General features: G+C 43.1%; 1 protein-coding gene and 1 long non-coding RNA gene across 10 annotated transcripts; one reads left to right on the plus strand and one right to left on the minus strand.

Moving 5' to 3' along the window:
* Positions 1-24,950: 24,950 nt before the first annotated feature.
* Positions 24,951-27,571, minus strand: LOC109144027. The gene is made up of 2 exons (XR_002044505.2): positions 27,277-27,571; positions 24,951-25,232 (listed from the first exon to the last, which is right to left on the minus strand). It is a non-coding gene; the product is annotated as an uncharacterized LOC109144027 (long non-coding RNA).
* Positions 27,572-30,724: 3,153 nt separating this feature from the next.
* On the plus strand, positions 30,725-111,581 carry CTDSPL (CTD small phosphatase like). Of its 9 annotated transcripts, none has more exons than XM_010394811.3 (9): positions 30,729-31,199; positions 77,555-77,709; positions 84,242-84,274; positions 87,859-87,912; positions 91,051-91,152; positions 96,111-96,167; positions 103,348-103,440; positions 105,053-105,238; positions 107,088-111,581. In XM_010394811.3, the coding sequence occupies exons 1-9, from the start codon at positions 31,124-31,126 to the stop codon at positions 107,211-107,213; spliced, it is 882 nt and encodes a 293-aa protein (XP_010393113.1). In that variant the 5' UTR covers positions 30,729-31,123; the 3' UTR covers positions 107,214-111,581. The 9 variants fall into 9 exon arrangements, with proteins under 9 accessions (XP_019138703.1, XP_010393113.1, XP_010393116.1 ...); XM_019283155.3 differs by lacking the exon at positions 30,729-31,199 and adding an exon at positions 32,930-33,074; XM_039550130.1 differs by lacking the exons at positions 30,729-31,199; positions 107,088-111,581 and adding exons at positions 32,930-33,074; positions 103,578-103,603 and having other exon boundaries at positions 105,053-105,163.
* The last annotated feature ends 10,315 nt before the right edge of the window (positions 111,582-121,896 follow it).

Genomic DNA, 121,896 nt, shown 5'->3' on the forward strand with positions numbered 1-121,896 from the left:
TTTCACTGGGAGCAGGAGCAGATCCATCAGGGGGTTTGCAAGGTTTGGTGAACCTGAGTTCAGTGATGGGCCCGCAGAGCACAGCCCTGGGACGTGAAACTCCCTTCCACTGCCCTTCATAGCAAGCACGAGGTTAACGTGTCTGAAGATTGAAGCCCTCTCTTGATGTCTGACCAAACCCCCAACAGGACAAGCTTTTCCAGCCTGCCCTGTCAGCTCACCCCAGTCTGCCTGAGGACTGCACACAGGAGTATCCGCTCCTCCTGCCCTCGGGCTGCCACCACCGGCCAGCAGAGCCACCAAGGACATGACTCACCACGGTGCCGAGCACCTTCCCTCTTCCCACTGAGCTCTAATTTACTTAATCACCACAGATTAAAGCGTGTCTAATTAAGGACAGGCGTTAGATGTGATGGGGAGCCGGCTCTTTTCCTGTTCACACACTATGGGGCTGGGCAAGCCCAGTGTCCCTCACCTGGTTTCAGGCTTTCAAACGGAAATGTTTTGTTCCTTTCCCAATGGAAGTTCAAAGTGGACATTTCACCTAAAAGCAGAGGGTGTAGAAGAACCTATAAAAAATGCTTTAGATCCCAAAAATATTTCAGAGGAAACTTTTTTCTCTGTCACAGGTATTTACGTGCATGGGCTGGGTTCTAGCAGGGATGTAGAAGCTTGGACTGGGCTGAGAAAAGAATAAAATATTGCTATGAGGGGTACAGAAGGGAGCTCACTGGCCACAGGCTCACTGCCCAGTATAACCACAGCTCTGCACGGAGACAAGAAAGGACCAGGACCTTCTCTACAGCAGCTGCTTTGCTCTGCTAACCTGATCTTTAGTGCAGGCACAGCCTCAAGGGTTGTGGCACTGAAATCAGTCCTGCCTCTTCCACATACTGCTGGGTAGCCTTGAGTGAGTCACTCAGCCTCACTCAGATGCACACTGCATGGCTAGGGAGGCATGGATACTCCTTTTTACTCCATGGATACTCCATCATTTGGTGGCATCCATTGGCTATGAGGTGTGGAGACATTTTAACAGCAGTATCTGGCTTTTCTGAGATACTTAGCACAAGCAGATCTTGAAGTGCCTTCTAAAAGGTGTACAATTTCATTATTCTTGGTTGGTAAATGGGGCCTTAGCCCTGGCAGGAGTGTCTAGAAGCTGCCACAGAGCCTTTCATTCATGTTGTCTTTGAAATTCAGTCAGCAGCTGAGTTGCCTCACAGGATCACCCACCAGTGGCTCCTGACTCTCATTCATCAGGGCACACTCAAAGACATCTCCCTGACCTCCAGCAGAGCCATGTGCCTGCTTAGGTTACAAACAGGCTTCAGAAGGCATCTGCTGGGCTGCTTCACTGCAGAAGCTCAAGTTTCACTTCCCAAAATGATGAAACACTTGTTTGACACTTGTTTGGTTGGATGGAGCCATGAAGTTATTCAACCCTGCCAAGGTTTCGCTGTGAGAAAAGACCAAATAGTTGAAGACTAGGGCTTTTCTTTGATATTTAAATAATTCCAACAGAAGAAGCACTTGCCTAATGCTGAGATGAACCGGGGCGTGCCCAGGAGTGTGAAGCACAGTGAGCACCACAGCTGCCCACACGACACTGTCATCATGTGGCCAACGCCGCGTTGAAGACCTGCAGAGGGTCTCCCGTTGTAATAGGTCACAACATGAGGTGCCAAGGGCTTCCCACGTGTCTTGCAGCTCCCTCCCAGTGCAGGTGGGGTCTGTAGAAGGCAGAACAACCAGCATTGTCATCTTTCTTGTTAGAGAAGAGATGGCTGCAAGGTCTGTCTGGGAGAGAGGGTGCTGCGAGCGCCGTCTGTGCTGCCAACACAGTGATGCCGAGGGAGAGAGGAGCAGTCTGTCAGCCAGGGAGAACATGAGCCCAAGGCCAAAAGAAGGGGTATCTGCCCAAGAAAAGCAGGAACTCTCTCCCCCTGCATGCTCACAGCCCCCAACAGCTGGGGATGTGGACGATGCAGACACCTGGTGCCAGCAGTGCCCTGATCTGTGCACAGGGAACCACACACAGGGCTCACCATGGGTGCAGTGGGGACATTTGGGGTCACCACGGGTGCAGTGGGGACATTCGGACTTCCCCAAAGCCCACCAGTGCCATGGAGAGGCCCTGGATCTGTGGGTGCCTCACTGGGATGTCAGGTGCTGCTGAACCCGCGTCCTTTCAGAGCACGGAAGGGAACAGCAGGGAGCACACATCTGCATGTGACCTGAGTGACACGAGGCTGCAGGCACAAATTACACACTTTACAAGTGACATCTGCTGTCATGGGGGGAGGTTAGAACGAGGCTGTTTAAAATTCAACTAAACTCTGCCCAGAAACAGGGCAGTACATTGTCTCCTTTTCTTTTTCACCCTCCGGGGTAACACTGTGATGTTTCTAGCAAGGAAGTCCCTCTCTTTCTAACAGATTTCACAGTGGGTTTTGCCCAGAGGGTGGGATTCACATATTCCATGGGAATGTCTGGCTGCTTCACAAGCTCCAGGCCAGAATCTCTGTCAGTAAGTACCACAGGAGTTGATTTACACCATCAGAGGTCTGGTTTAGACCAGGAAGAGCTACAAAACGCAGGAGATGCTCAGTAGCATCCTACAGCCCCACTGTGCAGATGGAGAAACTGAGGCACAGCAACTCCATGTTCTACCAGCAGAACTTATAGCAGGATCAAGACCTCTGCAGTGCAATCCTGCCCTTTGATAATGTCCTCTTTTTTTCTCTAGACATGGCGAAAAAGAACTGAACATTGTTTCTGAATTCACAGCTCCAATCCATCTTCCAGATAACTCACGACATGAAAGTAAAATGAATTGTTGCTCTCCTTCTCTCCATGATCTCAGCAAATCCTAACAGCATTACTGTGACTACATGGATTGGATATTCTCTCTCCAGTTTTCTGGTCTATCTGACTCTCTTTGGACACACACACCTTGACATGCTGTTAAACTCTCCCACCCACGAGCTGCTTGCGCGTAGCTTTGCTCTGATTTGTCATAGATGGCTGTACCATTATGATGCTATTAAGTCAGTTATCTCATAACATGGAATTACTTAATAATTTGCTCCATTTGTCCTCATTGATGGAAACAATGTGCTCAACCACATCTTATCTCAGTTCTCAAGGATTTTAAGCAATCTGTCAAAGCCTTGAGCAGCTCCAGCTCTTCATTTTATCAGTGGGAAGATCAGAATATGTAACTCAGAGCAGTGCCGAAGGATCCTTCAATGTGCAGAAGAGAAGCAGGACATAAACTGAGCCGGGCAAATTCAGATGAGACAATTACCAGTAACAGGGAATATCTATCAAAGGAATTGATGTACTGTCTACGTCCTGAAGACACAATTCTTCTGATTAATGCCTGTATCCACAGGGAAAAGCCAACACTGACTCTTGTCTTGCTGTGCACATTTAGACCCAGGAGAGATCTAGTCTATGTGCCCAGGAGAACCAAGGGTTTACTCTTATCTTTCTAGAGGAGACTTCTAAGACTGGGCAGATGAATTGTGTCCTTGGAGTGCACATTTCCTACCACCTATGGTAAGAGGAGTTGGCAGTGGCCACGTTAGATGTAACTATATTGTAAATGTCTAGTCAGGAGAGATGAACTCCAATTTTGGTGCTCAGCTCTGTTTCCAAACTGAGTGCCCAGTACTCTTTGGATGTGTTGGGTATCTGCACACATATCTGCTGGCTGACTTGATGAAAGACCTATGGGGACTTCATCTCTCAGGAATTTGATGTCATCCAGACTTGGGCCTCCTCTGAGTCCTTTGTCATGTCTGCCACTGCAGATGCCAGAGGTATCCATGGTATGTGCTGTCTGGGACAGGCTGGAGCATTTCACCAATTAAAAATGCCAGTTCTCAGAGAGCTCCTAATGCAGCCAACAGCGCTGTTCTTCTGGCCAAAGGAATCACTCCCTGGGGTCATGGGCAGGATCAACAGGCACCCATTGCTCATTGGACACCATCCTGCAGAGGCTGTAATTCAGCTGTGTCTCCATCTCTGAACTCTACCCTTCATATCATGCAGGGAGCTCAGCTCTGCTGACAACACATTGCTACCTCACACCCCCGGAGGGTCTTGAGGGTATCTTGCCCAGCTTTCAGCAGCTGCTCCAAGAGCTGCTGCAGAGCCTGTAGGCCTGCATCCTTTCCTGCCAGATTTGTGTGGATGCCACAGATTCTCACAGCATCCCAAAAAAACCCCCATACACCTCCATTTAGACAAGTGAACAGTGCCCTGTATGTTTTCCAGGAACACATGCATTACTCAAGAACGCATTGCTGGATACATTGCACAAATACAGGGGTGAGTTTTTGTGGTGTGTGTACACAAATGCTCGGACTCAAAGACTTTGTTTCTGGCCATAAAATTTCTAAATGATCCTTACCTATCTGCCAGGATGTTTGCTTTGCTCAGTTCATTACTGTAGGCAAGACGCTTTTCCTGCACTTTATCACAGGATCTCGAAGGGTAAACGATTTCTATGAATACCAATGTTTATTCTATCAACGGGAACACTCAGTGCAGTTAAAATACAGTCAAACAAGATGCACTAGGACAGAAAACCACAAGCTGTGTTTCATGTGTGGCCATAAACAAGCTCAGCTTATCAGAAAAACAGGTCCAAATGTGTCAGGAGCCAGAGAAAGCTCTTGATTACCCAGCATCAAGCCCGTGGCCAATGTGACTGTTGGCCTCTTTTCACAGGAGCAAGTTATAATCCATGTTGGCATGTGTGAAATAAGGAATTGGCGGCACTCATTAAGAAAGAAAAGAAACGGAAAACCGTGAAAAGGAAAGTGGCTTTACCAGTATTTCCAGTGGTGAATCATTGGCATTCAGGGCTGTGGCCTGGTTAGGGCGAGAAGGCTTCTCATTTGGGTGCCCAACACGGACAAATCCTGCTAGGGAAAAATGCTACCCCTCTTCCCCTGGAAGCAGAGAGGCAGGAGGGTTAGAGCTCTGCTGCTGCTGCAAGGGATTCCTTTTCTCCACTCTCCCCAGGAAAGCCATCCCCCTTTTCAAGCTCCCCACTCCACCCTGGCCAGATCCCAGCACTCTGTTCCCAGCCCCATGGGCTGTCTTCAGCCCTGTCCACAAAGGCTGCTCTTAAAATGTTCAACCCCTCCTTTCCCAGCAGAGAGGGAAAATACCAGTTCCTTGAAAACAAGTGGCAATATTCTCAGAGACATCAGGGAAAGATCAAGAAGGCTTTAATGTTTTCACCATCTTCCTGAGTCTGAGCTCTTACTGGTGTAGACTGGAAACAAACTTGGTCCCTGTCACCAACAGTGCTTTCCCTATAAAAATAGGAGTTTCCAACGGAACAAGTTTTCCCTAATTGTTCCTGGCAGGCGTTTCACCGTCAGCTTCTCTGTGGGCAAACCTGCTACTGGTCCCTCCACTAAAACCACAGCAAACAAGGTCTGGAGAACAAAACTCGAGATGACAGGGAGAGCTTAAATAAAAAGGAAGGAAGAACAAAACCTACAGCAGGCACATAATCAAGTGAACCAAAGGGCTTGTCCAAGCTACCAACAGCTGGGTGACAAATCTGCCCGTCTGGGATGCAAGAGCAGAGAAAGTGGCTCAGCAAACCATGCAGGGCCTGAAAGTCAGCAACCTACAATGAGTCACTGGGGCCAGAACGTGAATTTTGGGTGTCTGGGAGTGAAGAGGACAACCCAGTGCTGCCTGGAGCACTGAGTTCTCCAGGGAGATGCCTGTCTCCCGGCTGGTCCAGCACTAGAGGGTAACAGTGAGTCAGGCTGTTGGGCCAGTTGTTGGGCTAGGTCGTGTTGATGGTAATGGAAGGGTTGGAAGTGGTGATTCCAGGGAGGTCAGAGCAGGCAGGAGCAAATGAAGGGTGTTGCACTCCCCTCTCTGCACTTGCTATAGGGCACTTATGGGGCTGGGCTGCCCCAAGGACAGAGCAGTGGGGGTGCTGGAGGGGGTCTCTGTGCACTGGTGGGAGAAGAAATGAGTTGACATCAGAAACGGGCTGCTGAGCATTGAGGGAGCGCAGGGCTGTGGGGTGGAAGGCCAGGAAAGGGGATAAGGAGCCTGGTGGAAGGTGCTTTCTGCCCTTGCAGGGTGATTTTGAGCCAAGGGCCAACTCACTGCTCTGCTTCTGCACTCAGAGCAGGATATGCACCCGCTGAACCCCACGTTTTACTCTCAAAGCCCTGGTTGCTCATCTTTAGCAGCTAACGTGCTTTTGAACACATAACACAACCAAAGCCCAGTGCAAGGTGTAAATTTACACAGCTTGCTGATGCTTCAGTTCAGGACCTCATCTTCTGGACATGGACAAGCAGAGCCCTGGCAGCCACCTGAGCTGCCTTCGATGGCAGGAGCCAGACCTGTGCCTGTGTCTGTTGGCATTGAGCTTGGGACCTCATGTGTATGCAGAGCATCGAGCAGAGCAGCTCTTCTTAAACAGTGCCTGTATTCCCAGAGGGGCTGTGCCCAGTCACACATCACTTGGTAAAGTTGTAGTGAATTATTTTTCCTTTAAAGCTTCAATATTTTTTGAATCTTTAATCAAAACTGTAAAGCCTAAGAGCAGGTTCTCTAGCAATTGAAGTTAGGTGTCTAGTGGTTAGATAGGACCAGCAGTCAGGACTCCTGGGTCCCATTTTCAAACTTCCCACTGACTCTTTGAGTGACCTTGAAGAAGTCAATTAATTTCTGTGTCATTTTCCAGACAGGTAAAAATGAGGAAATAATTCTTCCCCAGTTCACTGGGGGATTTTGAGTGTTAATTGTTTGCAGGGCACTTTTCTCTCTCCAAATGAGAAGTAAAAGAAAGGCTGCAGGAAGCCTGAAGCTTGGCATGGCAGGACATGAACACTTCAGGACCATGCTGATGTGCTCAGAGGGCCCTTGCTGCAAGGAGGGGGAATCACTTGACCCTACATCCCTTGGCCTGCACATATGGCTAGAAACCTTCCAGCACTGCACCTGGGGTCCAGCTCTCCCCACCGGCTGCCCCAAGGCTGCCCTGCCCCAGCCTCTCAGCAGCTCTGGAGGCTGATGTCTCCTTGCAGTGGTGTTATGGAGGCAGAGGCAGTGAGAAGGAACCAGCTGTCTCCATCCAGAGCCTCTCACACGTGTCCATCTCTCATCCCCCCAGGCTCCCAGCCTTGGCACGTTTGCTGATCCTCACCAATAACATGCTGATACCTCACCAATGGGGATGCATCACCAGCTGGCAGGCTCTCAGCAACCAACCACAGCTATGAATTCCCATCTGGGCTATCAGCTGCTTTGTAGAGCCTACCAAAAAATCCTTTGGGGACTTGGCTTTGTTCTAAAATGGAATATTTTCACATCTAGAATGAGGTGATCCTTTTCCTGGGGTGCTCTGTTGAGGCCAGCGGAGCTGTGTCAGGCCACACCAGGCTGCCCTGGGGTGGGAATGACTCCTGCAGGGAAGGATCTCTGAGTTTATGAATGTGGAAATTTATTTTTGCCTTGAAGGGAGGCTTGTCACTGCCCTGTCTGCAGAGCTGATCGCTGCACAGGTTTCCCCGGGCAGGAGAGAGGATGAGGAGCTGCCACCCGGGAACCCCATCCAAATTAACCTACTTACCAGGCTGCTCTGCTGGCTGCTCCAGGAGAAGGCTGTTTGTTTGCTTTAAGCCATTTCTGTGCAAGCAGTAACCAGAGATGAGCAAAATTCGGGAAATTTCTGCTCCCATGGGAAATTTCAGCCTTTCAGAGGTGGTTTGCATCTCAAATCAGGCCAGTTCAGCAAAATGAAATTCTGGTTCAACTCACTTGGAGCAGTCGGATTCTCCCTGGTGAAAAAGTGCAACCTGGAGAAAGAAGGGAGCGGAGAAATGGGGGAGACTTTCTTTAACTTACAGGAAACTTCCCTTTATGAAAAATTGTATTTTTTCACTTGTTCCAGTCCCAAACTGCTCCAGAACTAATGCCAGGAATTCCCTCATCTATTTATACTGTTTTGCTGTCTGGGTCTTATTGTACCTGGCATTTCCTGTGACATATGACTGTGTTGCAAATAATACCAGGAACATTTACCTTGTGGAAGTATTGTGGAGGGAAGGCATCCAAGGGCCCTTTGTCAGCCTGCTGTCAAAAACCTGCAGGGATCATCCCAGGCCCCCCAGCGCTGCCAGCAAGGGTCCAAAGCCCTGTGGATTTTAGAGCACTGCATCTGCAACAGTGTGGGCTTGTTTTGGGGGGGGATAAATGCTTTTTCTGGTGAAAGAAAGCAGCAACACTGTGAATTTCTGTCAGTTTTGCCAAGTGAATTCATTTAGAGTTAAAAAACATAAGTTGCATGAGATGGATTTCACTATGAAATGTGTCTTTGTTCAGAGATTTCCTTTCTCTCTGTTTTTCTTCTTAACGTGAAAAATCCTTAAAGAGTGAACTGAAATGCTTTCTCTGGGATAGAGTGAAACTTTTTTATTAGATCAGGAACAATATAGACGTGTGTAATTATCTTTCAGCATCTCCAGCAAACCAAAACATCTCTTACTCACCTCATTGTAATTGAAAGCGTCGTGGGACACCCTGTTAAAACTGAAGCTGCTTGCAATTGGCTTGAATCCAAACAAATAACTCTTAACTGAAACTCTTGTTTTTACAAAAGGAGCCATGAAAACATTACCATGATGAAGATCTGTCAGAGCTTACTTTGGGGGACAACTGCCAAGTGGCGGTTCTGTATCTAATCTCATCAGCATTGCTGTAGTTACAAGCAAAATCAGGTCCATGGATCGCTGTTTTCTTGGTATTAAGTTAATGTCAGTGAGACAGACCAGATCTGGGATGGAGTTTGGCTGATTGCATGTAAATGTCTAAATTTGAGTTCCCTTCACAGTCACAGAAATCTAGTTATGACAGCCCGTGGTGTCTAGGGAACAGCTCACTAAAGTAGGTGTCTAAAACAGTTTGGCTAAACCCCACCTTGAACAAACTTATGTCAGTGCTGCAAAATCAGCCCAGTTCTGATGGAGACAGAGGGTGTAGATGTGCAGGAAGGAAGACAGGTGCCTAAATACAGGTATTTCAAGTCCTTTGGGATGCCCTGGTGTATCTCACCTGGCTTCTGGTTACCTCTAGAAGGACATGGGTCTCACACAGATCCCATCTCCTACCTGCCAGCCTCGTGTCCCTGCTGACATGGGACATCCAAAGCAGCACTTGGTCACTGATTCATTCCCCTGAAGTTGCATGAGGTGAAAATCATTCCCAGAGTCCCCAGGTCAGCAGGACCTGGAAATACACCATTTGGGAGCACTCCTGATGGGCCCATATTTCCAAAGATGGATCATGTAGCAGCAGCCTGCAGCGTGACAGCCCCGCCCAGAATTCCAGGAGGTTGCCCAGCTGAGCAAGTCAGTCTCTTGTTACCTTACATAAGGCACAGGGCGAGAGGAGGAATTGCTGTGGAGACTGCATGGGGCTTTCTTGGAAAGCACCTCCATTAACTTCAAACCTTTTGTCACCTCCTGCAGAATCGCTTCCATGATTTTCCTGCTGACAAGTCACACCTCTTGCTTTGTGGGGGGCAGGGCCATGCCAAACTGCCCCCAGTCCTTGCAGAGGCAGAGCTTGCTTGCATCACACTAGGAAGCAGGAGATTTACACCAGTGGGATTGCACAATCACTCCAGATAAGGGGAATGTAACATGTCAGCAGTGTCCATGTCTTTATCTCTGTAGGAAAGACATACAGGAACACTCAGATCTCTGTGGCATTGACAGAAGAAATATCCTTTCCCTGCATTTCATCTGAACATGAGCAGTGAAGAGTGAGCAGCACTGTTTGACCAACAGCCCCAGTGCTGCTTATCTGCTGCTAAACCAGAGCTGGCACTGCTTTAAATCATGCATTTCCCTTTCCCTGTCATTTATAATCAATGGAGATAGTTTATGTTTATGCAGCTTCTTTCATCCTAAGGATCCCACAGTGTGTTATGAGGCATGATCCAGATGCTGCCCTTCTGTTCTGTAAGTACATTCACTCATGAAGACATCACAGAATCATGAATAGGTTTGGGTTGGAAGGGATCTTAAAGGCAATTTCATTCCAATCCCCTGCCATGGGCAGGGATGCCTTCCACTATCCCAGGTTGCTCAGAGCCCCATCCAATGTGGCCTTGGACAATTCCAGGGATCCAGAGGCAGCCACAGCTTCTCTGGGCACCCTGTGCCAGGGCCTCCCCACCCTCACAGGGATGAATTTCTTCCTAATACCTCATCTAAACTTGACCTCTGCCAGTTTAGGTTTTTTCCCTCTTGTCCTAACACTTACATGCCCTTGTCAAAGTCCCTCTTACAGGGTACCTTTAGGGACCGTGGAAATCCATCTGGGCTTTCTGCCCTGGTGGCTTCTTTGTTCATGGATGTACTGGTCAGTGGTGGTGTCCCAAGCAATGATGGAAAGAAGCACAACCATGCCATTTACATTCCTCTGTTAAAAATGCAAAATGCATCCTAGAAGATGGTTGGAAAGACAGATATGCCCCAGGGCAAGAAACCTGTGAAAGCATGACTTCTGCAAAGGGCCATACGTACAGACCTTTTAGGGACTAAGTTCACATCATATCTTCAAGAGAGGGCAAATCCATCTCCAAAGGTGACTTGTAGAAGGGCAAGTAGACTGAACAGAGGTTTGATTCTAAAATCCTGAGATCCAGTGAAAATTAGACTGTGAATCTGAGGCTCCCTAACCAAATGTGAATACCTCAGCTGTAGATGTCTGTCTCTGAGCTTATTTGCTAGACCCCACTTGAGTCCAGGAAGACAATTGGGGGTTTTTAGGGCATAACCCAATAGGGCATGTGTTGCAAATATCTACTTTAGGATGAGGTACATTGTTGGACTGTAAAGGGAGTCCAGGATGACTATTCAGAAGTAAATGTCCACGTTGCAGATGTCTGAAGTTAGGAGAGATGAATCTTACCTTGCAGCAGCACCTGTGAGCCCAAAACTAAACAAGGGATCTAACCAGACAACAGGAGTCCTTCTTTCATCTGGGCTGACACCTTTGTGTTCTCTGCCCCACACCTTTCAGAGAAATGGAGAAGAGGTGGCAAACAGCACTGGGCTCTTTGTGCCTTTGGATCCAGGTAAAAAGGCAGTGAAACAGGCCTTGCCAGAAAATCCTCTAAAAGTAGCCAAAAGCTTGCTTAGTTTAATTACCAAGGCCAGAAGGTGGTATAGAAATCAGCAAGGGCAGAACCAGGGCTTCACACCCAGAAATAACAACCTTGATATTTAGTCCACTGAAATAAACAGAGTGGGCTGGAGATGGGATGAGAAACAATAATCTTTAAAACACAACCCATTTTAATGTTTCTTTGGAGATCATAATGAGAACTGTAGAATTACAGGATGAGATGAAAGTTTCCTATTTAGCAAATTAAAGAGAGGTTTTGAGGCTTTCCAAGAGCTTCACTCAGCTTCAAAATAGAGCGGACCAAAACTAAGCATCACCCAGACTAACCACAGTTCTGGTCAGAAGAACAGATCTAAGAATGTTCTCTCTGAGCACCTGAGTCTCAGTTGATGGGAGTCTTTCCACTGACTTCCCTGGGTTTTGGACACATACAGAGTTTTTTCCCCTTAGACAGGAGATCTTAGACCCCTGCCTAAAGCCGCTATTAGAGGCAGTGTTTGCCTGTCTGCATTCCAGAGCTAATGCACATTCCAGCCCGTGCAGAGGACTTTGCCTCCCCTCCGATGCACAAGGTCACCTCACCTTTGATCCTCTTCGTTGGTGTCAGGCTATCTGAGGAGGGCTGTGGAATGACTCAGCAGCTCACCGCCCGCTCTGCTTCTCCCTTTAACCGGATTTTTTGCTTCAGTGGAGCTGTTCCCAGCCTGGCTGAAGCTCACATGCCAGATCTTGAAGCGAGCGAGAGCGCAATTATCCAGCAGGTGTAAAGCCAGCTAACGCCAGCACAGCACGGCTCGGGCGTGCGTCAGGCACGATGAGGTGGCAAAACATCGCTGGCGTTGCCACGGGGATAACAACACAGGAGCAGAGCATCAGGTAACAACAAACTGTCACATGCCAGCAGGGCATCCACCTTCACCTGCTCCACCTCAGCAGGAGGAAGGGACAGTGAGTTGGGAACACCGGGGACGTTTGGGAGAAGTTTGATGAGTCCTATGTGTGCTGCTAAAGCCCAGCAGTGACTGGTGCTCCTGAGCTCACGAGACATGTTGCAGAAACTTAAGACGGTCAAAAGCCACAAAATAAGCGACCAAGGGAATGACAAATTGAGGGTAAGGCTTAAGAAGCAGCACATAGACCAGGTTTGTCAACTGCTTCCTAGGTGCCCAGTGCCCCTTGTGGGAAGGGGTCTGGCCATCTGTTCTAGAATCACAGAATGGTTCGGGTTGGAAGGGACCTTAAAGATCATCTCATCACAACCCCCCTGCCATGGGCAGGGACAACTTCCATTAGACCAGATTGCTCATAGCCCCATCCAGCCTGGCCTTGGACACTTCCTGGGATGGGGAATTCCCTTTTCTGTGCCAGTACCTCACCACCCTCACAGGGAAGAATTTCTTCCTAGCATCTTATTTAAATCTCTCCCGGTTTAGTTTAAAACAGGCATGGGTCAACACACAACTTGACAGCCCTAGGTAGTCCATGAGAGAGACTTTAGTAGGAATCTTGCCTGGAGTGCTGCCTAGTTTTGCTTCGCTCCATTTCACTGGCACTTCCACAATCACAACCACTCACAAAGTCCCACCAGTCACTGCCCCACATCCCACCACATCACACAGCTCAATTCAAAGTCCTTTAGGACCTGGCTCTGATGACACCACAAGTGCCCCCAACACACCTGCTGCTGAAATTCTCCCTGAATCTCAGCCATCATTTATGTACAGTAATTAGTACTGTTTGGAACCCTTGAGAAACGCATGGATAAATACTAAGAAACTACTTAATGCCCCAAAGCCTAAAACATCTTGGCTTTAGCTAGTTTATGCTGTATCATAGTATCCAACTTGCAGTGCAGGGCACAAAAATAGCTTCCAATGATATTATCACTTTGTTCTAATGGGCTCAATTCAGCCCTGAGGGGCTGTAGAAATTAATGGGGTTTGGCCCAACATGAAGTTAATAAGGATGGTCTATTTCAAGCCCATAAGGTACCACATTCTGCCACTACAGATTGACTGGGAATAACTCACCTCTTCAGAGACACTGTATTCACTTGCAGCCCTGGATGTGTTTGCTCTAAATAGAGGCAGCAAAAACAGACATCAAAACCAAAAACATTTCTTTCAGGCTCCAAATGCCTCTGGCTCTTATTTTGATCTTGCAGGCAGTAGAAGCTCAAGTGAGTGGAGAGGTTTATTCCTCATTTGTGTCAGTAAAAATGAAATGGGCCCACTATGTTTAACACTGCTTTGGGATGCAGAACATTTAAGGCAGTATCTAACAACTTAGAAATTGTTAATCTTGGTTCAACAAGGCTAACCTGTACTTCTTCCAATCTCTTCCTATGGATGATCTCTTTGCATCTTTTGATTTCTGTGGCCACTTACTTTTTTAACTTCCCTGTCCATTCAGCCAGATTCACCTTGCCTTCTCAGGAACATCAGAATCAAACTCATCCAGCATCAGATTTCCAGTTCTGCAAGACCCTATCCTCATCTCTACAAAGCTTGCTCATTTAGCTGGACCAATATGTGTTTACCTGTCAGAAGGGGTGCATAAGCATGTTTTCTTGGAGTCTGCACTGCTGCTCCCTCCTTCTGCATCTCAGCCTTAACCCCCAGCTTGAACTTGACCTTTAAGCCTTTGCAGCTGTTTGTTTGTTTTGAAACAGGGCACAACCACAGAGGCCCAAAATATACCCTCAATTCCTGCATCCCGACTCTCCATCATGCCTTGTACTTTCCACAAACACTCTAAAAAAAGCAGAATGCTCCAGAAAGTACTAAACTTCAGCTCAAGTGGTGTCAGATCTTCCAAACAGTCTTGTAATTTTTAACGTGGATGATTTGTGTAAGAAATCTCCCGTCTTCCCTGTCCCTTTTACAACTTACCCTGGCTGTCCTAAGCTGAAGAGGAAACTGAGGAAGGATCTCCCCTGAATGTCTGTTTTGGCTTCCTCTTGGAGTGGACTAAATTTGGCATTTATGGGACATTTTATCGTTCAGAAGCCAGTTACCACAGTCCAGCTGTGTCCATACTATCAAAGGGTGACTCCATCCAAACTGCCTATGGGGAAAGATCCCTCGTCCATGTCAACTTCAAAGCACCAACTGGAGACTGTTTGGGACAGCTCTAGGTAGCCTGGGCCAAAAATTGTGCCGGGGATAATTCTAACCATAGAAGGCAAATTCTAGGGGCTCCAAACTGTTTCACTATTGTAGATGTATACTTTAAAACCTTCCCATCAGTATAAAAAAAACCAAACCAAACTGTATCTTTTTTTTTTTCCTGGATTACTTACTTTATCTTATGAGGTGTTCTCCTTTCCCCAGAAAGAAAGAGAAGTGTTTCCTACTGAGGAAAGCTGTGCTGAAGAGGAGCACGTCCACCTCTTTCTGTGGATTTCATTCCTGATTTCATTCCTGATTTCATTCCTATGGCTCATAAACTTAACTCCCCAAATTTGTTGACTTTCAGCAAGGCAGACGAGGGTGGGACTTGGGACTGTGAGTATGGGCTTACGTAGACTATAGCTCTGGAGATGAGGACTTTCCAAGGAGGAGAAAGAACTCAGTGCCCAGCTCCCTCCCAACCCAAAGGCTCTGCCTGGTTCTTCCCTGATACAGACAGCATCTCCCAACACCCCTCCACGTTCCAGCAAAGATGAGTGGGTTGATAACCAATTTATTATGTTTGTTCTTTTACCACAACCAAACGTAGTCCATTAATTACTTGGATCACAGAAAATAAAGAGCTGCTTTGAGATTCTCATCTACTTAGTCATTTGTTAACTTCTGATAAAACTGAGCTTTGTCTTCTTATCTCTCTTCGCCAAACAGAAAGGCCAAGGCCAGCAAGTGAACCTCATCTTTCACACTACCCTCCTGATTCAATCAGTCACATATTGTAGTTGATCATTACATTTTCTCTATAACTACTTGCCCTCTATTCTAGGATGTAAAAAATGTTGGGTGCACTAACCAGGGAAGGAGGAGGAAATACAAAGCTCCACTGACATCACATCTTTTTTATCAATTTATTTGGTGTAAAACTGGCAGTAATTTCACAATTTATTTGGTCCCTAATCAGATGGAATAGCTTGTCTCTCTGGAATGAAAACAGTCTTTACCCTCAATATACATCCATTATTCCTCATTCCCCAGGGACCATTCTAATACAAAAGTTTCTCAAAGAACAAACTTCACCATCTTATCTTTCACCATTATGATTTCTGAATCCTCAAAGCTAGTCTTTCTTCAGGGAGTTCTGACACCACTTACTCCATCTCACAATTCATGTTTAAGGCCTAGCCCTTACTCATGGATGCTCTGTGTTTCTTGGGAACTCCCTCTCAAATACAAACATCATCAGGTCCATTTTTCTGGCTAATGCATCTGCTCACATCTGTCAGGCCTCTCATTTGGATGATACTGGGACTTTCTTGGGAGCCAGATGACATCTCTAGCCTACACTCTTTAAAGTCATAATTTTTAATTTGTCACTACATCTAAGGGAAAATGAAAACTTCGAAAATTTTGAAAATTGACTTTAGGAACTTCATCATCAGTTCTGAAAATCTCAGCACTGGGCTGATGTCCCTGTGGTGTAAAGACCTGAGTTCATTTGGTAGCAGTGATAAAATTTTGCTCTCATTTCGAACAGCATAATTTTGCAGCAGATTTAATTATTCCCTGCAAACATTTCCTCTGGCAAAGGGTAGATTTACATGTATGTAACAGATCATGACCTTTCTTCCCCCTACCCCAAAGCTTTGGCACCACGTGTGTTTATGGCATTGTGCACACAGCAAGCAATCACCCTGCAAGACAGGAAGGCAACTCCAGAGAATGAGTTGTTGCCAACAGCAAAGAACTGGTTGGTTAAAAGGGTGGTTAATGTTCTGAAATACTGAGTGGCTAACAACACGTCAAGTGGCTGTTGAGAGAATGCTCATATTTACTCAGAGGTCAATTATTCACTCATAAATTTATTGGTTTAATTTCCTTATAGTCTATTTCCTCTATTACATATTCATAATCATCTTCTCATAAGTTCTCCTCCTACAGCTACTAATTATTCTCTATGTTCGCCACACACCCTTTTGTGCCATATAGATGGGGAATATTAATTTCTGTATAGCAGAGATTTTTTTTTTAATTAAAGCAATGTTCTTTAGAAATAAATGCAACAACCATCAATTAAATTCAACAAATAAGGAAAAGTAATTATACAAAAATGCCAATCAAGATGCTGAGATGAAATTCAAATGACATCAATCACACTTCTGCTGTTCCAAAATGCTGATTTAATCAATGTGAAGTCCACAGGGCTTCAGTAAGGGAACCATTCTCACACATTACTTTTTATTTCTCTGGAAGATGCAGTTACCAGCTCTGTACCTGGGGTAATCTACTCTGGGAAAAGGTGTGCAAAAGGTCTGCTCCATGCTCTGGGTGTCTGAGAAATCAACACAGATCACATCTCAGACTCTGCACGGTATCTTCACTCCTCCCTGTGAACAAGAGCAGGTACAAATAACTGAAGTATTTGAAATATTTCACCAAAAATAAGGGCTCACAATCTTTGGGGACTCAGGACTATTTACTTCTATGGGAGACAATCAAGTGTCACTCCTTTTTCAATGAGGATCTTCCAAGATGCACAAGCCTTTTAAGGTCTGCAAGGGAGTGTTTCTGCATAAACACTCCCCTGTTAAGTTTAACCAAAGTAGTCAAGAGGGAAGAACATGGTCACTAAGAAACTAGAACTAGATTAAGAAAAGTAGTCTGGTGGGTCTTAAAAAATTCAAGGGAACAAGGTAAAAAGTTTGCAAGTCTGTAACTGGTTATCATCAAATACTTATTTAATACAGCTACATGTTACATAGACTGAGCAGTTACACATGGTCATTCATACTGTAGTTACACAGAACAACAAAAAAACCATAATGTGCTTCTTGCCAATTGTGTTTGGCCCCAAGCTAGAAAAACTTCTGCAGTAGAGCAGCCTCTTGGTCCAGAGGCTGGATTGTGTCCTGAAGCTATCTCATGGATCTGTTTTCCAGAATCGCGGCCAGACGCACACAACTCCCATTAAAGTAATTGATTGCTCTGTGAGCTTAATACTTCAATATCCTGGGATCTATAGATTACAGCACAACGTGCTGCATCGTAATATATGGCAAATTGCACTGAAGTCCGTTGGCACTGGCTAAGTAAAGACCAAAGAGATGGATATCAGAGTCCAGGAAGAGGCACGAGGGATATGTTAGAAGCCAGTAGCCAGCTGTGCAGAGTTTAACCTGTCTACGATATTTCTGTGAGAGCTGCAAGCAGAAAATCCCATCCCATTATCTCCAGAGAGGGAAGAGGGATCGTGAAGAGAGAAGGGTGAATTATTAAAGGATAGGCCAAGTATGACTGAGAGCTTATTAAAAAGGGAGGAGGATGGGTAAGCAGAGAAACAGCTTGCTAGGCTGGTTCTATTAAAATCTAAGGCCAGATCCTCTGTGTAAATTAGCATAGCTCCATTGACTCGGGTCGACTGGTTGACTTCTCCGGCTTTATGGCAGTTTACCAGCTGACATTTTAGCCCATTAACTTGAAGCATTGCATGTTTTCCTGGGAGCTTGGTCTTTGTTCTGTCCCCCACTCTTTTTTTTTCCGCCAGAACTGACAAAATCCTTCAGCTGAAACATCTGAGGAACGACATCTCATCAAAGATGGACGTTTCCATGGAAATATCTGTTTCGGATGAAATTTTTTGAGTCTTTCACAGATAAAATATAAATAACTGGTTGGACAAGTTTTCAATAAATCAAAATAGAAACTTTGCTGGAGAAGCTGAAATGTTGTTTGGGTTGCATTTTTTCTCTGTTTTCTCAAATAAAGAACATACAATGCCTGAAGAACAGAAATGGCCAAATTGAAAATTTGCTGAAAACTTCTAAGAGGAGATGAAACCCTGTTTTGGGTTATTCCCCCACAGATGCCTGCATTTATACCCCTGAGGGCAAAAAGAGATGATGAAGAGCTGACGGCAATGAATGTGAGGCAGAGGAGGGAGAGGCAGAGATAAGCACTCCTGGTTTTTCTCTGGATGAGAGCCTTTTCTTTTTTCTCGCTCTTTTCCCTGCTCCTTCTCTTCCCACTCCTTGCATCAAAATGTAATCTGGTGGAAAAAAAACCCAGAGCAAGCTCTGCCTCCCCTGCACCAGACGTTGCTGATAGAGAGAACCTCTGACATGGATCCAGAGGGTTTTTTCTTCCTCATTTTGAACCCTGATTCACCCACACGAAAGGGCCGACATTTAATCATATGGGGAAATACATTCCAGGGGTGAATCTGCCGTGGCTGTTTCCCAAAATATGATCCCAAGGAAGAAGAACTGGTTATGGAAGATTATGCCCTGAAAACCATTTTTAAAATTAATATGTAAAACGAAGAGCTCTGTTCAAACACATAGAGTCTCACCACAATGGAAGCTGGTAACTTCATCCCTGAGAGTCTCATGGGGAGTTTCATCCCAAGGATATTAGAAGAGCAGGAATGCATCAAGGATCCTCCACATCTGCTGGTAATCCCATACTCCAAAACAGCACTGGGGAACCACTCCAGGGGGTCTCACCTGATATGTGCAGTGACAACCAAGGTCTGACTTAAAATGCCAAGAGATTATCAGAGATACAAGACCAGTTGAGTATTTCCATGACTTTACCTTACATCAACTGCCCACAAAGCTCTCCATCAGTGAAATCATAGAGTCATAGAATCATAGAATGTTTCGAGTGGGAAAGGATCTTAAAGATCATCTCATTCCAACCCCCTGCCATGGGCAGGGACACCTTCAACTAGACCAGGTTGCTCTAAGTCCTGTCCAACCTGGTCTCAAATATTTCCTGGGAAGGAGAGTCCACAACTTCCCTGGCCAACCTGTGCCAGGGCCTCACCACCCTCACAGGGAAGAATTTCTTCCTAATATTTAATCTAAACCTGTTCTCTTTTAGCTTAAAACCACTTCCTCTTGCCCCATCACTATCTGCCCATGTAAAAAATGTTCCAACTTATTCAGTCCCTGGTTCTGGAAATGAAGTACCAGCTTCCTTGGCATAATTCAGAATACCAAAAAAATTAAGAAGCCTCCTACGACTGGGGAAGAGAATTTGAGCTACCAGCTGCTTTGAACATTTGTAGAGGAATACTTGGGGACTGGGTTGCAAACACACTGCTATATTCCACTCTCCAGCAGCCTGAAGTATGTTTGGCAATATACAGGAGAGAACTTCTGTTGGTGTGAAACACCAACCAGAACAGGGCCTAATCCCACACATGGATGAATATGGTCATGCCATTTTACTGCTGTGCGTGAGGTCCTATAAAGAATATGTTGCTCGACTTACTTTTCTCACATAAAGAATAAAAGGTATGTTTAAGTCAGTGCTTAGCTTTAGGCAGTGCTTAGCTGCTGACCAGCGTGGAAATCCCATCTGGAGAAGACATGCAGATTTGTCATCACTGCCAAAGTGGTTTTCTACAGCAAGTGCTAATGCAAAATGAGACAAGAACTACTTACTTCAGTGCAGGCAAACTTCAGCTTTTTCTGTGAGCTTGTTGGGTGAGGTCAGCCAGATTAAAAGAAAAAAAAAGTTTGCTAAACTCTAAATGCAATTAAAACTAAAGAGGGTGCACTGGGGGTAGGTGTTATTCAGAGTGTTTGAGGGGGTGCCAGAATCTGGATCTGAATAGTTTTGATTAACAAACCTGGGTCTGAATTGCTAGAGAACTGTTCATTTCGTTAAGCCATTATTCATGGCCTGTGACTGGTCATAAGTAATGTTCTGCATCCTGATGAGAGGATTGAAGCTTACGCTGGCATGATGAATGCCTGACAGCAGATAATGAATAGTGTACTTCCCTCACAATTCACAAATGCTCCGGGGTTTCTGAATTGTAAACTACCAGGCCAACTCACTGAACAACTACATTGAAATAACATTCCCAAAAGCAGCAGGATTTCAACTCTTTCTCTATGGGGTAGAGTCTAATTTCCTTAAATCAAAGCAGTACAGGTCAAGCAGGTGTCCTAGAGCTGCTTGTTGGTTTTGTCTCAGACCCAGGCACTCTGCAAATACAACCCAACCCCTGAGCCACAAATCCTTCCTCAGGGAGAGAGCTGGGGGTTCCCTGCCGGGTCAAAACCCAACTCTCCCAAAAAGTACCATCCCTCCATGACTCCACCAGTTCCACTTGTAGCTGGAGCTGTTTAAATACTCGCAAACAACAACCCACATGGTCACATAAATAGCAGCCAACGGAAGCCCAAGTAATTCATTTATCAGTATATTGGCCAGTGGACTGTCTTAATTATTTAACTATTCTGGTAAAAGCTAATGCATAAAGAACTTTAACAGTGTGTGGATCTTGCACAGGGCCTTCAGCCAAGGGGAAAATTCAGGCTGTTCAAAGTCTTCCCTGCATGCAAATGGGATAGATTGTTCCTGCTGCATGGAGCTGTGGGATGACTGGCCAGGGGCAAAGCGTTACAAGGGATGCTTAGACCAACACACTGCCACGCTCTTTCCAGCTTTATCAGTGTCTCTAAACACCAGTATGACTTGTACCCACTCATAAATATATCCCCAAACGAACAAAACACAAGCGTGCAAGGAAAATATTTTGTTTACTGACCCAAGGGAAAGTGAAATGTAGGATAGCTGTCCAGTGAAGCCCAGAGAAAATCACCTGGGAGCATCAAAATGCAGGTGCTGCAGCTGAACACTTGACAGACAACCACGTGTAGAGCACTTTACCCACAGAGGATGAGGAAAAAATTGTTTGGCTTGAGATATTTGCACTTCACAGGCTGATCTCTCAACCAAGCTGAAGAAGCAATTAATTGAATTAACAGGGCATGGCAGCCTCTGGAGCACTCAACACTCTGCTGCTGTGGCAGGCCTGCTGCCCAGACGTCTTCACCTGAGAGCACTGCACCTCTTTGCTTCCACTCCAGCCACGTCTTTGCTGTGCATGACAGTCATGGCACTCATTAAGCTGGTGGCTTGGGACAGGCTTTAGGTTGGGAATGGCTTCTGTGAGAATCTCAGTTCAGCGGGATCCTGCTGGGATGGCGAATCCAAAAATAAACAAGCGGAGGCTTCCCACTGACCCACTGACCCAGCATCGGTGACGTTTTCACACTTGGCACCTTTTTAACAAACAACTGCTCTGTGGTTGCTTGAGGTGATCATGCACGCTCCGTGAGCTCTTTGTGTCTGCTCACAGCGCTGAGCTCCCGCATCCCACTGATCCACCCCGGGCTTCTCTTCCTCATGGGTGGGGGATAGGACCAGGAATTACGGACATTGCCTATCTTCCAGGGGTAGTACACGACTTATCCCAGCACAGCCCTTCCCGTGCCTTTACCAGGTCGATTTTCAAGCTCTTAAAGGGTAGATTCAACCTCAGACAGGAGAGGGAGCAGCCTGGGTAGCCCCAATCCTGCCAGAAATTGCCTATGTAATTGCAGTTGAATTACTCTTTCTATGCTTCAGTTTTCCGCAGGAAATTATATTTCCTTTGACACTTAAAACTCTAGATCTTTATGCTGTGGGTCACTTCCTACTACTTCTTGTACAGAACCCAGCACAATGAGACTAGCTTTGACAAGATTGCTGAATTATCTTGATCTCACAATCAAATATTTTTATTAAGCTCAATTTCATCCTGGTTGTCATACATAAGTGCTTCTTCCTGATGCTTAGACACTTCTGTTACTCATAGATATTTATCAGGGAACATTTGTCATGGCCTTTTTACTGGAATACAAATTCTACAGTGAAAAGTGTAGGATATTACTCCAAACTGTTGGTGGGTGGCCAGTGCCTCTGGCTTTGGGAATCACCAGAAACCCGTCAAGCAGCAGTACCTGTGTTGCTTTACATATTCAGGAAAGCAAAGTTATATGGAGCTCTTGGTGTATCTGGAACTGGATTCCTTTTTATTACACAGGCAGCAAAAGAGACAACTGGAGAAGACAAAAATACTACTCCCAAGCACAGACACAGAACTCCTTTAAATCATCTCTGCTTTTCCATGATCTAAAGCTCCTTTTCCCAACAAAGGTCACCAGGTTTCTTTACAGCTCTCCAGCAACCAGGTGCTGAACACCACCCCACATTTGAAATTCTGAGGGGAAAGGCACTAGGATTGAAATGTCAAGAGTTGCTAGGAGCTTTTCTTCAAGGATTTCCTATGTCCTACTCTTTCTGTGGTCCACTTTCCTTTCCTCTGCTTTACCATTTCCTCCATCTACACTTTCCCATCAGAGCTTGTGCGCAGAATTCACAATGCCTTTCATAAACCTGTCCTCCTTCCTTCACTCAAACCTCCCCACTTTGATTTCTCTACTTCCAGCCACACAGACCACACCACATCACAAAACATGCTCTTTCAAATTCCTGACACTCTCAGGTTCCACTAGCAGCCACGTGAACAAAATTTCAATCAGACAAATGGTCCGAGTGGAAGCATCACAGCTCCAAAGGCTTCAAAGAACGCTTGTGGTTTCCATGCCAGCATTTTTTGTGGTAGCCACTCACTGCTAGTAGGGTCTAGTATCAGCCTTAACCAACCAAGCCACTTCACTTTCCACAGCCAGCCCATAATTAAAAAAGGCCAATAGACTCTCGATGATGATGCAATGATGTGTTCTCAGGTGCTTCTCTAGGCACGAGGCCAAAAGCTAAGTTACCATTTATGCAATTTGAAATGAAAGGCACAGAATTAGGCAGCGACTAGAATTTCTCATTGCAATTCTTAATCGTTTTGACTTTATTTTTCCAACAGTCAGCAGGTTTTTCCTGTGAGGAGTCCTTTAAAAAATAAATTAGATGGCTACTTACCATGACTATCAGTTGACTCAGATGACAGGAGACATTGCACTTACAAGACCTTTCGTGTTCCTCACTCCTCCTTTTCTGTTTCTCAATTAGGCAAGATTCTACTGCCTTCATTCATACTATTGCTTTATTCCATAGCTCACACTAATGATTTCAGCAGTGACTCCTGCAATAAATTACCGTTCCCGTGTGCCAAGATGACCTGAAGTCCTTGCTGAGGGCTGTTTCAGGCCTTTGTCATGACTTTCTTATCCCATTTCATCCTCCACAAAGCCAGGACTTTCTCACAGCTCATCAGCTGGTTCCCCCAGAATTGGTATACAAATACCTTCCCATGTTTACTGTGCTTCATGGGAAACCACAGCTGTGTCACTAACATGGCATGTATCGACCATTGCTCTTATTAACTCAGCAACCCCATCGTGTACCTATCAGTAAGAAGGTGTTTGTTGTCCTGTTTTATATGTGAGAATGGTCAATGTCTCACTGATTCAGGTGTTACACCAACATTTCCCACATTGGGGAATAAAACACACATTTCTAAGAATGAGTATCAACATTTGAAATAAGAAATCTGAACATTTAGAAGTATTTTTTAAATATGAACCTCTAAGAGTTACAAAAACATCATGGACCTATCCTTTTTCCCTCCAGTCAAAGTCCAGCCAATCCCTTTTAAGTGCTGCGAAATCCTCACTGGAGCTGGGCACAAGGTAGAGCTTAGTCATGGAGCCTCTTGCAGATCAGCTGGAATCTTTATAAGTATAAATCATAGAGCAAAATCAATTGCTTCCGAATCATGTCTCAGAAAGAATTACCAAGAGCATGCACGAAGTCAAATCCCCAAAAGACAGGGAATGCCAGAGTTAAGATGATCATGACCTAGTCTGGAAAGGACAAGCTGCTGCACTTGATGCTACATAGCCTCAGGGGAATGTGCAGTAACTGGTTACCCCAGTGCCCTATAAAATCTACTCTCAGGCTTTCCATGGTTGCTATTAATAGGAGTTGTAAACAGCCACGGAACCATAACACGAGATTAGCTGTTGTTATATGTGTTTCACAGATAAACTCTCTGACAACCAGTGAAACTGAAATGGAAACCAAGCCTCTACAGCCAAATTGGCAGGAATGCTGCAGCAGGATACTGGAGAACAGTGCTCACAATGGGTAACCAGATAAGGGCAAAGCCAGCTTTTATCCTGTTCCACTCTTGTGCTCAAGTGAAGCAGCAGAACAATCAAAAGTGAAGCCCGGCTACTGTTGACATGTTCCACCTCTCATGTCTCAACAACATCAAAAGGTTGTAGAATCATGGAATGGTTTGGGCTGGAAGAGACCTTTAATAATCACCTAGTCCAACCCACCTGCCATGGGCAGGGACATCTTCAACCAGATCAGGTTGCTCAGAGCCCCATCCAACCTGACCTTGAATGTTTCCAGGGATGGGGCATCCACCACCTCTCTGTAGCATGGATATTGTCTAAGGCTGAGGATAAAGATGCAGTTGCACTACTTGAAGTTGCTGTTGCCTCCTAAATGGTTGGGGTTTGGCCCCGTGCTATTGCTTCTGGAGTTTGAAAGACTCACAGGAAGCCCTGATCTGCTCTAAGACAAATTAATTGGGCGAAAGAATTTAACCTGTTGTCTTCAGTCTCCTGGCTTTGACTGAGAGGGAGATTTGTTACAAATGTCTCCACCAGCTGATTTGTGGTGGCAGCTCCTCTCCAGCTCTAGGAGGTTGAGGAGCACCTTAGGGCAGCAGCAGACTCTTTAAACTTGACCAGATGAAGATGCAACAAACACACGAATGGGAGACTTCACCAGCCTTTAACAAGTCTGGAACACGATTTGGTTGCTTGCTAAAAAAAAAAAAAAGAGCAGGCTGCCTTGCAGAGGTGTAGCATTTGCAGTTAGGTAGAACTGGATACGTCACTTGTAGGTCACCTGGTGATGAGCCCTCAGAGCCTTCCAGCCATGGGTCAGCAGCTGCATTCAACCCAGAACCGAAATTACAGCCAGGCATTGTAATTGTATGTTTGCTTTCCTCTGGGTCGAACACTTTTCAGGCATCGTTTCTTCTGTGGGTGTCTGACATCTGCCACAATCAGCCTTCATCTGAGTTGGGCTCCTTAATCAAAGTTTCTGGATTAGGAGTGTACAGAAATTTTGTATTAAACATAAATCGTTAACGTTAGTTAAAAACCCATTCACCTTGTCTTCAGCACTAATTCAGCCCAAGGTAAGGACCTACATTTTCTATCCTGTGCACAGTAAAAATCCCAGGAGAATAAAAAACCCACAAGAACTCATAATTCGCAATGCTACTTTTCCCCCAAAATAGCTTTATTGGGGAGCAAGAAGGGAGACAATTTCTGTTACAGTACTTGAAAGCCAGTTTCATGACTCTTTCTCAGATTGACAGTAATACCGATTCCACCCAAACAACTCAGCCTGAAACAGACAACTCATAATGTTAAAGTTCAGGACAGTTACAGTTGACTGAAAAAGGGACTCAGAATGGAAATTGTCGTACAACTGCTATGTTATGACTTCTGCCAGATCTGGAGATAAAACTAAAAGCAGCCATTTTCTTCAGATTGATTTGGTTCTCTCTTATGTGGAATGACAATAATAACATCTAAATGATAGCACTGCTTGGAGCTCTCTCATTTTTTTTCCAGAGGAATAAATACATTGTATTCAAAGCCACAAAATCCTTGGAATTCACAGCACTCAGTGAAACCAAAAGTGATCAAACAAGCACTAGTTTAATAAATTCTGATATGCACATATGTTCCAACAGGGAGTACGTTGTGTTTTACTTGGGTAAAAGCAGAGTCCCAGCACACTTAATGCTCAACTGTTTTCTCATCAGAATCTCTTCTGTCATACCAAATAGGTCACTGTGTGGAAATCACAGCCACATTTTAAGTAGATTGAGTTAACTTTATGAATGCATCATAAAATGGGAACTTCATAACTTCCTATTGACACTGTTTTACAGTCGCAATTTACCATTCTAATGGCACTATTTAGGAAACAATGACTGAACTACAATGAGATAATTAAGGAATAATGTCCATTACTTCAAAGTATACAAAGCAGTAAACAGCTGCCAAAAGTGATTAATAGCCGAGGTGAAGTTAAGACATTTAATCAATCTAATAAACCATTTATTGCAAGAATATAGCTGCTTACACTAACTATGAGACATTTATCTTATTGATACAAACTGCAGTATTTTCCTTTCTTTAGGATGTAGCATCACGAGACCTTGATTGTTCTCCCATTAAAGTCAAGGATAAAACTCCCATTGTGGGCCCAGGGTCAAGACTTCACAGAGCTGATACCAATGAAAATAAATGCTTCCTTTTAATGTAGAACAGTTCTGATAAAAACATTTCCCCCCCCACCCCCCACTATTATAAAACATCTTGTGGCATTGAGAGAGGGACACATTTTAGTAGCAAGGACAAATGTCAGAAGTCATGATGAAAACCTGGATCTCCTATTAGCTGGTGCTGCAATTCCCGGCTAAGTATTGTTTAGTCTGTACCTCCACCTCTGATCTGTGACAGAGAGGTGAAACCATTTCCTCGTTCCATGGGATTATTTAGGATTTAGCTCATGTGGCATACAAAGAAACTGTAGAAGATACTGTACACACTTCGGAGTGTTCCTAAAGTAAAACCAAAAAGGATACAACACGGATTGCTCTTGATTCTGTAACATCTGTGTAATAACTGGCCCAGGAAGGAGAGTGCTGGGGGTGGGAAAGGCTGATCCCATGCCCAGGGGAAGGGACCTGTTTCCGAGGTTACAGCAGCACTGCCAGGACAAGAACGGCTCTGCTTCCTCAGCTTCCGTTCTGCTTCCCTCTACTCTGCAAGAGCGTGGGCTTTCCACAGCTCCTCAGTATCCTGCTTTTTTGCTCTCCACCTTAGGCTGGAGGGGTGAGGGAGCTGCATGGCAGCAGCAAAGGGACAAGTGCAGGGAGAGACAGCCCCTCCTGGCACGCCCTCTCACCCTACTTCCCCCTTATATATCGCCACAAACAGCAGTTCCCCCTCTAAACTGAAGCAAATGCCAAATTCCTGACTAAGATGAACACACAGCGAGCTGCTTGACTGGAGTTTTACGACATGAGTTGCAGAAACAATCTTACCAGCATTAAAATCATACATACCACATTGGCTCGAGGTGAACATTGCATTTGTCAAGCCTTGCAAAACGTGCTTTTCATCAGACAAGACGTTTCTGTCTCCTCATCCCTGCATAGGAAAGAGGCATTGGAACACATGTTCTCCCACCACACAGTACAATTTCCCTTTCCCTTCAAAGAAGTGGAAGACGTTCTTAGCGCTGGATGACTCCTAAACTTGCTCTGAAGCAATTCTTTTGTCCTAATGGTAGCAGGAAGCTTCTTTGGTTTTACCCAAATATAAATATTGATACAGAAACTCATACCAGATAATAACAGAGGTATGAATTTATTGTTTCAGCAAAAGCTCCTATGCAAATTAACCCTCAGATAATTAAAAATGCCTCCAGTGCCTGGGCGGGTAAAAGATCAAGCACTTGCTGGGTTACAACATAACCAGTGCTGTGATAAAGCTGCATAATAGCTCAGGAGCAGCAGCTCCCAGCCTTCCCAGGCAGCAGGGCTAATTCCACCAGCCAACATGTACCAACTCCTGCTCATCTGCGCCCGATCCAGCCTGCAAGGGACTGTTTGTAACTGCAAGACTCTTGTCTGGAGAAGCCAAAGCCAAGGAGCAGGTTGGAACTTGCACAGTTGGATGCAATGCAAGCAGTGGCATCGCGCTCACTCCCCATGCAAGTGTTTGTCATAAGAGTAGGACGGGAAAACCTAAAATACAAGTCCCAGAAACCTGCAATACAGGTATCTCTGCCTGTACTGCTCTTTAGGGAGTGTTAGTTTTGGAGACGGAAAGCACAGGTAGATTTGGAATGACTTTTTCTACATTGAAAAAAACGCAGTGATTTGAAGACTCACAGCAAAATGTTTAAACCTCTTGAGTGCAGGAATGAAACAAGACCCTGAGCTTTTAAGTAATTTTCTCCAGAAACTGGATGTGGCACTGCTGCAGAGCAGAGATTCCTTGAGGCTGGGCCCATAGCCTTTTTCATGGCAAGGAAGAGCTGCAACAAAAACAGCTGCTTAAATTGCTGGAATTAAACACAATGGTCATTTCTGCAGCCCAACTTGGCAGCTGAAATGAATCACAGAGTCCCAGAATGGCTGGGGTTGGAAGGGACCTTAAAGATCATGTAGTGCAAGCCCCCTGCCATAGGCAGAGACACCTTCCACTATCCCGGGTTACTCCAAGCGCCATCCAACCTGGCCTTGGACACTTCCAGGGATGGGGAGTCAGTGCCATGGTTTTGTTACTGTTAAGTAAAACTGTTCATAGATACATTTCTAAACATTTTTTTTAAATGCAAATGGTCAGTAGGTTCCTCTTTCAGTGCGAAAAGAAGATAGTTGCAACCAGTAGTACTAAAATTCATTTTGCCTGGGTCTATGCCGGCTACAGAAGGATTTTCCCCATTTATTTAATCAAATTTAAAATTATATCTATCCTTGGTGTAGCAAGGTTACAATAAAGGCTTGAATATACATTAGATTTTTTTCTAGGAGACAAAGGAGGTTACAATTCCTCATTTATGTTAATTACACCACCATGCTTTTGTAAAGGTTTTCTCTTGGTTTTACACTCTGGCAGCCCCACATCAGAGCCATTATTTGGGGTGGGTTTCCCCACATACTTTCCCCACTATCAGGTCCAAGGCCCTGGCTAATGGCAGGTACCAAGGAGGGTGGGAGCAGGACAGGTACACCACAGTTTATGTCCTCATGCACCAGCAAACAGCAGTGCTGGGAATTCCTGGAGAGCCAGACATGCCTTTTAGGAAAAACACAGAGGGCATTTGCTGTGAGAGAAGCAGCCAAACCTGCCACAGGTACCTTCTCAGGACAAGAGGGACATGGAGCTCCAGGAGTGGGTCCAGCAGAGGCTACAAGAAAGATTAAGGGACTGGAGCATCTCTCTTACAAGGAGAAGCTGCAGAAGCTGGGGCTGTTCACTCTTCAGAGGAGACACTGAGAGGGGACATCACCAAGGTCTGTCCCTGTCTGCAGGGAGGGCTCAGAGCACAGACCAGGCCCTGCTCTGTGGGGTCCAGGAGGAACGGGCAGGAACTGATCCCAGGAAGCTGGACCTGAACATGAGGAAGAACTTCTTCCCTGTGTACTGACTGAGCCCTGAAGAGATTGCCCAGAGAGGGTGTGGAGTCTCCCTCCCCGGGAATATTCCAGAACCATCCAGACACAATCCTGTGCCGTGTTCTCTGGGATGGCCCTGCTGGGGTCCTCCCCTGCTGGAGCAGGGACATGGGACCAGATGACCCACTGTGGTCCCTTCCAACCTGAGTGATTCTGTGATTTGAGCTACACACTCCCTTCTGAAAAAAGACACAGTCACCTGTAAAAATACTTCACACGTCTTCTAATCAGATGGTTTATACCTGTTCATGAACCCATTAACATTCAGGTCCAGAGAAGGTCAACAGAGCTGGGAATGGGTCTGGAGCACCAGGAGAGGCTGAGGGAGCTGGGGAAGGGGCTCAGGCTGGAGCAAAGGAGGCTCAGGGGGGACCTTGTGGCTCTGCACAAGTCCCTGACAGGAGGGGGCAGCCGGGGGGGTCGGGCTCTGCTCCCAGGGAACAGAGACAGGAGCAGAGGGAACGGCCTCAGGCTGGGCCAGGGGAGGGTCAGGTTGGACGTTAGGAAGAATTCCTTCACAGAAAAGTTGATTAGACATTAGAGACTAGAAATAGGATGCCCCAGTGAGGTGGTGGAATCACTGGAGATGTTTAAGGAAAGCCCGCATGTGGCACTCAATGGCTGACATGGTGGCGCTGGGCCATAGGTTGAACTCACTGATCCCAGAGCCCGTTTCCCACCTAAACAATTCCGACTCCGTGATTTATTTTTTCCCGCGCAGCCCGAGGCGGGAAATGGCGGCCGGGCCCGCCCCGCGCCCTCACGGCTCCGCCGACCCCGCCCTCCGCGTTAAGCCCCGCCCCGCCCCGCCCCCGCCGCGCCCCCGTTGTGTTGTGCGCGCTGCCCGCGGCCCCGCCCCGCCCCGCCCCGGCCCCGCCCCGTTGTTTACCGCGCACCGCCGGGCGCTGCCGCTCCCGCCCCTCGCTCCGGACCCGGCGCGGGGCGGGCCGGGCGCGCTCACGGGCTCGGGGCGCGGCGGCGGCGGCGGCGGAGGAGGCGGCGGCGGTGGCGGCGGGCGGGTTGTGGCGCAGCGCGGGGAGCGGCTCGGCCCCTTTCCCCTCCCTTCCTCCCCTCGCGCCGCGCTTCCCTCCTCGCCCGCGACCCGGGAACGGGGGGAGGAGGAGGAGGAGGAGGAGGAGGAGGTGGAGGGGGCGGCCCGGCGTCGCTCCGCCGAGCGCTGCCCGCGGGAGGAAGGGGGGCGCGGGGATGAGATAAGCGCGGGGGCGGGCGGCAGGGGGGGGTATGTAGGGGCGGCTCAGGTGGATGCGGGGGGCGGCGTGAGGCCGCGGGGGGAGGCGCGGAGCGGAGGGACGGGGGCTCTTCCCCCGCCTCGGGAGGCGGCGGGGGCTCGGGGGGAAGCGCTCGGCGGGCTTCCCGGAAGGGTGAATTGGATTAATTCTCTTTTTTTAAGGGGGGGGGGTTGCGCTCCTTTCCCCCCCTCCGCCGTGCAGAATTGGCGCCGGCAAGAGGCCTCGGTGGCATCGTGTTTGGCGTCCCTCCCACCCCCTTCCCTTCGGTTTCGCTCCTGGAGGAGTTGGTTGTTGAGGTTTCGGTTGTTTTAGTTTTTTTTTTAATAGTTTTTATTTTTTTTTTCAAATACAAACCTGAGTCTTGATTTTTTTTAAACAAACAAACCAACCCGCTCCCCCCAGCACCCCCCAACCCCCCCCGCACACAAGCCTGCCTCTGAGAGGGAAATAGCCAGGTGGAATCTCACTCTGTTTCCATGGACAACCCGTCCATTATCACCCAGGTGACTAACCCCAAAGAGGAGGAGATCCTGTCCTGCACTCAGGATAAAGGTGAGCTGCTTTCTCTCTTTCCTTATGATTTTTTTCCCCCCTCTATTTAAAAATGCACATAGTAACAACTCGCATTCTTCAGTGACCGTATAATCCTCTCTAGGCTGCTGGGAAGAGAGGAGAGCTTGTTGGGTTTGGGCTGGTTTTTTGTTGTTTTTTTTTTCTTTTTTTTGTGGGATGAAGGTATTTGCATGAAGGTCTTTGAAACGGCTTGGTGGATACAGCTGAGAACTTGTTAAAAGTGTTTAAATACCGAATTTCATCGGTCATTTAAATAAAATATTCTTGTTCCCCGAGGTTCGGGGAGGTAACTTTATAAGGTGGTCACTGTGCAGTTAGTGCCCTGCTCCAGGGAAGGGATACCTGTGCTGGGTGTGTTGGAAGGTTTTGAAATACCTGCTGTAAAGATTTTAAATTCTTTCCCCCTCTCCTTTTTTTTTTTTTTTTTTTTTTTTTTTTAAAAGAAAACAATTTCCAGATTTCTTTCCTATATTCCTCCCTGCCTCACATTTCAGAATCCGTGCAGCTTTCAGGTTTGTTGGAGATTATTTGTGCTTCTCAGAAAGAGACACGGGCTACTTGTAGAAGCGGGCTCTATTTACTCCCTAGATAAATAGTTGTTGCTTGCGTAAGGCATCACACTTGGATTGGGTTTTGCTCCCAAATGAGATGAATCCAGCCTGGCCGAAGGAGCTGCTTCCCTTCAAAAGTCTGGATGTTGACAAGTGCCCTTAACCTTGTTTGCTTTCAGAAGCTTTGAGCAGTCTCGGGGTCTGTAAGTGGCCGTGTCCTTGTGTCTGGTGGTGAACAGGAGGGTTCAGGTTCTGGGGGCTTGTTTACAGGTTTGGGAAGTTATTTGGATGTCAGTTTTATGCTTTGTTACGGGCAGTGCAGGTAAATAAGGAGGAAGGGGCAGAAATTAGAAATAAAGAGTTATGTCCATGTTCCCTGGTAGGTACGGTCAGACCTCTGAGTGGTCGTCTAAAAATGGTGGATTGATAGATCTTGCCCTGAAATTGATGGGTTTAGTGCCCAAATAGCTTCCATTTTCGTGTGGCTCATCTTGGAAATAGTGAGGGGTCTCAGATTGTTGGAGAAGTTGCTCCCAGTTACTTTTGACTGTAAGGCCATACGTGAAATCTTGGTCTTCCCACTTCACCAGTGCTGGCTGCAGAAGTATGGAGGTAGATTTACAAAAAAAAAAAAAAGGCCATCAGGTTTGGGGGGTGTTTGAACAAAAATTACTTATTTTCAGCATAGGAGTGTTCATGTAACTCTTCAATTCCTTTTGCTTGTGAGGTGTTACTTCCACCATGAGGCCTGGTTTGGCTCAAAAGATTTCTGATGCTTTCCTCTGTTTTGGCAGTGTGGAACGTGGGGTATCTACAGTGAACAAGGTGCTGTGCTCTGCCTACTGTGTCTCCCTAAGACCTGGCTTGGGGTAGACATATGTGATACTGTGCTCAGATGTTGTGGTTTTAATGGCCTATGTTATTGTATGTAATGGAACGGCTTCGTTAATATCTGTAGCAGCTGGTTGAAATTTTAGTGTAAAAAAGCCAGTTGAGGCAAGCAGGGGAAGATTTGACAGCTCGGAATAAGAGTAGGCATCCACATCAAACAAGTGGCTTCGGAGTCCTGGGCAAAGCGAGCGAAAATATGCATCTAACTTGCATAACTCTGCAGTAACTTGCATAATGTGCATTGTGTTCTTGCTATTGGTTTGTCTTTGGCAGAAAATCATGATGGTCTTCGTTGCAGAGAAGGAGCTTTTCAGGCTTCGTGTTGTGTTAGCAGGGCTGGGCTGGGGGAGAGGGGAAGGAGGGGAGCTGGTGTTGGAGATGAGGAAACTCCAGCGTCATCTTCAAACAGGAGGTGAATTCTCTTTTTTTGGGGTTTTTTGGTGGTTTTATTTTTTTAATGTGGTTACAGTGCATGCAATGGATTGACTATGAGCTCTGTGGTGAGACTTTCAAATCACTCCGGAGCAACTTTTGCAGCAGGAGAAGTGCGGGTCTGTCCGTCCTGGGCTCTGGAAGGAGAGTGCTGCTTGCTCCAACCTCTTCCACTACAGGTTTTCCCGGTGCTCGAGGTACGGAGCTTGTGGAAACCCGTTGCTCTACCTGCCTCCCTGGCGTGGCTGCACATCGAGTCACCCAATTTTCTGTCAGATTTCTGAGCGGTTTTAGCAGAGCTTTTAGGTCCAGTGAGCTGTGAGAGAGAGAGCCCAGAGCGGAGATAGGGAATCCAGATACGGCTCCTAGCAGGAGGCTGCTGCTAAGTGAGTCCTTGCTGCTAATTCAGGTTGAGCTGAGTGTATTGGTACAAAATGGCTCACAAATATGTTAAGGCAAAATGAATTAACTCTTTGTTTCATGAAATCCAGAATCAGCTGAGTCTGAATTCTGGAATTTTGTGATACGGTGAAATACAGCTGTGTGGTGTGAGCCAAGGCTGTCCAGTTTAATGAAAAGCTGGTTTTTTTCCTCCTAGTTTGGCTGCAGACATAAATTCCAGGGTACTAAGGGGCATGTGGGGGCTTTGGGAATCAGGGTTTTCTTAGGGTTTTTGAGACCTTGTGTTGGTGTTTCTTGTGGAAAAAAATGAATTTATTTTCCTGTTGTTAAGCTGGAGAGAGGCAGTTCCACAGTAACTGAGCAGCTGCTAAATAATGCATGTGTATACCTTCAAGGTTTTGATTTTTCCCCAAGATTTCTTTTAAGCTTTTAATCAGATGTGAGACCAGCATTTAGCTTGATTTATTTTTTTTAAATGTATTTATGTTTTAAAAGGAATTCAATGTGCAGTACAGGCTTATGCCAAATTTCTCCTGTGCGAGGGAGCGAGGTTGGCAAGAAACAGAGCTGGTTCTGTGGTCCTGGGGCAGTTATGTTTTTAGGTAAATACTGTGCTTTACAAATAAAAGTGCTCAAGCATTTTCTTGCTAGTCCAGGTGTATTAAAAAATACCTTTTGAGATAAGTGAAGCTGTGGCAACTTGTTAAGGGGGAGCTTGTAAACACTAAGAGGGATTTGTTAACATTTATTTTTTAACAAATGGCAAAAAATTTCGAAGGTGGAAAAAACCAGGTCTTGGTATGTGAACCATTCCCTAGTATGTTGCCACATGGTGGTGCACTGGATTTAGTTGTCTGTCAAAATGAAAGCTGAGCATGAAAGGTTTGCTACAATCGTATTTTATTATTGTTATTATTATTATTGTAATGTTCTCAAATGCCTGTGGTGTTCATGCTGCTGGGGGATTTTGGCCCGTATCTATGTTGTTAAATTAGTTCTGGGAAATAGAAACTTAGGTTCTCCCAACTGGAAGTGATACGTAGGTGCCTGGAAATACTTTGAACACTAAATTCACAGAGAATTCAATTCCCTGTTAGTTTTTTAAGTAACAAAAATAGTAGTTCTTTGCAGAAATATTTTATGTTGCGGTCATCTGGCACTTCTGGAAATCGGGAACATTAACAAACTTGAAACTAAAAGAAAGAGACCTACGTATGGGAAAAGAGGTTTGTTTTGTCAGGGGTCAATTTGAACAACTACAAAAAAATACAAAGTACGAAGAACAACTGGAAGTCTGGATCTCTATAAATCAGTACAGATAAAATCAACTGGTTATTTTTATTTTTTTAATTGTTATTAATTCTTATTACTCAGAGACCCCTAATGTAAAATCAGTGTGGTTAAATGTACAGAAAACTGGGCAGTGCTGACAGAACTCCTCTGAGTGTCACGTTGAGAGCATGGTCATGGATGGGCAACAGGCATTCAGTCCAAAGAAGTGAATTTGCCTTTTTTACCTGCCTGCATTAATTTGATCCTCATAAATGATGCAAATTCTTGGCTGTTTCCATGTGCCAAGTTAAATAGGAGTGAAAAATAGCCCAGTCCTTCAGGTACCTGCTTCAGGCTGTGGTGTTTTGTTTTCTCTCTTCAGATACATCTTTCCTGACTTCTATAAAATTTGCCTGTCAGCTGAGTGTCTATTTTCAGTTATTTAGAGTAACAGAATGTTTTTGTGTCCCTACAGGTGTGAATTGTCTTCTTCAGTAAATTATATGAAAGGGGTTCACACTGCAACCTGAACCATTAGGTTTTTTTCAGTCACAGTGTGAATCCCTGTGGATGTTTTCACAAACTTTTTTGCCTTCTTTTCTTTCAAATAGAGTTGGAAAAACCAGCAATGAGACCAATACTCATTATAATTTTAAATAAGGAGTTCTGAAGATCTCAAGTTAAGAGCCAAAATAAGTGTCTTTAATTGTGTCTTCAACAGGAAAACCATTTTTAATATAGCTGAAAATACTTTGAATATGCTTTTTTGCCATTACATCACCAGGATTCAGAGTACTCAAACACTTGAACATATGTTAATGATCCTGAGACATTGTCTCAACAGATTTATAGTATTGACTTCAGAATTTTAACACTAAAGTAGCATTTAAAGGGGGAAAAAAAAGTGGAAACCACTCTAGCAGTCCAGTGGAATGTGAATTGCTCGCAGAGGGTAAAATTTTAAATCATTAACTAATGACATAGTTGGTATATGAAACCAGAAGCCATACAGTAGGTTTTGTGTTCCAGGAAGACTGTAGCAACCTGTAGTAACCCAAGATTTGATTTAGGGTTGCAGTTAACAGGCAGAAGTGCAGTAATGGGAATGATAATTTGCCTGAATATCAAATATTCAATCAGTGTCTGTAACCTGCAGTGTGATCGTTTCTTCACAGTGCTTGTTGTCACCTCAAATTCATACTGGTTTCAATTCAGTGATTAGTTAAAGTGTTCAGAAGTTTAACATGCCTTTAAAAAAAAAACCCAACCCAACAAAGTTGACCTACATTTTGTTAATTCAGTATTCAGAAATGCAAATGGCATTTTCTGACATAATCAGTAAAATGTGGCGTGATCGATGCCACGCTTCAGCTTTCAGAGTTTAAGCTGAACATTCCAAATAAGCCTCTGGATAACGGGTCCATTTTTGTTTCTTTAAAGGGATAAAAACTGAAATGCTGAGAAGGCAAAAGGCCAAGAGAAATGAAACTCCCTGACTTGTTCGCTGTTGTGAAGGACGTTCCTGTTGCCCTCAGAGATAGGTTTGACTGTGGGAGGCTCATTTTCCCATCATGGAACACTTAATTTATGAGTTTGACTGTCATGTAGAAGTTACCATTCTGACATGAAAATGGTTGCAAATTAGATCTGTCCCACAATTTTTATATATATGTCAGTTCCTAGATACTCCTTCTATAAGCACGTGTACTTCTGTTTTCTGCTGAGTTTTGAGATGTTGGCAATGACCACCATGGTTGGGACTCAGTATTACATTTTCAATTAAAAATCCAGTTTCAGGCAATCCTGGATATGGAAATGATAACTTGGGAGGTGAACTTGTCTGTTACTCAAGCCCAGCCAACAGAGAATTTTGGATGCATTACTTTGAATTGTATTTGAAGTGTTTCTGTCCACAAGAGTTAACAGTTTCTTTAAAAAAAAAAGGAACGGGAAAAGCAAAGACAGGTCTAATTATCTACGTTCTTCCTTAGGTTTTGCCCACTGTGTGAATCAGAAGGGGAAAATGTGCCTCATCCCTCTTTCTCCTCCCTGCCTGGGAGATATATCTTGCTGGGAGAGCAATGAGGAATGTGGATATATGTAGGACCAGGAAGGAGCTGAGAGCTGCCAGAATGTTCCAGCCTGTTTGGAGGACAGAGCAGAGTACGAAAACCTGGCTCATGAGGGCTGGGTACCCCAGGCAGAGGCTGGTGGTGGGACTGGGAATAGTTTTGGTGTCTGTGATGGGCTCCCAACCTGCCCTGACCACTCCTGGGCAGTGGGTGCTCCCATGATGAAGTCTGAGGGTCTCTGCCCACCCATTTGGGTGGTTTTGTGTGTTCTCTTATCCCAGCTCAGAATTATTTCCAGAAAGGAGTGGAAACTTCCAAGCTGAAACAAGAGAAGGGCTGATAGAACTACAACGGGCCAAGCGTGTTTAGATGTTTAAAGATCACATCTGGATTGCTGGTAGGGATTGTAAACCATCCCATGCCTCTCAGCAGTGGAAACCTGGCTGGAAAATCTCCCAGAAACATTTAGCAACATCTCCTAAGTCTCCATGAGTCGGTTCTAGTGGATGTTCCTGATCTAAGCTGTATTTCAACAGGGTGACATCTCACTGGGTTTAAATTCTCTGCTGAACTCCCAGAGCTGCAGGCAGGCACAGAGGAAAGGATCCTTTTGTTCTTTAATGTCATCACAGACACTTTCAAGAGTTTCACATTGGCAGTGTTAATCTTCTATAAATTCTGCTTTTGCTGGAGTTTGAGGGGAGCTTGCTTTATTTTTACTTGGAGAGGTTGAGGCGTAAAACAGACGTGGATGGGATGATTATGGAAAGCGTAAGTAGCATCTAAATAGATCTGAGTGAAAATAAGTTCCACGTGATCGGCTGTGGTATAATTTTGGCCTTTTTTTGTATTTCTGGAATGTTTGCTGTAAGACAAGAAAAAAAAAAATCCAAGAGTTCTATACGGTCCAGTTCTTCCAGTGCCAGCTGCTACTGTGTAACGCAGATATTAGCAGTAAAAATATCAACTTCAACGAAATGAGCAGAGAAAGTCCTGTTCTAAAGCTCGTAGGCTTTATTCAGGCTGTTATCAAAATGATCACTTGCAAAGTGCCACTTCTTGTTTTCTTTGTACAAGATAATAAAGTATGATTTGTAAAAAGAAGAACCCAATTATTACAAGTGATTGGCTGCACTAGAAATGAGAATTCTATTATCTAGAAAATTTATTGCGAGTTAAAGCTGAATAAATACATGGTAGACTTGGATTCTAAGGGTGTCAGGGGGTTTGAAATGAGATTTTTTTTTCTTTATTTATTTTTTCAATAAACTATTACTCTATTCTGAATGTTTATTAATATATTTAAAGCCTGACAGATGGGAGAGTAAGACACTGCAGGGCCTGTTTTGTACAGAGGAGCATCCCCAAATAATGGATGCCTGGTCTGTCAAAATCTAATGTGTATGTAACTTTTAAAATGTTTCAAAAATTTCAGGACAGGTTTGTAGGAAGCAAATATTTCATGAACCTCAGCCTGCAGTCACAGTTTGCATATTGATGGTGCTGTTTAAAGTCGAGTCCTCTCTGCTGGGTAACTGGCCAGTTGTTTGCTGCCACTGTTGCAAACCTTATTTTCCTGGTAGCAAGTGAAGTATTGATTTTTATTCACTGCCATGCTCTCCCCCACCCCGGCAGCTCTCTGCTTCCTGACTTGTCCTCCAGGATTCCCAGCGGAATTGGCAGTAAAACTAATCTTGCTGTTTCCTGGCCTGCTGTAATCAGCAGTAAAATTTGAAACTTTCTTGTTTATTTGATGATATGCAAAGGTTGGCCATCCCCTTGGAGTATGGAACTCCTCCCCTGGCCTCTGGGAGCCAGAGGGTGGGATGTGCTTCCAGCTCCTCAGGATGAGCTCCTGCCTTTGAGAACGCTTTGGGGTAGATAAATCAGTTTCAGTCCTCATAATCATCATAAAAAATTTCTGCCACAAAGGTGCTGTTACAGTGGACACGTGCAGAAGAGTCCAGGTGTGGTTTTTTTGAAGCAATGCTAGCGAAGAATTTTTTTAAAAGATACAAATTTTCTACCAAGGCATTCTGAGCATGCATTTAACAATTGGCAGACAGTGCTGCTTTATTTCTGTCCACAAAAGCTGTCTTGTATTTTCATGCCTCAATATTTACGTACTTGCATTCATTACCCACGAGTGCACGTACATGTGGTTACCAGGGATCTAATTAGAGGAAAGCTTTCGTAGGGTCAAAGAATAGTTAGGGTTGGAAGGGACCTTAAAGATCATCTTGTTCCAACACCTTCCACTAGACCAGGCTGCTCCAAACCCTCTCCAACGTGGCCTTGGACAATTCCAGTGATGGGGCAGCCGCAGCTTCTCTGGGCAACCTGTGCCAGGGCCTCCCCACCCGCACAGGGATGAATTTCTTCCTAATACCCCATCTAATCCTGCCCTCTGTCAGTTTGAAGCCATTCCCCCTTGTCCTGTCCCAAGTCCCTCTCCAGCTCTCTTGGAGCCCCTTCAGGCACTGGAAGTGGCTCTAGGGTCTCCCCAAAGCCTTCTCCTCTTCTCCAGGTGAACACCCCCAGCCCTTTGTCTCCATACCAGAGGTTCTCCAGCTCTCAGAGCATTTTTGTGGCCTCCTGGTGTTGCTGCAGCAGGTCCACCTTGGTGAAGCCCAGAATGGTGGGTGTAGATTTTGAAGCTCGTTTGCAGCGTGAGGTTTGCTTGAACTGTGAAGTTGGCAATTTTTCCTAGTGATAGTCAGATACAGGCATTCTGCAGGGGAGAGGTCAATAGTGGCACATTCCTAGAAAATATTTAATCATTTATATACTTCCTTCAGCCAAGCACAAAGAAAGTTCTAACATTTACCACCTGGAGAGAAAGGTACAATTATAAAGTATCTCATTAAACCTTCACAAAACCCTTAACATTTTTTTAAAATGGGCTTATGGTACTTCTTTCAACTAAAACTGGTTAAAGATACACATGAACAATTTGATGAAGGCAGTGTAAAGTGAAGCATTTCAGGGAAAACACCTCCATGTATTTCACAGGGATTTTTGGAATTAATCTTTGACCTTTTGGGGTTTTTTTAATTCTCTTGCTTGCCTTGTTTTGCTTGCTTGCCCTCTTATCTTCCATCAGAAGTTCTGGACTGCAACAGCTGCCTCTGTTCTGATGCTGTTGAAGCTCAAGGGGCTGAGGTGTTTGATGGCTGTGTCCGGGGATAATTCTGGTGTGTCACTGCTGGGTTAATGCTTGGACTCTATCTTAGAGATCTTTTCCAAGCTTTATGATTCTCTGAGAAGCTGTAGTGGATGTTTGGGGCTCAGGTGGTGCAGTGAGGAGGAGCCCTGGACAATATTACATGGACAGATTGTCTCCTGGCAAGCTGGCCAGAGTGGTGTAGGAGCTGTCTCGTAAGGTGAGATGTTCTTTGTGTTGAAATTTAGGAGGATAAAGGTCTTTTATCACCTCCAAGGAATGTTGTGCTATGTTTAAAGGGAGGAGATGCATGAAAAATAACCAAAATAATAGAATGAGTGCTTCAGGGCTCTTCCCAGGGTACAGCATGGCTTCAGAGTGAAAGGCAGAATATCCCATTTGAGTTAAAGAAAGTGTTTGCTCCTGCATCATACAGGTGCATAACCTGTGAAGAAATGGTTTCCAAAATTGTTTACCTGGGAATTCCTGAACAGGATGAACTGGCAGCAATTTGCATTTGTTGTAACTGATGCATTATATACTGAAAAACAGTATTATAAAGGTACTGATTGTGTTCAGCATATAGAATCAGTCATAGAATGGTTTGCATTGTAAGGGACATTAAAGATCATCCAGTTCCAACCCTCTGCCGTGGGCAGGGACACCTTCCACTAGATCATGCTGCTCCAAGCCCCATCCAGCCTGGCCTTGAACACTTCCAGGGATGGGGCAGTATAGGAAGGAAGGGTAAAATTTCATTGCATAGTGACCAACTGAGCATGTCAAGTGTTTGTGCTTGTATTTATCCTGAACTCGCCGACAGTTTTCCTGTGCTGGGTTATGGGTGCTGGAAGATGATTACCTTTGCCAAGTCATTTGTTGGCCAGCTGCCAGTTCTCATTACTTTTTATGATGTGAAGGTGATTTCATTGAGAATCCGCAAGTTGAAAGTGATTTTGAGAGTTTTGGAAGTGGAGAGGGGGGAAGGTTACGTTAGTTGGGGAATTAAGAAAAGAAAAGGAAAAGAGTACTGAATGCAATCTGCAGAGCAATTCATTTGCTAATTACGCATTGACATAAATTGGAAAGCCCCAGAAGGAGGGGGTTTACAGCATAACTGGAAAACAATTTGCATCTGTGTAGAGGTCTGTGCTTATCCACAAAGGAATGAGATTTTAACTGGATTTGTTTAATCGGGTTTATCGTGAGTGCATAGTTGTGGCCTTCCTTTTTCCTCACGTTGCAAAATCGCCTGTCTTTCTGGAAGATTCCCTCTTGTGTTGAGATTAAATATGTCAGAGAGGAATGTATGGAGAAGTTTAATGGAGACTGAAAGTGAAACCTAAGGAAAACCAGGAAATGTCCTTCTGAATTTTAGAGTGGATTGAATACGTGAATGTTTCTGGCTCCAGATTACCGTGATAAAACTGTCAGCTTAATGCAAACTCTGCCCTGAAATTCAAATGCCTTTTTTTTTTTTTTCCCTGCCCTATAAGAAATCTGAAACTCCAGCAAATTCTTGCTGTCTCTACTGGGAAGGTTTCTAACAACTAATTGTACACACTAATTACATGCTAACTAGCATTGCTACAAAGAGCATTCAGTGTTAGTATTATGATAGTTTGGGGGTTTTTTCCTATAAATCTTTCAGAGTTGTTGGTGCCCAACATGTTACCCTACAGTTGCCTCCATTTTCCCTTCGGTAAACATGTCATGATGGGAAAAAGACAAAAATGCAAACAAAACTAGAAATCAAACTTGACAGTTTTGAAATAGGAATCTGTTCAGGTCTCATGCCTGTATTTACTTGTGCTGTTGCTTCTGCACATCATTATAAATTACCTGTTTAGCATCGTTCTGGCAGGCAAGGGAGCTCTGAGAGCAGAATGTTTTTAAAAATGTCACTTGTGGCAGCGATGGATTCTTTTCAGTACCTTTAAATCAATCAGTTGTTTATCTTAAATGTAAGTGCTAAATACTGTTACTATCTCATGATACAAAACTGTGATCATATTATAAGGAGAAAAATGAGCTTTCGGACCAAACCTGCCCCAGATGCAGGAAACAACTTCAGTAGATTCCTAAGGACCAGATGTCCCTGGATCCCTCAGTCAGGTGCCATTTCCACAGGATGCAGAATAGCATTTGGTAACAAAAAAGAAGACATCAGAAGGAGGTTTTGCTTTATAATTTTTCAAAGTGTCCTTTCAGGAAAAGTCCTAAATAGAGTGAAACTGCCATTTCTTTTTGTGTAATATGCTGGATTAAGCCCTGAAGTGCAAAACTTTATGTTGACCTTGTGCTGTTGTGTTTCTGTTGAAACACAGTTTACACAGTGGTGAATTCCTGATGCCCCAGATAGTTCTGGTTCTTCCCCTCATCACTCAAAAATATTTGTTGCACTGAACTCTCCTCAAATAACACTTGCAGTCTTCTTAAATTGTAAATCTAAAAATACTGCTTGGAGCTTTGCAACATAAAAAAATAATTGCCTGAGCTCCTAAATCCAAGAAAACAAAAAACCAACACACACACTCCCCAGGAATAAAATCAAGCAAGCCAAAATGAAGCAAACAAAAAATTCCCAGTAATATTAGCAGGGATATAAACTGTGAGCATGAAACTACTCCTGGAAATCTCAAAGGTGACCTTGTGGTGGTGACCAGGAGGACACAGCAGTACAATTTTTAGCAAGGTGACCTGGCACTCAGCCTGTACAAACCACTCTCCAGCCCCTTTGGGAAGGGGGATGCTGGTGTACAAGGGTGTGCATTTGTTTGAGTAATGGTTGTACTAAAACATAGAAGCAACCCTGGTTTTGTTTTGGAAATGCCTTCAGTGGGCACTAAGAAACAGATAAGAGTAAAATAAGTCTGGGCTGACTCATTGCAGAATGTGCTGAGATAATCCTGAATTCCTCTTAAAGTTAATATCTGTTTAGTTTAGGCTCTGTTTATCCTTGTGCTGTGGATAAGGGGGTGTTGGAATTCAATTGAAATAATTTTAGAAATTCCTAGGTAAAAAATCATTATTTTTTCAACAAACAGAAATGCCCATAGTGATTAGCAAAAAACCTTGATTTTTTTCTGTTGCTGATGGTGAAAGGTTGCAATAAAATGTTTGTACTGGCTACTTTAAGTAGCAGTTGAAGTCAGGTGGGAAAACAAAACTCCGTGGTGCTGCTTTTAAATTGTTTTCCAGTAATTGTCAGCCCAATCCATGCTGTTCTTTAAAAAAAAAAAAAAAAAAAAACAAACAACAAAAACATACTCTGCAATTTTTGTTGTGAAGATGATTTCTTAAGTCCCACTGTAGGTGGTCTTTGTATGAAAGCCTTCAAGTAACAAATGGCTTTATCTTCTCTTCTGCTAATAAGGTCAGTAAAGGTTTCTCTTTTGGATAATAATAACAACAGCCTTTCAAAGGCGTGAGAATTCCGAGTGGAAAACAGGTTCACAGTTATCACCTTTTTAATAGCTGCTCAGGTGATTGGCAGCTGCTGCTGCTGCTAGGAAGTGTTTTACAGGAGTAAACTGGTTTTCTTGCTTTAATTAGGACCATATGTGTACAGCAACTGTGATTGTCTGGGAAGCTGCATCCTGTATTTTCAGTTAAGTAGCTGATAAAATTATGCAGTTGTGGAAATGACTACCAAGTCCAGTGGGGAGGTGTCTTTGCAAACTGTTTTGGTTTTGCTTTCTATTTAGTCATTCAAGGCAATCAAACATTGATTGAGGTTTGATGGTCTTGTGCTGTAATAAAACAAACTCTGAATATTTTCCTAAGGTGATAAAGTAACTGTTTGGACCCCATATCCAAAAACACAATTAAAAAATCCACCAAATTTCAAGTTTTCTAACCAACAAAACACCTGTAAATTGTTTTCTTGGCAAAGTCTGCATGGATTAACTTCTCTGTAATCAGCTGTGTTGCATGGTAAATAATAGCAAAAAATAGATTGAACAAGAGAAATAAATATGAACGTGTTAAATTCTTGATTTGTGTTCTAGTGAAAGGAGCATCTAGTGTTTGCTAGAGAAGTCCATTCTTAATTCTTCTAGAAACAATTAAAACTTGTCTGCTGAAGGGAGTGCTTGGATGCTGGACCTAAAGATATTTCTTTGGCAATGTTTGGGTGAAACTGACCACTAACACCCTTCCCTCTGGAAAACATCCCATCTATTTATGTCACTTCCCAGAGGTTAAATGCAGCCCTTGGAACAGGCACAGGAATGCCTTTTGGTCCAAGTGGCCGAATATGTCACTTTTCTTGATTACTGGGGTGACCACATGTCATTATTCCTGCCCTGTGTGGAGCCAGGAGGTGCCAGGAGATATCCCAGGGCACTCCCTGCCCATTGCTAACTCCCCTCCCTGCTGGCTGGGGTTTTTTTGTTGCTTTGTTTTGGGCTTTTTCTGTGTTTATTCACCAACACCAGTGCGTATCCATTTCAGGCTTTTTGAGGAGAAGCTGAGCCAGATGTTCTGTTGTCCCTCAGCTGTGGATGTGTGACTGAAAGAGGCAGTGTCCTGCTCATCTCTGATCCTCTTAATTTGGCAATAATTGTCTTCCTAACAAAGCTTTCTGTCATCATTGATATTTTCAGTTCAGTCATTTGCCGTGCTTAGTGGGGCCCTAAATAATGCTATACTAACATACCTAGTAGGACTTTCAGTCAAGTGTGTGAGGTGTTGCTGGAACCATTTCCATGTCTGAAAAAATGAAATATTGCTGTGCCTGTTCCTTACCCAAGTGCTCAGGAACAGGAAAAATTCCCTTCATTCGATTGATAAAGTTTGAGGTGAGGGCATCTTCCATTTTGTTCCATGAGTTTGAATAGTTTTCAGTTTGGGGTTTGGTGGGGGTTTTTTTGATAAAATAATACTTGATAGCAAAAACTTAAGCATGGCTTTGTCCTGTGTGCATGTAAATAAAGTGGGTTTATCTTAAAAGTTGGTGGAGGGAACACAGGTGCTGTAGAATGCAGTTGATTGCAATGTTGAAGTTGTCTGTTTTAGGATGCCATGAATCTTGGGGACTCCATTAACAGTGAAGAAGCCTGTACAAATTTTCACTGACTTCTGTGCAAAGATAAGTTAAATGGAGTTCAGAATCCTAATTTGACAGCTTTGTCACCAGCTTTGTCACGCTGTGTGTCAGCACTGTGGTTTGGCTCCATTGCAGTGTAACCAGGGATACGGACTTGCAGAGTGCCACCATTTAGCTCCTCTTCACAGGAGAAGGAGAAGAAGAGGGGAAAATTTGGCAGAAGAAATTCAGTGGTTGGTGGTGGTGTTCTGCTTCTCTAAGTTTAGCAGCCTTGGGGGTGGTTGTTAAAATGGGCTTTCAGATTTTGAAACCCTGTGTTGGGAGCAGCGTTAGGTAACGTGGAGCTTCAGCGTGCTGGAGGTCCATCAGTGCTGCCAAAGCCCCAACACCTGGGTGAATTTAATCAGTAATTCAGTAAAAATGGAAGAGATTTAAAAGCTCTCCCCATTGCAGGCAAGAATGGTCGTTTGCTCAGGGATAAGCTCGAGGCAGAGTATTTAAACTGCGGTTTGTGGAAGTTTCATGTCACACTGAAGTCCCGTCGCTCTACTCCATAGAAGCAAATCTGATCTCAGCATCAGCAGGGGCTCGTTGTTTTGCCACTGTAAAGAAACTTCTTGTGTCTGTTACGCAGCCAGTAGAACAATATAGAGGGTTATGGAAAGGCTGCATTATTCCAGGGGCCTTTTGGATGGTTTTCACAGTTTCTATAGGATGTTAGCAAATCGCCCATTGCAAAAAGCTGTAAGTGAATTCGATAAAATATCACCTCTCCTAATTCTTTCTCTGATGGATTTTGTCAGCTGCCTTCCTGAGTGAGTACCACCAACATTTTTTTATGTTTATTCTTCAGCATCTCCAGGAAATCTTGTCTTAATTGCCTGTTTCTGAATTAATTTTTTTTTTCTTTGCAAGATCAGGATCCTTTGCACGATTATTCAGGAAAAGTCTTTGTAAGAAATTTTTCATTTCCTGCTCTTTTTTCCCCTGCATCGAAGGGAAAATCAATGCTCAGTTCTGGAAAGGGAGGGGGATTCATCTGGGATAATGACTTAACACTGGCTGCAGAGGGAAATGGGGTGCTGTTGTGAAGTGAGGGAAGAGATCACATGAACACTGAGTGGTTTTAGTGAATTCTGACTGGATTTATCTTCTATACATTTTGATAGTCTAGGGAACTGCTAAGGAAAAAAAAGTCCAGAGTCTGCATCTTGCTAAAATAACTCTGTACTTCTCTTAACATATTCAGGAAGCATAAATTTGCAGCACTCACAGTAAAAGGAAATTTTCATAGCTGTTCAGAACTAAGACCTTATATTGTATGTAATGCATTTCGTTGGACTTACGCTTTCCATGATTTGGGTCTTGACTTCAAGGTGCTCCTGCCAGTGAAGGGAAAGGAATGGAGAAGCCTTGGCAGAGCTGTTCCCATGGCTTCTGTCTCCCTCATACCCATCCTTCTCCTCTTGTGAACTTAGAGCTGTGGTGTTTTGGAATCTTGTCTCATCCTGCAGGTATTTGTGCCTTGGCCCCTCTACAGGACTTTGTGTGAGCTTATCTCTGCTTCAAGGTGTGGCATTAACACAGATTTTTGGGTTGGGAGAGGGTTGAATTTGCAACCAGCTTTAAACTCCTGCCCTGAAATTCTCCCTTAGGATGAGATTAAATCATTCTGCAGACTCAGCTGTGAGCTCAATGGTGTGATTTTAGTGGGGCTGGTCTGTGGCACTAAGGATAAAATTTAGCTCGCTGCTGGAGCTTGGCAGGGTAAGATTCACAATCAAAGTTTGCAGTTTAGGAAGTATTTACGGGGCATTTAACAGTTACTGAAACTCTAACACTGTTCACCCTTTTTCTGTGATCAGTAATTAGCAAGGTGGTATTTTATTTCCACTGGTAGACTGAGATTACTTGCTCTACCTCTACTGTTAATGTCCCAGGAAGTAATGTAAGGGAATGAGGATGCCTGAATAGTTACGATCTGGGAAAAGAAGATAGGCCACTATTTCTACAGTAAATAGAAAATTGAGAAAAAGGAGAGCAAGGTAGCTAACAGAAAACTGGAAGAAAGATGGAGCAAAGCTTTTAAGGAGTTCAGCGTGATGTAAATGTCAGTATAAAAAACAAATCACCTTTCAGGTGTCACACAAGCCCTTTTTAGGGTTTCTTCCTTGACAGTGTAGGTTTTCAAGATAAAAATACTAAGCTTTAATTTTCTGCTGCAGAAAAGAATTTAAAAGAAAAGGCTTATTGTTCATACAAGACTGGCAGACTAATGTTAGAAAGGTTGGTTTTTTTCAAAGCAGGGGAGTTTTTAACCCATTAATGTTATTTCAGCCATTGTAAATACTCATGTATAATTCTTTAAGTAACTGAGGGTTAGTTTGTGCTCCTGTATACACACGGAATGACTATAGGTAAATACCTGTTGCCTACCTTTGGGTTTGTTACTGTGAGAGGAAGTTCCAGGCTCATGGCATTGTCCAGGAATTCAGGTTGGAAGGGACTTCTGGAGGTCAAAGCAGGGTTGAGTCAAGTTTTGAGTATCTCCAAGGATGGAGATTTCACAAGCAGTCTGAGACCCTGTTCTAATATTTAGAAGGAATGTATCTTGCTTCAACTTGGATCCGTTGCCTCTTCTACTGCTCCTGTCTGTTTCCACCAAGAATCTCAGTCCATGTTCTCTGTAACCTCCTCAGCAGCTGTATCTGCTTAAAATGTTGACCTAGATGTGCAAAGGAGTAATAAAATGCCTGTTTGTCCAGTGTTTCCCTCTTACTCAGGCAGTTGTGTTTGCTTAAATGTAATTCATCTGCAAAGATCCTTCTCTTCCATGATGTTTGTGGTGATTTTCAGTTCAAAGCCAGTGCTTTGTTTTGTCCTCACTCTTGCCTTGGCTGTATTTGTTTTCTGAAGATACTGTGGCTATAGATTCCTCCTTAAAAAATAATAATAATTTTGTCATGCTGTTATCTACTGCTCTAACCCATTTTTTGGTTTAACATAATCACCTGTTGGAAGTACCTACCCTATTGTGCATGCACAGCTTTTAATGTTTTCTACAGTAAGTAAAAATCCCACTTTCAACTATGTCATATGAGTCAAAACCCTCTCAGAATTTTTCATTTGAAAGGGATGTTCCTCTTTTCCAGCACTCAAAGATTTAATGTGCTGGTTCTTGGGACACTGTACCCAAGTTACTGGGTGTTTCAGAAAAATACGTACTGTTCAACTGGGAACCTTTTTTATTTGCCCAATGACATATCCAGAAAAATGATTTGTACAAGGGTAAAGACAAAGGCACCTTCCACTATCCCAGGTTGCTCCAAGCCCTCTCCAGCCTGGCCTTGGACACTTCCAAGGATGGGGCAGCCACTCTGGTCAACCTGTGCCAGGACCTCACCACCCTCACAGGGAAGAATTTCTTCCTAATATCCCATCTAACCCTGCCCTCTCTCAGTCTGAAGCCATTCCCTGTGTCCTGTCACTCCAGGCCCTTGTCCAAAGTCCCTCTCCACCTCTCTTGGAGCCCCTTTTGTCTCTGAAAGTGGCTCTAAGGTCTTCGCAGACCCTTCTTTCCTGAACAACCTCCACAAAACCCTTCATGTCCTCATCACTTTGAGGCCATCCTACAGAATACCTAGAGATGCTTAGCAATGGTTGCAGACAAACTGGGTTTTTTCGGGTATGTATTTGTGTGAAGGTTATAGTGGTAGCAGCTGACATTTTCAAAGATTGAAAAGGAAATCACGAGGTGTTGATGTTATTATTGTTAAATTCTGTGTGGTTTTCAGTCCTTGACAGATTTGTGCTCCATGTAGTGTTCCTGCTCCTGAGTAGTTTGCTATTGTTAAATGGTGTATATTCATCCTCAGTCTTGAATTCAGCTGAAGTCTGGATTCAAAATTTAGATGAGATTCTTTACCTCTGAAATTCTGCTTTCTCTGCTTTAAAATTCAGCAGTTCTTAATATCCTGCAGCAATTTTGTGTGGCACTTTGATACATTCTCTGTAAAGCACACAGAATCCGAGTCTTTATAATTTCAGTAAGAATGGCAATGGCTCTTAAGTAATGTAGAATGAATGTGAGGAAGCTTTGGCAAAAGTGTTCCTGCTCTACAGAAAATTAGAGCGAGGACTTTAATGGCACGAGGTGATTACAGCCTCCTCCAGAAATGAGATGATGATCCATAAACAGCTCAGTGTTCCTGAGAAAGAAGCTTAAATGATGGGTTACTTCTAAATAAATTGACATCTGTCAACTTCTTACATTTTTTTAATGTGGTGGTTGTTTTTTTTTTCCTAAGTGTATAACGATTTAAAATAGAATTTGAGGTTATACTGTAAGGTGGTGTCTGTGGGGCTTCATGTAGAGAAGGTTGGGTTTTGAGGGAATGGCAGCATAGAAGACCTTGGTGCTTTGGGTTTGGGGGCATTTTCAACCCTTCTTCCCTTCTGTCTGTTTTTGTTTGCTGTGCCAGTCGCATCTTCCTTCTGAGGTTACAGAAAATAACTGTTAAGACTAAGTAGGGAATTTTTTTATGGCTTTAGTTCCAGGTACTCCTACTATTTCTTTTTTCTTTTTCTTTTGTTTTTTCTAGCTGTTGTGGGTAGGATAATTTTCCTGCTGCTTGACTTTCCTAGGGCATGTAGGACAACAGTATTTTAGGTACAACTTTTCACCCTAACTTCTCATTTTACCACAGGACCTGCAGATGTAAAATAACTTAAAGCTTCATACAACCTGCTGTTCACACAGCCTTAAGAAGAATGCATATACTTCAATATTTTATTATTATTATCTTAGCATTTCATCAGAATACCATGAATGTTATTTTTCGATGCAGAAGATTCAGAAAAATTACGGGCTAGATATCCCAGTAGAAAATCTGTACCTCATTTAAAAAATCCTTGTGAATCCTGTCTTCAAAGAAAAAAAAAAATTCCCTTTGTATCTCCCAATAAAATTCTGACATCTCCTTTTTTTAGCTTCAGCTTTACATTTTGCAGTGCCCTTTGTTTTATTGCTGTAATACCAGCTAGCCTGTAAGAAGCCAACTCCAAACTGCATCATGATGGCAGGTTGCTTATATTCTTTTAATTCTCTCTGATAAAACAATTTGAGTTAATTACTGCTTGGATTTCTCACATTATTTGGGCAAACAGCTCTGTTACACTCAATAGCACATTTTGTGATTGTTTATTTGTTTGAGGAGAGTATTAGTGTTTTCCTTCAGTGTTTTGCTTTAAGATTAACATATCATTAAGCTGCATAATAAGACACAGTCTTTATTCTCGTGCAGTGAAATGGCAGGGGAAGGCAGGGCACAGTCTTGCAGTTTAGTCAAGAGAAGTAAGAAAAAAAAAAAAAAACCAAAAAAAATCTCTGAAAGTGCATTAGTCAGTGAATTTGGGCTCTGTTACGGGACAGCAAGGCCCAAATTGAAGCGTCTACAGTAAAACTTGTGTTTGTGGAAGTGGATTATTTGTTCATTTTTTGCCAAATGTTTCAAAACATGGACTTTTAGCACCAAATTAATCCGTGTAGCCAGGTTTTGCATAATTTGGGGAGCAGTATTTTCTGATCTATCAGCACTATTTGATATATTTTATCATTTATTGTGCTCTGTGTCTCTGGTATGGATTAATCGAGGTCTCTAATAACTGCACTTCGGGAGATCGCCAGTTAAAACAGTCTTTGCTTTTGGAGGCAAGAAGTTAATCTTTGATGGTGTGTTTTTGACATGTTACTGGAAATCATTCTGTGCACTCGCTCTGCTGCTATTTCCAGCATTGTTGTGGGGCTCTTTTCAGCAAAACCGCTGTCAATGAGAGCCTCATGAAGCAAAAAAAAACCCAGCAGCTGATCCATGTGTGTTGTATCCATGGAGTTAAGCACTTCACTTAAATGGAACAGAGAATTGCATATAAAAAACATTTTTTTTAATGGGATGCTGCACCTCAAATTCTGTGCTCAGTTTTGGGACCCTTGATACAAGAAAGAAGGGCTGGAGCGTGTTCGGGGAAGGAAATGGAGCTTGGGAAGGTTCTGGAGCACCAGGAGCAGCTGGGGGGGCTCAGCCTGGAGAAAAGGAGGCTTGGGGGTCGGGGACCTTTACCTCTCCATGACTACCTGAAAGGAGGGCATAGCAGGGTGGGGGTCAACCTGTTCTCCCAGGGATCAAGTGACAGAACCAAAAGAAATGGCCTCAAGTTGCACTGTGGAAGGTTTAAATTGGATATTAGGAAAAACTTTTTCACCAAAGGATTATCAGGCGCTGGAGCAGGCTGCCCAGGGCAGTGGTGGAGTCACCACCCTGGAGGGATTTAAAAGATGTGCAGATGTGGCCCTTGGGGCAGGGTTTAGTGGTGGCCTGGGCAGTGCTGGGTTAATGGTTGGTCTGGATGATCTTGGAGGTCTTTTCCAACCTAAAGGATTCAGTGGTTCAATGTTTCTGTGCTGTCACAACCTGCTGCAGCCTCATCTGTTCCTTCATGTGTTAGGCTCCCTTTATAACCTAAGTTTAAATAGGAGTTGTGTTAGGCAGAAGAAAGACAAACTTAAACCACACAACCTTTCTTTTTTTCTTTATGCTCCATAGGACTTTGCCTTTAGAATGTGAACAGATGGTGGTTTTTCCTCTTCTGGCTTCTCATGAGTGGTACATTCTCTTTGGTTCCTATATTGACTAGTACCAGAAAATGTAGGACACTGGGCTGTCTACTAACAATGCTCCACTTAAAGTTCAGTGAGTAAAAGCATTTGGAAGTCCTGTGCTCTGAAGTGTTTCAGAAAAGCTGCTTCAAAAGTTCTTGAAACACGTGGGGTTCTTTTCTCGGCATGGAGCCTTGTGGTGCAGTCCTGGTAGTTGTCCATCCTGGTCTGCCAGTGATAGTTGGTGGCTTTTCCTTTCCTAAAACAAATGGTGTGTTTGGAGTGCAATTAATATTTATTTTTACACTGCTGCCCACAAAAAACTGTTCTTAATGTGCACCTACTTCCTCCTTAAGCAAGGTTACAGCCTTACTGTTTAAAAAAGGGATCATCAGGCTGGATGATTATAATGGCCTCTTACCATCATCTTCACAAGTGCCACTGGTTTTCCTTAGGATTCATCCTTTTCTCCTCACTCTTTGTGACTTCATGACCCACCTGTAGAGACAGATGTGCCAAACAGGCTGTTAATTGTCATGGTTGCTTTAGCTGGAGTCTATAATAAGACATCTCATGGTGAAAAGGTGGTTGCTCATGTTGAAAACCTGATAGATGAACATGTCACCAGTGACACAGAACATGACAAATGTGCCTCCAGTCATTTCATTTGTCACTACAAATGTGATTCTCTTTATCTGCTTGGCATGAATATATATGCAGAACAGATTTGAGCATTCCTGTGTCAAGTGATAGTGTAGATGGAGTGTGGTGGTAGAAACATTTGTTGTTACAAGAGCCTCTTTTAAGTTTGGGGACGTCCTCTGGCAGCTCTGCTCTGTGGTGACAGTGGTTGTTGCTTGAAACATGATGGGAACCCATTGGTGTCCCTCTGAGTTGTCATCATTGGCCTGGAACATCGTGTTTCTTCTTTTTTTTGCACTCCTTGAATTCTGCAGGTCTAAATTTTTCGGTGTTACGAACAGTTGAACATAACAGTGATGTTCAGAAATAGTGTGTTTAAAAAAAAATCAGCCTGGAACAACCACAATATAACTTTTATCTGTTCTTCTGAGGGTGTTTCATATTGATTAAAGTGTTGTGATCCATTTGTAGCCTACCTGTAAGGAAAAGTGTAAGTGTTGTACAGATCTGTGTATTTTACCAATGCACCACGCTGTCCTCAAAAGTTCATTTAGAAACACTACAAAATTGCCCAAAGGTTGGTTGGTTGTTGTTTTTATTCCTCTTTCACAGGCATTTAAGTTAAGAATTAATTTTAAAAAATGCTTAAACAAGCAAAAAAAGCATTAAAAAAAACACCCACCAAACAAAAATAGTTGGATTTGGTGTGGTTAATCCCAGAAGGGGAGCCTTGGTCCCAGTGACAGCTTTCTTAAAAGCAGCTGGGCAGAACTGGCTGTAGTCAGGCCCATGCTGGATCAAAGGGGAAATGTGCCCTGTCAAGAGGTGCTTTTGTGGGGACCTGAACTGAATTCCACATCACTTTTGTGTGCTGCTCTGCCTCTCTGGCAATTCTTAAACTCTGAAGAATACAACCTAAAGTTGTCTTGGTAGGAAAGTAAGAGCCATTCCCTAAGGATTAATATGCCCCTCTCAAAATGACTGTCATATTTCATCTGGACATGAAGATTTGTTACAGCACTTGTGTTTTTAAATATCTGAGTTCTGCATTGATGAGGAAGGATCAGTGTGAGCCACAAGCTGTGGCAGATATGGTAAAAGCTGTGGTTGTGAAAGGAGGGGGTCTGCCACGGGCAGGAGAATGCAGGGTCTGTCACAGGAGGGGATTTCAGTGTGTACAGAGTCCTTCACCTGTGCCAGATGACGCCTCTTTAATCACAGACTCACAGAATGGTTTGGGTTGGAAAGGATCTTGAAGACCCTCCAGTCCCACCCTCTGCCATGGGCAGGGACACCTTCCACTATCCCAGGCTGCTCCAAGCCCCATCCAACCTGGCCTTAGGCACTTCCAGGGATCCAGGGGCAGCCTCAGCTGCTCTGGGCACCCTGTGCCAGGGCCTCCCCAACCTCACAGGGAAGAGTTTTTTCTTTGTATCTGTTCAGGCCTGGCTCTCTATCAGTTTAAAGCCATCCCCTCTTGTTCTGTCACTCCAGGCCCTTGTCCCAAGTCCCTCTCCAGCTCTCCTGGAGCCCCTTTAGGCTCTGGAAGGGGCTCTAAGGTCTCCCTGGAGCCTTTTCTTCTCCAGGTGAACACCCCCAGCTCTCCCAGCCTGGCTCCAGAGCAGAGGGGCTCCAGCCCTTGGAGCATCTTTGTGGCCTCTTCTGGACTCACTCCAACAGGTCCTTGCCCTTCTCATGTTGTGGCTGTTTAAGCCACTTGAGAACTTTGGAGATGCTGGCAGAGATGGTCCATGGTCTGTGTTCAGACTCATGCATGTGTTGAAGGGTGGACTAAGATGTGCTTGGCATGGAGAGGAGCAGTGCTGATGATCCAGAGCACATCAGTAATACTTGCATTTGCTGTTTGAAGGCTGCTGCCCTGTGCTGTGGGTCACCATAACAATGTACCCTAATTCTGTCCTTGCTCACCTTCAGGATCGTGCTCTTGTTAAGTGGTGGGGCACCCAGCAGCCCTGTGAAGGGTCTCTGTGACACTGTAATTAATATTTGAGTTTCATTTATGGGATTATCAAGAAAGGAAGATTGAGTTGAAATGTTAGCAATAGCAAAACCGGACTGTAAAATAAATGGTAGCACCAGGGAGCTGCTGCAGTGGGCAAGTTTCATTAAAGCTCCTGTGTCCCAGCAGAACAGGTTGGAAAATGAGCGCTGCTGGTGGTGTCAGCACAGTCACATTGCAGTGGAGAGTCTTCCTTGGAAAACCTTACAAACCCTGGCTGTGCTTCCACTCAAGTACCTGCCCACAGCATGTGCCCTGTGTTGGTGAGTGCTGCAGAGATTCAAACCACAGAAGGTGCTGGTGAAGTGATTTTTGTTTTTTGCAATAGACACTTGGGGGAGGAGTACAGCAGGGCACAGCACATCCTTCTCGTGTTCCAACAGGATTTGATGCAGGAAAGGCAGCTGAGGGAGATCCCTAAAGGCATCACAGGTAAGGAGGCCCCACAGCTGCAAAAGCGGAAGGTGGCTCAGAAAGGGTGGCTGAAGTGGTGACATTTATCAGAGGTTCAGAGAGAGAGAAAGAGCAAAATCATTAAAGTCAGCGAGCTGCAGGGTGGCAAACTTCAGTAAGCACTGAGAAGTTGGAGACATGACTCAGTTCCTTCAGATGCAAGCCTGAAAGAAAAAGAGGATTTAAGATGATGTAGCAGTTTAACAGAATTTTTTATTGTGGAGACGGGCACAGGCTGTCCCAGTTCAAATGAAGCATAGAAAATACAGTAGTTCACTAACTTGATAAGTTTTTCCAGCACAAGAGGAAGGAAGGAAGCCTGCAAAAAGTCTGCCCTAGTTTCTAATAGGGATGGTTTGAGCGAGAATATTTTTGCTTCCCTGATATTTTTGGATGCTGTTTTTAATTTTTTCTGAATTAATTTTTAATGTTCTCTGTCTTGTGCTTGCCAGAACATGCACCTGGCAGTGGCTGTGGGGAAGGCAAAGTATTGGGAAAGTATTGTAGTAATGAAAGGAAGACAAAGGATTTGGTTTGGTGCTCAGGAAAGCAGGAAAGGGAAGTCACCAACTTCTGACACTGAAATATTGTATTAAATTGGGGGGAGGGAAGCTGGTATCAGTCTTTGGCTAAGACTTTAATTGGGAGCAGATGGCAAATTAAATCACTGGATGCCTAGTGGCTGGTGTGAAACTGTACAACTTCAGAACTGTGAGCTGTTACCTTTGACACCTTGGGAAGAGTAAATAAGCTTCTAAAAAAAAACCCATAAGAACTAAAATAGTGCTTAGGCTGCCTTATTCATAATTTCCAATTTCAGTTTTCAGAAAGGAACACAGAAACTTGAGAAATATTGCAAGAAGCCAAGAAAGCCAATCATACCCAGCAGATTTTTCTTTTCAAAAATAAACCGTGTCACAGGGACTGAACTTATTTCTGTAACTTGGTAACATGGGGAGGGAAAACAAGTAGATTGCCACGAGCTGAAAAGAAGCTTTTTAAGAACAAACTAGAAAAATGCTGGTCTGCATATAAGCTGCTGTGAAATGGATGCAGAAATCTTTGCTGATACATCAGTAGTCCAGGGCTTTCAGAGGGATGTGGCAGGTGGAATAGTGGGGTGGAGTGTCCAGGTCTGGCACTGGTCAGTCACTGATGACCTGGGCGATGCAGTGGAGGAGTCTCTGAATCTGCAGGTACTGAAACAGGAGCCATGCTGGGTGTTTCCACTAAAAATAGAAAGGGACTGGATGAGCCAAACGTAAATCCTGTGTTTTTCATATTACTTAATCAGACTATTTCCAGTTTTTGTGGCATAAATTAGTGCAAAACAGAAGACGACTGGTAGTGTTGCTAGACCTTAGAAAATCCTGAGGTATTTGTAGTAGTCAGATCTGACACGTAGCAGTAAGAAAAAAAAGAGATATATGTCTGTTTACACATTCCAACGTGACAGCTGATTTGTAGCAATGGTGAAGTTGTCCTGCTGTACCCTGTTTTGGAAAGACTTCTCTGAGCTGCTGTGTAAGGCTTTGTCCTCTGGATTTGCTGTTGAGAGCTTTCCAAGGAGATGGGAGAAAGCTGAGTAGAAAAGCTGACCTGCAATAAAAGGCTGAACAAATTGAGAATTTCTTCTTTTTATCCTGGGGAGGGGTATCCTGATTTTTATTTATTTATTTATCTGCCCCTGGTTTCTGTGACTGATGTGATTACAGCATTTCAGCAGTGAGTTTGCCAACAGAAATCACAGTGGTGCTGATACTGGAATAGAGGTTTTCATAGAGGAAAGATGTATTGGTGTGGTTGGCTCTACACATAGTTAATCCAGGTACAGTCACTTCTCTTCCTTTCTTCCCACCTCTTGTTGCTATTCCATTATTAACCATGACATCTGTAGCTGAACACAGAGTGAGGGCTTAAAAGCATCAGGTTCATACCTACCACTGGAAGCACCTTGAATCAGCAGTTCAGACAACCTGAAATAAATCACTTCAGCTGGTGCTTTAAGCAGGGCCCCTTCTTCCCTCTCTTTTCAGAGAGCACCTTTTCTCTTAGTCATATTAAATGCTTTTTGCAGAATATCTCGATTTTAGGGAGGGTGCTTTAAGCCCCCCTTGATTTGTGGTGCCCTTTGCACATCCCATGGTATTTCCACGAGTAGCTGCTGTTCCTCAGCCAAGCACAGGCATTAGGAGAGGCATCAGCTCCTTTGGATGAGGCTCTTGATACAACAGTAAGCAGCAATTTGCTGCTGTACATCTTAAATGTTGTAGAATTATTCAGTGTAAATCCTGTAAAAGTTGTGGTGGAGTTGGCTGCTGATCCCAGTCAGCAGTTGAAGGAACGGTGAGTCTGGGATCCAAGCAATCCTGCCCCTCCAAAGTGCCATGGATGCATTTAAGCAAATTGCAGATATCTTTATGTGTGGTGTAGGAGTTTTACTCACAGTCAGTAACTGAGGAAGTGCCAGAATAATTGGAAAGGATGACAGGAAGGGTTTTTTACTCTATTTTAGGCCATGAGGTTCAGGAAGAAGGAATTGAGGAAGCTGCTGGGAGGGGACGCACATACACAAAATTACAAAACACTGTGTTTCAATATATGATGCTTGGTTAGTTGGGTTTTTTCCCCTGGAACGTACTGGGGTGAGCCTGGCAATGTTGCAATGGCCAAGAGACGGGAAAAGAAGGTTCACCCTTTTGGGTTGAGACGGAAACAAACTGTTCTGAGGATGGAAGGGGCTGATGGTGCAGTCCAGGGGCTGGCATGGAGCAAGCAGGCAGAGAAACTCAACAGCTTTCAGAGAAAAAGGAGATGAATTAGAGTTGTAGACGACTCCTTCCTTGTTTTCCTTCCTTGATGTGATGCTCTGGGTTCCCAGGCTGCTGTGGCCAAGCTCAATCTTCTTTCAACCACATCTTCCCCATCTTCCTCCCCATCTCCCACAAATGCTGTTGCTGCTGCTTCCCCAACCCCACAGGAGTGAAAGTGCCTGATGCGTAACACTGAAACCTGTGAATAAAGATCTCTGGACATTCCAGATTTTCTGGCCATAGTGGTGTTGCAAAGTTTGTTTGTACTTTTTAGATCTGGACTATCTGCTCTCTGTCTTGATGAATAACGTTCAGTGTGTTTGTTCAGCTGCAGGAATTTGTTAATCTTCCCTTCAGTTTGCTCCCAGAAAAAAAAAAAAAAAAAAGAAAAAAAGATAAATAATCTCACCCTGGAGAAGTTTAGCAAAGATTGGATTGTGAGAGCTTTCCGTGCCGTTTTTTTTTTCTTTTTTTTTCTTTTCTGGGAGAGTACATTTGTAGTGGTAGCTGGAAGAGCAGAGAACTGAATGTGCAGGATTAAGCTTGAGGCCCCAGCTTCCTGTATAAGGGGAGAGGAGCTCACGAAGCCGCGGCAGCAGCCAAAAGGAAAAGGGTAATGGACAAACATAGGCTGTGTGGATCAGGGCGCTGCCTGCCAGCTGCTCCTGGGGGGACTTCCTGCTCTGGGACACAGGGGATGTTGGGGACAGTCACTGTCAGTGCAAAGCTCAGCACAGGAGCTGGCTGAGGGAGCTCCTCCTGGGTTTAGCAGCTCAGAAGGCAATAGGGGGTTATTTCTGAGAGGGTTTAGGTACAAGAGTTCATGGATTTTGTATTGAAGACTGCAGCAGAGAGGTAGGAAAACAGAAGTTTCTGGGAAAAAAATAACACCAGGAATTCACTGGTCTTTAGTGGAAGAGCCACAGGTTTGTAGGAGCTTTTTCATGGACGCTGCAAAGCCAAGCAACTTCAGTGCTGTTTCCAAACCTTGCTGGGACATCACTTCCCTTTGAAAGCTGGGTTAGAAATGTGTTTGTGACAGGGTTTACAGCTCGCTTCCACAATCTGTGATCTGGGAACAGATCAACAAACTGTGTTTGTAGATAGTTCTCTGCAGACCAGGCACAGGAGAGTCTCTGATTCCCGTGTCTTGCACCTTAAATCTGCTTTTCTTTGGGAAATGTGAAGAGCTTCCTAGAAGTCCAACCCAGAGTGAAATCTTTGAATGCCAATAGTTTAATGATAATTTTTAAAACTGTAATAAATTAAGTAAAGAAGAAAACTCTTGTTTCCTACTGTTTTGCTGTAATAATGAGCAGAGTACCCCAACTCACGTGGAACACGGTACCTTAAAGAGAAATTAGAAGCTACTTTGAAGGAGTGATAGGGGTGATGGCTGAAACCTGTAGTTGCAGCCATACATTCGAGTCCCCAACATTTCCTCCAGTCACCTTAATAAAAATAACTCTTTTGCCATTTTTCCTCTCCCATGTGGGTCTTCCTTCCACCAGGCAATGCATGGAAATCTTAGAATCATTTAGGCTGGAAAAAACCTCTAAGACCATCGAATCCAGCCATTAGTCCCTCTCTGTGCTGGGGCTGCACCGGGGATCCAGCCCTGAGCAGTGAAGGCAGTGTCTGTGCTGGTTATATTTGTCCTTTATGCTGCAGATCATAGTATGTGTGCTCCTTTCTCAGAGGACACCTTGTCCAGTTCCTCAAAGAGTCATGAACTTGCTGCTGGCTTCCTGGAGAAGACGCTTGAAGCCTCCAGGGAGCTGAGCCCCAGTGGTGCCGCCTCCCAATGCACCAGACGCAAACACTTAAAAATACTTCTCCCATAGCAGCACAATTGGACTCTTGCTGTCTGATTCCTGAAACATCTGGGTTCGTGCTCCACAGTTTGTTTATTTTTGTAGAAGCCTGAGAAGGGATCAGGAGCCTGAGGCCGTGGCAGAGCCCTCAGCCTGCGGAGTCAAGGCTTGAACAAGTGGCACGGGATTGATGCGGCTGCTGTTCTTCGAAGGACTCTCCTCTTCCTAGAAGTTTTCATCCTTACACCAGGCACTTATTTCCCTCCCTCTCTTCCCTTGCATCATTGTTGCAGCTGTTTTTTCTTGTGGGTTCGGGTTTTATTTACATCTGCTGTTAGTAACGTAGACTGTATATGCCTCCTTGAAATCGGGATTCTCCTCCGTGTACAAAAACCTGGGTTTTGTGAATGGCTGAAAAAAATCTGTTCCACTTCAGATTACAACACTGAGTTATGGAACAAAATGTCTTACACTCCTTATTGTGGATACGGTAAGGGATTATCTTTTTTTTAATGACAGTTACAAAGCTTTACAGAATTGTTTCAGAATTGGTCTGATAAATGGTGAAATATTTTGTTGCAGCTTAATTACAGAGAACAGGAGCTTATGGTTTACCCTTATTTAAACATGCACATGAATCTTTTCGAAGTAATAGGGCAAATACAGTACTGTTTCTGGAGGCTTAAAAAGAAGATTTGTGCGCTAATATTAAATTTTCAATGTATTATTCATGAGGAAAGCCAAGCTGAAAGCTTTTTTTTCCTCCCCTCAGTGGAAATGAGCTTGAAGAATACATTATCTGTATAGAAAAAAAATGTAAAGGATTCTTGCTCTTGCTAATAGCAATGTGGTGCATGCAAGTACTGTTGGAATTTCCTCAGGGAAAACAGAATTTGGTCGAAAATAAGCTGATACAATCATTGAATAATTCATACAACATTACTGGAGTTCAATTCCTAAAATAAGTTAGGGTAATTCCAGTTAGAATCTGCTTTTTAGAATGATGGAGTGATTGTTTATTGAAGTTGCTTTGAACTCCATGTCTAAGAATTATTGCCTCTGATTTGGTTACAGGGCTGGGCTGTGTATTTTTGTTACTCGTGCCACTTTCAAGCTGTCTTTTGCAGATGTGTGCATGTGCACACCATGTATTCCTGGAGATCTCTATGTACTTTTGGGTTGTTAAGGCAGGAAGAATGTGTGTGAGCTTCGGAATTTGGAGAAACTATATAGTATTATGTAATACAATGCATCTTTTCAGTATGGAATATTTTATACCTTGTGCAGACTGATGTTTGTAATTATATTTCCTGCTGTGGTATAACTATAAACAAGATGTATAAGCCAAGTGACATCATTTTTAGTGTTCTTTTTCCTTTGTACTTTCTCATTCCTAGATCATGCTTGGTTTACTTGCCTGAGATGACTCCAGGAAAAAAAAAAAACAAACAAGTTGCATGTTTAAGCAGCTCCAGAGATACATTTTTCCATTGCCTTACTACAGTCTTACAGAACAATTAGTTTATGAATAAGAAAAGTATCAGTAATTATTAATATACAAACACCACACTTACATCTTGTGGAAGGCATAACTTAAATTGTTACTCAGATGCTAAGACCTCATCTAGCAGGATTTCCTAGATATGGTTAATGTCATTTCTACACATTGGATAAAGCAGGAATATTTGCTCCCTGTGATAAGGGAATAAAGTTAGGATGTAACAAGCTAAGTGCTCCTCTAGAACCTACTATTAAATTATATGAGCACCTCTCAATTTTTAATATATATTCAGCCCCAAGGTCCTACTGAAAGGCTGTGCGTGTGCCTTACCGAAGAATAAAACTGAAGCAGAAAATGTTCGGCAGTTGGTTTTTACACAGGGTTTAAAAAATTATTCTTACGGACAAGGAACTGTTGCACAAAAACTTTGAAGCTGCTTGTCCAAAAAAATGGAAATTTGGAGCGGAGCAGAAAAGTGGATCGGGTTCTCTTTAGACTTGAACTGGTTTTCGTGGGTGGGGCTGACCTTTTTCCCTGTGTTTTGCAGGACGTACATCCTATTAAGAAGTACAATGCAGTGTTGTCTTTTGTCACTTGATCCAGAGTTTGGGAAACCTCAATTCCATGTCCCCAGCTGTCATTTGGAACAGTTAATACCTTCTGGCATTACTTGGAACTTTTGTATTGTCTTTCCTTTTGATGAGAGTGTCCAAAACTTGGGGTTGCAAGAGAAAATACCTATTTGACGTGTACTTGGAGCCACATTCCTTAGTATTTGCTGTGAAACTTCCAGTGGCATAAATCACAAACTGGTAGAGGAGTTGGTCCCATAAACAGAAGAACAAGAGGAATGTCTCAGATTTGTAGAACTTGCTATAAATGTTATATTTAATGTTTTCCATAAATAAGATAACCTTTGGGATTGAAGAGAAGACATAAGGTAGTGGTGGGAAGCGTAAAACCTGTGGCCAGAGAGCAGGTACAAACATCCCAGGAGTGTTGTAATCACCTTGTGGTGTTATCAGGTGGTGGTGGAAGCGTGTTTTGACATGTGGCTTGTCACAGGTATTTGGAAATTGTGCTCATCCTTCATTAAAGGAAGGGCTGAAACAGCCTCTTCAATGCTTGGGCTCAGCTGTACGACTGCACCAGCTGATTAAATAAGGCCTTTGAACAATTGAATTTCCTAAAATGAGAGAGGAAAAAACCCAAAGTTTTGTGGATAATGTGTTTGCTTAAGTGCTCAGTGGCCAGGGCATCCTCTGCCTGAGAAAACTTTCCACTTTCACCTCTGGGCGAAAGGAGGAAGGAAGAGTGTTTAAAAAAAAAACTGCTGTGAAAGCCCATCCAGAAGCTTTGCCGTGTTTGTGTAAGTTCTTCCCCTTGGGAATTGTGTTGGGTCTTTCAGTGGTCTTTCAGCTGGTACACAAAATACTTGGAGCAAATAACCTTCCATTAAATGTTCTGCCGTCAGAACTTTCTGTATGGTGGCACTTTTCTTGCAGCACCTCATGGAGACCTCACAGGGTTCCCCAGGAATCCTGGAAGCTGGGGTACACCTGAGAGGGGCAGGAGACTGTGTTTGGTGTCCAGAGTTCCCAGTTCAGCCTTGGTGAGGAACCTCATGTTAAGCCCTGGTGCCATGTTTGCTTTTGTTATGAACAACATTTTCCATTTGTGTTTTGGTTATGCAGATCAGTGGTGTGGAGCGGTCAGGAAATAGTAGCATTGGGCACAGAAGCAGAAGGATTAAATGAAGGGGTTATTTTGCAGCATTTTTGGGATAAGCAAGTTTTGCTGGACTGTTCCTGGTCTTGGCCAATTCCAGTGACTTACAGGAAGGACCAAAGCAGTGGTGTGGGGGATGGTGATCTTTCCCTTAACTGTAAATGTTTGCAATATAAACAGCTCAGCTGTTCATCAGGGGTTCCCAGGGGAGAGAAGAAAAACAATATTGGCATATTTAGGGTGGGTTCTAGTGTAGACAAATCAGATGCATTGTGCCCTACAAGTGCTTATCAGCTTGGCTTTGTGAGCTCTGCTGTGGTCAGCTGGGCTGGTGGCCAAGCTGCCAGGACATTCTGTGAGGAGAATACAGAAACTACTTGGGAGCTATAATGATGTAGTTAAAACAAGAAAATAAAGCCATTTCTTTAAAATGTCAAGACCCATTGCTACTCAGAGACTTCCCCCCACCAGCTGGCCAGGTCTTGGCAGGAGTTTTTTGGCAGTGAGTGTCTCAAACACACTGGACCTTACTTTGTTTATTTTGTAGGGCTGGAATTCCTTGCGTGTGTGGGGACCCGTGGGAGGGGACTCAGGCCTTGATTTCTGCTCACATGTCACTGGAGTACAGTTCTTCAGCAGAAAGAATGTCTCTGCTGCATTGCAAGACTTACATCCAGATTTCTACTCTTGATATTTGTTGAATTTTGGTCTGGGAAAATCCTGTTGGGTCATGGATTTCACAGAATCCCAGAATGGGTTGGGCTAGAAGGGGCGTTAAAGATCATCCAGTTCTACCTCCCATGCCATGGGCTGGGGCACCTTCCACAAGATCAGGTTGTTCCAAGCCCCATCCAACACTTCCAGGGCCTTGGACACTTCCAGGGCCTTGGACACTTCCAGGGAGGAGGCATTCACTGCTTCCTTGGGCAACCTGTGCCAGTGTCTCCCTTTTCTCTTTTTCTGTCACCAGGAGAAATAAGATCTAAGACAGGCCCTAATGAAGCCAATAATGCAGCTATTTGTCCTCGTTTTGGTTATGTAGGAGCGGGAGAGGTGCCAAATATTTATCTTGCTTTGCAGCAGGCGTGCCAGTGCATACAGAGCTTTCCTGCTGCAGCTCTGTAGAGCTTTGGGAGATCAATTCAAATGCAGAGTCTGTTTAGATTTGAGTAATTCATTGAATGTGCTGGGGCTGGGCAGAAGGAGCCAAGTGGGCTCTGCCCAAACTGATAGCACTCAGCCAGCAGCCAGAAAAAAGCCTTTCAGATTGCTTGTGCTGTGGTATGGTACAGAACATAATATCATTATTTGTGCCAAAAGGGATTTTTAAAGCTGTCAGGATAAACAACACAGCCAGCTGTGCAGGTGTGACCGTCTTAGGCGCTGCTTTTCTCAGTGCAGGTTTGCTGTGCACAGCTGGGGGGGTCCCGGAGGCGCACAGAGGGTTTTCGGTTAGAAATTGTTGGTTTTGTGCCCCTCTTCCCCTCAGTGTGAGTTAAAACCCGCATGGCAGGGGGTTGTTGTGTGAACACCTGCATGTGGGGTCAGTGCAGACACCTGAACTGCAGAGGGGCAGAGGCTGAGGTGGTGAGAGCAGCGTGGGGAGCGGGAAGTAGTTGAAGAGGAGCAATGCTGGGTGTGGACGCTGGCTGGGGCTCCCTCAGCTTGGAGCTTGTTATTGCTGAGAGAGGAGAAGGGGCAAAAACTCGGGATGGCTGTCTAAGTGCTTGAGTGTATATGTAAGTATAGACTTAATATGATTTAGCATTTATGGGTCCTTATGCCTGGGGTTTCCCATCTGAGCTAAGTGCGGTAAATGTGCTGGATCCATCGTCGGCTCAGGCCTCCTGCCTCAGCTCATCTGCTGCTTCTCTGCCCTGAGCCAAAGTGAGACCTCTGCTATTAAAAGTGCTGGTGGTAAGGCAAGACTTCTGCCTCCCGAAGAGATGAAAAGTGCTCTGCAAGACCTGGCTTCTTTTACCTCTGAGAACAACAGGACTGTAAGATCTCTCACCCCATCCCCAGAAGTGTCCAAGGCCAGGTTGGGGACGGGGCTTGGAGCAGCCTGGAATAGTGGGAGGTGTCCCTGGCGATGGCAGGGAGTGGAATAAGTTGATCTTTAAAGGCCACTTCCAACCCAAACCATTCTAGGCTTCTATGATCTGTGCAATGCAAATGGTGAAAATCTGGCTCTTTTATGCCAAGAAAGAAAAGGATGCAAAGCAGTGGGGATAGTATTGCATCATTATGTACTGAGTACACAGCTCACCCTTGCCTCTGCATCAGTGCTGGAGGAAAACAGCAGGGGTTTTTTGCCAGATTGGGCAGAGACCAGCTGATCAGAAGTGTTCTGCATAAACAGCCTGGGCAGGAATGTAGGCTAAGAGAGGCTGGGGCTTGGGCAAGATGCAAAATGAGAATAATTTCTCTTTCCTCATGCCTGGGTTCTCTCTTAAAATTAGCACAAAGGCACATGCTGAAGAGTAAGCTAGGGAAGAGTTTCAGCTTTGTTAATGGGCTCAGATGCAATTTTTTTTACCTCTTTTTAGTCTACCTTTGACAAGGTCAGTATGTGGCCTTTGGGGATAGCAGGAGTGGGGTCTGTAGAATGAATCCACATAGTTACAATTACCATCATTTTTGCTCCAGTAAGCAGCAAAAAATTACTGGTTTTGTTGGGTTTTTTCCCCCTCTAATATAATTAAGGAAACAGTTTATTTTTAATGCTTCTAAACTTGTAGTCCTGAAGACACTGGTTATTTAATATCCTCAGTTATACAGCACTCAGTTATTCATGCTTTCCTCATGACTGTGAAATAGCAAGTGGGCTGCTCTCAGTGTTACAGGATTGTGAGGAGTTGAAGCATGGGCATTCAATCTTGTGCATTCCTTTAGTACAAAGTTTAGGATATTTCAAATAGGTCAGAAGTACTCGACATTGTGGGTATTTGGAGAGGCAATTAAACATGTCTGCAGCTGTTCCAACCTGCAGCTGAATTGTCAGCTTGGTCGAGGCATCCGAGTGCTTGTTTAAGACACCAAAACGCTTTTTAAAAATTCCCCTCCTGTTAATAAGAATAATAAAAAAATAATGTTTCTTATTAGCTGAATTTCTCAACGGGCAATAAACTGTGGCTTTGTTTTAGGAAGGAATTGCTGGAAGTTCATCAAGTTTCACTGCTTTTATTTTTTGTCAAAACTGTAGACACTTTATCGTACAAAGCTTGCAGTTTCCTGTATCTTTTGTTTCATTCTTAATCTAGTTTTAGCTTTCTGATTATCGTATTTCCAGGTGGGAATGTGCGTCTTTTAATGGTCTGGGAATGTTTAATGGATAAAATACTCATGACTCCGGAGTAAAAGGTCAGAAGAGATAGGATTGAATATTTTCTAGCTTATTTCTTGGGATCAGTTGAAAACACAGTTAATATTAAAAAAAAAGGAGTTTGAAAAGTGAAGGAGAGATGCAGCACCAGGACAATGCGAGATATATTAGCAAATTATTAATGAGACTTTGCAACGTGCTTCTGTGGGGGTTTTTTCCTTACTTCTTTACTTACTGTGTAACAATAGATGCTCTGTTACAGCTTCAATTTTTTGTCAGAGATACCTGGCAGAGCTGCTGTTCTGCAGGTGACACTTCAATTGAACTGAAAACCCACAGTGGTTGATACTGTAATTACTTCAGATCTAAAATAGTTACAGAAGATGTGTAGGTTTTACTGAAAACGTAAATTGATCAAAATTCCCTCCAGCTTAACTGGTGAGGGTGGATTCAGCAGATAGAAAAAGAAAGCAGCAAATAAAATTGCATTTCTCTCTGTGATAGGCACTTGTATTACATATCTATAAATATTGTAATTATTTTTAAAAAAGAATTTATGAAGAGTAATCCAAGATTGGATAAAATCTGCTGCATGAAAGCTAAAGCTGGAGAAGAAATTACCTTGGCAACAGTTTCTCCACGTGAGATTCTGTCCCAGCAGATTCACTCCAGTGTAACCCAGACCTCTTCTTGAGAAATCCCTGCAACAAATAAGTTTATAATCAAAATCTGATGTTTTTATTTTGCTCCCAGAAGGGCTGGATTCAAGTAACCTGCTAAGTGATACTTGTCGTATGATGCCTGTAAATTGATTTTAAGAGCATTTTTAGTTAGAAACAGCTGTTCCTTTTAGATTCTATTAATGACTGAAGCACAGATAATGCAGTGATTCAGAGAAAGTTTCCTCTTCCAGATGAGTGGGATTTCTCTTTATTTCTTTGTATCTGGGTTTCATAATACAGAGAAATTTGAGGAGGGGCAGGGAAGAATGGAGCAGAACAGCAGTCACACCAAATAAATCTACATCTCTGTTAAGTCAGTGTCTTTTTGAAGCTAAGCCACCTCTCTTCTTCTTCCAAAGAAGCAAGGTAAATATTTCATAAATGGTCACACGTTGTTCCCTACTCCATTAAGAATCTCTTCCAGAACTTGCATGATGTAAATGGCTTTGGTTCTGTAGAACGTGTTACCAGAAGCAGCTTGATTTCAGATGTGTATTTTCTCACAGGGTGAATGTTTCATGAGACCTGCACTCAGTATCCACAAAATACCAACGGGTTGGTAGAAATAAATGGAGTTTAGAAAGAGAAATCAAAGGAACTGCAGAAAAGGTGTCCCAGTTTGATTTTTTGCTATTAGGGATGTATCTTTTGGGGAGCAAACTTTGGATGAGTGAATTTCCCTGGCAGGAATTAGACTTGTAGCCTGTCCCAAAAATATCCCCAGGGAGTGAATGAAAAATTCATAAGGCAAAATGGAGAAACAAAACTTTTTCTTTGCAGAGGAGCACCCTTTAACATATTTTTGCAAGATGAATTTGTTAGAGAAGAGCTGTTCCTAGGAAAGAGAGAAGAAAGCTTGCAAAAATAGACTAATGCTTTGGATTTGATGTCTTGCTGAAGTATTTGCTGCAAAAAGTACCCTAGAGAATGTTGCTGTCTCTATGGGAACATCTTTGGGCTATATTTAGGAAAATTAAATTAAGCTTATTCTCCTCAGATGAGCAAGGTTTTGATAAGGCTTTGGTTGGAGGTGTAGTGGTATTTTTGGGGGGAAAAAGTAGAGGAATTTCTTCCACCTTTGGGTTTGGTGAACCACTTGTCTTACACTTTTCAAGTCAAAAAAAAGAACTAAAACTGTCACTTATATTTAAGGCAATCTCTGTGTGGCAGGACGCAAGAAGAAGCTCAGCTTAATTTCACAACCCCAGGCTATGAATTTGGTCATTGGGGGGAAAGAAAACCCTATAAAATCCTTATAAAGATCAGTTTATTAAACTGAACAGATTTGATAAGGAAATGAGCTGATTATAGATACAATGTCCAGCAGTATTCTTTAGGTTTGGATCTCTCCTTGTCTTGAAAAATCAATGATTGGGTAAAAGCTGTGTGGCAGGTGGGTAACTTGGTGTTTTACACACTGTGTGGTGCCTGTGGAGCACAGAAAAAGAGGTTTTTTTACAGCTCTTCACTAACTTCATACTAATTTCATGGCATAAATTCTTCAGGCAAACACGGTCTGGGGCTACAGAGGCCGTGTGTGCGTGTCCGTGCCACGTGCGAGTGTCCATCCATCTGTCCCTTCATACCCTGTGCAATAAGAAAACACTCTCCCAAAGGGCTTTTCTTTAGCTTGTTTATCCCTCTTTCTTGTTCAATCAGCATTGGTTCCAAGACTTCTTTTAGCATTATTATTACTATTATTATGCCAGCTGTGAGTTAAATTAATGTGTGGGGGTAGCAGTTACTGCCTGGGTTGTGTGACGGCTCCAGGTGCCACCCGTTGCTCGCCTGTTCCTGCTTTTTCCCTGTGTTTGAGCTCCTTGGGATGGAGCAAGTTGTTCTTCCCTGCCTTTCCCACCATGTCCCACGCAAGCAGAACCCGGAGCAGAGCGGATGCTGTACATTTTTCTGCTCTATAAACACGTGCTTGTTTACATTTGCTTCCCTGCTGTTCCGACTCAGATCCTCTCCCGATGCCAGAGGGGATCAGCCCTCACTGACAAACACGGAGATCCAGCCATTTTGACCCCGTGTGCTGCTCCTGTTCCCATTTGTTTGTTTCTCCTCTGTCTTCCTTACCAAGTATTTAACAAATTATGGTTGAATATTTTCCAGAATTTTTTTTTCAACGAGGCCAACCTTGGGGTGATTCGAAATTGAGTTAGTCAACAAAGTTGAGATACACAAACATCTGATCTGGTTACTGTGTGTTACTGATGGTGGAAAACAAACTTAAGTGCTGAGTAAAATGGGAATAAAACAATCCCTTTTATTGTAAGCTGCTACTAATATTTGGCAAACCCTTCTCAAGCAAAACCCTCTGCTGTGGGTGCAGCAGCTCATGGAACCTCAGCGCTGCAGATTTTGCAGCTTTAAACTCCCAGGTCTTTGCTGATCCAGCTTCACCAAACCGTGATGTTGCACCAACATCGCAAATACATCAAATTCTCTTTATCAGCAGAAAAGGCTGGGTTGGATCCACAGGCTACATCTGCTGGTGAACTTTGTGCAGTGTATTTTTTTTTTTCTCTCTCTCTCTTTTACTAGAAGAAAGGTTTGTTTGTTGGCGGCTGCTCGGGGCGGGACAGGAATGTAATGCATGCACAGACTGCGCAGTATTTCCTGTTCAACTGCCGCTCCAAACCTCGGCGCTGGGAAAATATCCAGATCCAGCAGCTCCAGCCTTGCTCAAACAGCAAAGAAGTGCTGCAGAGTCCAAAATGCTTTGTTTTTCACAGAAAATGCCATTTTTTAAAGTGAACTGTCATGGTGTGCTGGTGCTGTGAATGTATCAGTCTGTGGCTGTTGCTCTGTAATATTTATAGATTATTGCACTGAGACAAAACACTTGAAGCACAAAACACTACGGGGACAGAGAGATGGCTCCATAATGCCACTGTAGAAAGTTCTGTTTATTTTGTATCATAATACATCTCCATAGCATTGCTTGCATACTTCAGTTAGCTTGGTTTACCACCCAGTTCCAAACCACGGCAATCTTGTGGCACTGCTACTTTCTCATTATTTGCTGTATTTTATTTTGCCCTTAAACTGGTTGGAAGCATTGCTTTTGCATTGCATGAATTTCGCTCCAGGAATGAAAGATTTCAAGGCAAAAAGCTTGGAGTTGAATCAGTTTGGCCAGGTAGCACTGAACTCCAGTACTGCAAACCCGCCCTTGAGTGTAGTGTCAAAGTGAGATGAGAGCGTTATTTCTTTTCATTTTTTGTCTTTTTTTCTTAAATGGTTCTGGTCCTTTGTACCAATGTTTCCGACTATCAGCTGATGGAAGGGTGACTGTGGGGTGTGGCTGCTTACTTATTTACTTATTTTATTTAATCATTTACTTATTTTTTTAAGCAGATGTGTATTTTGAGCATGTGTATTCCCAGACTCCTCTGGAACCTATGAAGTGCTATCACTCTTCTTAAAAAAAAGGCAAAAAATACTAGGAAAAGATTTGACTGTGAACTGTGTATGTTTGCATGTATGCATTAGAAAATTCGGTATATTCTTGTAGCCCTTTTTTTGTGTGTTCAGTAGTTATTCAGCCCTGTGTGAAAAGGAGGTGTGTGCGCACAGGTAATCCTTGAAGACTGGGGCACATCCATCCTGGGTGCTCCAAGGAGAACAGGCAAGGCTGTCCAGCTTATTTACATAAAAGCCAAAGGTACAGCAGCTCCCTGGCTCATCTTGCTGGGGGAGTTACTGGAGGCGAGCATCTCCTAACTTCTCCTTTGTATTCCCGTCCATCTTCTGTCCCAGTGGCTGTTCCAGTGGCAAGCAATACAGGCACAAAAATGAAAGTGCTGCTTGTTAATTAGTTCCTTCCTGGATTACAGGAGCCCTACTTTTCAGTCCTTTGGAGATACAGATCTACACGTGCTGCTTCTCAGAATTGGAAGTGGTCTCAGTGTAGCCCTGTCAGCTTGTCAGGCACTGGAGCAGGGGAGGAGGCAGCCAAAATCTGCGCTGTTTAATTCGAGCTTGAAGGTATTTTGCTCAGAACATGGTTCAGCAGGTTAATTGGGTTCTTAAATCAGTATTTAACTTTTCAGCTTCACTCTGAAATGCAGATGCCCCAGAAGCCATGGATCTGCCTTCAGTCTTCGGGCTGAGTAAATGCCAGAGTTGGGCTCTGACAGATGCATGTATGTTTACATGATCTTGCCTAGTAGCAGCTCTCCTCACTTGTGGAATACTGTAGAAGATGTTTAAATCATGGCTTACATGAGAAGCTGACACATATATGAAGGTTGTACCATCATATGTATGTGTCCAGCCAAACCGCAGCACGCAGGCTGAAGTGTAGCAACAGCTTTAAGGGTTTGGAGTTTGCCTTGAGATCCATCAGGTTCTTGTCCTGTTCTGAGCCTTTTCATGGCTTCTTATCCCTCCTTGTCGTTTAAGAGGCTTTTGTGTGCAGTTGGTGTTTTTAACATTTACTGGCTACATTTCATGAAGCGTCACAGCCCGTACAGAGACAGCAGTGCTGAGTTCTCAGTCGTGTCTTCTGAAAGTGACTTCAGAATTTCACCACCTTTGATCCTTAAAATATGAGCATGCAAAACCAAGAGCAGGTATTTAATCCACCCAGATTTGAGGCCTGTAATAAATAATTTATGTAGGGCAAAATAAGGGGGTTTTTTTAGCTTTAAGCTACTGCAACAGGAACATTTCCAAAGCTTTCTTTGGTTAGGTAGAGGTCTTTGTACAGCTTTAGCTGAATTGATGGATGAATTAGCATCCATCCTGATGATTTTTGTTCTAGGTACTGTGTGAAATTTTATTTTTGAGGACTTCTGGAGGTACAGAAATGAAACTAGTGTTTTGATACCCACTAGAAAACTTGTCTTAGAATGGGATAAGCTGTTCTTCTGTCATCATTTCATTTAACGTTCAGGCGCAACTCATGAGCTTGTTTTCCAAAACATCATGGAATGATTTACTAAGAGTAGTGTTCAGTTTTTTCCTAAAATTCCCTAAAAGCTCCTAAATCATATTGATATTTTTTTCAGATCAAAGTGCACTGACCTAAAGAAATTATCTCAAAAATAAAAATAAGTTACTCGGTTATTTTTCCCTCATGTCCCCACCTGCCTTACATATTCAAGCTTTTTTTCTTGCTCATAACTTCCATCCAGAGCAAACTACTAATGGAATGCCTGGGAAACAGGTTGGTGGAGAAGGAGAGTCAAATGCTTTGGAAAGATTTTTATTTCACTAAACTAGTCTGGGATCCTTCCCTTCAAAGTAATAATTTCAGTGGAAAACCCAGAACCTTACTTTTATTTAATTGTGTTGCTGGGGGAAGAAGAGTTGCCAGTTTCAGTTGAAATTAAGGTAATTCTGGGATATAATATGCTGAATTTAAGCAGAGCAATTTGCTTGGGCTATACATGTTTGAAGGTTAAACCAGTTGTGGGTGGTTGTTTCAGGTATTGTGACAGTGCTTTTATTGCTATATTTTCTGCAGAGTTTACATGAGAGGTGAAACCTTTCAATGATAAACTGCAAATGGCATTTTAAAACTAAAGGTACGAGAGCACCACATGCAGATCTGGCACTAAGGGTTGTAAAACAATTTCTGTCCTGGTTAGTACATCACAAAAAGAGGAGCTGTATCAGCAAGTTGATGGTTTTCTCCTTAACTGTTTCCATCTTGAGGCGTGTGGGATATAAAATTTCATTTTTCTGAGAAGATCAGATACAGCCTTTTACAAAGTTGGAGAAATTAGACATTTCTAATCATGTATAGATTTTAAAACTGCTTCCTTTGAAGAAAGGCTTTGTTTAATATCACTTAATTCTGACTCGCCTCTTTCCGTCCTGTGTTACAAACTAACTTGTGGTGAGAGCTCCCCATACCCAGATGTTCATTTTATTCATTTAGTGAGCTCATCTGTAAGCGAGGAAGTCTCTTCATTATCCAGTTTCATATTATTTGGGAGAACTGGATATTGCATTCATTTAATTAGGAAAAATTCAGCGGTAATTAGCTTGTTCCTGGCTGCAGAGGAATGGGCTTGGAGCCTTCCAGTCATCCCGAGGTGGCTTCCTGCAGCAGCGAGGGGTTTGTGGTACTGTGGCTGCACAAGAATCTGCTTTTGTAATTTCACATCTCTACAGCGAGATCTGATGGGGAAAGCCCTCAACTAAACTTTTTTAGAGTACAGTACATGAGGGAAAAAGCTTTTTTTTTTTTTTACTGTGTAACTTGTGCTGTTGCTGGAACTGTCCTGGTGGGAGAGCAGCACAACCCTTCTGCCTTCCAGAGGAAGCTTTGTGTGAAAGGAGCTTGGAGAAGATGCTGTAGATTACTTCTATTAGCACCTCTTGTATTAATTTCTGCTATAACATTTGTGTTATTGTACCTGTGTGTGTTAATACTTGGGGTTTGTTGTGGACTTTTTCTCCCTGTTCTCTTGTAAACCACCCAGTACGGCTCCATACCTCCCATTTAAGCTTATGTGACTGCAGGAATTTATTTTAAAATTTGGCCTTTATCTTTCCTTGAGCCCCTCCCCAGTGCTGTGGGTTTGTTAGGACTTGCCAGAAGACTTCCATAAGCATGGTTCTGGGACTGTCTTTGGATTCCAGACAATTCAGGGATTAACATACCCTCAAACAATGGGTGGCACACGGGTCATGGGCAGTGAGGCTTGTCCTTAGAAATGGCATCTGGAAATTACAGGAGAGACCCTAAACTGGGGCCAGTCTGCACCAGAGTTACTTCCCTTCTAGACAGAAACCACTGTGCTCCTGTTTTTGACCCTGGCTGCAAATAACATTTTACAAATTCAGGTAATTTGACAAAAGTGCTTCACTGAAGGCTCTTGCAGACCTCCAGGAGATCCGTGGCAAAGCAGTGGGGGATCTGTGTACTCTGCTCTTCAGTGCAGCCTTAAACCATATGGAAAAGGAAATAAAGTGATCAAAATTAGTGAAGGAAAAGGTTATTTGTTAGTGCATGTAAATAGATGGGTGCGTATATCTGTGCATCTGTATATAGATTTAAAACCTAACTGTGAAAAGTTGTAGGAAGGCAGCATGACTTTGAATGACTGGCCCTTAAAATAGCAGATGGAATTAAATGTAGATACATGTGACATTTTCTGCATGGGAAGATACAAGAATTCCTCATTTATATTTGCAGCAATGCCTGAAATCCCTACTAATGAAGAGATCTTGGTGGTACAATCAGATCTGAAAAATCACATTAGCCCAATGCACACTTGTTGCAAACCTCAAGTAAGATATTAGGAATTATTAGAAAAGCAAGAGAACAAAGCATTGCGTGGGTGTATAAATTCATGGTGGGATTTCTTCCTTTCATCCTGGATGTTGTGTGTGCTTCCAGTCCCTCTCTTCCTGCTTCAAAAATACAAATTAGGGACTGCAGGAAGGTAAGAAACAAGGATGCTCAGAGTTCTGAAGCAGCTGAGCTCTTGTCTGAGCCGTGGACCTTCCTGCTACACGATACTTTGGGCTCTAAAAGTTGGTGTAGGTTCAGAAAGTGGGGCAAAGCCAAGAAAGAGGAATTTGTGGAGGATTATTGCGCACACATTTGGTGTGTTCAGGTGGGGAGGTCCTTAAACTGCACTTGGAGGGAACCTGGGGTGGTGGGAGGGAAAGCATCTCTCCAGGCTCACCCTGATCCTTTCTTCACCCCTCCTGCAGGCACCTGCTGCTCTGTTTTCTCTGCTTTCACAGAGAACGTATTTTCATCTTGTGGAGTTGTTCTGCCTGGGCTTTTTTGGGACACGGTGTTGAGGTGTTCCATGTGCAGGGTTTGAGATGTAAAATGTCACTGAAAGTGTCCTCAGCATTCAGTGTGGTGGGGTAATGATGGCTTATTGTGTCTGGGGAGGGTGTAGGAAATCAGCTCCAGAAACTGAGGTTGTAACTTCCAAAAGGCGGAGGAGAGGAAAGAAAATGTTCCTTAAATTCCATGTGCTGGATGTTGCAGTTTTGATAACTCACTTTACCCTTACAGTATCATTACTGCCTGGTCTCACCTATGAGCTTTTAAGGAATGCTGGATTTTGTCCTCAGCAGTTCTTTCTCTTTAAAATTTGCTGCCATCCGGAGTACCTAAATTTGTGTTAGTCATTCAACATCAGTGCTTCTTTGCACCTTTATAGTTGTTCTAGTGGTGCTGTCACTGCTTCAAGGAAAGCAAATCCAGCAAACAGTGCACGGATTGCAGGTGGTTCAGGGTAACTAAGGAAGGAGAAACTATTTTCCATGATGCACAGCACTGTCAGGTTGCTAAACATGAGCTAACGGGTGCAAATATTTTCTATATATGCAGTATTTGTATTTTAATGTAGCACAGCACATAAAGCCGCCTGAGAACTTCTGTTCCTTACTGCATCCAAAATTATCATGTATTAAGTCACTGTAAAGCCTCTATAATAGCTTTATAAAATCCCTTTAAAACAACATCTAAATTAGTAGAAAGACCTGTTTGAAACAGCACTGTGTTATGAATGGCAGAATTGTCAAGACTAAAAACCAAGATTAAAATCCAATGAAGGATTATTTTTCCTAGTAAAATGTTTCAGTAAGTGAAAGGGAGTGGCCAGATTGCGAGCGTATGCTTGGATCCAAGTGTTCTTAGAAGGTTTGGACCAATCAGTATTTTTTGTCTAGAGATTTTTGAACGTTTATTTAGAAAATTTACTGTCTCTTTCTATAGTAAGTAGAGAAGATACAAGTATTAGTTCTGAAATGGTTTTGGTGTTCCATTGATCTCTTGTGCTGAGGCTGCGAGGAATTTAAACAGCCTGCTGTAATTGATACCTGCATTCAAATGAGATAATTTGCCCTCATATTTTTAAGTAGAGGCTGAAATGAAGCCAGAAATTATTAGGAAGGTTTCTGTGGCAGTAGCTGTAGGCAGCAGGACACGCAGCATTGTTCCTCCCGTTCTAATTTCAGCGTATTTCAATTTTTAATGTCGGAAAGGAGTTCTCCTTGCCAGGGTTATATTGCAACTAACTTGCTTGTGCTTGCAATACCATTTTTTCTGAGTGCTTTGAAAATGTCCTTCCCAACTGCCCAGGTTTCCTTTGGGGATTTCTAAAACTGTATTGTTGCAAATAGAGTATGACATTTTGAGAATGAGTCTTTTACTGTAACTTGTAGCACTGGTGGCCAGAGTTCTGCATGTGTTTTCTGTTTAACTGGAGTATTGATAAGTAGTGTTGGATTGGTTTCAGTTTACAGATGTCTTTTAAAGTAATGAAATACTTCCTTGAGCACACAAATCTCTGCACAGTTCTGACTTTATCCTGCTGAGTACTTTTTAAATTGGTGGAAGTCTATAAAACCCGTTTAGTTTTTGATATTGGTACACTTTGCTCTTAGTAGCAATTAATAACTGAGCCTGGGCAGTGATTACTGCCTTAAAGTGGAAAAGTATTTTGGCAAATATGGAAATCATAGAATCCTAAAATAATTTAGGTTGGAAGGGACCTTAAATATCATCCAGTTCCAACCCCCTGCCATGGGCAGGGACACCTTCCACTATCCCAGGTTGTTCCGAGCCCCATCCAGCCTGGCCTTGGACACTTCCAGGGAAGGGGCATTCCCTGCTTTTCCATCTTTCTTGTCAAAGCACACGTGGGGACCTGCACACCTTCAGAGCAAGATGGAATCCCCTCAGGTCTTCCAGGGAGATCTGTTCCATTCCACGCACAACCCTTCTTCCACTGAAATTTTCTTTATATATTAATAATTGTGTTGCTTGTACTTCTGTAGCCGATCTCCTTGATTGCACTGTCAGGAGGAAGGTGGATGTGTGTGGAAGTTCCTTAATGATCTGTGAGGGGAAGAAAGATGGGGAATCAAATTTTGATGTCCGTGATGGGACTTACTAAGAATTTCACTTACCTGTAGCTTTGGAATGAGGAAGTGTTTGGTTTCCTATCCGACATAGGAAACAAATAGTTCTAAATAAGCATTATCTAGAAGCATGACAATGGATCATTAAAATAGTTAGTGAACAAATCAAGTATTACTTAAAACATTCTAAACCTTTTCTCCAGCTCTTTTATTTTATTCTTTTTTATTTTAATGTGTGTTCAAGAGTTTTTTTTCTTCGGGAAATCCCTGGATGTCTTTCATGCATTTCTTTTCTCTAAACTATTGCTTTTAACTACAGTTGTCATTCTTTAGAAATGCTACGCTTGCTTTCATTCAGCTGTATGTAATTTTTTACCATTTTAGGGTTATTTTTATCCCAGTAGACCAATAAGTAAGTTGAAAATCAAGGCCAGGGCTCTTGTTTCCTTAGTACCACCCTTGTTCCTGCAGCCTCTATGCCGTGTCTTTGGTCCTCCAGCAGTGCTGTCAAACAGTAACAAGAGGAAACTCAGAAACGTCTCAGAGCTTTTCCTGACCCTTGCAGGACTTTCACATGTTCCACACGTGATTGTGTAGCTGTGTAGAAACTCTACAGTAGGAATTTAGTGCGTCTCTGGTGTTTAGATCTCTTTGCTTCCTCAGTCCAGAGACACATTTTAGCAGCGAGTTATTTTGTGTAATTACAGTATTCACCTTGGATGTTACTTGGAAAATTCTCTGTGTTGTCTCAGTGTGATTATGCAGTTCCAGGTTGTCGCTGTATGAGTCTGACAAGGGAGAAAATGAGTGGAAACAGAAGAAAAGGGGTCTCAATATGCTGGAAAATCCGTGTAATCTTAACACTTGATAAAGATTTCCAAGTATAACAACCATACATCTTCAGTTGTTGTGGTCTGGAAAACCAGGTCTGTACCACATGAATTTATTTTTCTGCTGTGTGTTTTTTTTCTTTCCCCAGTGTCCCAATGTAATATCAGCTTGAAGAAGCAGAGGAGTCGAAGTATCTTTAGCACCTTATTCTGCTGCTTTCGTGACTACAATGTTGAGCCACCATCTACCAACAGCACCAGTGCTCTGCCTCCTTTGGTGGAGGAGAATGGAGGACTTCAGAAGGTCAGGATTTTGCCTTGTTTTGCTGTCATGTGGGTCTTTTGTAAGTGAGGCTTAATTCTGCTTCCAAAGTTCTGTCCTAACAGGTTTCCCTCATGGGGAACAGCTGTGAGTTACAGAAAGAATTACTGGTTTGGTGGTGGATTGCTAATACTGTCTATTCATCTGTAATACAAAACTAATATTTCTTTTATGAGTGTTGGCACTGTACATTTTATAAGCAACCAACGTTTAAAACCTGATTAAGACATTTAAAAAAAATGGAGACTTCCCATAAAATTTCAGCTGCTGAGTTGTCTCCAGCTTTGGTTCCCTTTCCTGATTACAGGAAGGTTAAAATGTGTTCCACTGGAGCATAGTGGAGCCTTCTGGATTTCACTTTAAATGGTTTTTAGTGACGTAAAAACAAATCAAAAGAACTGCTATTATTTGGACCTTTTTTCCTAAGCAGTCCACTTCTTTTTAGTACATGCTGAGTCCAGACATAGCAGTTTTTGGCCATTTTTCCAGGTTATTAAGTTTCATTTAATGAGTCAAATGAATGGATAGAGATTTTAGATACAAATACAAATAGAATACAAACATTACAACACAAATTAGTATGTTCTTTATAAATCTGGTAACACTGAGAGCGTTTGTGTTAAGACCTGAAGAAGTTCAGTTCAATATGGCAAACATAGGAATGCCAAGTTTTCCATACAGTTTTCAGGCCTTTGAGATGGCAAATACATGTGAATCCATGGTGGGAATAATAGCAGAAATGGAGATTTCTCTGTGGGTTTTTTACCCTTCTGCTTTTCACACAGTTTTTAATGTCTGATGCAGCTGATTCCTTACTTCCCTTGTCCAGTCCGTTTTATTCTGGTTTGAATTTTGCTGGTTGTGTTTGAATTCTGAAAAGCTCAGGAAAAAGAGCAAGGAGATGTTTGGTGGGAGAGAGGGAAGGAGAGCAGATGAAAGTGATGGAGATTTTGAGTATGTGTGGAGGTAAAGTCTGAACTGTAACAGTTCCTGCTGAAACTGCTCACGCAGAGGTAAAATGCACTGAAAATCCTGCCAAGAGGAGGGATTGTACATGTATTTTTAGACTTCTTCTGCTAGCCAAGGTACATTTCGAGTGAAATGAGGGAAATCTAGCCTGGATGTGCTGAAGGGAAAGCTGAGTAGTGTGTAGCATGTATGCACACATTCATCAGAGGGAAAAAAAGGGATGGGAAGCTACCAAAATTTCCTTTCCACTATGCTGGGGAATGGAAAGGAGGCAGGAGTGAGACTGCTGGCAAGACTACATCTGGGAGAAAATGGGAGTTCAGCAGAAACTAAAACATGAAACCGGGTTTGTTTATTCTGTAGAAAAATGTGAGTTAAAATGGTCTGGAGTCAGTAGTTTCCAGATTGCATTTTGCAAAACAATTATTTTCTAAATATATCTTATGCCTTGAGAGGTTGCATGTGTGTCCACACAAGTTTTCATCCTCACTCTGTGCTGCCTCAGTGAGCAGTTCTGAAGTTGTGCAATACTTGTACAGGACACAAATCACAGCATTCCTAAAATTACCAGATCAAAACTTAGGAGACTAGAAAAATTCCAAGAATATGTTGAAGAGACTTTAATTAAAGAGTGTTTCCTTCAGTTGAATGAAATGCACTCAGACATTCATATCTTTTTAGAAGAAATCAATATAGCTAAACTTTTAAGTGGTTCTTGAGGTCAAATAAGTCTATGACATTGCTGTTTTAAATGCAGTGTTAAAGATTAATAAGCTCTACATGTGTTTATACTGTTTTTATTTTGAGTGCTAACACAGTGTAAGTAGGAAACTCTTTTAAAGAAATAAAAAGAGCATTGAAGACTTGAATACGTTTGAATATTGTTACACTGTCAGGCTGGTGATTTTTACCAGGAGAGCTGTTTCAGAGCTGTGCAGGCTGCTTGAATTTGGTGGAGCTAACACTGAGCATCTTGTCTAGATTCAGAAATAAGTAAGGTGGGGGAAGCAACAGTGGGCCTTGGATTCTAAATTGGTGAAATGAAATGTCCAGGAATGACAAAATTGCCTCTGAGGAAAGAAAAGAAAACCTGACAACCCACTGCTTAAATTCCTCTGCTGTTTCATTAAAGCTCTTTTTTGCATTAGTTTCACTGCCAGGTTGGAATTGTTTAAGTTCTGTTAAGCTGCTGCTCAAATGGTCACTTAGTCAAATCTGCTCTCTCTTTTATGTGTTATTAATTATTTATCACATCACAGTTCACTTCTGGCCAGGCCCAGTCAGTTCATGTGTTGTGACCCTTTCCTTGAAAAATGGACAAGGAAAATTGCACAATAATGTCAAGCAGTTACCACTAGGAATGAGTATAAAATGGCTTGGATGTACTTTCCTTACGTCTTTGCTGTTCAGTGGAGTTGGGACATGAAAACTGGTGATAAAGACTTCAGAGGAGGGAAGGGAATGGGGAAAGCCTCTGCTGGTTTCACTGGAATTCACTGTTCTGTGTTGCTTCTGGCATATTCTGAAGCTGATGTGATAAGCCAACTTTCTTTGAATTAGGAATCTTGATTTTTGTAAATGCTGACCTGTTCAAAAGGAGGGAAAGTGCGGGAGACTGTTTTATAAAGTGATTGTAAACACAGGACTGAAATTTTGTTCAGAGTAATTGTGATGTGTGATACAATTTTTATTGTTGTTATTATATGGCTCTAGTAGAAAAAAAATGAAATTGGTGCTTCAGATTAATCAGTGCTTCATGATGTGACTTGATGGTGCTTGGCCATCAAGTGTTCTGTCACTTCTTCATGGGATTGGCAGAAACACCAAACTGAGCATGGTTTTGATTAAACAGTTCTTTTCAGTGCTGAATTCTATTCTGTAAAGTGGGGGGGAGGGGTGGGGAGGGAATCCCAAAAACTTCTTTAAAATATTGAGTTCACTTTTAAACCTTCTACTCACAGAGCAGCTGCTTGTCCAAGTGTGACTCTTAATACTGGTAATGAATGGTCCATTCTGTCTCTTAAAGTTTCAATACAACATTTTTTTCAATAATAACTTGTATTTACTGAAACTGTGGCATATTTGTTTTCCTTCAAATGCAGCAGCTATTCAGCACAGCACGAAGTTGCATTTTAAGATGTGATACCTCTGACAATGGGTATATCAGCCTGCCTGCAGCTCGGATGCTGAGCCAGATGTGTCGCTGGGAGTACACAATGTTCAGCCTTATGAACTCCTTGGTAATTTTTTCCTGCCTCCTCAGCAGCAGGCAGCTCCCCAGCACTTTCCAGCCACTGTTCTTTTTTGGTTAGAGTGTTGGGAGAGGGAATTGTGTTTTGCTTTTTTCGGGATAAAATTCAAATCTCCATTTTTGTCCTTCACTTAGCAACTTGGCTCAATTTGTGTATTTTCTGGATGTAAGGTTTTTCTTCTGGGTAAGTTTGTTACCTGACTTCTGAGGTGTTTGTGGATACAGACTTCATTCATTCAGACTTGAAGGGGGTGTCCAGATAGAGGAAGGTGAGAAAAGCTGGATGCAAGCTCTTTTTTCCCTTTGCTTTCAGTCGTGGTGTGGGTGAGGGAGCCCTCACAAGTCTGTGGGCACTTTGCCATTTCACTCCCAACCCACTTCCACTGGAATCATCCTTGCTTTTGTTTCATAGCAAGATCCAGATCAGGCAGATGGCTCCTGGTAATGAGATGAAGCATGAATGAGGAAAGGGATTTTTATACTTGCTGAGTTAGAGGAGAAGCTCTTGATCCACACTCAATAGGGAAGAACACAGAATTAGGAGGAGGTTTTTTTCTGGGGGCAGCAGCTGCTCCCTCTGCTTTCCCTGTCACTGAATTTCCACCTCACTCCAAAAGTTAGGGCTCCTCCTCCCCACTGCCCCATGCCGTCATCTCCCAGGTGATGCTGGAAAGCTGTGTAGATGCCCTGTGGTCGTGTCTCTGACACTCCTGTCTGTTTCAGGGATCTCTATTTACAACACAGTACAGGAAAAAGGATCTTCTCTCTGTCCCACGTGAATGTGGTCCTGCAAAATGAGAAAAAGCTTGTAGTGAGCACATTCTTGAGGTCAAAGTAGCGTCTGCGTCATGCTGGAGACCTCAAGGAGCAGCAGGAGCGTGGGCTCTTTGATGAGGGCACCATTAATGACAGGCTTTCTGAGCAGACATGGAAATCACTCTCCAATGTGGAGGAAGATAATTGAGATTAATGTAAATCATTGTACTTTTTCTCCTGCTTAGCCTTCACTGATCAGAGCAAAAAAATTCCCGATATTTGGTTCTGTTGGTCATACATGTGGTATGGAAGGTCTGTTTAGAGAACAAAATCCCGTCTCCATAGTTATGTTTGTTCTCTCTTTGCTCACTCATTCTGACCTTCTTTGCCTCCCAAAAAGTCCTCTGTATTACAAGACAGAGTTTGAGGGTTTGTCAAGTCACTGAAGTGTTAAATAATAACTGTACTACTGTTTTTGAAGAACCTGTCATGGTCTAGAGGAAGCTTTGTGCTAAAGAAACTAATAGGATAAATCTGTTACTTTGGTCAGCTTCTTCTCTAAAGTGAAATAGCTCCTTACCTTTGAATACAGACTGTTCTGAAAAAAAGCAAAATACTGTGGCCTGTCACTTGGTGCTCCTTGAGCCCACACATGACCATAGAGAGCATTAGTGAGCAACACAGTGCTGGAAATTGTTGTGTTCCAAACTAAAAATTACGTAGCTACAGGAAAAGATAGGATTTATCATTCCATCTGTATGTAGTGTGGAAAAAATAAAACTCATGAAGAAAAAACACCCTGATTTCAATGGCTGGGGACAAACCAGTTCCTGGGTTGTCTTAGGGATACAATAGGGAAATTTTGGCATTCTAGGAACAGCTTTGTTCTGTTACCAACATCAGGAGCTCGTGGAAAGCCTTCAACAAATGCGGTCATCTGTCATCTCTTTCAAACGATGCTGTTATGACCCATTTCCCTTCCTGTTCCAAGGCATTAGGAAATGAGGCAGGACACTTGTAAGAAGTTTCCCAGAGCAGGCTTGTTTTTAAAAAGCATTTGCCTGTTCATGTACAGTTTTGCTTTCCCAGCAGACTCTTGCAGTTCTCTTTCTGCTTGTTTGTCCTGTTCTCATCACTCTCACTACTGTTTTCATTTTTGCATAGGTATTTCCAGGGTTCCCCTTAAGAAATTCACTTGTTTCCCACTTTTTTTTTAACTTAAGAAATTCTGTGAGAAAAATTAAGCAAACAGTAATGCAAGTCCTTTAGAAACTTTGGTTTTGGGTTCCCATGGAAGACAGTTCCACTAACAGGACATTAACGTACTGAATTAAATTTTTTTCTACTCTTACTGCTATTACTCTGAGAAAAACTTGGATTCTTACCAGCTTGTGTGTGTGTGTATTTTTCTAGAAATCAGGTGCTTTTTACCAGTGCCAAGTTTTTGATAGTTCATGATAGTTGCTGCTCTCTAGTTGCTCCTTCAGCTTCTCAGGATTTTGGGCAAACTTCAGTAAAAATTTCTGCTGAGCAGCATTAAAAAAGAGCACTTTAAAAATAATACTGAATTACTTCTTTTTGTCAGTGATGTGTCAACACTGGTAGACTTGAAAACAAATAAGCAGGAGGCTTCTTCAGCTGGAAGAGGCTGTTCTAGTGTTGAAAACAGCCCTTTCAATAGTTCCTCTGCTGGAGATCAGAGCCTGTGTTGTCCAAATATTAAATAATAAAATGATCCACCCAAGCAACATCTATGCTAGAAGGATCAGCTTCCTTTTTTATGTACTGTGCCCACCAGAAAACAAAGTTGGTTTTGAAGGGTTAGAAAGATGAGAAAACAGAGTTCCAGCTTCAGAAATCTCTTACAAATTTGAGTGCCCCTGTGGCCAAGCTTTGTCCATTTTGGAGCTGTCCTTGTTTCTGGATGCCTGAGGATGAGAAGGAAAGGTCAAGTTGGGCGAGACTTTGCTGCCTTCTTTCAAGTGCAGTGCAAAAGTGAGACCATGGGAACAGCACTGGTACTGCTGGATGAGGAAAGTGGGATTCCTTGGATTAGTTTATCATCATCATGTCCTTCTCAGACGTTTTTGCTGTTGCCTAAGTGAAAATGCTGTTTTTCCAAGTCAGTTGTCTCAAATGAAGTTGAGTTCAAGGAGTGGGGTTCTGCCCTGCTGCCAGGGTCTGGCTCAGCCTCTTGTTGCTGCAGTGAAAATTGACAAATATACCCATTAGTAGATCTTAAAGCTGAAAAAGTTCCAGTAAATGCAGGTACTTTCTTATTGCCATCTCTTATTAATCATAGCATGGGTTTTATCAGTCCAGTCTCCTAAAAATCATAAATGCCAGTGTACTAACAGATCATTTCAGCAACTAAAATGCAAAATCCTGGTTTTATTTTTTTTTACCCTGGTTTCTTGAATACTTTGAACTTTTGGTTTAAAATGTTTGAGTGCTACATTTACTGCTCCAGACCTTTGTTCTACCCTTTAAAAGCCATTACCCTTACAGTGATTTTTTTTTTTTTTTCTTTTTCCCCAGGGTGACCAGATGCAGGTCATGCCTATACCAAGTGTATGTATTTTTATCCCTTTTTCTTTTAATAATTTTCATGACTTTTGCTTTGATTCATTTTATGTTGCAGTCTAACAGGTCTGTTTTGTGTTGCATGTTAACAAAAGGATTTTATGTTCTGTCTGTAATGTTGTATCCCCAGAGGTGAGCTGAACTGCATGTGTTCTACAGAGACTGAAAGAAGAGTTTGGGTTTTATCTGTGTTCCATCTGCATTTTTAGCATTTTGAAAACACGTGAAGTAGTCTGAAAGTTGAAGTTATTTTAATAGAGGCAAAAGGTGACTCATCATCACTTTGTGAGACACAGTTACAAAAACCTTTTCCTCTCATTTCCCCCTATATTCCAGTTGAAAAGAAGAGTTGGAAACAGCATAATTTATTTGAAATAAGTCACATTAAGAAAACAGAGCACACTGACTATTGCTCATTACTGCACTTGTTTGAGATGATGCTCTTGGTGTCAGCTGCTGCTTTATGGGCCTTAATATTTCTGTTTATCTTCCCTGGATTAAACTTGGAATGCTGTTTGGCATCTGAATTATTTTTCAAAGCTAAATAAAAGGAAGAAAAAACCAAGTCCTTCAAACCGAAGCTTTTAATTTAATTAGTTTTCACCTTTTTTGGTCAAAAAGCGGCTCTTTTTTTTACAAGGATGAAGGCTTAGGCTTTGTAAAGCTGAAAATGTCTTTTTTTTTTTTTTTGAGCTCCTTTGCTGTTTACAATACTTCATCATTGCAGAGCTTCCCAGAAAATAGCAGTGCTGATGTGTGGAGATAATGACCCAGCCCTCTTGTTTGAGATACTTGGTAGCCTTTAAAGACCTGGATATTCCCCAAGATGCCATTCTTTTCCTTCTTTCCCTTCCTTCTCACGTAGCCCAGCATTACAAAACCTCCTGTAAGAAGCCCCCTGTCTGTGCTGCAGAGCAACAGTGCCAGGAGATCACTGTGACTGTGCAGATCTTCCCTCTTCCAACAGCTTTTCTTGGATTTGAGAACTGTTGGAAATTCCTCTTCATTGCTTACCTGTTATTTCTGATATGGCTCATGCATGGTGTGTATGCAGACAGGCATGGACATGCATGTGATTTGTATTTCTGCAAGTCTAGGAATAGAAAACTTCAGGTTTAAATCAGAAAATACTGATTTCCAAACTACTTTTCTTTTTTACATACCTGCCAAATTCTGTTAGGTGACTGTAGTTGCTCCACCAGGAATTATTTGAACATGAAACGTGTTCTGGCTGTGCTCTGACCTGGAATAAAAATCTTTCCCAAGAGTGACTGTAGGTACTAACAGAATAAGAATTGAAACAGAACAAAATTCTGGAAGGATAAATGAGTACAGCTTTGACAGGTACAGAAATGAAATGAGATGCTTTGTTAGAACACTGTCTTTGCAATGTTAAAGCAGTGCTCTGTTAGATTTGGGCAGTGGTAGGAAAATGAATTATTCCAGAAGGGATATCTTTTTTTTTCCTCTATCAATTTTTTTTTTTATTTTAAGCTCAGCTGTAATTTTGCAGACATATATTCCCACCACTAGCAAGGCAGTAAAATTAACTTATCTCTGCAGTCATGACGTAGAGTTCTGAGTGAGCAGGTGACTTTGAACACTCCTTCCCCTTCTCCAGTGCCATCTGATGCTTCTTCTTGCAGCAGGACACGGGAGTGTTGTCAGGCAACCATCGCCCTCAGGCACTGGTGTGACATTTATTCTCCAGTATCAAAGTGCTGCTGGCTCTCAGGAACCAGCCAGCAGCACTGTGTAATCATCTAAATAAAGGCACAAGGGAGCTGCACGTGGGGAAAGTGGTAGGAAAGGAAATGCAGCGTTATGTTAGGAAAAACTCCTAAAATTAAAGTGTTGCTCTGCTGGTCTTAGGAGGGGTGTTGGTCCTGAGTGCTGGAGCCCAAAGGTTTGCTCCAAGACAGTTCTAATTGTGTGTTTCAGTCCCATTAAGGCAGAAATTCTTGATGCTGTGCTACCTAGGGATGAGAACTGGGCTGTGTAAACTGCGTGTCTTGTACAAACCAGGAGAAAAATATTCTAAAACAGACACAGAGTGAGCTTGGTCACAATTAAGTGGACATTTACTTCTTACAGGGCTCATTGCAAATGTCATCACTTCAAGTGTTTAGAGAATTCCTGAGTGACTCAAAAAGAGCTCTGCCCACTCCCCACCTTCAAATTGAAGCCTCCAGTCAAAATACGAGGATTTCTGGAGCTTAATTGTGCTTTTTATTGTGTATTAAACCTGGCAGTGTGCTGAGGTCACCTGTTTGAAAGCTTCCATTGCTTTATGTGCGTTGTGCATTGCTTTTATTTGCATTCATGTGTGGAGTTCAGTGAAATGGATCTTCTGCTCAGTCAGATTTGTCCTGTATTAATTGCACTGAATTTAAAAGCTTGACTTACTGTGAATTTTTGCTTGGTTATTGATAAAGATGACTGCTAAACAGAAAACATTCCAGCTTCAACTTAAGTTCTTCAGGAAATAGAAATAGCATTAGCTTGGGGTTTTTTACAATATGAATTTTATCCTGTCTGTATCTCATTTTTGAAACTGTTTCCAGATAAGGCATAGATTAAACAGCAGCATAATTGATTATTTTCCTAATACTGCAAAATTACTTATTTTTAGGGCTGAAATAAACACAAAATTTTTTAAAAAGGCAAACCCAAAACATTCCCAGCTGACACATTTTGATAGACCTGATTAAAAATCTATTAAATGTAGCTCAGCATACCTGTGCTTTCATGGATTTTTCTCAGCTTTGTTTGGAAAGGAGTATGGTAGAGAAATAGAACCATACAATGGTTTGGGTTGGAAGGAACTTTAAAAGATCATCTCGTTCCAACCCCCAAATCAAAGTAGACCCATAGCAGCTTCACTGTTTTATATTCTTTTGGATGAAGAGGTAGATGGAAATACAAGGCCACACTCGTGCACCATCTTTAATGAGATGTTGTTAAACTTCTCTTAAACAACTCTTAAATGAGTTGGAGTATCCATTTCTTTTGTTCAGCTGAAAATTCCACTATTAATGAGTGGTATCAAAATTACCCCTCAGAATCCCTGCAGAAGTTAAATCTCAGCACAGGGATATTGGAGGGGTTTTTTTCACTTGTCCTCACCTACATGAGATAATTCCTTGTTAGAACTGTTTCTGGAAGAAATTTTGGGAACTGCCTGTTCCACAAGAGGAGCTGGCATCTTCTGGCAGCTGTGTTCTAAGCAGGAATCATTTATCCTCTGTAAGAGTATTTCTGCACATAGCTGCTGGGAGAAGCTGTTATCCCTGCTGAGTGCAGCCCAAAGTGTGAGCTGAGGAGGACACGAACAGTAAATTAATGTGCTGCACTTAGGCTTGACAGCATTGCCAGTACAGAGAGGGAAGAAAAAGGGCTTATTAATTCTGATACTTGTCTCTGTGGGAATACGGGCCTACAGGGAGGAGAGCTGATGATTGTTCTATACAGTGAATTTCTGCAAGATTTGTGTTGACCAGCTGTTTATGCTTCAACCAAAAGTCCTGTTCTCTTGCCGCCACCATCCCCTTTTTTTTTTTTTTTTTTCTTAGGGAATATACTATTTCCACGGGACTGAAGCAGTGCAGCAGTCGTTTCACTACAAGGTCTGTTGAGCTGATCAGCCACGAGACCTGGCTGGAATGCATAAATCCCAAACAGTGACTAGTTTAACTTGTATACAGTTTGTGTCTTGTTGGAATTGAAGACCAAGCCAGTGAGATACCACGTGTTATTTTTCTGCCGAGTTCTGTGGAAGTCTGCAGCCTTTCGGGGAGTGTTGCATAGTAAATATGAGTTGCTGTTAGCCACAATTGAATATTCTTAATTATCTCAGATATCCTTAAAGCTGATATGTGTAAAAATAAAAATAAATTATCAACGTTCCAGAACTATTCACTCTTAACTGTGATGGCAATCTGGTATTTAGAACTCTTCTTGGGTGTGTCTGCATTAGTGAGAAAATTAAAACACAATGTTGAGTAATGCTTGTTTTTGCCTAAAAGCTTTGCTACCCTTGACAGGTGGAAATTGCTTTAGATCAGAAAGCTTGAACAGCAAAACAAATGGGCTGATACTTTGCATACAAATCCTTTCAAGTTCCTAAAAACCTCAAAACTGCCACCCTTGCTCCCAAGTCCTACACCAGGTATTTAGCAGCCTCACAACTTGTAGTAGTGACTTCAGCTTCAGAATAATTTCCTTATCCCTGTTATATTGTCAGAGGGTGAATGTTTTCATAGTTGAGAGCAACAGAATTGCAGTTTGTGAAATGGAAAATTTATTTCTTCTGATCTTCAGACATGTGAACTTAAGGAAACAAGATCAGGTTGAACTCAAGATGCCAAAGCTTGTAGGAGAGTTGGTTCTGCCCTTGTTGGATCAAGTTAGGTCAGTAATTGCACATGATCTCCTAAAACAAAACTGGAAAGGGAGAGAAACTCTAGCCATAACCAGCACCTCGGTGTAGCTACCACAGGTAAATTGTGCCTGTCCCAGCCACTTCTTTTGAAAGCAGAGGTGCAGGTGGGTGAAAAAAAACAGTCACAGTTTGCCTCACTGTGCAGTCAGGGAATTTGGGTTCTCAGAGATGAAAGTTCTTGTATTTTGTAGTCGTTGGTGTGTGTCCATCCTTTTCTTGATGACAAATGCAGCAGTTTCCAGCTAAAAAACTAAAGGTATCTGTGGTAAGACAGTGCTCATATTTTCCATATGCATATTTTTATATGGAAGAATTATCTGTTTCCATATATTTTCCATAGATACAGATATTTTCAGTTTGATAAAGGAATTCACATAGCAGAAGGAATTTCTGGCTTTGAACTGCTTGTGCAGATTAATGTAGTCAAAAATTCAAAGGAGATAAGAGTTTTGAGTACAACAATAAACTGAACTATTTTTTTTTTTAAAAAGTATGTTTAAGGTTTTTTTGGGATGTTCCTACCTTTTTTTAGTCTTCAAAGACAAGAACTATTGGAACATGGGTTCTGAAGATTATTGTCTTTAAATGGGTTGGATTTTTCTTTCAGTAAGCTTTTAATTTATTTAGGTTGCAAGTTTGGATCCTTCTTAATATGAAAAACTGAGGTGGGGTGCTAAATACCTTTTAGGCTTTGAATAGGAGGGAGAAACCGAAATTCTTTAGGTCTCGTCCTAGCTGCCAACGTGGAGAGGTGGAACTGAAGCAGTTGTGGGACTGTCCATAACCTAGACAGGTGCTGTATAAATTTCAGCCTGGTTAGGTGGCTGTGGTGGATGGAGCCTTTGCAGGCACTAGGCAGAAGTTGTTTTAATTTGAAGATCGTTGTCAGATGTGTGCTGAGAGGAAATGCACTGAGATAAGTGGTTTGTAGGCAGGGCAGCTTCCAGTTTGGCTGCTGAGGGAACTGTTGTCGATGTTAATTGTAGGGAACAATCAATTTCATTGAACACTCCTAAAAATCCCCCGAGAACTCCTGCTTTAGCTAAAAACACTTAAATTAAGTCCAGAATCTGATTTCTTAGGTGCTTCATTTAAACAATGGCTAATTAGGCATCATTGGCTGGTATCTGTCAAGGTGACACTTGAATTCAGCCAGTGGTTTGATAATCTGCCCTGGCTGCTGGAAGGTGTCCAGAGGTGCCTTCCTCACCTGTGTCACCCCCTGCCTGCACAGGGGTGGCCTCAGATCTCTGCAAGCACTTCTACAAAGGGCCACTGAAAAGAAGAAACCTTTGACAGATGATGAATCTTTACCAGAGCAACAGTGAACAGATAAAAAGATAGGAAAAGAATGGAGTTGGAGTTGTGTATCCAAGTCTAAATTAATTTCATTTCCTCTCAGTCTCTGGCTTCTCCCTATTCATACTTTACTATAAAGCTAATCCTTTTCCTTCATCAAAAAAACCCCTGAGTGGCAGCAGTGTTTCAGCACCAAATGGAAGAGTTCTCTCCCAATTCTGTGATTTCAGAAAGTATCCAGTACCAAAATCTAAAGTAACTTATTTTTATTGCAAACTGGGACGCTGAAGTGGGAAATGACATGAAGAATATGGGGCTGTCTGCATTGCTCTCAGGAGAATTGTCAGTTCATGGGATTGGTGCCATTTTTAGTAAGGGCAGTGCTGTAGAAGAGCCCTGTTCAGGTTCTTCACTGCAGTTCTAATACCTTGACTGGGAGCATAATTCACACAGAAGTGGATCACCACCCTCATAACTGGTAAAAATAAGAGTGAAGACATGTCCTGGAAGATTAAATCAGGAATGTTGTCTTCCATCAGGATGATTGCTCCATTTCAGCATTTTTCATGGCAAACAGAAATAATGATTTGTGCAAATGTCCATCAGCCTGATACAGTTGGAAATGGCATTGACTGGAAGTAGGATAACAACAGCAACCAAAACCAGGCATTGGGAGAAGAGCCACTGGAAAAAGATGTTGTATCAAATATCCTGGTTTTCTGCTTTTTTTTAGCTGGTGGTGGTCTTTTACCATTTTAATTTCCCTTGCTTTGGAGGTCATTCTAAACAAGCCTCTCATTTGGAAAATAATTTTAAAAAGAAAAGTCTTTGTATGGGTATTGCAGTTGCATGAGCCATTAATATCCATACATGTCCTTGGGATGAGCCCAGAAAAGCATTTGATTTCAAGTCACGTATGCCAGCTCCCAGTAATTACTGGAATAGTAATGTTGACAGAAGGGTGCCCCTTCCATAGAGGTTTTTACTTTTTTTTGTTGTCTTCCTCTTTTCTTTTCATTTATAGCCACCAGCTAAATACCTCCTGCCAGAACTGACAGCATCAGACTATGGGAAGAAGTGTGTGGTCATTGATTTAGATGAAACTTTAGTGCACAGTTCATTTAAGGTAAGTAAATTCAAAAGGGATCTCTTGCAGCTTGAATCTGTCAGTGAATGCTGGAGGAACTGTTAAGCCTCTTAACACTTGAACTCCTCTCACAGCCTCTGCCTGGGAGTCCTCATTGCCTCTCCTATGATTATTCATCCTAATTTAGCTCTCCGGGGAGTAACTCCAGAGATTGCTGGTTTTATTTTGGTTTTTTGAGAAAATCACACTGACTGCAGCAAGGCCTGGAATAGTTACTGACTTCATGGCTTTAAATATTCCAGCAAGGACCTGTGTTTTGAACAGGTACAAAATTTGTTGCTTTGAAATTAGGGGTTTGTTTTTGCAGTTTAAATGATGCCAATAGGTAGAGTAGGAGAATGGAGAATCAGCACAGCTTTATGCTAGGTTACATGTGCCTTAAACCAGGAGATTTTGGGCACCAGTGGTGGCTCTTCTCTCTTGCTGGAAGATGTTGTTTTCCTCAGGTCAGCCTTCTGTCCTGATCACAGTCAGTGTTTTTAAGTGTTTAGTTTTCAGAGCAGGGAAGCAAATACCATTTAGTTGTTGCTGATGAGTCAGTCACCTTCAAGGGGCAACTTCTATAACCCTTCAGAGTTCAGCATGGGGTGAAGGTACTGGTGGTTTTCCTGTTGTTTAAGTAGGGCTGAAATTAGGAGGCTTCAGAAATACAAAATCTAAATTGGCTCAGGGTACTGATAGCATTTCTGATTAGTACATCTAATAGTGATAAAGTGTCTGCTGGTTTTATACATTGATTGGAGAATTTATAAGAATTAATAATGTTACCTTACTGCTACCAAACAAGATTAGCCACCCTTACAATCCTCTGGGTGCTTGCACTCCATTTTCCCTGCAAGCATCAACTCCACTTCTTATCCTTCACTTCTTAGTTGCCAGTATTTAAAATGCAAACTTGTAATTCATGTTGTGGTTAGAATTTGGCAGCAGCCTCTCTTTGTTGACTTAAAGAAAACCTTATATGGAGATACTAGAACAAATATTCCTGTGCCTCAAACTGAAATGAAGAATTTTTTTCTCTGTCTTTATTGTGCCTGATGTTATAGAAAATTTATGATGGTGTGCAGGAACCTCTCAGCCTCAGTGCCAGATTTGTCTTCTGTACCCAGGCTGAGCTTGCCCTAGAGAACTTTTCAGGGAGATAAAAACCACAGCTGAATTGGGAAGTGAGAAGCCTTGCCTTCCTGTTTAAACAAGAGTCAAGAATAGGAAGGGAAAGCTGAATTTAAAAATCTAATTGTGTATAATAAAAATGAAGCATTACACTTAGTGTTACCTGAAAGGTAAAAACACAAGTTTGCATTCTCAGTGTTGTGGGTAATTTTGTACTGTGATTTTTTCCTGGTTTTTGAAACAAAATGAGATTCGGTTTAGGTGGTTATTAATTTTTTTTTTGGACCATTTTAAAGAACTGCATGTTTAATGGTTGGCACAGTTGTAAATCTCTCTTGTAGGACTGAGGTTTGCAGAGTGTTTCTTAGCAGGCTCCTTTTAATCCTCCCATTCATTCAAATGATATTTAATGGGTATTTAAATGATGTTGAGTAGATATTTAAGAAAGACCAAAAGATTTTTCTGCTTGATGATGAGCACTGAATAATGTTTTGTGTGAGGGAAAGAAAACTGGTTCTTTTCTGTGTGAGGTCAGTAAAGTTGGGCAGATGTTGGAATTTCTGCAGTATTTGAGTCTTAGGGCTACGATGTTGTTATTTCAATATGAAACCCTGTGACTGGGGGTGTGTAAGAGAAAACCAAGTGCTGGAGGAAATGAATTTAGTTCTTTAGTGGCTGGCACTGTCCAGTGGTGCTCTTTGGGTTTTGTTTCATGACGGGAAATTCTTCAGGTGAATTAAGACCATGAATTGACATCAAATAAAATGATACATTCCAGGAGAGCAGGGGCTTGAACACCTGTGTGCACCCTGCTCTGCCTGGGTAGTCAAGTTACTTCTGTAGTTTTTCAGTTTGTAGGGGTTTGGGGGTATTTTGGGGGTTCTTCTTCCATTAAAACATGTCTTCTCTAACCAGGCAGGTCCCCACTTAAAAGCTGGAAAAGCATACATAAATTTGAGAGTTTTAGTACAAAAGGCTTTATTTAAAACACTTGATATTTTAGAATTCGTAATTCTGTTATGAAATAGGCTTCGTATTTCAAATGCAGATTACATGGTTTTTTGACACAACCAGAGAGGCAGAATATTTAAAGTGCTCTTTATGAAAGCAGCAACATCTGAAGGAGGGTAATTCTCATCTTTTTATGCCCCTGCATATTTGTGAAGCTTTAAGGAGGTACTAGTCTTTCATTCTAGGTGCATATTAATGGAATAAAGTTTGGGGTTCTTTGGCAAGAGTAAAAAGGGAATAGATAGACAGGATAGTTATCATTCCCATCATAAAACAATCATAGAAGCAAAAAATAATTATTAAATCAAGGAGATGTAAACATGGTTTTGTATAAAAAGTATTAAACCACATGCAAGCCTGGAATGCAGTCCTATTCAAAACTGGCAGTGAAACACTTCTAGAACATTTAAAATGTTGAAAGTTTTTGGTTTGTTTTTTTTTTTTTATTAAATAGAAACGGTTCTAACTGAGCTGAGGATTTTCAGTGGAAATGCATTGCCTTCTTCCAGGCTCTGTCTCTGTGGTTCCCACTGGAGGCACAGACGTGCTTCACATGCACAGCCCCACAAACCTTTAGCCAGCAAATTGCTGCAGACTTTTCTCCTCTTTTCCCTCCCTGAGGAGACCAGAACCCCAGTCCGTGCTCCTTTTCTATCACCAGTGCCAACAAGAAAGCAACATAATACGTGAAGTGTAAGTGGGGGAAGCAAATTTGTAGTTGGGAGTAGTTTGGTCAGTGTTACAAAGTCTGAGGGTGAGTTTTATTTGTTAGGAAAAACCAAAGTTGCTCACACAGAATGTGGTTTTCTCTGGCATCTGATTGAAGTTGCTTCTGTTAGGATTAAATTCTGTAAAAGCTGTAGTTTTATCAGTGGATTTCAAAGCCTCAGCAGCTTGCAGTGACCTATTCTTTTGCTGCTGCTGCTGCAGAATATTTCTCTTGCTGAAGGGAGTCATGCATATATAAATGCTTCAAGTGTGTGCAAGCCTCTTCAGAGTCTGCAGGGAGCTGGAGAACTGGTGGCTGAGGCTTCTTGACAATTCATTTGGGTTTCTTTTTAAGGTGAAGCATCAGAACTTTTGTGTACCTGTTCTGTGGCTGTTAGAGCTGCAGAGTGTCTTTATCTGAGGAGCTTCATGCAGGGAACAGATGGGAGCCTCCCCTCTGTCTTTCTGCAAAGCAAGACAGGGAAATTGCTCAGTGTCACATAGGAAAAATCTAGATTGATCTGTGTATATTTGAGGAATCCTTCAGATCACACCAGCGCAGGGGTCATCAAGAGGATGGAATTCTCCATCACCAGCTGCTCTGGAGGTCTGGTTGCCAGTCCTGGTTGGTCAGGATGAGAGGATTCCATGTAGCCTCTCCTGTGCCCTCAGATCCAGCACTTGCAGGTGTCAGATCAAACCATCTTCCTTATTTTCCTCGCTCCTGAGAGAGGGTGTTTCCCGCCACAGAAATTCTTGTGGTCATTTTGCTCTGCTGGCAGGAAGGTTGTTTGACAGTGGAATTAGAATCTGGTTTCTCCAGGTAGTGGGATCAAAGTGATGCTAGCAGGTTAATACTGCAGGATCCTCTTTGCCCACCATTTTTTCACAGAGCACCTGTTTAGATTCACCAGTCTGTGATCTGCTTCTTGGTCTCTTTACCTCAGCTGCTCCTCTGCTTTCTTGGCACTTCTTTGCCCCCCTTGAATGGGTTTAAAGTCTGTTTCCAGTCCCACAGACACTTCAGGGGCATCTTCTTGGTGGTTCCTGAGATCAGCCTGTTGACTGATCCAGAAAACCAGGTAGGAAAGTCTGTATGAATCTCACAGAGCTGAGTGAAGATGTTTTCCAGCCTTAGCTTGGTAATACCAGTTACAGACTGGGCTCTTATCCATGAAAGATAGTGGCTGTTAATTAGTCATGTTAAAACTGCATTTGGCAGCTCTGCCTCGGCCATTTCCAGGCTGCAGATGATGGAATGAGCTCCAAGCTCCAGCCAGGCATGTTTACATGGCTTTTTTTTTTAGAGTGGACAGAGTGCATGAGCTTGTACCTAAGTTTGGTGTCCACTTGAACCAGTAAACATTGGCAGCAGCCTGTTCCCAACTACCACTGCTGTGTAGCCAAGATTAGATTAGGTACTCCTGAACTGTCTACAGTTCACATTCCTGCTTTCCAAAGCAATTCTACCTGACCAGCAGTTTTTCACAGTAAGTCTTGAGAATTGAGTTGTGTTTGACAGGTTGGAGAAATGGATTCAAGGGCTTGGGCAGAGTGTGCCTGCTCTTCCCTTTGGAATTCAAATGAAATTTTGCATGATTAGGTTGATTGGTATTGGCATCTTTAGAATCCTTTAGCTGTACAACCTAAGTCTTGTTGCAGTGCTGATTCAAGTACAACCAGTAGGTATTACTTTTACCACTGTCTTTATTTTTAATTAATCACTAATGGATGATCCTGAGCAGAATATGTGGAGTACACAGCTGATTTCCTTGGTGGTCATGTATCCACAAAGAATGGATGGGAAAGAATTTATCCAAAGAGGTGTTTTCCTGATGAACACACTCAGTGGTAGTGGGGGTTATTCAAGCAGTATCATGTTGTATGAAGCTTAAAAATAGGAGAGAAGAGGGAAATGCAGTGTCTGGAATTACAACTGTGAGCTTCTGACTTGTGTAAGAGCGCACACAGAGTGGATCTGTGTAGTCAGTAATGATTATTAACTTGTTCCTCAGAAGTAGGTACTCTTCCCTTTTATGCCCCTGAAATTTTCCCTCTAATGATCTTATTTTTAATGCTGATTATTTCCTTGTCATTCTTTCTAGCCAATTAGCAATGCTGATTTCATCGTTCCTGTTGAAATTGATGGAACCATACATCAGGTAAGTGCTGGTTTTTCCTTCAGCATTGTGTCCTGGGTGTCCCAGAACGTTCCCTTCCTCCATTTGCTGCTTTATATCCAATAATTTCTCCTTTTGCAAAGCATGGAGGCTGTGTGTTGTGGACTGCAGGCAGGCATCCCTGTGTGATCAGGTGGAATATCTCTTTCAGGACTTCAATACTTGACTCTTTGTCAATTTTAAAATGTTTTCAAACAGGAAATGACGTAAGGATGGGGTTTCAAACATTGCTGGGCCCAGAAAAAAGCTGCTTGAACACTGCATTTCTCATTCTTTCCAAGACAAACAGGACATGAGTTGGCTCCAATGTATGTTGGTAGCTCACATGCCAAAGCTCATTTATGTTTTATAAAAGCATAAAGGAAAAATAGACAGTTCTTCAATTTTTGTGCTAGTCTGTGTTTAATTTCTGTCCCTTTTATTCCTGTAAGTAATTCAAGTTCCTCTTGAATTGATAGGCGTTTTTCTATACTTGAGCATATTTGAAAGGTCGGGACAAAATCATGAGGAGATGAATTTTTATGTCTTTAAGAACTTCACTTAAGGCTCTAAGAAATGGTTTTGAGTAAAGGCAAAATGCCTATAATTTGAAAATCAGTCCCTTCCATGTATCTTAGCTTGGTGTCTTTAATCAGTAGACATTTCTGAAGGGTTGAATAAATAAATTACAGTGCTGTAACTTCCCCTCTTCAGGCAGGCATTGAAGTTCTTGCTGGAGATGAGTTAAACAGGTTAATGTGAAGCTGAGCCTTTCTGATACATGAACCTTGCAAATTGTGTGAAACATCTTCTGTTGGGTGTTGGATGTTACAGTTACTGAGGAGCAAATCTCCCCTAGATGTGATTTAACAGAGATTTTAAATACTTTACATTTTGAAACGTTATTTATGGATTATTTTTATGGATTATTTTTACTTGGACAAGGAGGTTTGTATTTTTATCTTGTGCTAATTGGTGGATCATGAAGTTAGTTCATAATTTTGTCTGATTTCCTATGATAGAAGCTATCCATGTATTTGTCACTCTTCAAATGATTCCTGAATATCAGTCAGTGGACTGAAATGTGCTTTAAAGTAATAGTTGTTTTGACAGTTTTTACCATGTGCCTGTTTTATGTAGAAAAATTCAATATCTAGGGTACTTCCACCTGTAATGTTCACCAGAGCTGATGCTTAAAACATTTAAGTGATGTTTTGGGAGATTTGTGATTTTCAGTACTGATTTGATGTGGGCTTCAGTTGTGTTTGGTGCTGTAGAACAGACAAATTCTCTCTCCTAAAACTTTGCAGAATGCTTCTGAAAGTGAGTTTTTGAATGGCTGAAGAGTTGTGATCACTTAGCTTGTCAAGATGACATATTTACATTTTGAAACAAATCCCAGTAAAAGGCTATTTGGGCTTTACAGTCAAACATTTCAAAAGCCTGTTGCTTTTCCATTCCTTGGTGCAAACTCAGATTCTTCACCAAAAATGATGCAGCTTGGCACCTGGAGATGATTCCTTGTGGGGGAAAAGAGAAAACAGCAACAAAAAAACCCCTCCAAACAAGCAAAAACCTCATGACTGAGTCCAAAGGGAGCAGATTTGTGCATCTCCTTCTCCCCTGACAGAGGTGGGCAAGTGAAATTGGTCTCTGTGCTTTGCTGGAGACTCCTTGCATAATTTTCAAGGAAATTGCTTCACTCTTTGTATTTCAAGCTCTTAACCTCTAGAATAGGTAAATACCTCAGTCACATTTGGAAGGTAAAAATGAAGGTTAGTTGTAAGGAATCTGGGATTCTTGAAATAAAGGTAATTTGTGTGGCACACAGAACAGGCAAAGCCTGTGTGTGTAATGTCTCTGTAATATTGCTGACATTCAGGAATCTTTTTTTTTTTCATTTATTTTACACAGTGAAAAAGGGCAAAAATGGATGTTCTGGCTGAGTCTGATGTGCATTAACACAGGCTGGAGAGCTTTGACAACCTGTTCCCACTTCAAACCTGTAATTCTGTAGTCACTTAGAGCATAATGAACTGATATGAGCAATTTCTGTCATTTATCAGGATTTGTCATCTGTATAATGCGTGTCCATTTTCTTAAGCAGTTTATATACTCCAAGATTAATCACTGACATTGAGAAATATTTCCACCTGTGCAGAATATCCCAGGAGATGGGAAATGTTGTGGAACCATTCTGTCCATAGTGCATATCCCTGCTTCACCAGTGAGCCTGGTGCCTTGTCTGGCAGGAGATTGACAGATTTTTATTGTCCTTGAACTCTGCCTTAGGCAGAACCCCAGTGGAAACAAACTGAGCAACACCATTTCAGAGGTGCCCATTCATAGGGAAACTTGAAATTGTATGAGATTGTTCAGATCTCACATCCCAGAAAGTACAAGTTGTGGCAAATTGAATTGCTGTACTCCTGAAGTACAGTTTTGAGATTGACTTATCTAACATGTTTTTGTCATGGTAAATGTGATGTTGGGTTTTTTTGCTGTTCAACAGAGGTCTTAAAAAAATAATGTATTTCGTTTGGGGAATTTGTTTTCCCTTATATAATTTATAATCCAAAGGTCAGAGAGACTCTTGGGTATTTTTTTATAGGGAGGACAATTCATCATCTTAAAGGGTGCTTGGGTAAATGAGCTTACCTAGATTAAAAACCAGCTTTTCTTAACATCCCTTTTCCCTCTCCCATCTTTCTTTCTCCAGCCTAAATTACCTTATCTTTCGAAAGGATTTGTCATTTTATTTTAAGAAGGAAATAAATCAAGTGTGGAGGAACCTCCCTTCCTTTCTGCTGTGGGTCTTGGGATGCTTGCAGAGGCTGTGCCCATCCCAGGGCAGCTGAAGTTCCAGGGAAGAATCCCATGCTTTGTGCTGGGTGTGATGGCCCAGATACAAAAGGAGGGTTCTGGTGCACGCTGACCCTTCTGGCCACTTCTCTTATTCCCCTCTGGTTCTCTGGGTGAAAGGAGATCAGAGCTGGTCTCCTGCTCCACCAAAGAAAGTACAAGGGAGAAGCTCTGGGAAATCCAGTGGAATGTGGTGGAACTGAGAGGAAGCTCAGTGAGGGTGAAAGTGGTGGCTGGAGGGAGATGTTCAACCTGTTGGGTACCTTGATTTAACTTCTGCAGGAACACATCCTCTCCCTTGGACCCTGCTTCCCACTGACCATGTGCAGAGTGAGCACAGCCCCCAGACCAGAAGCTGTGCATCAAATACAGCTTTAATCCCCAACAAGTGAAGGTTTTTAGGGAATGCTTGTCCTTAATCTTTCATCCAAATTAAATTCCAGTGGCTTTGTGCCTTGCTCTTGATGTCCAAGAGTAAAGAGGGCAGCCAGCAAGAGTTTGATTTGGTGTTATTTTGAATTTAATTTTTAAATATAATTTGTTTATTGAGGAAAAACTAACTTTTAAGTGTTTGGGGTGAGGGGGGAGTTAATTCAATTAATTGCTTATTTTTAATTGTTGAAAGCTGAAGGAACATTTGGCATGTATGCTTTGAACATAATATGCAATTTTTTTTTTAATGGGGGTAAAATGCTGTTCAAATAATAAACTTCCTTCCTATAAAGCTCAGAATCCATGGATTTTCTTGCAGAAGGCTGTGGCCTGGTTCAAGTAATCCAGGATAGGCTGTGTCCATTCTAACTGGCCTATTCTTGGTTACTTGCACTGGGACACGACCACAACTGTGTGAACCAGGACCATGAGGCTCCAGGACACGTGGGATTTTCTGCTCACTGCTCAGAAGAGGCACCCACCCCACAAAAGAGGAGATTACAGGAGTTGGACTTGTCATGGCAGATTTTTTTTGGTCATTACTTGCAGATTTCCTCATTGTCAAGCTGATTTTGAAAGGCCATTCTTTGTGTCCTGTTAAATTGATGGAAAATGAGCTGGGTTTGTCTTTGGGTTTCACAAATACTGAGTCTCTGTAGGCTGAGGCTGCTTTGAGATATAGAAAATTCATGTGCAAGTACGAAATGCTCGAAAACAATTAAAGATAATTGCTTGTGTTCTGCCATTAGCAGCTGTAAGAATCCTGTGGAAACATGCCTAGTGCCTGATTTGTGCTTAAAATGTTGAGAAGGGTTCACTTTAAATAATAATAATAAAAAAAGACTATATTCCTCCAAATTCTTGCTGTGATAAGGAAAAAATTAGTGAGCGTACAATAATAAAAAAAAATTGATTTTTTTTTTTTTAATGCCCTGAAGACAGTGTATAAATCTCAGAAAAATGCCAGGAGCCAGTTAGTCTAGAGATTTCAACTGAAGACATCAGGCAGTGGAAGAAAAAGCCAAGCCACAAATAACCATGCAGCATTGAGATTCAAGTCCAGCCACTAACAAAGTAAAGGGGAAAAAATTCCAAATGAGAAGGAAGAGGAGAAAAGAGCTGTACTGTCAGCTGAAGAAAGCTTTTATGCGAAGTAAACCAAAGAGATTTTGTAGCCCAGGATGCCAGTACATTTTGGAGTTGCTTCCAGGGTCTGAGTAGGACTTCCCAAAGAAAACTTCAAGGAGAATAACTATCCAGAGTATTAAGATATGTTGTTCTGCCCAAAAAAAAAAAAAAAAAAAAAAAAAAAAAAAATCAGTGTTGTTAAAAAAAAAGGCAAAGGAATTGGGGCTTTTTACAGAGGGAAACAATTAAGGGAAAAATTTGGTGAGACTTCATCTTAAGAAATGACATTTATTATTAATTAGGCATTTAACATGAGAAGCAAATCTGTTGGCCAGATCCCAGCAGGGAAGGATTTAAGGCAAAGCAGCAAGAGAAACTCAAGTAGAGGAGGCTGTGACTGCTCTGTGGTGGATCAGGAGCCCTAAAACTGCAGAAGGGAGACCATCCAACTAAAAGTGCTGTGTATTCACAGCTAATCCTCAATTAGGTGCAGAATTAGGAGACCTAAAAGCAGCCAAAAGAGCCATTTATTGCAAAGACTGGCAAATGCAGCCCAAGCTGTGGCTCAGAGCTCTGGGGCTGCAGCTCTGGGGTTAATTTACTGTGTGCTCCTGATGGAAGAGGTGGGTTATGTTGCAAGCAGCAAAGTTCAGATCCTTGGCAGGGAGTTTGTAATTACATTCCAAGTGGAAATACTTCACTGACACGGGCAGAGATAGGGATGGAGAGCAAAGAGGAGACTTCTGCTGCTGTGGCTGGAAGCACTGGCCTTTAAAAGGGAAATTAATATTAAATTCCAGCACTTACTCTCCAAGAATGTTGTTAAGACTCTGGGGTGCCCCTTTTGTGCCCTCAAAAATCAGTGTAGGAATAAAACCTAAGGGTGAAGAATCAAGAACTTAATTGTTAACTTGGATCCTGCTGTCTTTCACATCTGGGAAGTTGGATACTCTCTGGATACCCAACTGGAGAGGGACTGCAGCTGTCTCTCTGTCTTTAAAAAAATTCAAAGATAGAATTTGGAGAGGAAACACTACAGCCCAACATTGTGTAGAAAGAATTAAATGAAAAATTAATTGCATTGTTACAGGAGAGGAAATTACTTGGTTTGTGCCTGGTGAAATACAGGAAACATTGCTGTAATTATCTGGAAAGAGAGTGGTGTTGAAGCACATCTGTTAACTGTCTTTAATCCATAAAATGTCACAATTCTTTGATGGGTTAGGTGCTGCTGTGGTTGTTTAAAAAAAAGAAATCTGCGTTATAAATTGTTATCTGTATCAAAGTTTGAATGTAATGCTTATGAGGCCAGAAATCGTCTAGATAAATTTCACAGAAATAACTTAAAAGAGATAAAGACTTCATGGTATGATCTGTATGCTGCATAAAGGGGAAAATTAACATTTCTGCTTTAGTCATTAAGGTACAGCTCCATCATATGTGTTTTAAAAAAATTTTTGCTTTCCAATTTAGGTTTTCAATTTCAATTACACAGCTTCTTTTTTTCTTCTTTTGCTGAAAGCTTTAATTGTTACACTTGAGTTCAAGCTGCTGTTTCCATATTTCTCTCCTTCAGGCTTTTTCTCTGGGTACCTTGATTTTTTTTTTTTTTTTTTTTTTTTTTTTTTTTTTAACTTCTTATTAATATGAATCTAGTAAAATACGTACCATTAATCTAGTTCAACATATCAAAGAATGAAATTCCTGAAATAGCATCAGTCTTGAAGTTTCTCCTGAATTCAGCTCTGTGCCAGAGTTCTCCACTTGAAATTTCCAGTATTAGGGATTATTTGCCAAACAAAAGAAGATAAAATGCTGCCAATGTTTTCTCTCAAACTTTTAATCTAACTGCAAACAAGACAGATAAATACTTTTCAAGCAGACTCCCCTCTTCAGCTTCCCAGTCTATCGTGAGCTGCTTCCAAGCTTTCTGAGCAGTAGTTTCCTTGTTTTGGTATCTTCTGTGAACACAAAATCGTTGTGTGTGTGCTCTGAAAAGAGGAGCAAGGAGGTTTTAATATCTGCTAATCAGGTTGTTGCTAGTAGGCTGCCAAGCCAGGGCAGAAAGGCAGCAGAGCAGTGCTGAAGACAGGATGCTGAAGAGGAGAGAGATCCTGGGAATTTGCCATCTTTTGGCAAAGTCCTCTTCCGAAGATGCTGTGGACTTTGTCAGCAAGTTGCAGAACCAGCATTTTTAGGCATTCTGCATGGTGCTGTGAAGATTTTTGGTGAGAAAAGCTCTCTGCAGAGCTGGAGGGCTTGATCACTCTCCATAGAGAGTTACGGTGCTTAGCACCTGGGGTTTCAGAAATGAAGGAATCAGCCACAGAACAAAAACAGGTTCCTATTGTGCGATTCCTGCCATCACAGAGGCTTCATCAGATTTATTCCTTCTGTGGAGCTCTTGAGCACTGAAGGCACCAGCACCAGAATGGGTTTGGTGGGGAGAGCCACATCCTCACTTCCTGAGAAGCCTTCCTGTCTGCCTTTGCCTTTAGTGAGATTTTTCAAGGAGCACCACTCCAGATGATGCTCGGTGTTTGCAGTTACATAATCAGCAGGGTCTTGGCAGCCCATGCATGCCAATCTCTCATTATTGGGTCTCTACTTTTATCTTGTGTACTTTCTTTTTGCCCCAGCATTTCATTTGAACTGCTTCCCTGTTAACTTTGCTTCAAGTGCTGGAATTGCTGGAGTGGTTTGGGTTTTTTTTTTACCTTTTCTTGAGCACCATCTGACCTAAATGCCATTATCATTCCAGGTTTATGTATTGAAACGACCACACGTAGACGAATTTCTTCAGAGGATGGGAGAGCTCTTTGAATGTGTACTCTTCACAGCCAGTCTAGCCAAGGTTTGTTCCTCCCTTCATCTCTTTAACCCTTTTCGTGCTGGTCAGTGGACTTTTGGTTGGGTTTTCTATGGATAATTATTTCCACAGTTGGTACTATCTTAATTTTTCCCCTTCTTTTCTGCTTCTTTGTCTGACAGTGTGTACTTTGTCTGCTAGTGTGTGGGTAAGTGTTTCCATGGTAACACCATCACATATGGGCTTGTCTCATAATGTAGCCTCCATGCATTGCTCATGATGCCACTATGAAAGGCTCACAAGTTACCATGGTTATAGTGAGAAATTAGAACAAATAGCGTGTGAGTGAAGCAGCACATTAAAGCTGGGCATGAAATAAAACACCAAATCAAACCCCGTCTACGCCATCAACCAGTGACTCAGAAACTCACTGGAAATTGGGAGCCACGGTTCTTGTTCTGTCAAGGTGCAATTGCAATCTGGAGTTAGAAAATGAGGCCTTTTTGCAAAGCTTGAAACGTCACCAGGAATATTTTGTGCCCTCTGGTCCTGCAGTAGCAGTAGTGGCTCGTAGGTAGTTTCGGTGGTAGATGTTACAGTAGTAGACTGACCTGGAATTCTTCACTTCCTTCAGTGTATTGTATTTGTGGTGTCTTGTTTGTGAGATGGTGTTGGTTATTTCTAAATAGTGCTCTAGCAGGGCAAGCTTTTGCTCCAGCCTAGTGTAGAGATGGTGGAAGGGGATAGGACCCTGATCTTCTATAAAGCCTTTTTCCCTGCTTTCTCTTTACCACATAACTGCTCGGTCATGTTGAAAAAATCCTGAATACTGCCCAATTTCATACTGAAGTTAGGTGCCTTATTTCATAACCAAAAGATGATTGTCTTCAACATCAGTTTTTTTTCTTGGTTTAAAATACAGGAAAATGGTAACTCCTGTTGTGCAGCAATAAGGTATAACTACCATCTTCAAGTATGTGGTTATTCATGTTCGAGTTTATTTGGATACTTTTTCTCGGTCAGTTTATATAAATTGTTGGATTCTAAGCTGGGCCTCACTAAAAGTATCATCTTATGTATAAAATGGGAATTTCCTTGGTATTGTTCATGGGTATTTTTCCTAACAACATCTTTTATGACCCAATTATGCAATTTGGTAATCTTAAGAGTCTTGCTGACCCAGTTGCTCCGAGGGCATCATTTGGCAGAGCCACATCAGGCTCAGATGTGTTCACTGCAGTTTATCTTCAGAGGCACATGGAAACAAATCAGCTGGGGAAATGCTTCATATTGATTTTGTATTAGCATTGGCTGGTTTTATGGTAATGGTAGGTGAGATCTCTGGATCCATCAACCTCTAGAAAACTCTCAGGGTAACTCTAAGTTGGCCCTGACAATAAAACCTGATCAATAAATCACAGAAAACATTTAGTGTGCGAGTTAGCCTTCTCTAGAAAGATAATTGTCCTACCTTTGCTTTATCTCTTTATTAATCACTTCAGGTTTGCAGGCAAGTGAGTTAATTAACAAGGAGCAGGGAAGAAAATGGAGAAAAAAGGGCATTTTATCTGAAATTATTTCGTGTCCTTTCTTTGGCTCTGTGAATTAGCCTTATGTGCACGTTGCTAACTTGCTGCTTCTGACTTCTATTTTTAAGTATGCAGACCCAGTAGCCGACTTACTGGATCGCTGGGGTGTGTTCAGGGCAAGGCTCTTTAGAGAATCCTGTGTTTTCCACCGAGGAAATTACGTGAAGGATCTGAGTCGACTGGGCCGTGAGCTGAGTAAAGTTATTATAGTAGATAATTCTCCTGCATCTTACATCTTCCATCCTGAAAATGCAGTAAGTATTCAAAGTAACTCGAGTGTAACTTCATCTCTCTGGCCCTTGCCCAGATTCTGTGATTCAGAAAATAGACTTTGCAGAGCACTGGCTGGTGTCAGATTCTGTGTTTTCTTAGGCTGCAGGTAGGTTCTGGGGCTCACTGCCAAATGGTGAAGGGTGTGGGTAGACTGATCTTGACAGCGTGTCACAGCCATGACTGCTCGTGTGCTCTGAGCTTTAGCTGTTGGCTTGAGGTCCAGCACTTTGGAGAAATACCAAGTGGTGTGGAACCTGAAAAACCAACCTAGCTCTAAGAATCAAAGCTGCTCTGCAGCAGGGATTTTGTTCTTTGGAGTGGTGGTTACAGAAAGAATGGTTTGGCTTCAATTTCTTTAGGTACTCCCATCTTTTTTCATGGTGTGAATAATATTTTATTAGGCAAGATAATTAATGCTTTACTGGTTGCTACTGAGATCTGCATTTGTGGGTAAGGAAAAGGAAAAAAGAAATGCAGACCCTGTTGTGTTGTTGTGCTCCTCCCTCAGTTATTTTTGTCTTAACTCCATAATTAGAACTGTTAGTCAATTAGTTCATCAAGGTTTAGGAATAAGGGTAAAGGGCAGGCTGCAGTTCTGTAGGGGAGAATAATGAGGGCAGCGTGCATTTTCAGTGTGTTTGTATCGGCTCCAGAAGCTCTGATGGAGAGGTCTGGGGTGCTCCATCCATGGCTGCAGCCAGTACAGCTGCTCACATCTGCTTTAGCTGCCAGGGCAGAAGCTGGAACTCCTCAGATCTACTGACTTTTAGACAACCAGGCTGTGCACTGTTTTCTTCAATGTTTTTAGGCTGTCTTCCTTGTGGACTGTTAAAAATCAGTGTAGGAAATCTTTTATTAAGAGCACTGCTTTGCATGGTCTCCAGAATCACTTTTTTTTTGTAACATGAGCTATTTATCTTCCAGCAGTCAGCTTTCACATTCAGATCCTAATATTGTGATGCCCTAAGTGATGTGGTGAAAACATTTTTCTGGTTGGTGCCACACGTGGTTTAAAGCTGCCATTTGTAATAACCAGGACCTGTAGCTCTAATTTATGTTCATGGTTAAAATTAAAAACCTGATCCAAGATCATCACTTGGTATCTTGGAAATCAGTGCCAAGGAAATAATGAGCTGTAGAAGTTTGGGAGATGAAATTAAGGGCCTTGTCAGAGTGGTTTAATCATGTATAGAAAAATGCTGCTGGCTGAGTGATACTCGAGTCTCTACAGAAACCAAAGCTTGTAACAAGATCCAAGATAGTCTTGGAAAGACCTCAGTGTACTCCCATAATGAAGATAACACAGAACACCTTCCCCAAATCCAGCCCACATATTTAAGAAGGGTTATTACATGTGTTTTTTTCTGAACCCACTCTCTAGATGTAACATTTTAACCTGAGCACTGCTCTGCCCTTGCTGGTAAACATTTCCTCCAAACCCCATGCCAGAAGGGGTTGTTGCTTCCTGCCTGTGCCTGGTGACTCACTCTGATAATTCTTAGAGGGAAAAAAAAAAAAAGATTTGCATGTAAATAAAGTGTCAGTGCAGCTTCATAAGCTGTGTCTTCCTTCCAGTCTGTTCTGGATACCAGGGAGGCAGAGCAAGGAGAGCTGCCCAGTGTGGGGTCATGTGGGTCACCTCAACATGCAGCTGGAGGTCAGCTGTCCTGGTTGGGCTTGGGGTTGAACCTGCTGCTCCACCTGAATGGTAATGAGTAGCTAATTGCCTTGATGATGATGATGGTGATTACAGAACACCTACACAGACAAAAGTCATGTGTCTTTTACATCATGAAACCCTCTCAGTGTTTGTTGGTTGCTTTGTTTCAGGTGCCTGTGCAGTCCTGGTTTGATGACATGACAGACACAGAGCTGCTAGATCTTATTCCTTTCTTTGAAGGACTAAGCAAAGAGGAAGAAGTTTACAGTATGCTTCATAAACTCTGCAACAGGTAGCCCTTAACTCTGACTGACTCCTGCTCCTAGATTGCAGTTGCTAGAGGCTGTCTCCATCTCTTTCAGCTCTTTCAAATGTAAGCTTTGGGGAGGTCACCCCTGTCAGAAGTGCTACTCTTGATCTTCCTGTTACATTGGACACGAAGGACAATCATGAGTGATGCTATTAAGCCTTCAGAAGCCTGACTCCTAAGGTCATGTGTTCAGACTACTTTTTTAAAGGAAAAAAAAAAAAAAAAAAAGAAGCTATTTTCAATGGGACTCTTTTAATTAATTTCATAAATGGACATCTTTTACTGGATCAGCTTTTCTTAAAACATGCCAAAAAAAGAAGCTTGTATTTCAGCAGTTGAATTTCTCTCCCTTTCTTCCCCTCCCACTATGCAGACAATTTTACCCCCCTGCTTAGAGCAGTTGACCTGACTCTGAATTTTTTCTTACAGAATGAAGTGCCTTTTTGAATGTTATTTTAAGATAAAAATTCATTTTTGTATAAGACGTATTTCCAGACATCTTTTAGTCTTGTATTGTCTAAATGCTTTAAAAGGAAAAAGGAAAAAAATTTTATAGAGCACTGTAATATATAACAAAGGAAAAAGTTGAAACCAAGATGCTGGGTTCCTGTCTCCACAATGACATTAAGTTGTATCACACTTTGTCATGCTCAGAAGGTTCAGGCGTTTGTGGGAGGGGTGAATTGGGGTCATTAACGTGGTTGTTTCACTGATGAGGATTTTGGGCACAGTTTTAAAACATATCTGCAGTTGTTTGAGTATTTAGGGAGTGATGGAGTTGAGAAAATGAGGTGGCTGAGAGACCTAAAGCACCTTTAATTCCAGACAGATGAAGTTCTGCTGTCTCTGCTTGCGCACAACTGCCATGCCTCTTCTTTTTTGGAAAACCATTATCTTGGGAGAACGGCGAGGAGATCTATTTATTAGTTTAAGATTCTTTTCTCAAAACAACCCCATCTGGGTAAGCTGGATCTGTATTGAGCTGTTTGGAGTACTTTTTTCTTTTAATTGCTGCTACTGTATACTCACCAAATGGAGTTGACCATCGGCTGTTATACTGTTTTTGCCACTGTGCCTGTGCTATGAGACATTTTCTGTAAGCTGCAAACTTGGGCAATAAATAAAATGCAGGCTTCATAACCCGCCCCCATGGATTAATCCATTGGTATCTGATATACCAGAGAACCCAGTTAAAGGTGACCTGTAAAGGAGATTTTTTTTTTTTTTTTCAATTAAGGTGAAGCCTTCTCTTTTCTTTGATATATGAAAATGCAGAAAGTATTTTGCCCACACCTTTGATTTGTATTTTTTTTTCCCCAAGGTGTAAGGTGCAGATTAGGAGCTGTATCAAGTCTTGCTGGAAGGGCAGAAGTTACTAGCCTAGACTAAAATCAGTCCTCTGGCTTTGGAGTTGACTTAGAGTCATCTCTGAATCTGAGAGCCTGCTTAACATCTGCAGTGGCATTCACCCTTTTGGATGAATAATTTTTAAACATTTCATGCCTTTGAAGAACAAGGCACACCTTTTTTCAACCCCCCGTTTCCAGTGTCACCTTCCAATTACTGTCCACAGCAGAAATCTGCCAAACATAAAAGGTGCAGCTGCGTTTGGCTGTCATCAGAGAAGACTAAATGGACTATTTGGTGCTTCTAATTAGCCTTGTGCTAAATTCTGAATTGTAATCCCCCTTTGCCTTTTCTCTTTTTCTCAAAAAGTCCTGATGACTTGGGAAAAAAACCAAATTCCTTTGCGATGGACTTGGCTTGTGACCCTTGTCTCAAAAACATTGGTGAAGCAGCTTAACAAATCCACCAGAGAAGGGCAGGCCAGTCTACACAGGCAGCGAGTGGGTTGTTGTGGGTGCAGTATCAGACTGAGCCCCCTGCAGTGCAGCTGTGCTCCAGCTGTGCTCCAGTTGTGGCTGGGCCCAGGGGTGCTGGAGGCAGTCCCGTCACACCCGTGAGTCTGTACGGCATCACCCTTTTGTTTCTTAACCAGCTGGCATCACCTTAGTACTGTATAAATCTGTGCCACAGCAAAAAGACAAACTGTCGAGTTCAGAATTTAAAAACTTCAAAAAAAAAAAAAGCCTACTTTGTTTAAAAATATAAAGAGGAAAAAAACAAAAAAAAAAAGGACGTATGGATTCTGGTTAGTCCATTAATGTTTACTTTCAGTTTAAGATGGTTTAATTTTGTATTTGACTCCAGAGTAATGAAACTGTAAGCTGCCAAAAAAAAAAAAAATAAGAGTTGTTCTGTGAGCAGTATTTACAACTGTGCCTGTGGCTCCTGGGCCCCAGGTGCAGTTTGCAGGGAAGTATTCAGGTTGTAGTTAGTCGTGCAGGTATGAGAGGAATGGCTGAAGAAATTCAAAGACTTTTTCTCGTTAGCATTAGACCAAACAATCAGACAATGAATAATCCACGAGACAGGGCCGTGTGACAGTTGTGACCTGTTGGATGTGAGACAAACCATGTCACCCGTTTGCATCTCTGGAAGCAGCGATTTCATGAACCAGTTGCCTTAAGTCTGTGAATGAATGTTGATTCTATTATTAAAGTGTCTTGTATTGTTTTCAAATCCACATAGAATGGGCAACTGAACTTCTGCACCAGCCTCTGGAGGAACGGTTCTCATGATGTTCTGTACAACCACGCTTGTACTGTATTATTTTGGCTCTTAAAATCCCCAAATTAAAAAGAAAAAAAAATTACTGTAACTTAGTACAGCATTAAAATGACACTTGGGGACAATACAAAGACAAAAAACTTACCACAGCTTTGATCTCTGCTAGTTTTAAGAGTTTTTTCTGTAAGTTCTGATCAATTCTATTTTTTTTAATCCACCCAACTCACACGGAAATAAAACTCAGAGTGCTCTGCAATCAGGTTTGGACTCCCCCTGGGTATTCAGATTTGGCCAAAGGGATCAAACTGTCACAGTTGTTTATTTTGACACTACCATCATACTTGAAATTTCAAGTGTTGAGTTTGCGTGGATATACATACGCTGTGTATTTAGAGTTTCTAGATTCTAACAAAGCAATAGAGTTCTGTCCATAAAGTCAGAGAACGAGTGGAATGTTTGTAAAATTTGCAATACGGGTATTTGATTGTATTTTAAATACAAGATTTAAAAAAAAATTCAAATAGGAAAAAAAAAAAACAAACCTTGTTTCCTAAATCTCTTGCATATTTTGAAGTGCAGTTAGTGCATGCAGGTCACCAGGGCTGTTACAAACCCTGGGTTTCAGTTCTATTTCTGGCTATTACAGAAATATTAAAAAGTCTTTTCCCAGTTGGTCATTCTAAAGAGAAGCTGCCTGGCCTGGAGTTCTGTTGTCCTTTTTATGTTGGGTTAAAAAACGGTTTTTTGCCTGTATAGGTATTTTTAAATTAAGCTGTAAGGCAGAATGCCTTAGACCCTTGAAATCCAACTGAAGTGTTAACAGTGAAATTGCCATTTGTAACCTTAGGGCTGTGCGCTGAATCCTTGTTCACCACCAGGAAGCGTGGCAGGCTTGGGATGGGGAGATGGTAGCAAATGTACAATATTGCTGTGTTCATTTAGGTAGCTTTGGAAGAATAATTTGTCTCTTTGTTTCGCCCTTTTGATCTTTATTAAAACAGCAGAAGTTTTACGTGGAAGAAACTCAACACCTGGAGACGTTTTGGTTGTCAAGTGTACACAATCACTTTTCTTACAGCATGATTTTGATTAGACTGGTTGGGGACAATAAAGTATCTAAATGACACTGGTGTGTGCTGATGTTGCAGCTTTTGAAATTTCAGTGTAAAAAAAAAAAAAAAAAAACCAAGAAAAAGAATCTGTAGCTCTGTGACTTCCGAAGGCGTAACCCTCTGTTGGACAGATTGTTTTCAACCTAATAAACCACAGTTCCGCGCAGCCCTATTTGTAAAACAAAGACAAGTTTGTGCCTCTGATTCCAAGGTGCTGTGATGTTTTTTGCCTTTTTGGGGCGAGGAGGGGCAGGTGAGACTGGCGTGGGGCAATCGCTTCAAAATCTCTGGGCTAACTATGCAAAACCAGCTGTCAGTTTTCTGTTTCACATGATGTTGTAAAATCCCAGCTGACTCTCTCTTATTTCTTGTTAAAGATCTATTGGGAACTCCTTAACAGAGGAGTAAGCAATGGAAATGTTTCTTTCTTTCTTTTTTTCCTTTTTTTTTTTTCCTTATGATGGAGCTGTTTACACTTTGATGCAATGAACAATCCAGCAATACTTGAGAAACACTACAGATACCATGAGTGTTTGCAGGAGAGAGAAGTGTTGTCAATCAGGTATTGAATGGTTTCTTTACTGTCACAAATAAAAAATTTTAACAATATAGTTACTTGTGCATGTAATACTTCTCTGGGAAAAAGCATTTCTGCACTTCTCCTTCAGTAATAGGCACTGCCCTAATTCAGCAGGGACTTCACTCCTGCTAATGCACATCCATGTTAGAGGATAAAATCACTCATCTCTGTCCCACCCTCCTCCCCCTCTCCTCGTTCTCAGTCATGTGTAGGACTCCTCCGTGGCTGCCCTGGCACCTGCTTGTGCAAACAGAGCTGATGAACTACTGATGAACTCTGCTAAATAAATCGGTGGCGACTCTTGCAGATGTTCCAGCTATTTAGATCTCTTGGATGAGATCATACAATAATTTGTTCAAGTCTCAAAGCTGTGTGACTTCTTTTGAAGGGCTTACTTCAGCTACTTGAATAGCTGTTCTTAACATCACTGCCATATCCACATGAATATCTGAATAAAACACTTTATTTGGTTGGAAAAATCTATTTTGGGACTTTTTATCGGACACAGTAAGACTTAGAGCCTTCCTTTCTAGGAAGAGGCACATATTATTGATGCTTTATGAGCAGAAAACCTCAGGCCTGTTGGAATAAGCAGCTGGCTCAAGATAGCACATTAGATGCAATTAAAAATATTTTTTAGTTAGTTCTATGATCATTTGGAATGCCCTGGACTGCCTTTACTTTGTACTGGTGGGTCAGGTTCTTGATTTTTTAGATTTTTTTTTTTTAGGTTTGGTTTGGTTTTGGTTTCGTTTTTAATTTTACCAATCTCCTTAACTGCTGCTTAGGATAAAGATTCCTTTCTTTCTTTCTTTTTTCACTTGGCAAAAAAAGTGTTTCAAAATTCATAAAACAGCTCATTTATAGTGGTGAGAAAGATCCTGTTGTTCTGTCCCGACAGAAACCGAGTGTCTGCAGGACTGAATACACAATAGTCTATACACCTATAGGCTTTTCAGTGGTTTTTCCCCCCCTTTCTGTTGTCTTTTGACTCAAAAGGAAAGCCAGCTGCTCTGAAATTGCCTGCAGGATGGGATAAGGCTGTTCCAGGTGGGATGCAGCCTCCAGCAGTTTTCCTGGCAAGCGACCTTCACCACCCAGACTCCCCAGCAGCCCAGCCACGCTGGCAGGAGCCCAGGCAAAGTTCTGCTGGACTCCTCTGGTTCTGCTGGAGGAGAAATGATCTGTGGGTAACCCATTGGTTTGGACAGATTGGCAGACTCAGCCTTGGAAAGCTCCCAGGAGTTTTGTTGGGAAGGAGCTGTGCTGGGAACGGGGTGTCCGTGGTTGAAGGGGCATTTCCGAGGCACGGCACACACAGGGATCAGTGGTGTGTCTGTAGGGTGGGTTGCTTAGGGTAGGTAAGTGCCTCTGCAGTGCACCCCAATATCAAAAGGTGAGGTTTGGTCGTGGCTAAAATTAGATCAAACTGAGTTTGGGAGGTGGTGGCTGTGTCCGTGTCCCCTCGTGGTGCCTCCCACTGCTCTCCCCGAACCGGTGTTGCTCAGTTTGGCACCCACCTTTTTTGACTTAATGACGTGGACACCCCTGATGGGATGGACATGGCAGGAGAATGGACCCAGGAGCACAGCACAGCTGGCACTGTCAGCCTCATCAGCTCAGGGTGAACTCCAGCAAGGACAAGGCTGCTGCTGCTCAAAGGCAAACACGGGAGTCACCGCTCAGCCAGAGATGTGTCACCCCCTGGGAGAACCTCTGTCCCTCCAGATAATGAGGGGTGATCCTTTTGTCCCTACAAACGTGATGTCACCACCTCTGAATTCCCAGTCTTTCAAATAAATGTTGCACTCGAAAGCTTGAGAGGTTGTTGGGGGAGTTGCTGGCTTGACAATGGGTTGTTTTCTTTGATTTTAATGAGCTTTTGTGATGAAAACCAAATTTCTTTACAGTGTAACCTTGTAATTTTTTTTTTCTCATGCTTTGATTCAGTTTGACAATAAACTGTCTGTGTTATTTTTTTCATTCTCTTCATGTCTGATAATGCAAATAGTTTAGGCCTGTTCCCAGAAATCCCCCTTTCCCTGTCCACATTCCGTTCTCCGTTGGGGAAACAGTGGGAGGGGGAGGCAAAGACTTCACAGGATCAGGCCGGGAAGTTCTCATTCCATTCTTAACAACTCTTTGGAGGTGCTGGGCTTTAACAGAGATGAAAGCCCTGACTGCTGAGCACCAAGGCCTTCTCCTCTGGCAGCATATTTGGCAGAAATGTTCAGCTCCTTTATGGTTAACCTGCTGAGGTTTGGATAAATCCATCTGGCTGCTTTCCAAAGCCGCTGAAGCCTGTAAGATGGAGCTGGGAAAAGCCGGACTGTGGGAGGGGAGAAGGGGGCAGGGGGAAACGTGATGGTGGCTGGTGGGGTTTCTGTACAAGCCCCTTTCAGTCCCTGCATGCAGCAGCCCTCATACTGAAAGCAGTTGGGTGCCTCCTCACCTGCCTATCCCGGGTTTTTAGGGATAAACGGGGCTGAGAGGGGATCAGTGTCACTGCCTTTCTGCCAGGCTGCGGTGTCACCTCTGTGTAACTCGTGGCAGTGCCTGTTGTGAGTGGTGATGTTGAGCGGCTGACCTGGCACAGCTCTTGGGTCAGCCAGTCAGCAGCCAAACATTGATCCCCCGAGGGAAGGAGAAGCTGGGGGAGCCGCCTTTGCTGGGGCTGGATTGGTTCGAGGTGCCCGTGTGAAGGAGTCCCTCACCTGGCACATCTCGAGTTAGGTCTGCATGGAAGGATGAGCCTGCAGAAGGTGGTTGCAAGTGAAGCATTTGCTGGAAAACAACCCCACAGAAAGATGAAAGTCTGGCATTTTTATGTGTGTTTTTAATAGGAAAATCGTTTTATAAATACTTTTGGGATTTTTTTTTTCTAATCTCTACCTAATCCCCTGGTTAATACCTGCTGTACCCTCAGAGATTGAGAGCCAGAGGTTTGTGCAAAATTTATCTGTGGGGTTTTTTGTGCACCTGAAATGGGCCATTTTTTTCATTTACAAGCAAATACATCTAGAAGAAGAGGGAAGATTTTTGTCAAGACCTCAACCCATTTAATCACAGAATTACAGAATAATTTTTATTGGGAAAGAGTCACAGCTAAGAGGGACCAGGTGCTGTGTAGGAGTCGGGCTGAGGCTGGGCACAGGTCCTGCCCTTGGCTCTGCATCACAGGACTGGAGCTCTGTGACCCTTAACTTTCCTTCTGATTTTCTCCTCTAAATAGTGACTGGAGCCTTGGTCTCACTGGAATCCTCTATAACACATCTGAGTAACTCAGAGCAGGTTCACATGAGTCGTCACCCACTGGTCTGATCCCTGATCTGCTCGATGGATCTTGGAATAACAACCAGAGGGTTCAGGCAAATACTTGGGATGATGATGCTTGGAAAACAGCTGGAGTGTTGCATCCCAAAAAGGAGGATGAGGGGGGAAGGTCTGGAGGACCTTCGTGGCTCTGGATTGTGGTGGTCCGAGCCGTGGCATGGTCTGGCAGTGGGAGCATTTGGCTTTGATGTATCTGTGATGGAAGTCTTGGGGAAAAAAGAGGGGTTTAAGGGCTTGGTCCATGCAGGGCCCGGTCACACCACGAGATGGTGCAGCCGGGCAGCGCTGCCGTTTAAAGGCGCCGTAGAGGAAATTTAGAAGCCATTATCTCAAATAAAAGCATCACCACCGCTTTGAATGTCTGAGTCCCCTGCCACGATTGTGCTCCACAGGCCCACGGATGACGCCTTCCATCAGGTATAAATTTCTCTTGGTATTTCACAAGCAATTTCTTCGTTTGCCCAATGAATGCTGAGTTTCCTTTGAGAAAGGAGCCGGTGGCTCCACACCTGAATGCAGGGTAAGTGTTCATGATCATTGTAGTCACTGATTATCTTTTCTTCCATGAAAATGCAGAAATATATGATCAGCACAGGAAAACTAGAGAGGGAAATCAGCATTTCTCAAATAGTTGAGTTCTAAATTATGTCCTTACACCTCCCCTAGAGTGCTAAATCTTTTTTTCCTCCAAAAGATTTGCTGCTCAACTTTTTCTTTCTTTCTTTTTTTTTTTTTTTTTAAAGCAACATCATTTTAAATCGGGATTTGGCTGAAGTACATGGGGAGAACTATGGACAAATGTTCAATCTCCAGGAGGGGGAGGAAAAAAAAGAAGAAATAAAAGTGGTGCCAAGCTGGCAGGTGTGTGACAAGGCACATTCCCTGTGCCAGTTCCGCTCCCTGCCCGTGTCTAGCATGCAGGGGCAAGGGGACAGGGAGGGGTGGCCAGGCTGGACCAAAAGGGTTGGACCTTTCCAGGGAATGGACCCCACACCTGCAGGGCTGCCTCTCCCTGTTAGTGACTGCAGCATCTGCTTTCACATTCCCAACACCCTCGTGGGATTTTTGGGGAGAACAGGGGGTTTTCCACGCCATCAGCCCCCCCTGCAGCCCATCTCCTTGGCTTTCTGCTCTCCTGGCAGGCTCCTTCCCACCTGGAAGCGCCTGCCCTGTGAGGAAAGTCAGGAGGAGTTAGGTCCCTGCGGCCTGGAGATGAGAAGGCTCAGGGGGCCCCTCATCACAGCACCCCAGTGCTGAAAAGGGGCTGCAAAGAGGATGGAGGGTCTCTCCTCACACACAGCCATGGAGAAGACAACAGGCAATGGCTACAAGTTGCCCCAGAAGAGGTTTTATCTTGACACAAATTTTTACAGTGAGAATCATGGGAACAACTTCCCCAGGGTTGTTGTGGAGTCCCCATGGCTGGAGGACTTCAAGGTGTGAGAGGAAGGTGATGGAAAACCTCATCCATGCTCCCTTTCCGTGAGAGGCTGGATCAGATGATCTTTCAAGATCTCTTTCAGCCTGGGCTGTCCTTTGAGTCTGTGATTCCCGTGTGTGATCCTCCACCTCCTGGCTGGCTGCCCCAGGACTGGGGTGACCCTGGTGAAGCAGGAGTGCTCTGCAGCTGAGGAGGAGACATCCAATCTTGGACATTTCATTCTGGTCCCCCCTCTTTTGCCTCTCTTTTAATTCATGAGGGCAAGACTGCCTTTAAAGTTAAATCCCATCTGGGATCCCAGTTCCTGGCTTTTCTGGGAGACGGCTTTGCCCATCACAGGCAGCTCCAGCCACACGGGGCCCTGGGGTTGTTGGAGCTGAGGGGAAGCTGCTGCAAGTAACTCCTGCATCTCTGTTAGCAAACAAAGACATTCTCAGCTGCAAAAATAAGATTGTCTGCAAATCCATGTTCCCCATGGGATGCAGGATGAAGGTGTAACTTGATGACTGTAACCCAGCCAATATGGAAAATTTAAATTAAAAGGAGAGAAATTCCTTGACAGGCATCTCCCAACCTTTACAGTGCGCCAGGGAAAAGGTCAGGCTCCAGTTAATGATGTTAAATGTGGGTCTGATCTCTCCAAGATCCAGTTTCTCCTCGAGTTGTTTCAGTTCCTTGGATGCTGTTGGGGCACAGGCACTTCTCACCTTCACTCTGTGAAAAGGAAGGAAATTATCTACACCTCATTGTCCAAGGGGTAAAACCATTCCACAAATAATGTATTTGCTTATATATCCTGTAAAGGTTGTGACCTCATCTCACTTGATTTCACATCACTCTTGTTCTCCTGAAAATCTTTGGGAGCTGGGGGATAAATGTTTTTTATCTGCCTGCAATGAGTCAGCTACAGGCAGCGAAGGGAACCAGATTTTCTGGCTGCTTTAGGTTTTCTAAATTTCAACTTTACAGAAAAAATCCAGTTCTTCTTTTAACTTTTTCATAACCAGGTTGTCAGCTGTGACACTTTGTTGTGATGTTTTTTAAAATAATGAATTTGATGTGCTTGCTGACAGGCTGGATCTCACAGGCACTGGGTTTGTATGCTGTCACCCATTTTTAGGGATCTCACCACCAAAATAGGTATCAGCTCCATCCTGGAGACAGTCAGAAATGTTGAAGCAGAGCCACTAATTAGTCATAATGGTGGGTTCTTTTCCCTAATATCCTTTTGAGCTTTAGAGCAGGCACCTCCTGTGAACTCGTGTGTGATTATCAGTGAAGTGGAAACTGGATCATTAAGAACCTCTGCAAATAAAGAGAGTGGCAGCTCATCCTCCTGCAAGACAAGCACATCCTGGGCTGCATCACAAGAATTGGCACCAGCACGTCGAGGGAGGTGATTCCCTCTCTGCTCTGCCCTCGTGAGACCCCTCCTGCACTGCTGGGTGCAGCTCTGGGGCTTCCAGCACAACAAGGATGGGACGTGGAGCTGCTGGAGAGACTCCAGAGGAGGCCATGGAGACATACTAAGGGCTGGAGCCAGGCTGGGAGAACTGGGGGTGTTCACCTGGGCAAGAGAAGGCTCCAGGGAGATCTCAGAGCCCCTTTCATGGACCTAAAGGGGCTCCAGGAGAGCTGGAGAGGGACTTGGGACAAGGGATGGAGGGACAGGACACAGGGAATGGCTTCCCACTGAAAGAGAGAAGATTTGGATTAGATATTAGGAATAAATTCTTCCCTATGAGGGTGGGGAGGCGCTGGCACAGAGTGCCCAGAGAAGCTGTGGCTGCTCCTGCATCCCTGGAAGTGTCCAAGGCCAGGCTGGATGGGGCTTGGAGCAGCCTGGGATAGGGAAAGGTGTCCCTGCCCCTGGCAGGGGTGGCACTGGATGAGTTTTAATGTCCCTTCCAACCCAAACCATTCTGGGATTCTAAGAGATCCCACCTGCCATGGCCCTGCTGAGAATGACAGCAATTAGAGATGGGTGAAGGTACTCTGAGTTGCTTTTTTAAATGCCAATATTATATCAAAACAAACATAAAACATCGTCAATTCCTACAGACTTTCTTCTCCCCTCTCCTGCTCTATGGCAACTCTGGAACAATGAAAAAAAAGTCATTTTTTCAGCAGCATTTTCAAAGTTCAGAACAATTCTGTGATTATTATTTTATTTCCTTTTTTTTTTCCTTAAATGAGCAGCAACTACAGCTTTACTGCTTTTATCAGCTAACAGCCTTGAGGGTGTTACAGAAAAGCTGCACTGCTGTAATGAAAGAAACAGAGATGGGAAAACTAAGGCTGCTACAGTACCAGTGAGCTCTGTGTGGCCTCAGTTTTAGCTTGCAGGTAGCCTAAACCACTGTTCAAGGAAGGGAAGGGGAGAGAGAGGCTGAATTCTAAATGGTCCCAGTCCAGGTCTGTAAATTGTGTGAAGGCACAGCCCTGTTTTCCTGAATGTCTGTTCACAGCTTGTCCTGATGCTTTATTTAAAATTGCACAGTGCAAGGTGGGAGGGGAGAACGACTGTGTCAGGCTGAGGTAGGAGGGAGGATGGGAAGCACAAGCTGTCAGGTACTGGAGCTGCCCTCAGATCTGCAGCCGAGGCAGCAGCTTCAAAGCACTTCATCAAACCTCAGCTGTCTTAGCTGGAAAACACACAGGAGTGGGGAAAATAACAGGTGCCTGTTTGCTGGGAAAAGCGGTGGTGGGAGAAGCCTCTCTCATCTCAGGTCAGCACAAGGTGGGAATGGTCAAAGAGTCATTCATAGAATCACAGAATGGTTTGGGCTGGAAGGGACCTTAAAGACCATCCAGTTCCAATGCCTTGCCATGGGCAGGGACACTTCCCACCAGGCAGGTTGAGGTCAGGTTTCCCTTGCTGTTACCTGCTCCAGGTGATGTCTGTCACCATCAGAGATTTTTTAAGGCAGCTTCGCTCATCCTTCAGCTCCCCCAGCCTGACCAGAAGTGCTGCTTACAGAAAATCTGGGGGGAAAAAAATGCTTTAGTCATGCCCAAAGCCCCCTGGAAAGAACTAAACCCTCCTGTCTCAAGCTCAGCTACTTAAGCTCAGTGGGCTTGGAGGAGCTTTCCAAGCATCATTTCTCAAAGCAGTTTCCCCAGGGAAAGCCCTTTCCTGCAAGGATTTGATTGCTGCCTTGTGTGAAATGAACGGTGGTGCTGGAGGGAGAGGAAAGCAGGGCCCTGTGCTGAACACTGCTGCTGGAAGCTCTGTGCAAAATCACCTTGTTGTCAGTGGATCTGTGGATACAGCCACACCTGGCTGATGCTCCCCCAGCTGAACCTGGGAAGGGTGTCGGGTCTCTGAAGCCATGGAGGAACAATCTGCAGTTCAAACTCCATGAGGAGCAGAGGAGAGCTTTCCCTGGGGATGACTGAAAGCAGAGATGTGAGCAGGGAGATCTCCTTGAGTGACAAATCCATGCGGATCAAACATATGAATAGAGAGCAGGGAGATAAAAGGAGGTGATAATGAAGTGGGAGTCGGTCTCTTCGACCACGTAACAAGCCATAGGACAAGAGGAAATGTCCCCAGGTTGTGCCAGGGGAGTTTAATTTGGGTATTAGGGAATATTTCTTCACTGAAAGGATGATCAGGCATTGGAACAGGCTGCCCAGGGCAGTGGTGGGGTCAGCATCCCTGGAAGTGTTCAAAAAACACGTGGGTGTGGGGGCAGGGTTTAGTGGTGGGCTTGGCAGTGCTGGGTTAAAGGTTGGGCTCATGGATGTCAGAGGGGTTTTCCAAATTTAAAGATTGGAAGATCCTGTGCAATGAACGGCAAGGTCCGGATCACTTGTGCCATGCTTCAGAAGGAAAAACAACCACAAGTTTAAAAAAACCAAACCATTGGCAAAAAAATCCCCATCTCATTCGAGGAATATATTTTCAAAAAGGGAGTTACGTAAAAACTGGGAAATAAGTGCTGCTGCTCTGCTGGATGCCAGAGAGGCTTGGATCAGAGCTGTGATCAGTGCCAGTGGGCCCTGGGGCAGAAATCAGAGATAAAGCGGGCTAGGAGTGCCACGGAACAGAGAGTGTGGAAAGCACAGTGGGAGGAAAACATCACACAGAGAGGCTCTTCTCTCCTCTGGTGTCCCTGCCCATGGCAGGGGGCTGGAACTAGACAATCTTCAAGGTCCCTTCCAACCCAAACCACTCCAGGATTCTAGAAGAGGGAGAAAGTTGTTACCAGGATAAATGCCTGGCTTTCAGCAGGATGTCTGATTTATGTCACATCAAAAAGAGGGATTCATTTTCAACACAAAAACGAGATTTCAGCAATGTGTAAGGACAACCATACAGCTACATCCTTGTTACAAGCACCAGGAGTGGATGACTGCTGTAGATCCCTTCCAACTTAAATCTCCTCTTCTCTTCTCTCTTCTCTTCTCTTCTTCTCTTCTCTTCTCTTCTCTTCTCTTCTCTTCTCTTCTCTTCTCTTCTCTTCTCTTCTCTTCTCTTCTCTTCTCTTCTCTTCTCTTCTCTTCTCTTCTCTTCTCTTCCCCTCCCCTCCCTCCCCTCCCCTCCCCTCACCTCATTCTTTTCATTCCTCTCCTCTCCTCTCCTCTCCTCTCCTCTCCTCTCCTCTCCTCTCCTCTCCTCTCCTCTCCTCTCCTCTCCTCTCCTCTCCTCTCCTCTCCTCTCCTCTCTCTCCTCTCCTCTCCTCTCCTCTCCTCTCCTCTCCTCTCCTCTCCTCTCCTCTCCTCTCCTCTCCTCTCCTCTCCTCTCCTCTCCTCCTCCTCTCCTCTCCTCCCCCCTCTCCTCCCCTCTTCTTTTCACTTTGCTTCCACCTCTCCCCACCTCTTCCCACTTCTCCTCTCTCCAATATGAATTCCAAAGCAGGATAGCTGTAGGACCTGTGAGCTCCTTCCTAGTGAAGATATTGAACAGCACACCCAGCTACTGACCTCCAGCAGCACACGACTCTCCAGACTCCAAATGTGGCTGCACAGGAGCTGTGTGTCCTCTTCAGAGTCCTTCACACTTCCTATTTCCCTTGTCTAGGTGGGGACACCCCTGATCTAGACAAACACACGCCCTGTCACTGTCACCGTGCTGCAGGTGAGGCTTCCGGCCATCCCTGGGACATCTGCAGCCAGGGTTTTCTGGCACAAGTAAATCTGGACTTGTCTTCAAAAGCAAATGTTGTGGAAGCTCCCAGCACCAAGGCAGGACTTAGCTGCTTCTGCTCTGCTTTCAGGGAGTGTGAGGTGCAAAGCATCCCAGTGAAGAACATTAGAGACTTTGGGAAGTGTAATCCAGCTGGGAAGGCTGATTTAGGAGAGAAGAAAGGGGATGTAAGGAAATAACTTCAAGCCTGGGTCACTGGAGATTTGAAGTGGTTTGGATTTTGGCTGAAATGGCTGAGAGCCATGGGGGTTTATTGAATAATCACCACTTTCTGTGTAAAGTGCAAAAATGTTCCTGAGGAACCTCTGATTTTTCAGTTGCTCAGACCAAACACTTCCTGCGTGTAAAGTGTGGTCCTTCAGAAACGTCAGGTCCTGTGCTCCCCGGGCAGGTTATCCGAGCAGTGATCCCTGTGTCCCC

Source organism: Corvus cornix, chromosome 2 (genome assembly GCF_000738735.6).
Source record: "Corvus cornix cornix isolate S_Up_H32 chromosome 2, ASM73873v5, whole genome shotgun sequence".
NCBI classification, from domain to species: Eukaryota; Metazoa; Chordata; class Aves; order Passeriformes; family Corvidae; genus Corvus; species Corvus cornix.

Bases quoted from the DNA above. Each gene is read 5' to 3' on its own strand.
- CTDSPL (XM_019283155.3), top strand. From the start codon at position 32,942: ATGATGGTCTTCGTTGCAGAGAAGGAGCTTTTCAGGCTTCGTGTTGTG. The intron at 84,275-87,858 runs GTATGTATTTTT...TTTTTTTCTTAG, and splicing joins AGGTCATGCCTATACCAAGT to GGAATATACTATTTCCACGG. The intron at 87,913-91,050 runs GTCTGTTGAGCT...TTTCATTTATAG, and splicing joins AGCAGTCGTTTCACTACAAG to CCACCAGCTAAATACCTCCT.